At 44.9% G+C, this 144,179-nt stretch overlaps 1 protein-coding gene and 1 pseudogene across 2 annotated transcripts; both read left to right on the top strand.

Annotated features, from left to right (window-relative positions):
* Window positions 1-58,587: 58,587 nt before the first annotated feature.
* SPIN1 (spindlin 1) lies at window positions 58,588-130,253 on the top strand. Of its 2 annotated transcripts, none has more exons than XM_058566055.1 (6): window positions 58,588-58,658; window positions 87,941-88,150; window positions 104,041-104,089; window positions 117,661-117,914; window positions 122,687-122,920; window positions 126,758-130,253. In XM_058566055.1, exons 2-6 carry the CDS (start codon window positions 88,099-88,101, stop codon window positions 126,955-126,957), a joined length of 789 nt encoding a protein of 262 aa, XP_058422038.1. In that variant the 5' UTR covers window positions 58,588-58,658; window positions 87,941-88,098; the 3' UTR covers window positions 126,958-130,253. The 2 variants fall into 2 exon arrangements, with proteins under 2 accessions (XP_058422038.1, XP_058422039.1); XM_058566056.1 differs by lacking the exon at window positions 58,588-58,658 and adding an exon at window positions 59,355-59,621.
* Window positions 106,216-110,752, top strand: LOC131420208 (general transcription factor IIF subunit 1-like; annotated as a pseudogene).
* Window positions 130,254-144,179: the final 13,926 nt, after the last annotated feature.

The raw sequence follows: 144,179 nt of genomic DNA, 5'->3' as shown, positions 1-144,179 counted from the left end.
ATGGTTTCGACACTTCCCAACTTTTGGAACCAATTTCATTATCATGTCTAATGACTTCAGGGGTGAACTAAAAAACAACCAGGGCATTCACACTTAAATTCACAGCCTTCAGAATCTAATTTATCCTTATTATGTGCTCTTTCCCAAACAAGAGGGGGCCTCATCACAACAGACATGTATAGATTGCACTTATGAGATTAGACATCACACTCAGAGCTCACGATAGTGATACTAGAGTGGCCATCAATGGAGGGATGCTCAAAAATATGTGAAAATAGTAAATTGCTCAGGTAACTGAGGAACACCCATTTGGAAACTTTAACAACAACTCTTGTTGAAAGTCTGTGTGTTCTAAGCAGAGAATCTAAGAAGGTGAAACAACTGGTGCAGCGTTTGGCACAGAAATACTCAGGAAATAAGTGACGCCTTGTGTTAAATAGAACCTAACCTTTCAGCTCCATGTCTGGGTCATCCTTGTGAAAGGCAGTGGTTTTCTGGCCACACAGTAATGTTCTCAGAGACAGTGGAGGGGTGTTTGCCACCTGTATCTCATAGTGGGAGACACAGAGTCAGCTGGGAAGAGCGAACGTGGAGAGATTGTTCCTGGGCCCAAACAGACGGAGACCCGGCCTGACGCCGTGGAGCCTCCACATGCACATCACACGACCTTCTGTGAACAAGCACACAGGTGCCGCTTCTCTGCCTGTCACTCTCGAGCCTGGTCCACAAAGCGCTCTACCTCCCACAGGGCAGGAGTCTCGTGATGTGTTTACTCATCAGAATTTGTGTGTAGATGGGCCCTGCACCCTGGAGCAGCCGTGGTTGGTGGTCAGGTGGCCTGTGAGAGGAGAAACCAGGCTCTTACCTCTTGGCCACTGGGTTCGGGGGGCCGTCCCTTGGCTCTGGGGCTCACTGTGTCTCAGGTTCATACTTTACCTTCCTCACCACCTCCTGCAACTGTAGGCCTGAGCCCAATGCACCAAACACCTTTGAACGTTCGTCCTTCATCCTTATTTTAAGAACCACACAGTTTCACATCTCTGTAGAGTAGACATTTGAATTGCAACCTGAAAATGATTTCAGCTTTATATTTTAACCTGTTATTTTTTTGTTTGTTTTTTTCTCCCCAAAGCCTCAGTACATAGTTGTATATTCTGGTTGTAAGTCCTTCTAATTCTTCTGTGTGAGCCACTGCCACAGCATGGCTACTGACAGAGGGGTGGTGTGGTCCAGTGACCGGGAACCAAACCCCGGCTGTTGAAGCGGAGCGTGCTGAACTCTATCCACTACATCGTCAGGGCTGACTCCATTTTAACTTTTTACTGAGTCTTTGGATTTCACAGGGAAAGTCAGCCTTGTCTGAACTCTGGACCTAGAGGCTGGAATTCCTGTGACTCTGCAGGCTTACTGATTCAACCCCAGATCTTTGTCTTTTCTGTTTTTCTCTTTTTTCCTTTTTCAGGGCATCTCTCGGGACTAGCATGTCAAAGATTTAAGGAACACGCCTCGGAAACATGGGCTCAGACGAAAGGCCTTCGGTCACCTCTGAGTCCCCAGAATCTCTCAGAACTCTCCTAGTTCAGGTTTCCTCTCAGCTTCAGCCCCGCCCTCCGCCCCAGGCTCCTCCCAACGACTCGGGCACATTGAGCCTGAAGTCAGTCCTTCCTGAGGCGACCTGCAGCTCTCGGCACACTCTAGCTCTTCGTCAACAAGTACCAGCTAATTGATGGATCCTATGAGGTCTCTGCACTTAGAAAAAGTAAAAAGAACAACACTTGATTAATGTGTCCATTGTCTGTTACTTCTCCGGTTGTTTCTAGGTCTTTCTCTGGGCTGAGTCTAATCTCCTCACCTTCCAATTGGAGCGATGAACTTGGCCTCCGATCCGGCTTCTGGAGGCAGTTTCAATACAGCAACCAGAGGTCCACCAACCCTCGGCTGTTTGCTTCAAACCATCCCAATGCCGTCCTTGTGCAGTCAAGAGTATAACGCCTCTGTCCACTGCTCATCGGGCATTTGGCCTTACACGGCCCTTCCTTAGCCTGATTTGTCTTCCATATGTCGTCGTCACTTCTTTTCTCGTGTGTCTCCTCTCCTTAATAAATGGTAGATTTCTCTCAGCAGCGTCATGCCCGAGCACAATGCCCGGTGCAGAGTTGGTCTGCAGTGAAGGTGGTGGACAGAGAGGTGGTTCAAGGGATCAGATTTAAAGGCAGAGCAGAACCAGACAGCAGGCACGCAGAGTCAGTGAGATTTATTTCTGTCGAGAGCTTCAGATTTTAAAGGGAAAAACTAAACCAAATTTTCCCCTCAACACACAGGCATCTCCGCCAAACAGTTTATTTCTGTGCTAAGAGCCTGCAGCTCACGTCTGGCGCCCCACACATCCTGGGCCGGGACTGGAGAGGTGTGGGTCACCGCTCACGATGGAGGTAAAAAATGAGTTAATGCATTGGCTTAATCAAGAAAAACGACCTTAACAAGCCTCTGAGAAGAAGTGCTCTGAGAATCGCCATCTGGAAAAACAATAAACAGAACATTTCATGCTGCAGTTTTTTGGGAAAAGGAGCGTTGTCTCCAAGGGAACGTTGGCCTTGATTCCTGAAGGGGTCATGTTTCCAAAGTTTGCTCCTGTCAGGCTGCACCTCAGAGCAGCTTGCCCCGTACCAGGGTCAGACAGCAGGGGTAGGTCTGCGGTTGAGTTCTGGAGGGTTTGAGGTGGGTGACTCATAACACAATGGGGGCTGATGGTTGGCCATCAGAGAAGGTCAGCCCCGACCAGGCACGTCTGGGGAATTGGTAAGGAGAGAATTGATTTACAAGGCAGAGGTGGCCCAGGACAGGTTTTGCAGACTTTCCAGGGGACGTCCTGACAAGGGGAATGGGGACACCCATTCTGACAGGGACACCAACCCCAGACCAGCCCCTTGGACTCCTTGATCTGAGTGGAGAGAACATGAGACGCTAGTCTGGAATCTTTGAGTAAACCAAACAGACCAGGAAATAAAAGTTTAAGCTCAAAATCTCAGCCAAATAGTAGTATTTGGAAATTACTCAAAATATATTTCTCTGTATTTTAAGACTTCACTAAATTCACACTGTATTTAATCTCACCAATTTTTAGGGTATATTTCACATATCTATGTAGAGGATTGAATGGTGGTCCTCAAAATGATATGCCCAGATCCTACCCCCTGGAATGTGTGAATGTGACTTACTTGGAAAAAGGATCTTTTCAAATGTGATTAAGTTAAGGATATTGTGGTGAGATCATCCTGGATTAGGGTGGCCCTGAGTCCAATGACTGGTGTCCATATGAGAGATGGCAGAGGGGAGACACAGACCAGAAAAGCCATGAAAAAAGGGAGCAGAGACTGGAGGGATGCGGCCACGACTCAAGGGGAGCCTGGGGCCACCAGGAGCCGGAAGAGGCAGGAGGATCCTCCCCCTGCGTGGAGTGTGGCCCCGAGACACCTTGATTTCGGATCTCCAGCCTCCAGGACTGTGAGAGAATAAGCTTCTGTTGTTTCAGGTCACCTGTTTTGTGGCGCTCCGTCACAGCAGCCCTAGGAAACTAGAACGACCTATAAGAAATTTTATTTTCTGGAAGGGACAGGAAGAGGTTGAAAATTCAAAGTTAGTTGTGGAGTTTTACAGCTTTGGGCTTTGTTTTTGTTTTCCAAGTCAGTTTTTTAAAACCCTCCATGGACGTTCAAAGAGAGGGTTTGAGTGTTTTCTGCAGGCGTGGGCGGAAGCAGGGCTGTGCGTCCTCACACTTGGAGCCTGGGTCTCGGCGACACCTGGGGGGCCGGGGGCTCCCGCTGCAGGGAGGGTCTGCCGCCTGTCCTGGCACTCCCGCAGGGGCTGTCCTGGGGTCTTGGTGTCCTCACTTGGCACTGTCCTCCTTATGGAGTACTCACATTCCTTCTCATTTCATTTTCCCTGCACCGGTGACCCTCCGGTTAGTATTGAAGTCACCCCCGGGGTCACACTCTGTGTCCAGCCAGGGAAAATCAGCCCCTGAGTCCCGAAGTTTCCCTCCTTTGGGGAAGAAGGGAGGATTTCTACTCCAGATGCTCCGAGGTGTGAATGGGGTGGGAGGTGGGGAGTGAGTGAGTGTTTTCAGTTTTATCTGAGATTCTTCTTTTCCCCGAGAGCCCTGAGAGGGACAGGAACTCTGTCCCTGTGTCTGTCTCCAGGCGGGACTTCTCTGACTGCAGGGGAATTGATGATGTGCTCGGCAACGTGCAGGGTCGAGGGCAGGAGGACCAGGTCCCTGGACCCGGAACTTGCTCTGGCGCTAACGGTGCAACATGTGAGGAGGTGAGAGAACAAGCCCAAGTCTCGGGCTCCGAGTCCGAGCAGCAGTCACTGGTGGCCTCGAGTTCGGACTTTGCACGTCCACCTCCCTGATGTCTGCGGCCTTGAGGGCCCGGCCCACAGGAGGGAGCTGGCAGCTGCGGGGCCCGAGAGGCTCTGAGTGACCTCAGAGAGATCCTCCCTCTGCCTCTCCTGTCCCCTCAACACCGTGCGGCCCATTTTCACAGAACAGAGACAACAGAGACAGAGGATTGAGAGAGAGAGAGAGACTGAATGTGAACACGAAATTGGCTCTCAAATTGCAAATTTTTATGCAGAAAAAAGTTATTTCTTTACTGTAAGGTAGAACTCTTACAGATATGGAAATTCAACTTAATTTTTAAATTTTTGTTCAATGTCTATGTAAAGGATTTTTCCTGATGGCTGCCGTTTGACGAGAATGCGTTGAGTATTTATTACGTAGGGTCACAGGTGTTTGCTAGAGGAGAGGCTGCTGACCCACAGACCCCACTAAGACCCTGTCACAGTGTCATCACACCCTCTCTTGGTCAAGGAAGAACAGCCGGCAGCCTCCGGTGTGTCTAACTCATCTGACAGACTTGACTCGTTGAGGCTGGCACCCAACTCTCCCTGAATTATGATGAGTTTGGGTTTGTGCCCAAGTCTCTGGATGACCTGCTTGGCCTGACCCCAGCCTACCGGCCAGTGCCCACCCAACTGCATTGTATTAACCTAAGATGTAAAGCCTCTTCTGCTGTCCCCAGGTCCTGCCACGGAGAATTCATTGTCTACAGCATTTTCAGTTTGTCATTACTTAACCTTAATGCATTGGAACAAGAAGAAATACATCAGGTTGTAAGTGATCTGCAGGCTTCACGCCTGTTCTATGAGGCTATCGTGTCCCCAGATGCCGACATTAGTCTTTAGATCCTTTACTTTGTAGAAAACCATCTAAATCATTGACTGAAGCCTTTGTTATCTGCTATGTCACCTCTTGGTAAAGAAATCTGTCTCTGTCATAGCTGAGGCAGTGGAGCAGGGATGTGGGTGTGTTCGTCTGCCTAGTCCCCCATCCAAAGGGACAGAGCCTCCCTTAAGGCCTCCCCACCTCAGTGATGGGGAATCTCCCCTCCACTCTGCTGGCTCACCCAGCATCATACTTGCCTCTTATCACTTTATATAGAAAATAAAAGGATTTTTTTCTGTACATCTTTGAGCTTTATTTTGCAGGGGAGGGGATGGAGGTGGGTACATTTTGGGTTGTACAAGCAGCTTTATTTCTTGTATGCCCATCTCTGTCTAAATTCCCCTGGAACCTCCAGTCTGGGAGAAGAGATGCCTAGTTGCATACTTTTTATTTCACACAGCATTTGAACGTGTTCCATGGGAATTCCACTGAACTCCTAACAGGGAGAAGTAAACAGCAGCAAAACTGACAGTAAAATTTTGGAGCACAATCCTCAGCAAAAATGCTTACCAAGACAAACCCTCTGCAACAATCACTTTTCTTTACAAGAAAAATGATAAGGGCAATGTTGTCCAAACATTTATTTAATGATTCGGGAGGTGTTTCTACTCTGTCTCAGGACTTGGAGAGGCATAGCCACGTTCCTCATCCTGCACCAAACAGCCTGCAAGTGACCAAGGCTGACAGCTGGGCCACTGGTCACGGAGCCCAGCAGGGAGGGGCCACCCCCAGGGAAAGGCAACGTGGGGTCCAGGTGGTAGATTGTGTTCCAGAGAAGGCCGCCCCAATATCTCCCACCCCGTTTGCTCTCCTGCAATGGGACCTGCCGCTCCTCCGTCAGGAGGTGGAGTTGAGTTCCTCCCTTTGCATCTGGCTGGCCCTGGACAGGCTTTGACCTGGAGAATGCAGGAGTGTGACTGCCAAGACAGGGTCATGGGGGGCTGAGCTCCTCTTCCTCCTCCAGAGCCCTGACACCATATAAAGAGCCACGTCAGGAGAGACAGATCCAGCCAGCCCCCAGGCCTCAGCCACCCCGGCAGGGCCAGGTCTGCAAGTGCCAGCCCCAGGGGTCCCAGCCCCCAGCCAAGTTGCCGACCGATACCATGATACCACATGGAGCAGGACTCTGTTATGAGAGGTTCAGGGATTTGATAGGAGACATATAAGAAACTTTCCACTCCAAACAAGTGGACTGAAGGTATATTTTATTATATAGAGGAGAGTAAGGGTGATAGCCCTCAAACAGATCCTAATAGGTCAAATAGTAAGAGGGAAAAACATCAGCTGGACTGGAGAGGGAAAACATCCACATCAACTGAAGGGAAATGACACAAATCAACTGGAAAGAGAAACACCAGGTTGAGGGAAAAAAGAACACATCCGATCGGTTACTCACAACATCCACGCCCCACTGCCGGGAGAGTCCCTTCAATTGACATGGCTGGGCGGGAATCACACGTCCCGGGCAGGGCGTCACTTCCACGGGTGAGACTCTCACCAGGCCTCGGTTTCCAGCAGTTTATATAAGCAGTTACAGAGTTTACAGAGCAAGCATTCAGTGTCCCATGCACAAATGGTTATCAGTGGCATATGTGCACTAAGCCTCCTGGCTATCGTCCCAGCCTGGCAGTTGTGTACGTGCATTGTTTACCCTGGTTATCGTCCCAGCCCGGCACAGATGGCCAGTCTGCCCCAGGCTGCAGTGCCTGAAGGGCCTTGAAATTTTTACACGTTGCAACTATCTCCGTGGGAGAAGGGCCAGTTCCCACCATGCAGAAAGCAGCTTTTATATTTCTTTTTGTGCTGGTGGCTGTAGTCAATGGAGTGGCCAAACATGGCTGTACTCATGTCAAGACAGACTCCCAGCTGAACCCACCCCAGCTCCCAACCTACAGAATTTTGCACAAATAAAATGATTGGTGTTATCTTAAGCCACCCAGTCTCTGGGTGGTTTGTCATCCAGTGAAACAGTCGCATGACCGGTTGTAGCTGGAGTGCCAGCAGCCTGGCAGTGAACGTGTCAGGGGACCAAGACACACCGGGAGGCGAAGCATGAATGGCTGGGCCTCGAGCCACACAAGTGCATTATCCCCTATCACAGGCCCACGGCCCAGAGGGGCCTCGAAGCAGTCACTGCAGAGGAGGCAGACAGGAGTTCACCTCCTAGGGCCTCAGCCACACAGGCCAGCTTCTACAATGGGCAGAGACACAGTGACCAGAACAGGCCTAAAGTCAGAGATGCCAGCAGACACAGACTCAAATCCACAGAGTTGGAGGCAAGGGGCTTGAGGACCCTACATGGGTTCAGAATGAGCCTCAGCAACACGGGTCTATGCACAGATGGGACAGATAGGCCCAGCCCCTACAGACAATGGGATGCCTTGAGGGGCTGGGAACAAACCCTCACATTAATGGTCAAATGATTCTGATAAGGGTTCCAAGAGCATTCAATGGGGTAGAATAGTCTTTTTAACAAATGGTCCTTGGACATCCACATGCAATAAAATGAAGTTAGACCCTTACCTCACACCATATACACAAATTAATTCAAAATGATTCATAGACCTAGATGTAAGAGTTAAAACTATTAAATTCTTAGAAGAAAACATCAGAGGACATCTTCATGACTTCATTTTAGGCAATGGTTTCTTAGCTATGACACCAAAAAGCACAAGCAGCAAGAGAGAAAATAGACAAAACAGACTGCATCAAAATTAAAAACTTAGGGCCCACCCCATGGTTAAAGTGCTGTGTGCTCCGCTTCAGCAGCCTGGGTTCATGGGTTCAGATCCTGGGCACAGACCTACACCATTCATCAGCCATGCTGCGACAGCAACCCACATACCAAATAGAGGAAGATTGGCACAGATGTTAGCTCAGGGCTAATCTTCCTCAGAAAAAAAAATTAAAAACTTTTGTGCTGCAAATGATATCATCAAGCAAGTGAAAAAGACAACTCAGAGCATGGAGGAAAATTTTAGCAAATCATATATCTGATAACAGACTTGTATCTAGCATAGATAACAAACTTCTACAACTCAATAAGAAAAACACAAATAACCCAATTTAAAAATGGGCACAGGATTTGAATGGACATTTCTCCGAAGAAGATATAGAAATAGTCAACAAGCTCAGGAAAAGATGCTCGATGTCATTAGTCTTCAGGGAACTGCAAGTCAAACCCACAGTGAGAGAGCACTTCACTCACACTCCCCAGAATGGATGTAGTTATAAAAGCATAGAACAAGGGTTGGCAAGAATGTGGAGAAATTGGACCTCTCATACGTTGCTGGTCCAAATGTAAAATAGTGCCTCTGCTGGGTTGGGGGAGAATGGGGGTTGAATGCTGATAAATATGGAGGTTGGAGGGGGGACAAAAATGTTCTAAAATTAGATTGTGGTGATGGTTGCCCAGCTCTAGGAATGTACTAAAATCCATTGCATTACGTACTTTAAGTGGGGAATTGTGTGGTGAAGGGGATCAGAACACACCACCCCGAATATGCCACTTGGGCATAAAGATTCTTTTGAGGGGAAGGAACTGAGATGCAGCAGATACAAGAAAAGCTCTCTGCCCTCCCCTATCTGCCTAAAAGCAGGACATAAACTGGTGAAGCCGTCGCCTCCTCCCCCGTCCACCGGGAAGGACAGAGTTAATCACCAGATGGCTCTGGGCCCTTATCGGCAGCAGAGGAGGCTACATGGCAAGTAGCTCTGATCTTCCGTTAATTCCCCCACATGTTTACCTTCCCACAATTTGCTGTGCCTGAAAACTCAAAGTCCTTCCTTCGTCTTGTGACCTCTCTGCAAACGTATTGTTGTTTGTGGAGATGCTAGATAAGCCCAAGGTACCCCTCTGAGTCAGTCTTCTCAGCATGCTCCTCCGTATGAATTTCTGTTTGTTCGCCTCTTATTACTCTGTGTTTCCTTAGTCTTAACTTACACAGTCTCAGCCAATGACCCTAAGACGGGTAGAGGGAAAAGTTCTTCCTCCCCTCTAAGGTATGTGAATCATATCTCAATAAAGCTGTTATGAAAACAAACAAGGCCCAGCTGAGAGGAGATGAAAGACGCTGGGAAGGAATCAATTCAGCTCTCACCCTACCTCCCGCCTCCCGTTCCCGCCCCATTATACTGGGACAGTGAGAAATGCCAGTTACCTGGGATCCTTCGCAGATAAAATGCAGGACTTAAAAGAATGGTTTTAATATAGAAAAGAAATGAAGGATTTAGATTAAAATTTTTAATAACATGCTTTTTGTGGGGGCCAGCCCGGTGGCACAGCAGTTAGGTTCGTGCCTTCCGCTTTGGTGTCCACGGGTTCACTGGTTTGGATCCTGGGTGTGGACCTACTCACCACTCAACAAGCCATGCTGAGGTGGCGTCCCACATAGAAGAGCTACAATTCTACAACTATGATACACAACTACTGGGGCTTTGGGGAATAAAAAAAAAAAAGAAAAAGAGGAAGGTTGACAACAGATGTTAGCACGGAGCCAATCTTCCTCAAAAAATATATATATACATATGCTTTTTGTGAAGTATTTTATCTATCACGTTTCAAAAAATTGACCACCCAATGGTGATGGGTAAGACATATAGGTACAATTATCGTTTGCCTGAGGGTCTAAGATTTTAGTAAATGTGTGGTAGAGAAAACCATATCTAAATTCAAATTGGAAAAGTCAGTGTGAACTCACAAACACAAAGCAAATGTATTTTTCCTATTGCAAAAATTGGCTCAACAGCCACCATCGCCTCTCTGCCCATCATTTCTCATGTGCACCCCAAACACCCATCCTTCAGTTTCCTGTTCTGTCTTCCCCTAAAAAGATCCAGGGCATCTTGGAGAAGAGCTGAGCCCATGTCTCAAGGCAGAGGAAACTCACAGCAGGCCTAGAATTCCTGTTGTTGCCAGGAAGCCACCACGTCAGAAGGATGCTAAGAACAGAAGAACTAGCGTATAGGGACTCCCAGGGACCACGTTGCGACGCTCTGAGTATATAAAAGCTTTTCCCTTTAATTGAAATAAATTGAGCTACAAAAAGCAGTATATGTGAGTATCCCTTTACCCAGAAGCTTGTAAGCACTCTGCGCTTTCAGACTTTCAGGTTTTCTCAATCAGACAGGTGAAAAATGGTGTCTCACTGTAATTTTAATTTGCATTTTTCTTAGGAAGAATTTTTTATATATTTAGAAGCCACCAGCTTTGGTCTCAATGTGTCCCCCCAAATTCATATGTTGAATCCTAACCCCCAGAGATGATAATGAGGTGGGGCCTTTGGGAGCGCCTTAGGTCATGAGGGTGGAGCCTCTAAATAAGTGGGATTCGTGCTCTTATCTTATAAGAGACCCCAGAGAGCTCCCTCTCCCCTTACACACGTGGGGACACAGGGACAAGGCGCCAGCTGTGACCGGGAAGAGGCTCTCCCAGAGCCCGACCATGCTGGCCTGATCTCAGACTTCCAGCCTCCAGAACTGTGAGAAATAAACGTCTGCTGCTTATAAGCCACCCAGGATTTAGTTAAAGCAGCCCAAATGGACTGACCATCCATAAGACACCATCTATTTCTCCCTCACTGTGAATTGCCTCTTCAAATTATTTGACTTTCTATTAGATTTTCTATTAGATTGTAGGTACTTTCTTATTGGCTTCAAGGAACTCTTTATATATTAAAAATACTATCCTTTTGTGTGTGTGTGTGACAATTTTAAAACATGGTCCCTGTATGACTTTTCTATGCTGAGTAACAAATTACAAGTTTGGCAGCTGAAAACAATTGCAATTCTGAAGGTCAGAAGTCTGGCACGTTTCCACTGGATCTCTCAAGGCTGAAACCACGGTCAGGCAGCTGCATCCTCATCTGGAGGGTCAACTAGAGAAAGGTTAGCTTCCATGCTCCCCCAGGATGCTGGCCGAATTCACTTGCTTGTGGTCCTATCGCTGAGGAACCCGGTTGTCAGCTGGCTACGGCTCTCAGCTCCTAGAGGCCACTCCCAGGTCCTGTCACAGGGTCCCTTCCACAACATGCAGTTTACTCCTTCAAGGCCAGTAGGGGAGCATCTCTCTGATACTTCACCGTCTTTTAAAAGACTGACCTGATTAGGTCAGGCCCACCCAGGATAATCTCTGTTTTGATTAATTCAAAGTCGATTGATAACATAATCATGAGGGTGATGTTCCATCATAACCACTGGTCCTGCCCACACCCTATGGGAGGAGATTATACAGGATGTGTATACCAGGGGGCGGGAGACTTGGGAGACATCTTAGAATTCTGCCTACCACAGCCTCCAAATTCTCTGACCCTCAGTCCATTGAGAGATGGGTTCTTTGCCCCTTCTCCTCTAACCTGGGCCCTGTGGCTGCATGACCAATAGAATGTGGCAGAAGTGATGCTGGGCCAGGTTCAGGGCCCGGGCCCACAGCTTCTTTTCTGACTCTTGGGACCACGAGGGGCGTGGTTCGTGAAGCAGCCATGAAGGGACTCAGAGAAAGAAGTGGTTGCCTCACTCTCACTGCCTCTGCCGACCTCCCAGCTGACGGCCAACACCCCCTGCTGGCTGTGTGAGTGGGCCATGAAGATGGGCCCCGTCCCCGTCTGGTCACCTCGGCTGGCAGCACGTGAAGTAGGGCCCGCTTCCCCCGCCAACCCCATCCAGATCACAGGGCTGTGAGCTACCTCAACGGCTGCCGTGTGACGCTCGTGCATGCGGGAGGGTCTGTTACGCAGCATAGTCACTGAAACAGGAAGTTATCGGTTGCAGAAATTTTCTCAACTCGTAAAGAGAAACGTTGTTTGCCTTGAGACTTCACTTATGGTGCGTTTTCTTATTGGTTTGTTTTTGATTTGGGGTTTTTGTGGGGGGAGTTTTGGCCATGAAATATTTTTATGCAGTCAGATTGTTAAATTAATTTTAATAGGCAGGGGAGGATTTTGGATGCTTAGTTTCTTCTGTGACACATTTATCTGTTTGTTATGCACGGGGCTGAGCTCTGCCCTATATGTGTAAGAAAAAGAATGAATACCAGGAACTATGTGTGAGCTAATATATTCGGTTCCTGTTTCTGCTGTAACAAATGACCACAAACTTAGCGACTTAAAAGAGTATGAATTTATTATTTTCCAGTTCTGTAGGTCAGGGTGTGGGCTAAAATCAGGGTGTGGGCAGGGCTGGCTTTCTCCGGAGGCTCGAGGGCAGGATCTCTTTCCTCGTCTTTCCAGATTCCAGAGGTCACCTACCTTCACTGGCTTGTGGTCCCCTCCTCCGTCTTCAAAGCCCGCAGTGTAGCATCGTATCACCTCTCCAACCTCTGCTTCTGTCTTTAGCTCTTCTCTCTCCAACGCCGACTGGACAATCCACGATCATTTCCTTGTCTTAACCCCCTTTCCCCGTTTAAGGTCACATTCTCAGGTTCCGGGGAGTAGGATGTGGACGTCTTTGGGAGACTTATATGTAGTCGATCCCAGCCAAGAAGCCCTAGAACCATCTGAACAGCATAGAGACAGGAAAGAGTAATTGGCACAGCAGTCACACACGATGACCCAGGAGAGGACGTCAGCAGTGCTCCCGAGATGGATGCGAGAAATGCACCAAAAAAGAGTGTGAACGTGGAAGGCCCCGTCCTTCTCCTTCTAAGAGGCAAACTTTTTAAAACAATACTAATTACAGTGACATGTTAATAAGATGAGCATAAGAATACTGACGGGCCGAATCACTGCACATACCACACAGCAAATCTGAAAGAACACAGCATTTCAGAGGAAGACACTACGGGCCGAAAATTAAATAAACATTTTAAACAGAGAGAGAGATAGATGATAGAGAGATAGAAATACAGTTATAGGGGCCGGCCTGGTGGCGCAAGCGGTTAAGTAGGCGCCTCCGCTGCAGTGGCCCGCGGTTCGCCGGTTTGGATCCCGGGCGTGCACCGACGCACCGCTTGTTATGCCATGCTGTGGCGGTGTCCCACATAAAGTGGAGGAAGATGGGCACGGATTTTAGCCCAGGGCCAGTCTCCCTCAGCAAAAAAGAGGAGGATTGGCATTGGATGTTAGCTCAGGGCTGGTCCTCCTCACATAAAAAAAAAAAGAAATACAGTTATAGATATACAGATCTGGATATAAAGGCTCAAAAGGGGAGCTGTAAGGATATAAGGGAAGCCCCCAGGGTAGCTAAGTTCGAAATCACCTTGGAGAGCCCAGCCACTCCCCCTCTGTCCTGCCCAAGGTCACAGCGTCAATGATCTGCAGTGGTCTGGAGGGGAGGATGGCCCTCCTACAGAGAAGCAGGAACGACGACTGGCTCCCCGCCGTGTGGGTCACCTCTCCTGCTCCAGGGATCACCTCCAGTGACAGGAGCGCTCGCTCGCCTTCTCGGCATCAAGTCTGTCTGAGAGCCCGCGTCTGTCCACATGGTCCCCCTCCCACCGCCCCACAGTCGGCATCCTGCTGTAGCCCTCACCCCCTCTCCCCCCCCCAGGGCCCCTGTCCCGAGGTCCTCACCACCCTCCCTCCATCGTCAATTGTCCCTCTCCACCAGATCCTCCCAGCAGGCTGCCAGCAAGTCAGCACAGCTCCCCCACAGAAATGACTCCTATGCCCCATCTCTGCTCCTCAGAAATGTGGTTTAACCGCACCGTCTCCACTTCCTCACCTCCTGGCTGCCCCGTCACCCTCCAGGCAGGCTGTGTCCCCACTATGCCCATAAAGCCCCAGCTTCCCAAGTGGCCAGATCTGATGCCAGGTCTCGGCTGTGGCCTCAGTGGCCCTCTCCATGCCAGTCACTCATCCTCCTCTATTGGCTCCTCCTCCTCCCAGTCTAAATTCAGGGCAGCACAAGGCTCTGTCCTCAGACCTCTTCGCTGGCTCATGGACACTCACTCCCTAAGGGATCTCGTCCCGTTCCGTGGACTCGAATATTGCCTGTGCCCAGGAACACCCAGACTTACCTACACCCCGGCTCCCTCCTCGCACACCCAGTTCCCAAATAGACATCTCCACAAGGACCACGCGCGGAGGAAAATTCTCCCTCCTTCCCTTCTAGGTTCTGAGGCTGGTCTAATAACTAAACTGACACAAGATGGATTAACAGGAGAAAAACAAACGTAACTTTGCGTCTACACATGTACGTACTGGGGCCCCACAAAGATATGAGACTCGAGGAAGAGACCAAAGCAGGAAGCTTCTAAACCTTTTAGACAACGAAACAATAAATTTGTGAAGAAGCAACAAGACAGGGCCGGCCCCGTGGCTTAGCGGTTAAGTGCGCGCGCTCTGCTGCTGGCGGCCCAGGGTTCAGATCCCAGGCGAGCACCGCTTCTCCAGCCATGCTGAGGCCACGTCCCACATACAGCAACTAGAAGGATGTGCAGCTATGACATACAACTGTCTACTGGGGCTTTGGGGGAAAAAATAAATAAATAAAATCTTTAAAAAAGAAAAAAAAAAAAAGAATCAACAAGACAAAGGTTCTGGGATCCGGGTAGGAACGGGTGAGCAGGTAACCAGGTTTGTGCACAGCGGTCTCAGCCGTCAGTTCCCAGTCTGGTGATAAGGCCACTTCCCCTCCTCCTGGGACAGGGGGTTACCTTGCACAGGGGAGATTTATCTCCTGCTGTGGGGGGGGGGGGTTTGAGGTCAGAGAGTCTTCTTGCACTGGCTGTTTCTCAAGTACCTTTAATTCAAAATAATCAATATGCTAAAGTGGCACCTTTTGGGGTGACCTATTCAGAACCCCAAAAACAATGAGAGGCTTCTCCCACTTACCATATTGAGGAGTCCCTGAGTTTGCCCCATTCCTGCCTCGAGATCTCCCCCTCCTCCATCTCAGTCAATGACCATGCCATTTACCAAAACCTTTTCTCTCCTTGTCTCAAACTTACACCCATCCCGTCAACACTCAAACGTTCAGAGCTCTGCGACCTGTTAAACGTGTGCATCTGCGGCCGGGACTTGCCTCAGAGCCCCTCTGCTTCCCCTGGGCTCACTGCGTCCTTGGATCTCCGTGTCTGTTGGGTGTGGACTGGGACTCCCCTGGGGCACCAGCGGGAGTGTGGACGGGGAGGGAAAGGACGGGCGTAAACAGACACCTAAGAGCAGACACTGGGAGAAGGAGCGAGGCTGACGGGCGGGCATCCGCAGAGGAGGGGTCACCGCGCGTTTCTGGAACACTGCGCGCAGACAGGAGAGCGCTGACAGAGGAAATAGCGAAGGAAACCACAGCTAGACTCCGGGCCGCGGCAGGGCGGGGCGGGGCGTGGAGGAGCCTGCTCTGCCGTGGAAGGCGGGTGGGCCCCGGGCTGAAAGGCAGCCACTGTCTGCAGACCTGTGTCCACAACGGTCCATTCCCCTCCCCCAGCGCGGGCACAGAGCTGCCGGGCCGGCGGCCAGGCCCCGGTGTTCCGGGCGCGCGCCCAGGCCGGGGAGGCCGCGGGGGCCGGGGCGCAGCTGCGGGGCGGAGCCCCAGCTGGCGCCCGCGGGCCGCTCTGCCGCCCCGCGGAGGCCGTCCAGGTCGAGTCCCCGCGCGCCCCGCGCCTCCGGCAGCCTCGGAGGGCCCGCCGGGGGCTGGAGGACACCTGTGGATGAAGGAAAGCCACCAGGACCCCCCGAGGAAGACAGAGACAGCAACTTACCTCCGAGGAAACGGGGAACTCGGGGAACGCAGGACATAAAACCAAGGGCATCCGATCAGCGTCCTCAGACGTTAGGGAATGGGGCATCCACGGAACCAGAGCAGCCCGCGAACCAGCCGTGTGAGGACCCCCAGAGCCGCGGAAGTTAGAGTGAGGCTTCCCCAAACGTAAAATGGTAAATATGGACGGACAGGAATGTTTAGGAAATCTCAGAGAACACAGAGAAAGAAAGGAGACAGAAAACACGACAGAGTAAAAGATATAGATGATTAGAGGCCGGCCCGTGGCGTCCGTGGCGTAGCGGGTAAGTGCGCGCGCTCCGCTGCTGGTGGCCTGGGTTCGGATCCCAGGCGCGCACCGATGTCCCGCTTGGCAAGCCATGCCTGTGGCTGAGTCCCATATAAAGTGGAGGAAGATGGGCACAGATGTTAGCCCAGGGCCAGTCTTTCTCAGTAAAAAAAGAGGAGGATTGGCATGGATGTTAGCTCAGGGCTGATCTTCCTCACCAAGAACAAAAAAAAACATATAGATGACTAAAGCAGGATTAATCCAGGCGCACGGCCTAACTAGCAAGAATTCCAGGAAGAGAGAGAAGGAAAGAAAGAGAACGTAAAATGAAGGGTAGGAAATTATCAAATAAATGATAGAAACCTTTCCAAGAGCAAGGAGAACACAATCCCCAGAATGAAAGAGCGTGAAGGGTATAAACACCACCCGGAAGAGAGACTCGGCAGTAACTGCTGTCGCCGGCTGTCCACACGCGCAGTAATTTCCCTCCTGAGTCCGGCCTCTAGGACAGAGCATCCAGACCCGAGGCCCTGGCGTGCCCGATGCGCGCGTGCTGAGGTTGAGTCTCCGTCCTCAGGAGGCTGGCAGTGCCTGGCGGCCGGGACAGCCGCCTCCGCGCCTCCTCCCAGGAGCAGCGCCATCCTGCTCTGATCCCGCTCGGCCACGCCACAGCGCCTGGCCGGGTGTGCAACACGGCGTGGGGGGGTGGGAGGCACCTGTCCCCGCACAGGAGACACAGGCAGCTTATGTGGCACTGTTCGTGGGAGCAAAACAAACGGGAATAGCCTACATGTCTACCAATGGGAAAATGGACTAGAAATAATGCATTGCTCATACTGTGAACATTATACAAAATAAGAACGTGCACAGGACGACACACGTCACCGTGGATAAAGCGTGAAAACAAATGTTATTGAAAAAGCAAGTTGCAAACCACTTATATAAGATCTGTAACACCATTCATGTAAAGGTAAAAACCAAAACCAGTGGGTGGTACATATAAAAATAAGTTTTCTATTTTTTTTTTTTAAATACCAGTAAGACTTGAGATACAGGACCTTTGCTGAGATGTCTGGTGATGCCCTGCTCCACTACCAGGGGACTCGAGCCTCCATTATTCTGTGTCTTCAGGACCTGATGTCATTGCGGAAGATAAGTGCATGCAGGGAAGGAAATGCATCCTTCAGAGAGCAAAAGAGGCAATTGATGATTACATATAAATAAATAACAGATAGGGCCAGCCCCGTGGCTTAGCGGTTAAGTTCACGCGCTCCGCTACTGGTGGCCCGGGTTCGGATCCCGGGCGCGCACCGACACACCGCTTCTCCAGCCATGCTGAGGCGGCATCCCACATACAGCAACTAGAAGGATGTGCAGCTATGACACACAACTATCTTCTGGGGCTTTGGGGACAAAAAGGAGGAGGATTGGCAATAGATGTTAGCTCAGGGCCAGTCTTCCTCAGCAAAAAGAGAAGGATTGGCATGGATGTTAGCTCAGGGCTGATCTTCCTCACAAAATAAATAAGTAAATACCATAAATAAAAAAAGAAATAAATAACAGATAAACCAAGAATTCTTAGGAAACTGGAGATGTAGTGGATCCGTTCATGCCCTCCACCAAATGTGGCCGGGTGCGGACTCAGGTGCTCTGCCGGGGCTGGGGGCACGCTCGGCCCACGCCCCACAGAGCTTGCACTCTGACAGCAGGGCCTTCCGTGGGGCCTGCGGATAGAGCGTGAGGTAGAGAGCTGGGGCGCCCCTGGGAGACACGACCAGCCCAGGCGTGGGGAGAGCCGCCTTGACGTGATGGGTAAGCTGAGAGTTGCAGGACCAAAGAAGCGGACAGGTGAAGGGTCAGAAGAACATTCCAGATTAAGGGGGCTCAGGTGTGGAGCCGGTTGACAAGTTATGACTAAAATGAGAAATCTGTGATTACAAATAATAACATTGTCACCCAGGACTACTGTGCCATTTCCTCGAACAAAAGAGATCTGATCATAGATTCCTGGGAACAGCACACGGATGGAGTTTTCGTCTTCACAGCAAGCAGTCCGGCGGATTCCACAGTCCTGCTTCTCTGCAGGTTGCATGTTTCATCTGAGATTGGTGCTCTCTTTGTGATTGCGAAAACACAATATTCAACAGCTTTGGCATAGCCCTGTAGCTTCATATAAGATAAATGGCCTGTATCCAATATATTCACTGATTTTTGTATCTCTTGAAAATATTTTTGCCCCTGAGGTGCTGTGGATTCTTTTTTTCAGAATTTAGAATGTTGAACATTGGGGAGGGGGTTGGAAGCCTTTAACTACCAAGGAGAAATTTCATAATGTTCTATATTTGAGTGTGTAATTTCATAAGTGACGTATTCTTTTTTTTTTGCTATTTGTAGTGACTATTTCAGTTCAAAATTACAAATCTTATTTTGAAGATGTTATAAAAAATAAAATTGTGTACTTTAATTTATAATATTGAATATTCAAATAAAATAAGAATACACAGTGGTTGAGGGCCTCACCAATGTAATAAGATAAGGGGGAAAAAACTAGGAAGTATGAAAAATGGAATGGTGATTGTCTTACACACAAAATTCAAAATGATCAACAGAAAAACTAGTGGAAGTCCTAGGAGAGTCCCATTAGGTGGGCAGATATGGTTCCAGCAACAATAACCACTAGCTTTCCTATACACAAGGAAATCCAGTTAGAAAAGGTGATGAAAAATAATCCCCAAAAAACTATAAAACATGTACCAAACTTGATCAGTAAGTGCAACCAATTCTAAACCTAATGTAACTTGAAAAGTGAATCCTAAAATTCTCCTAAAAGAGAAAATAAAGAAAATATGCTGAGAAAATTTTAGAGAGAGAGACAACAAGAGCGCACTGTCCTGTCACAGGCGGCACTGCCTGGCTCTGAAGTGGGCACAGCGTGGCCGCCACTGCTGGAGGCACCTTGACCACAGGACTGAGCGCATGACAAAGGTCACAGCACAAAAAGGTAGAGAAAGAGTGGATTATTTTCTAAATGGTGTTGAGACAACTGTCTGTCCACTTGGAAAAATTGGGATGTCTTCCTTATGTCACGTGTTCTTAAAATTTTTTGTATTGATTACGGACCCAAATATAAAAAAATAAAATTATGAAAGTGCTAGAAGGAAAAAGAGAATTTTTTTTATGATGGTTGGGTGGGAAAGTACTGTTATGACTGAATGTCTCCCCAAAATTCATATGTTGAAATCCTAATTCCCAAAGTGACATACCCAGAATGGGGAGGAAGACTTATTCTCATACATTTTTGGTAGGAAATTGGTATAGGATTTTTAGAAGAACTATTTGGAAGCATCTATCAAAATTTAAAGTGTACATGTACTTTATGATAGCAATTACATTTCTAAAAAGCTGTCGCCATGAAATACACGTGTATAAGTGGATGTTTATAGAAGTGTTGTTCATCATATAAAAACTGGAAACGTCCTAATTATCCATCAGAAGGGGACTTTAGATAAACTCTGTCACTTTAATACTATAGAAAACTATATAGTGGTTAAAAAGAATATCAGAAATTCCAGTTTGGGACAGCAGACCAATGACACATAACGGCCTTCCCCCCCTCTGAGACCTCATGCCTTGAGCAATGCCTTCTTCACCCCAGGGCTCCCTGCCCACAGCCCTGCAGTGCAGTCTGCAGTCAGTGGGCAGTCCCCTGAGCTCCTAGACCAAGTTCACTGGACATATCCCTGGTGGAACACAACTTCTGTCCAAAACAACAGCACAAAATTCCATTGGCCACTGAGCCCTCCTGTTACAAACATTCACAGATTGCTAAGCAGAAGAAAAGCACCAAGAATTTACAAGGGAAATACTTATATAAACAAATGCCCGGGGTGGGGATACAAAAATAATTTGAGGAACAGTATATAAGTTAGAAAATTTCTAACATACTTCGAAAGATTTAAGAGATTTTTCACCATAAAATAAAACCTGAATAAATAGCAAGTTAGTATTTAATGGGGAAGAGTTTCAGTTTTGCAAGATGGAAAGAGTTCTGGGCGGTGGAGATGGCTGCACGAGAGTGTGGATGTGCTTAACGCCATTGAACTGCACACTTAAAAACAGTTAAGATGGTAACTTTTATGTTCTCTGTATTTTACTACAATGCGAAAAATAAAACCAGGATATTATGAAAAGTGAATAATCAAAGACAAAGAACGGGCTTCTGACTGTTACCTGGCGTGCTTCCCTTGCAGCTGGTGGTAGCAAAGGACGTGTGAACAGAGCTGTTTGGCTGGACGTCTGGGGCAGTGCCTTGGGCTGTGTCTGCTGCAGACCAACAGCTGTCTTGGGACCAGAGGGGAGGCAGGCGCAAGGTAGGGCGACCTCAACCACACAGTGCAGCGGTGGCCCTCCACCCACCACCAGCCCCCCACCCCGCTTTCTCAGAAGCCCCTGGTGATTTGAGCCATCTTATTTTGGGTTCTGTGCAGCCAGAGGCAGCCCCGACAGATGCATTCCTGTTACACCATACGACTGCTCTGTGTCCGAGGCAGCACCTGGCAGAGGGCTTTGCAGAGCAGCCTCTTGACGAACACTTGTTGAATGATAGGAACAGCCTCCCAATTGTTATAACTTATATCAATCGAAGCACAGCACCCCCAAAGGCACTGCTACCTTGAAGACCTAAAAGGAAAACAGCAGCCTTCCCCAGGGAGGAGGTGAGGACTAATGACCCTGCCCCCCAAGGCACCCTCCGTCGTTTCCTCTGAGGAGAAGGTGTGTGGATAATGCCCCAACCGGTGAGGTAATAAGACGGAGCCCCACTGTTGATTTCTGTGCTCCAGCCCCTCGGGAAGTCAGCCGCCTGAAGCCAAGCAACTTGTGGCATCAGTGCCAGGAAGTAGGTGACAACACCCCTGCTCCTTCAGCTGAAGCCAGAAAGTCCCTGCTGGGGGTCAGTGGGGGGAGACGTTAACCCCTCCCTGTCTGCTCCCATGACAGCCCTGCCTGAAGACCAGAGGGGAAATGTTTCCCTTCCTTCTTGGCAGTCAGTGGGATCACTTGTTCAACGGACACAAGACAAAAGAATTCCTAGCCATCCTCGTTAGAAAGACTGTTAAACCACAAATGGCACAGGTCGTGGAGCATAGAACAAATACTTGAGCTGCTGGCCTTCCTCTTTCATTTTTGAGGTCAGAAACTTGGACTTGGCAAAGCTAATATTTATCACTAATTTAGCAATTAATTAGGGAACTTAAATCCACGTATGGCAGTTTAGGGGAGAAAAAATAACTTTCCCTTTACAATGAGTTCTTGGCTGAGACCCCCTGGTAATAAAAGACAGACTGATAAGAGAAAAATGTAAAAGTTTATTAACACGTATACCTCATGTACACATGGCAGAGACCCAGGGAAACTGAGTAACTCTCCAGATGGCCCAAGCTACCACCTTAAATACCATTGTAGGGGAGGAAGAAATATTCCTCTACCCTCTGGGTTCTTCTGGCTGGTCTAAGAATTAAATTGCCCTGAGACAGAATAACAGGAGAAAATCAAACAAGTTTAATAATATGTACTCAGGGCCGGCCCCATGGCTTAGCAGTTAAGTGCACGTGCTCCGCTACTGGCGGCCCGGGTTCAGATCCCGGGCGTGCACCGACGAACCGCTTCTCCGGCCACGCTGAGGCCGAGTCCCACATACAGCAACTAGAAGGGTGTGCAACTATGACATACAACTATCTACTGGGGCTTTGGGGGAAAAAAAAGGAGGAGGATTGGCAATAGATGTTAGCTCAGAGCCAGTCTTCCTCAGCAAAAAGAGGAGGATTAGCATGGATGTTAGCTCAGGGCTGATCTTCCTCACAAAAACAAACAAACAAACAAATAAATAAATAAATAAATAATAATAATATGTACTCATGGGAGAAACCCAGGAAAACTGAGTAACTCGCCAAAATGGCCAAAGCCACCACCTTAAATATCATCTTCAGCTAAGAACAGAGGAGGATGTTGGGGGTAGTGTTTCGGGACTTCAAAGAGGAGAAAGGCAGTTCACACGGAGATGGAAGGGTTTGGTGAAAGGTTTAGTAAACAAACGTTTGCCATACCATGCAGAGACGATGACACATGGAGAGGACTTTGATCCAAGGGGCCTCGCTAGGTTCTCCCTGTCCACCACACCTAGCTCATATTATACTGTAGTTATCTGTGATGTTAGCTCCTTCCTAGAACAGGCCTTCTATCTGAAATTCCTTTAGGCACTTAGGGGGTAAGTCAAAGTTTCTTCCTGAATCTTCTGTTCTTAAAAACAATGAAGCCCGAGACACATTTTGGGGTAGCAAATTCTGCTCCCGTACACCATCTTCAGCTAAAAGATGTGGGTGTGGGGAGGCGAGTCTGAGGAATGACCAGGAAGAGCAGGATAAACAAGGGGACATTGAAGTCAGTGCTTCTCCACTGACCAGATTCTCTCATGATTTAGAGTCAGCCTCCTCCTCCTGGTGCAGAGAGGGAGACGGCTACAAATAGAGATTGCCTTTAGAGATGTGAATGTCCCTCACAAAAGGGCAAGTTCTACTCTGTGTTCAGAGCTTCTCCCGCCTCTGCTGTTTCTCCAAATAATCCTGTAAGTGAACATAAGTGAGGACATCTTGTTACGTTCAATGACCCTTTCCTAGTTAAAACCCTTCTAGCATGTAATCATTATAAATTACCACACGCTTTCATGATTTTCTGGCCCTGATCCTGTGCACATACCCCTGCTGAGGTACGATAGCTTTGCTCTTAACAAATTTTCCCAAGGAACAAGAAGGCCTCCAGGAAGAAGGAACACCTGTAGGGTATTCATCATCACTGACAGAAGAAAAGAACAATGAGGAACCCTGGAGTCCCTCACGCCTGAAGGCCAACATTTCTAAACCCCTCCTTACGGCCCTTTTTCGCTATATAACTTCCTCGAGATTCCATAATTCTTTAAGATGCTTTTTTGAGCCCCATTAGTCTGCCATCTTCCGGTTATGCTGGCTAATCGAATAAAAGCTTCCCTTCTGGACCCCTAACTCGTTGTGATTAATTGGCTCGGATCTGGGCAAGCAGAGCGAGCCCACTGCTCAGTAACAATCCTTGTGCCAAAGAGGCATATTTGGGGAGGCATATTCTGCTACCCTTCATCAAGCTCTAATGTCTAGAAGAAAAATGGATAATCTCTCGTTTTTCCCAAATAACTACACCTTCACTATCACTCAGAAAAAAGAAAACTCTAAAGGCTTGACTGTATTTTGTTGAGTTTTAACGGACCTGGTGATTTCAGTTCTGTCTCCCTGGTGAGGATCAGACGGCCTGGTGGGGGATGACAAGTGTGATCAGACGTCCAGGGTGAGCAGATACCAGGGGTGGGGGCGCCCCCTAAACTGACTCAGCAGGTTCTTTGCTGAGATTGTCTTACGAAGGCCAAGGACCAGGAGCCTGTCTGAAGTTTGGTCAGGGGGAGAGTCTCTGTGAACCAGGAGAGTTGAATTGGAGCAGCTAGTAGCGTGTGTGTGGGTGTGCGTGTGCACATGCGTGCGTGTGTGTGTACAGATGTGTGTTTAATTATGGAAATGGAAGAGGCAGAAACAAGTGTATTTTCAGATGAGACAAGTTGCTCCCTGAGGCCCCGTTACTCCAAGCTGCGTGGGGATTTGTCTCCTGCCTCCATCTAGAGATGTGAACCAGCAGAGGTTTGCTCCACCAGTTATTTGGAATAATGATTAAAATTAAGATTGGTGATGATCATCTGCTCCCAGGGACACACCAGCCAGGGAAATTTAGAGGAAATGAAATGGGGTGGGGGGTGGCCCACAGGCCCTGTTGTACAGCCCGCCCACACTTAGCCCTAAGGGGAGAACTCGGTCCTTAGTCCACACACACTTACTGAGCACCTACTCTGAGCCGGGCCCTGAGAAGGTGCTGAGGATCCGGTCCCCACTCCTGAGGGGCCTGTGGTCTGGGAGGGAAGGGGAGATGCCAACACTCCCAGGGAGCTGAGGAAGGCAAGATGGGGGGGGAAGAAAGAAGGAAAGGGGAGGAGAGGTCAGAGAAGCCTCCCTCCTCCCTCCTCCCTCCTCCCTCCTCCTCCCTCCTCCCTCCTCCTTCCTCCCTCCTCCCTCCTCCCTGCCTTAGGAGAATTGCTTTGTTTAATCCCAGTCCTTTCCCAGTGCCTAGCAGCCTGCCTGGCACACAGGTGCTCAAAAAAAAGATGTTTTGTTCTGTGAATGAACAAACCCCATTCCTCCTCTCAGAACGTGGAGGGAAGGCACCACTTTGTGCGCCACGAGCTTCCAGCTGGCATGGCAACATTGCGTCCTCTTTGCTGCTGCTCTTTAGTATTCTGGGTCACCAAGCGGGTCCCCAAGACATTGAGAGGGTGTCCAACACCACTATGAGGAAAGGTATTAGCTCTGCAGGGAGGAAGACTCCCTTTCTCTCTTCCCTCCCTGGTTCTCCAGCAGGGGCTGACAGAGTCAGATGAAGGAGAGAACTCAGAGTATTATCAATGTGGGCAGCACGCATGGACGCCGGGAAACTCCGTGTGGGGTGACTCAAAGTGGTGGTTAGAGCTTGCTGACACAGCATCTTAACAAAGAACAGCACATCTATAGAGACGTGACAAGACACAGGGAAAGGAGCTCAGGTTTTTAGGGGCTCAAACTGGGAAGGTGATCATGGGGCTCTCAGGGAAGAGGATGGTGGTGTCAGCAGGTGTGTCATGTCCACACCCCTCCTGCTGCCTCTGGGCTGCTCTGCTCGGAGTCCAGAATCTTCTCGATGGATCAGGAGTCTGCATCACACTCTTCTCGGTGCAACTGACAAATGGAGAGTCAGGTCCTGCTTTAGGCAGTGGGGGGAGGGCAGTGAGCTTTGTCTGGCCGCCGCTGTGTCTCATTTGTCTTCAGCTCGGAATGGTCCTTATGTCAAAGCCACATATTTTGGGGTGGCATGCTCTGATCTCCTACAGCCCTTAAGAATCCCAAATTTTGAGTGGTGGCCAAATACACTGCCCAGGTTGAAGGACAATCGTGCTGACACGGTTTCAGATCCCAGTAGTGGACCAGAGTCTAAAATTTTGGCTGTGGTGGAGCAGTGGACACATTCCTTAATCTCTCTTGGCCTCAGTTGACTCACTATTCAGTGGAGGTGATAATTCCATGTACCTCCTAGAGCTGTTGCAAAAACAAATGAATTAGCATATGTAAAATCCTTACATGTTAATTAGCACATATTCACTCCAGGAATGTCAGCTATTATTAATTGGCTACAGAAAGAGTTTAGCAATACTTTGCAGTCATAGAAACCCTGTGAACTATGGGGTGAGTGTATTTCTTTATGGATTGTATCTGGATAAGGAAATTTTAATCTCACTGAAAGAAGCAACAAAGTGTATTTAGTCCCAGACAGAAAACCACGGGTGAAGAAACTATCACACAAACATAGTTTACAAGGAAGGATGCAGAGTGAAAAAAGAACTTTGAAAAAATCATGGTAGGATTTATTTCACTTAAAACAAAAAACTACAAGGATGGGAAGTCAGTCACAGATTAGGTTAAGAATATCAGGAGATCACTAAGGGGCACCCCATAAATTGTATCCCTTCAGTCCACTGGGGTTCTGAACACCTTGACAAAAGAGTAGTAAACCATAGAGCCCCCCTCCCCAATAACACCTACTTTCTCTACTTCCTCATACATTTTAGTGTAAGAACTAACGAAAGGAATAGTTTGTAAAGTAATTTGGGATATAAAAATAGCTAGTCTTCCAGACAATGGAATATTACTTTGCACTAAAAACAAATGGGCTATGGAGCCATGAAAAGACACGGAGGAACCTTCAATGCACATTACTAAGTGAAAGAAGCCAGTCTGAAAAGGCTGCATACTGTGTGATTCCAACTCTATGGCATCCGGGAAGAGACAAAACTGTGGAAACAGTAAAAAGATCAGCGGTTACCAGAGGTGGGGGAGGAAGGGATGAACAGGTGAAACACAGAGGATTTTCAGGGCAGAGAAACTCCTCTATATGATACCATAGTGGTGGATACATGTCATTATACATTTGTCCAAACCCACAGAATGTCCAACACCAAGAGTGAACCCAAGTGTAAACTATGGGTTCTGGGTGGACGTGTCCATGTGGGTTCATCGGTTATAACAAATGTACCCTCTGGTGGGGAGTGTTGATAATGGGGGAGGCTGTGCATGCGTAGGGGAGGGGGTATGCAGGAACTCTCTGTACCTTCTTCTCAATTTTGCTGTGAACCTAAAACTGCTCTAAAAAATAAAGTCTACTTTTAAAAAATGTACTAAAGATGTAGGATAACTTTATAGCAAAGAGATCTGGTCAAAGTACTAATGAAATTGCTTCTTTACAATAAAATATTCAATCAAATAGCATTTAAAAAAATAGGTAAGGCCAGGGATAGTGCCAACAAGATGAATTTGTGCCAGAAATGTATTTGTTTGAAAGTTAGCATAAAAGTGAATAAGCGTGCACTGACAAGAAACACTACTTTTATATGTAGCTCCCTTGATAAAATAGGGCAAAGATGTGGAGAAATCAGTGTTTCCGAGGAAAATTTAACAAGAAGGAAAGAGAATGATGTCGCCAATCACGTGCAGCATTGTCTTTTACTTGCCACTTTGCATGGGCCCCTCAGGGGTGGTTCAGAGCCACATCCCCCACCCCCCCAGGCCCGGTATCCTTCACCCGCTAGAGAGGATTCTCTCTTATTGTCACCTCAGCTGGTTGGGCATGGGGCTGGCGCAGAGCAGGGACTCCGGGAGGCTGAGCGACCCTCTGGGCATCCACCATAAGTACACGTGATCCTGGTCATTGGTCGTCTAGACTCGGAGATGAGGCCAAAGAGCACGTTGAAAACCTTCCCTTAAGTCCCCTGACCAGGTTGTTCTAGACCTCCCCGCGGCTCTGAGAGGCAGCCGGGGCTTACTGAACGGGTGACCTGGAGCAGGAGGTCCCACGATGAAGGACCATGGTGCCACTTAGCTGTGGGAAGAGACTTTTCTCGAGGACAGGACAACCTTTCACCGGCGGCTCTGGGAGTTTCTTTCTTATCAACGCCTTCCATTAGACGGAGAAGATAACGTTTGCCCTTGTAAAAGGTCAAGGGCCTGAGCATTGCCACTGACCATGACGCCCGGCAAGGACGGCGCAGGCCTTTGCTCAATGCGCCAAGCGGCCGGCGGGCAGGGCCTGCAGGGCCCGGAAACCTCCGAGAGCGCCCGCGCGGCCGCGCTGCCCACGCTCTGGCTCTGGGCGCTGGCGAGACTCTGGGGTCGCGGCCGGCGCCCTGCAGTCCTTTCCCGAGCTCTCACTGGCCGAGGGCCGCCCACGGGCCGCTGGAGCCTCGTGAGCCCAGGCCGCCGGGAGAGCTCTCGGCCACGGGCCCCGCTGGGCCAAACTTGAGGACGATTACTGAGCCCGTCCTCCCAGGACAGTGACCCCCTGGGGCCACCCAGGTGATTCAGTCGGGCCCCTCGGCGTGGGAGCAGGTGGTGGGTGGGCCTGGCTCACAGCAAACGCGGACTGGACGCGCAGGCACCGCCCGCGGGGGGCCGGCGCGGGCCGAGAGGCTCCCGCTGCAGCAAATGCAACGTGACTGGAGAGACTTAATGGTTCCCAGTGAAAAGGAGGGGAGAGACTTCCTCCTTCCCCTATCTTTCGGAATTTCTTTGTCCTTTTCAAATGGATGTAAGTCTTTCTAATGGCAAAGTAAGCCTCTAGCCAGTCCTACAACTCAGGAATGTTTCCTAAGGCCTGGGCGCATCTCTCTCTTTGAAACGTCCTCACGGAGGCAGAGAAGCCCCCACCCCAGGGCCCGGGAGGAGGTGGACCGACTTGTCACCTGACTCCACGTGGCAAAGCCCGCCTAATGGGATGGGCTGTTTCCACTTGGCTGTGTCAGCGAGATTTCCTTCTGTCTTGGCATCCCTTTAGCGGGTTCCTGGGGTGGGCGTCCCATTCTGGCTGAATGCTTATTCAAAAACAATGTTGTTTTCTTTCTCTTCTACCTCTGCGGAGCGGTTCTCTGGGGTGGGAGGAGATTTAGTTTGCAATTACATTTCTCTACACAGGCAGAGAGCAACCCCCCATCGCAGCTGCCCCAGCACACCTGCCCCAGCGCAGCTGCAGGTGGGTGCAGACTCCAGGGCCCCAGTGAGATCTCCTCTTCCCGCAGCACCTAAAGAGTGCCCCCCACACCCCGGGGTGGGGGTGGGGGTGGGGGGAGGTCTCTGGAAAAGACCAAGGGCCAGCGGGAGCCCAAGCCGTGAATCAGAATTTCTGGGGCGGGGCTGGAAACCCACGTGCTGTTTTTTAAACTTCCGGAGGTTCCGGTGTGCAGGCACAGCTGGGGTTTGCGGCTCTGAAGATCAAACAAACCCCAGTCTCACCGAAGGAGCCCCGAGCGGAGCCATCAAGGGCTTGAAAAAGGCCGAGTTCCCCACGAGGAGGCCCTGTCTCTTCCTGCTCTGGGCCTCTCGGGCTGCTCCAGCTCCTTGTCGTCTAAACTGAGTCTCTAGCCTTTCCTTCCATTTTGGGAACAATAAGTTGCCATCAACTTCATTTCACTTAAGTGTGCTCACAATGAAAAATCCCAATACAGCCATCCTAAGGAAGGGCAGGGGAGGGGAAAAGTTGTCCTTGACCCCTTCAGAGTCCCTGGCTGGGTCTGGAAATTAAACTCATAAAGACAGATTAACAGGAGAAAAGCATATAAATTTATTTAATATAAGTTTTACATGACACGGGAGCCTTCATAAGGAAATGAAGACCCAAAGAAACGGTTAAACCTGAGTTTTGTTACACCAGGTTTGGTTGCTCGGAGTGGATGTCGTGAAGGAGCAGGATGGGACAAGGTGTGACGTCACCGTAGTGAAGGGGGGCAGGAGAACGGTTCTCTCAGAATCTTCTGGCCTCACTCCTTTCCCAGGGTGGAGAGGGCACTCTTACAAGAGGGTCTTATGACCTACTTCAGGGGGGAGGGGAGGTCAGAGAACCCTCCCAGCATCTGTCATTTCTCAAATTTCTTCACCTTAAAATATTCAGTGTGCCAAGGTGCCCTGATGTCCCGAACCCCATCAGAAGGAATCATGACTTGAAGCTTTATACTGAAAAATCTAACCATGAGTTAGATGTTTTTCTAACCTCTCAAAGCTTAGAAAATCCAATCCAAACTTCTTAAGACCATGGCCCTGTTAAAGAAAAAATTATTCTGACACTTGTTAAAACGGTAAGGAAGGGGCCGGCCGGTGGCGCAAGCTGTTAAGTGCGCGCGCTCCGCTGCGGCGGCTGGGGTTGGCCAGCTCGGATCCCGCACACGCACCCGTGCACCACTTGTCAGGCCATGCTGTGGCGGTGTCCCATATAAAGTGGGGGAAGATGGGCACAGATGTTAGCCCAGGGCCAGTCTTCCTCAGCAAAAAGAGGAGGATTGGCAGATGTTAGCTCAGAGCTGATCTTCCTCACACACGTACACAAAAAAAACAGTAAGGAAGACTTTATTCATGACTGTGGTGATAGGTGTCGAGACTATTGCAATAGGGGTGAGAGATGGGGCCCTACTCCAAATGTAGCAAAGGCAGCTGGGGGTTTATGAATGACAAGAGATTTTTCACATATTGAGGCATATTCTGGTTTAAAACTGATGCCACTTGAACTAAAGAAGCCTGACTTATGGCCTGTCAAACATACATTGTACGTCTGCTTTAACCATTAAAGTAAAGAGTGCATTAAACACTAACTCAAAGTATAAGAATGCACTCTTTTAAAATAAGAATGCATACTTCCCCTCCTAACACTGGTATCAGTACTCCTGGTGATAAGTTTCCCTTCCCGGTCGCCAGGGTCGTGTTGACCTGCTAAGTGGAGCTGAGTACCTCTTTGAAACTTTGATGATTACGTATCCTAGGCATGTTTAATGTATGTTCTTTGTTCTAAAAAAGGTATACCAAGACTGTACTGAAAACCATGCTTCTCCAGAACGCTTTCTTCCTTTGTGGAAACTGCCTTCCCAGATTAGAGTCCCCAGCCTGGCTCAGGCTTGGGGGACTTGTCTCTCCTACCTACAGAATGGTTATTGGTTATTTTGCATCGAAATGGCCAATGAACAGAGGGAGGGGTCAGTGGGTGGAAACGACTAAGAGGAGACTTCGAGGGTGGGGGATTCTTGCTGGAGGCAAGCTGGGATGGTCAGACTCAAGGGTGGGGGATGAGCAGTTTGATCAGATATCCAGGGTGAGCAGACACGGAAGGAGTTCAGGACGTGCCACCCCAAAATATGCCACTTTGGTATATGGATTATTTTAAGCTGAAGTCACTGGAAAAACAGCAACTGCAGGGAGAGGCTTTCTCTGGACTCCCCTCATCCACCTAAAGACGGGTCCTCCAAAGGAACTCAGTTGTCATCGAGCCCCTTCCCGCAACTCATCCACCAGGAGAGGGGACTAGAAGTTGACAAGACACTCAGATACATTTTGTCCCAGACTCTCACCCCTCCCACCTGCTCCTCTAAGGGCCCAGTCATCTTCCCTAAGAATCATTTCCTCTCTCCTCAGAGGCCACACCCCCCTCCCTTCCCCTAGTGAGAGGGTATCTAAGCTCTCACTGCTTTAGGGGTATTCACATTTTTTCCTGTGATGCCTCCATCTACGTGTCAGGGATCAGAATTGGCCACCTCAAAAGATGTCTCTTTACCTTGATTATTTTCTCTGAAAGAAACTTTAACCTCCCCCCCGCCCCACTAACTGCCTAAAAGAATTTAAGATAAAAGACCTGGCCCCGGGACAAGCCATCACCGTAGATAACTCTGGGTAGCCATAGACTGGAAGGGTCCTTGCTAAGCCCATCCTTATCAAAGTTCTGTTTACCAAACATTTACATTTGCAAGGGAAATCTCCATTTGTAAAGGTATCTCCCTCTCTGTACCGGGAAGAAGGGGGGATGACTTTATCTCTAGAAACTCTCATCAATGCGGAAGGTGAGGACTTAAATCTGCATAATAACCTTACTCTTGTTTACTGTGCTTTTCTGGTAATCTCCCATACCTGACCCCCCCACACTCCCAACATCCTTCTTTGTCTTCACCTGAATGTGCTATTTAAGATGAGAACCTCTGCCACTTGCCGAGTTACCCAGTTTTTCTAGGTTTCTCCCATGTATACATGTTACATAGCTTTGTTTGATTTTCTCCTGCTATTCGGTCTTGTGTCAATGTAATTCGTAGCCCAGCCAGAAAGGACCCAGAGTGGGTAGAGGACAGTCTTCCTCCTCTTCACACGTAGTATTAAAAATTAATAAGTTTGTACACCTTTTCTCCTACTAGTCTGCCTGTTGTTTGTGTATTTCATAGAGCAGCCATGGAACCTAGGAGCACAGAGGGAAAGTCTTCCTCCCCTACAATATCATGGGTGGGGGAGTCTCTCTAAACTGACTTAGCAGGATTTTGGCTACAACTGGACTTGGCAGGCAAAGGACAGGGCCCAAAGACAAGGCCTAGCTGAAAAGAGGGCTCAGAGGAGCCCGTCCACGGTTTGGTCTCATCTCCGTTTCCACTACTTCTCAGCTCTCACTGCATGCTCCAGCCACAATTGCCTGTACCCACCCACATGCACACACTCCACGCCTTGACCATGCAATTTTCTGTGCTTGACATGTTTGTCCATCTTTTGGTCTGTAACCCACATTCAAAAGTTAAATCAGCTCAGAAAAATTCTTTGAAAAATACAATTAGCAAATATGACACAAGAACATAAACAGTCCCAAATCTATAAAGAAATTTAAGTCAGAATCAAAAACCTTCACTCTATGGAAAGGGCCAGGCCTAGAGGGCTTTACTGGTAAATTCTATCAACGATTTAAGGAGGAAATATTATCAATACTATACAAGCTCTTTCAGAAAATAGAGAGGGAGGAAATACTTCACCACTTGTTTTATGAGGTCTGTGCGATCCCCATACCAAAACTTGACTAAGGCATTGCAAATAAAAAAAAATTACAGATGGATGCAAAAATCCTTAACAAAATATTAGCAAGTCTATTCTAGCGATATGTAAAGAATTGGGGCATATCATGGTCAACTGGGGCTTATCCTAGAAGGATGGTTTAACACACAAAGATCAATTAATGTAATTCTCTACATTACATTGAAAAAAGAAGAAAACCATGTGAATATTTCAGTTAATGCAGAAAAAAACATTTGATAGATTCAACACACATTCATGATAAAAATCTCAAGAAACCAGGAATAGAGGAGAACATCCTCAATTGATAAACAGCATCTACAAAAAATCTACCATTAATGTACCAAAAAAAACCCCAACTCAGACAATACTTGCAGGTGGGGCTCAGAGCCTCCACTTGGCTCCCAGAGTACTCTGTGGGAGTGCTCCCCCAACCCAGAATTTACTGTTGTGCAGTGACAATATATGTTTCTGCATATCAGCCATGGTTCTAGCTTCTATCGACTTGTGCTTTAACCTCTGCCCATATGCCAGACACACCTCGTTCTAGACAGCCGGGTACTGATACCAGCTCAACATAAAGTTGACATAAGGGAAGCCATATTATAGAAAAGAAATCATATTGTAACTTTGAATGACCTCTGACTAACTAGCCCAGACATGCTCTATGGACTTTATGGCCCCTCCCAGCTGCTATAAGTTTGTAACTTTGTTCTTTTGAGTTCCTTGGGAATGTGATGACCCCGAGGCAGAGGGTCTATGGATAGCCATCATCAATGACAACTGAAAGATCAGGTTATAGGGAGTGGCTCTGGTCTCTGATGCATATCCAGTAAAACCAAAGATTAAGACCAGATGGATGGATGTTCTGACCCTGAGACTAGACATCTGCCTCCACCTGGAGACCAAATGGATGCCCCCACCTGGAGACTGTTACTACACAAAGGGTACGATCTGCTCGCCGCGAGACAACAGCCAATCGTCAAGAGGCAAGATGGTGGAAAAGAAAGGGCAATTTATTACAGCTTGCTAGCAAGGGGGAAGATGGCTGACTAATGTCTCAAAGAACCATCTTACAGAACAAAGGCTACAGGCCAGTTATACAGAGGGCTGGTCTCCTAGTGAGGGAGGCATCTGGTCCCAGGGTGGGGGCATCCATCTGATTACTGGGTGGAGGTATCTGTCCCCAGGGTGGGGGCATCCATCTGATTACTGGTCTCAGGGTGGGGGCATCCATCTGGTCTTAGTTCCTGGCAGTCTTTTGTTTCACTTGATATGCATCAGGGACTGGAGCAACGCCCTCTACTCTGATCTTTCAGTTGTTATTGATGATGGCTGTCACCATAGACTCTCTGCCCGGGGGTCATCACATCACATTCCTAAGGAACTCAAAAGAACAAAGTTATCAACTTATAGCAGCTGGGAGGGGCCATAAAGTCTAGAGTTAGTCAGAGGTCATTCCAAGTCACAATGTGGTTTCCCCTCTACAATACGGTTTCCTTTATGTCAACCCTGTATTGAGCTGGCATCAGGACCAGATGTCTGCCCCCGCCTGGAGAGCAGCCCCCTATATAACTGGCCTGTAATCTTTGTTCTGTAAGATGGTTCTTTTGGACATTAGTCGGCCACCTTCCCTCTTGCTAGCAAGCTGTAATAAAATCCTTTCTCTCCTACCTCCTTGCCTCTTGAATATTGGCATGTCTTGTGGTGGGCAGACGACCCCCCTTGGGTGGTAACAGTACTGTACCTCGGTCACCTGGCCTTGGCCTCCTGCCCCCGTCACCACTCCTCTCGCCCCCTCAGGAGGAGTCCTTCTCCTGTGAGTATGCTTTTCAATACAAACTGACCCGTCCAGAGCACCCCCCCCAACCTCCTCTATGGGCTTTCACACTCCAGGCTGCCATTCTTCTGCCCTCATCCCCCCAGGGCCGGGTGCCAGAGAACCAGGGACAGCCCCTGTGCCCCAGAGCCCGCTGAAACTGCTCAAACTAACCAGTCATAAGTTGACTCACCCTGCCTTGCCCATTTCTTCTCGCAGAAACTGCAATAAAGGTTCGTGCCCACAGTCCCCCCTCACTCTGCCTCCTGACAGGACTTGGTGCTGCCCCATGGGCCCCCCATGGCGTGGTGTCCCCCCTCCTCTTGGGAATTTGAGTAATAAACTATCTTTTCAATGGCAGTCATCTCCTGATTGGCCTTACTATACTCCAAATTCTCTGTTAATAGTCTACATTTTTAAACATGATGTAACTATTTCTACAACTAGATTGTAAACTATTTTGGGAGAAGAGAACTTTGTATAGTGTCAACATCCAGCATGGTGCCTGACCCCAGAGGAGTTACTCAAACATAATTAAGCTAAACACAAAGATACACATTTCTTGGAAATAACATAACAGCAAAAGGGGGAAAAAAGAATTAAGTAAATTTAGACTACGGTTGGTTGATAGGAGGCCAAAAAAACCCCAGGGAACTCACCACCGAGTAATTCATTCCTCGCATCTTGAGGTCCCTCCCAGTTGGCCTTCTCTCCACCTTTCAGAGTCTTGTGATGTTGCTTCCTATATAACATCCAGAGGTTTCGATTGTACTTAGTGGGAGAAATAGGGAAACCACCACAACTCACCCATTATGAAATAGAAAATTTGAATAGCTGCATAACTACTAAAGAGACAGCTCATGTTCTTGGCTCGGAAGACTCAACATAGTAAAAATGGCCATTCTCCCCAAGTTAATATACAGGTTTAATGCAATTCCTATCAAAATCCCAGCAAGATAATTTGTAGATATAGACAAGCTCATTCTAAAATTTATGTAGAAAGGCAAAGGAGCTGGAACAGCTAAAGCAATTTTGGAAAAGAACAAAGTAGGAAAATCAGTTTACTTGCCTTCAAGATTTATCAAGTAGCTACAGCAAACAAGACCGTGTGGGATTGGCAGAGGGACAGATGCAGGGACCTATAGAGCATAACAGAGAACCCAGAAACAGATTCATACAAATGTGCCCAACTGATTTTTCACTAAAGTACAAAGCAATTCAATAGAGGGAAAAAAAACCTCTTCAACAGATGGCTGGAGCAATTGGACATCCATAAGCAAAAAAATGAATCTGAACCTAAGTTTCATACCTTATACAAAAAAGCATTCAAAATGGGTCATAGACTTAAACGTAAAGTGTAAAACTATAAAACTTTTGGAAAAATATCATAAGATAAAATCTCCAGGATCTAGGGCAAGTTAAAGAGTTCTTAGACTTAACACCAAATGCACAATCCATTTCAGGAAACATTGATTAATCGGTGTGTTAGTTTCCTAGGCCTACCACAACAAATTCCCACAATCTGGGTGGCTTAAAACAAAAGAAATTTTTTCTCTCACAGTTCTGGAGGCTGTAAACCTGAAATCAAGGTGTTGGCAGGGCCGTGGTTCTTCTGAAGGCTCTCAGGAAGAATCCTTCCTTGTTTCTTCCAGTTTTTGGTGATTGCCATCAGTCCTTGGCTTGCAGACACACCACGCCATTCTCAGCCTCTTTCTTCATATGGTGCTCTCCCTGTGTGTGTCTCTGTATCTCTGTATCTCTCTCTCCTTATAAGGAAACCAGTCATTGGATTTAGGATCTACCCTAATCCATTATGACCCCATCTTAACTTGATTACATCTGCAAAGATCTTATTTCCAAGTAAGGTCATATTCACGAGCACCAGGGTTTAGGACTTCAATATGTCTTTTGGGGAGACACAATTTAATCCATGCAATTAGACCTTATCAAAATTTAAAATTCTTGTTCTGTAAAGACTCTCTTAAGAGGATTCAAAGACAAGCTACAGAGTGGGAGAAAATATTTGCAGACCACATATTCAACAAAGGACTAGTATCTAAAATATATAAAGAACTCTCAAAACAACAATAAAAAAACAAATAATCCACCTAGAAAATGGGTGAAATCATCAAGAGACATTTCACCAAAGAGGATGTACAGATGGCAAACAAGCACATGAAAAGATCCCGTAACAATTAATTTTATGTGTCAACTTGACTAGGCCGTGTTACAGGCTGAATTCTGTCCACCCCAAAGTCACATGATGAAGTCCTATTCCCCAGTACCTTAGAATGTGAGTGTAGGGGCTGGCCCCGTGGCTTAGTGGTTAAGTGCATGCGCCCTGCTACTGGCGGCCCGGGTTCGGATCCCGGGCGCACACCGACGCACCACTTCTCCAGCAATGCTGAGGCGGGGTCCCACATACAGCAACTAGAGGGATGTGCAGCTATGACATGCAACTATCTACTGGGGCTTTGGGGAAAAAAAGGAGGAGGATTGGCAATAGCTGTTAGCTCAGAGTTGGTCTTCCTCAGCAAAAAGAGGAGGATTAGCATGGATGTTAGCTCAGGGCTGATCTTCCTCACGAAAAAAAAAAAAAAAAAGAATGTGAGTGTATTTGGAGATAAGGTCTTTACAGAGGTAACTAGGTTAGAATGAGACCATTAGGTTAAGTCCTAACCCAGTCTGACTGGTGACCTTATAAGAGGAGGAAACTTGAACACACAGAGAGACACCAGAGGCACATGCACAGAGAAGAGAGACCATGTGAGGACACAGGAGAAGGCGGCCATGTGTCAGCCAGGAAGAGAGGCCTCAGAAGAAACTAAATTTGCTAACACCTTGATCTTGCACATCTAACCTCCGGAGCTGTGAGAAAATAAATTTCTTTTGTTTAAGCCACCCAGTCTGTGGCGTTTGTTACAGCAGCCGTAGCAAACGAATATACCATCATACCCAGATGTTTGGTCTAACACCAGTCTAGATGTTGCTGTGAAGGTATGCCTTAGATGGTGCGACTGGACTGAGGAGTCTGATCATCCAGGTTCTTGGTCAGCGTAAGAGAAGAATTCAGACACCAACACAACGGCAACAGCAGGCAAGCAAAGATTTATTAGTGGAAAGGGCAGATACACTCCAAGTGAGGAGTGGGCGGTGGCAGAGAACGCATCTGCCCCAAGTCTTGGGTTAGTTTTATTTTTATTTGGGCTGTTTAGAAGAGAATTAGCATTATCTGGTTATCTGCCAATAATGGTTTTTCCTCCAAGCACACATCTGGAGGGGAAGTTCTTGACCTTCTAGGGGAATCTCCGCAACTGTCATGGCGGTAATCCCCCATGGAAGGGGGGCTAATGCCATACAAATGGAATTTGTATGTAAATTAAAGAAAGATCCATGTCCTCTAGAGGTGTAGAGCAGAAGGGTCTGTATGTGCTGTTTGTGCACCTGTTATTTTATCGTCGCGGTCAATGGCCTCAAACTCCGGTGGTGGCGCCAGGCAGGTCTCAGTTCCCCTTTATCTGCATCTTGTGGGATGCCAGCAAGATGCTTCAGTGATGCAGCAAGGTCTCCAGCTATGATCCCCCACTCATGTCTAGCTAGCTACCTATCTCAATGGGGTTAATATTTAAATCACTAGACTTTGAGTAAGTCAGACTATCCTCCATAATGTGGGTGGGCCTCATCCCATCAGATGAAGGCCTCAAGATAAACAGACTGAGGTCCCCCAAGGAGGAGGGAATTCTGTCCCCAGACAGCCTTTGGACTCGAGCTGCAACTCTGACTCTTGTCTGAGTCTCCAGCTTGCCCTGCAGATTTCAGATCTGTCAGCCCCACAATCTCATGAGCCAATTTCTCAAGATCTCTTTATACATATGTACACATCCTATTGTTTCTGTTTCTCTGGAGAACCCTGACTAATACAGGTCCTCAACATCATTAACCATTAGGGAAATAGAAATTAGAGCCACAATGAGAGATCACTACATACCTATCAGAATGGCTGTAATAAATATAGCGACAATGTCTAATGCTGGTGAGAATGTTGAGAAACGGGATCACTCATACACTGCTCGTGGGAAGTAAAGTGGCCACTCTGGAAAAGTGTCTGGTAGTTTCTTAAAAAATTAAACATGCAACTATTATACAACCCAACATTTGCACTCTTGGGCATTTATCCCAGAGAAATGAAGACTATGTCACTCAGAAACCTGTGCACGCGGCTGGCTCAGTGGCGTAGTGGTTAAGTTCCCACGCTCCACTTCAGCAGCCTGGGGTTCTCAGGTTCCGGGATCAGATCCTGGGCATGGACCTATACACCGCTCATCAGGCCATGCTTTGGTGGCATCCCACATACAATATAGAGGAAGATTGGCACAGATATTAGCTCAGGGCCAATCTTCCTCTCCAAAAATAAATAAATAAATAATAATAATAATAAAAGAAACTTGTGCATGAATGTTTATAACAATTTTTCTCAGAACAAAAACTGGAAACAACGCAGATATCCTTCAGTGGGTGAGTGCTTAAACAAACTGTGGTACGTCCATACATTGGAATACTACTCAGCAATGAAAAGCAACCAAGTATTGATACACTCAGCAACCTGGATGAAACTCCAGGGAAAGATGCTGAGTGAAAAAGGCATTCAATACCAAAATGTTATGTCCTGTACTGTTCCATTTGTATAACATTCTTGAAACAACAGAACTATAAAATGGAGAACAGAGTAGTGATTGCCAGGGGTTCAGAAGGGGATAAGGGTACGGGGGAAGTGGGTGTGGCTACAAGAAGGTGTCCAGAGGAATCCTTGTGAGGATGGAAAGGTTCTGAATCTTGATGCACCAGTGTCAATATCCTGATTTTGATATTATACTGTAGTTTCACAAGATGTTACATTTGGGGTAAATGATATCTCTCCTTATTATTTCTTACAACTGCATTTGAATCTAAAATTGTCTTGGGGCGGGCCCGGTGGCATAGCGGTTACGTTCACATGCTCCACTTCAGCGGCCTGGGGTTTGCAGTTTCGGATCCCGGGCGTGCACCAACGCACTGCTCATCAAGCCATGCTGTGGCGGCGTCCCACATAAAGCAGAGGAAGATAGATGTTAGCCCAGGGCCAATCTTATTCACATACACAAAAAATATACATTAAAATTGTCTCAAAATAGAAAGTTTAAGTTTAAAAAAGATGTATAACACAATTTAAAAATGGGCAAACAATTTGAATAGACATTTCTCCAAAGAAGATATGCAAATGGCCAAGTAGCCCACGAAAAGATACCCAGCATCATTAGCCATCAGGGAAATGCATACTAAAACCATGGGCTACCACTTCACATACACTAGGAAGGCCATGATTAAAAAGGCAGAAGATAAAATGTGTTGGTAGGGATGTGTAAAAATTGGAATTCTCACACATTGCTGGTGGGAATGTAAAATAGTGAATCACTTTGGAAAAGTTTGGCAGTTCTTCAAAATGATAAACACAGTGTTACTATATAAGGCAACAATTTCACTCCTAGGCATCTCCCAGGAGAAATAAACACGTATGACCACAGAAAAACTTGTGTGTGAATGTTCATAGCAGCATTTTTCATAACAGCCCCAAAACAGAATAACCCAAATGTTCATCATCTGATGAATGGATAAATAAAATGTGATATATACATATAATGGAATATTATTCTACAATAACAGGGACTGTAGTGCTGATCCACACTACAACACAACATGGATAAACCCTGAATACATTATACTAAGTAAAAGAAGTCAATCACAGAAAACCACATATTGTTTGATGCCATTTACATGAAATGTCTGGGATAGGTAAATCCACAGAGACAGAAAGTAAATTAGTGGTTGCCTAGGGCTGCGGGAGGAGAGAATGGAGAATGATTGCTAAAGGGTATGGGGTCTTTTGGGGGTTATAAATATATTTTAAACTGATTGTGGTCATGGTTGCACAACTCTGTGAACATACTAAGACCATCTAATTGTACATTTTAAATTGCATGTGATGTGAATTATCTCTCAATCAATTTTTCTTCACGGGTGCTACACAGACCTGTAAGGTTATCCTGAAATGTCCTATGGGATACTGCTCCTGTAAGGTTCCATGTTCAAAAGGCCAGCCCTCCTAACTTACAAATACAGTGAAATCTTTTTAGAAAAGCGTTCAATCAGATTTATCGAAACCTAGACAAATGCTTTAAAGACAAACAAGGAGAATGCATCCTCTGCACTTAGGCACTAGGTTAATTTGCACCACACGTGCTCTGGATTTCCGGGGCTTGCACTTGGGTTAACATGCTTTCCTACCTCGAGGCTCAGGTGACTGACCCGTGTGGCCTCATCATGTCTCTCAATGGGCAGATGTTCTGGTGCCAAAGGATGCAACTATTCTACATGTTTAATTCATGGAAACCATTTACATGGAATGTCCAGGATAGCAAAGCCTTTTGTTTTGTATTGTTGTGGTCGCATTTCATTTTTTTCAGGCATTATTCACATCTTGTTAAGCACGATATCCTTGGCACCTAACAGTGCCTAAAAACTCAGAAAGCACCCAATTAATATCTGCTAAATGAATAAGGGCAGGAGGGCAGGGCGGGAAGCCTGGTATCTGTAACTGTAAATATCAGACTTTGTTATTTCTACACCTTTGGCATAAAAGACTACAAAAAAATGGCAGCGTCTTGTAGAGATCTCCACGTGCAGGGGTCATATTGTTTATTTTAGTGGTTTTTTATTTACTTTTTTAAAAGTCTTGTTAATATTTGGCTGTTATTACATGCTGGGATAGTTTTAGAGTAGGATTTGCCAGAATGGTGTTTGACCCCATAAAGAACTCTGTTACCACTGTTCCTTCATCTGAGCACAATATTTTTCTCCATCTCCAGATACGCTGAACATAGATGTACAAATTACACAGAATAGCTTACTAATAACTTTACTAAAAACACTTAAAATGCTTTACAAACAAGCCTTTTAACAATTATCGCTATAAAATTTGCACAATAATTTTACTATAACATGGAAACTTGGGGTACATTATTTAGTGTTTTATTAAACCTATAAGCTCATTAGCTTTGAGGCGCTTTCTCTTGTATGTGGATGGACACCAGCTTACTTGGTCATTGTCCACTAGTTCTGTGCCTCTGACTCTCTGAATTTCCTGGGTGTGAGGTGTAAATTTATCAGAATAAAGCACAATTGGGCACAATGTAGATGCTCAATGAATATGTAAAAATCCCACCATAATCATGTGACTGTGGTCCAAAGAACTGGATCACCTAAAACATGGCAGTCATGTTTCTGAATGAGTGGGATTTTATCAGAAGGATTACTACATTTAGGAAATGAATGAATTAATGATTAAAATGGACATACAGCGACCTGCCAGCATTTATGCACTCTTCCATTTTGCACTTATTAATAAGATGCTCTGAAGGATGAGCACTTCGGCTGCTCACCTGCACAACAACATGCCTCCTGTTGGAACACGCTCAAGTGAGCCTCTATCCTGCCGGATCCCTTTGTCTGCTTGACAGCCAGGTATGGGAAACCAGGTAATTTTAAGTCTTTCTCCCCAAAATGAACTCCCCATTGGTTCAGTTAAAATGCCCTGTAACTGGCACGGTGTCACGTGCTTCCCTTGCCCCATGTGAAGTGGTCTCTCCAGCTGCAGACACCACGGGCTGTGGGGAAGTGAATGAAGAGGCGTCTGAGGCTCAGTGTTGGGTTTCGCTCCAGGATTAAAAGAGCTTTACGAGGAAGAAGAGCTTTGCAGTAAAACCAAAATGAGACCAAGAAAGAGGAGGATCTTGGGCCAAATTCATTAAAACGAATATGTGATCAAGGATCCCTGTTGTAGTGATAATTTAGCAGTAATTGTTCCAGACCTTGGGCAAGCTAAACAATACAGTGTTTCTCATGCTGTTTGTAGGTGGGGTTGTTGTTTAACTCGAATTCCATTGGGTTTTGGTGTATTATTTAAACCAGAATGTGGATTTTATTGCTCTTGAGCCTGTTTCTGGGGCAGCACACAACTTGTGTATGAAGCCGCAGGAGAGATGGATAAATGGAAGACAGTGACTCACAGAGCGGGTTGTTCTCCCAGGTGCTGCTGGTGGTCCATGAGCCCTATGCTCATTAAGAATGAAGGGCCTAGAGGACTGGCCATTCAGAGGTCATGAAGGGAGTGATTCTCCTTCCAGTAAGAGTGGAGCAATGGAGACAGACTTATCTACCACCTTATCTGACTAAGAAACAGACCAGATATAGGAAACAACAGTGTCAGCCATTGGACAATAGGCAGGCAGGGCAGTGGTCCCTGGATTGCTGCCTGGAGAGTTTGCTGGCCACAGAGCAGGGAGGGGTGCCCAGGGTAGCCCGGGGGGTGGCCAGCCCCCTGAGTTAAGGGGACAGGGCTGAGAGATGGGGGTGGCCAAGGTGGCTAGACTTCACAGGGCAGAGAGCCCCAGAGGAGACATCTCCACAGATGACTCCAGAAATCTGTCTGCATATCACAATAAAATTGCTTAAAGGGAGTGATGAAGGAGACTCTCCCCAGGAACGAAGAGATGAGGGGAGGAGGAGGGGGGAGGAGTGGCCTGGGACCCTCTGCCTGGGATGCTGTCCCTCCTCCATCCCTCCTCCTGGGCCTGGCTCACAGGCCAGCTCCTGTGAGGGACAGGAGGGGATGCTGCGGACTCCTGATTGCCAAGGTCCATTTTACTGATGTGGCAGCGCAGAGGAGTGTCGCCTTCTCCCCGAACTCTGTGTGCCTGTCTCTCCAAGCTGTCTTTGAAGAGGTTTGTGCTGGGCAGGGGTAGGGGAGAAAAGACCTTCCCTCTGCCCTCCTAGGTCCCAAGGCTGGTCTATGAGATACGCTGACAACAGGCAGAGTAACAGAACAAAGGTGTGCAAATTTGATTTTTAATATTATGTGAACGAGGCATCACAGGGAATAAAAATGAATACCCAAAATGTGAGATTTGAGCTTAGATATCCTCTCAACAGGGAAAGGGAGACAGGCGTGGCCGCTTAGGAGAGATGAGATGATCCTGGGAAAGATGACTGGGCCCTTAGAGGAACAGACAGGAGGTGTGACGTTCCTGACAAAGTCATCCGGGTGTGGTGGTGACTCTAGTGTCCTCTCCTGTGATGAGAGAGAATCTTCCCAAGGGGATGAAACTCCCTGTAGGGGATTGATGACAATCGAGTTCTTTCTGGAGCATTCGTCTGTAGGCAGAGAAGGAGAGTTCAGAGAAAGCCTTTCCCAGCATTGGCTTTCTTCAGATGCCTTCTGCTCAAAATAATCAATATACCAAATAGACCTATTTTGGGGTGGCATGTCCTGAACTCCTTCAAAAGACCGTAGAATTTGTGGGTGCAGACTTGGACAGAACCTCAGGAAATACAGAACCCAAGTAATGTCACTTAGATATCTTAGGAGCCACAAAACGACAAAAATCCCAAATGCAAGGAGGTTAGCTACTGTCTTAAAGGGGAGACTGCAGAATTATCAGGTGGGAGAATTTGGTCATGCACAACTTGAGTCATCAGAACACGGGCCCAGGGCCGGCCCCGTGGCTTAGCGGTTAGGTGAGCGCGCTCCGCTGCTGGCAGCTCGGGTTCCGATCGCACCGCTTCTCCGGCCGTGCTGGGGCCGCGTCCCACATAACAGCAACTAGAAGGCTGTGCAACTACGACATACAACTATCTACTGAGGCTTTGGCGGCGGGGGGGTGGGGGGTGGGGGGTGGAATTAATAAAAAAAAAAGAAAAGAATACGGGCCCAGAAATATGTCCCTCGTTTTGAGAAGGATCTCCTGGGTTTTCTGGAGCCGAGGAAATAACACTGCTCTAGAAGATGCCCTCGCCCCCACCTCGGGTGGGCTCACATGATTGTGTCTTTGTTGTGTAAATGTATTTTAATCCAGGAAGATTTAAAAATAGGTGTAGACCTGATGACATAGTATTAATATTAATATTAATTAATAGTAAATAGTAATAGTATTAATACTTTGTGCATACTTGATATTTTAAGTATTTTTAAAGTTGAAGAGATTTTTGGGCCCAGCATTCTTGTGATTTCAGTTCAAAATGTGTAATTTAATAACTGCTTAGATTTTTTTAATTTTAAAACAAAATGTTACTTTTCGTAAACATTATCAGACTGTTTAAAAGAACTTAAAATTTATGAATATGTTAAGGTTGGCTGACTACTTGGGAAAATTCTGTTCATTAATCAAACAACTCAAGCTCTTACAAAGGAAATCAAATGTATTGCAAAATGTTTAAGGAAACCTAAGTTGTATAAAAGCACCTCCTTAAAAATGATTTAAAGATTTGTTAGATATATAAATAGAAAAATAAGAAATATAATTTTAACCTAAATAACTAGGTTTTTACATTTTAGAATTCATTAATTTTAAATTTATAACTTTGATAAGGTAAATATTGATTTAAAATATAAAGTTTGGCCCACAAAGTAGCTTGAGTGTTGTTGATGCAAAATAACCAATAACCATTCTTTTTTGTTTGGTTTGGTTTTTTTTTTTTCTTGTGAGGAAGATCAGCCCTGAGCTAACATCCATGCCAATCTTCCTCCTTTTTTTCTTTTTTCCCTTTTTCTCCCCAAAGCCCCACTAGATAGTTGTATGTTATAGTTGCACATCCTTCTAGTTGCTGTATGTGGGACTTGGCCTCAGCATGGCTGGACAAGCTATACATCGGTGCGCGCCCGGGATCCAAACCCCGGGCCGCCAGTAGCGGAGCTCGAGCACTTAACCCCTAAACCGCGGGGCTGGCCCAACCAATAACCATTCTATAGATAAGAGAGACAAGGTGAGTTTCACTTGAGCCAAGGTGAGGGTTATAATCAGGAAGACAGTTTCCACAAACGAAGAAAGCGTTCTGGAGAAGCATGGTTTTCAGTACAGTCTTATATCTTTTTGAGAACAAACAACATACAACCAACACGCCCAGGATACATATTCATCAGAGTTTCAAAGAGGTATTCAATTACAAATTAGCAGGTCAACATGACCCTGCTGTCCAGAAAGAGACTAATAGGGGCGTTACCAATAGGGTGTAGGAGGGAATGTCTGCATTCTTACCTTAAGATAGTGCATTCTTCACTTTGATGGTTAAAGCAGATGGACAATGTATGTTTGATAGGCCGTAAGTCAGGCTTCTTTAGTTCAAAACAAATCAGTTTTGAACTTGAATAGTTACCCCATATACCTCTATATGTGAAAATCTCTTGTCAGTATCAAAAGAAGTACTCTGTAGGTCCACAGGAGCCTGCCCTGAGCAGCGGGGGGGAGGGGGGGACACATTCATTTTATACATTTCTGGTATTGTTTGTATCTTTTACAGCAAGTATGCATCACCTTTCTAATAAGAAATTGTTTCAACAAAACAAAATCCTTCATCTCTCCTTTCTTCCCAAGGAGTCCAGCTCTTCCTCCGCAGTCATAGGGGAGGGGTCCAGAGCAGCCTCCCCCACTGAGGGCTGATTGTCCGGAGCACAGGAGGTGAACTAGGGTAATTGTGGAAAGATTTGCCTTTACTACTCCAAGAAGAGCTTCGAAGGGCCAGTTGACTTTTGTCCTTGAGAACCAGAATCCCTCTCTCCCAGACGTATTGAAAATTCTTCCTCTTAGCCTCCACCTCCTACTAGCGCAACATTATCACCAGCAGAGTCACTGCAGGCGCTCTAACTGGGTACCTTCTATTGAATTGAATCAATGTCCAAGGCAGGAAAAAGAGCTAAGTTGTGCCAAGTTTTTGTGTCTAGATTAGCGCTAGTACACATGGACGCACATTCCCACAGGGGGATGCTGGCTCCAAAGGGTTTTAACTGCCAGATCAAACACGTCTGGAATTCATCTGTTCAGAACATTCCAACTCTCCTGCCTCAAAGGAGGGTTGATCAGAAGACCGAAGATAACAAAATTCTTGGCTTTTGATTTACAAAGCAGGCTTCTGAGGTCTCAAGGCAGGGATTTTAGTTTGAGAAAAAAAACTTGTTAAGTCTACAAGCTGGGTTTGAGACTCACATGGCAAACCCCTAAGACCACACAGATTTGGGGGGGCTGGGTATGGGAAGAACAGCTGAGACCAGCCCACCCCACTTCCTCCCAGGCAGGAAAAGATCGGTGACACTGTGAAAGGTAGACGGCCTTCGCGTCAGGACTTGGGGCAGATCCTTCGTGGTGGGAGCCTCTCTGGCCGTAGGCTGCCACTGCCCGCTGCTAGTGTCTTAGCTGAGCTCTCCCGTGGTGTTGGTCCCGTCCTGGCCTCAGGTTGCACCTCGAGCGTTTATCCACTGGAATGCCAAAGCTCATTGCATGTGCCTGGGGTTTGCTCAAACTCTCTGAATCATCCTCACCCCCAGAGGAGGTGTGCTGAGGCCCAGCACCACCCTTGGCTGGGACACTTACCACACACACCTGACTGAAGTTGGTGGATAACCTAGTCTTGAAGGCAAATTGTGAAAATAATCACCCTCCAGGGTGATTGTCTGCAAGCATCGTGTCTTCATGGATTTAATCTCTTCCGTTATGTGCTGATTACTTCTAGTTTCAAATCAAAGTGATTTTTTATGCCTTTATGCCCTTAAGCATGTCCAGCCAGGAGAAGAGGGGGTGGGCTCTTTCTACAGCCTCCTAAGCAAGGTGTGCACCCCAGGAACAAGGAAAACCACACACACACACACACACACACACAGGGACAGACATGCACCAACACAGATACACACCCAGAACTAGTGACCCTCCGGAAAGCTTGTCTTTGATTTCTAGGGAAGTCTTCTGTCGCTGACACAGACTAATATTGTGATAGAAAATGTAAGTAGGAGATTTTGACTATTTGACAGTGTAAGCCACATTAAAAACACGAGAAAATGTTTAAAGACAAAGTCAAAATTAATCTTTTCCAATGCTTAAAGTTATATTCTATAATTTTAAGTTTTTAAACAACAACAACAAAAATGCTTCTGAACGTGAGAGGAAAAAAACGCACTATAGGGAAGACAGAAGACCTTTCTAAACATGGTAAAAAATGAAGAAGCAACATAAGAAGAGTGACAAATTTGTTTACATAAAATTTTTAAACCTTTTCGGGAAAAAGAATAAGCCAAATGAAATATTGGGTAAAAATTTTTTAAATTATTTTATTGAGGTCACAATAGTTTATAACATTGTGAAATTTCAGTTGTACATTATTATTTGTCAGTCACCATATATATGAGTCCCTTCACCCCTTATGCCCACCCCCCAACCCCCTCCCCCTCTGGTGACCACTAATCTGCTCTCTTTGTCCATGTGTTTGTTTACCTTCCACATACAAGTGAAATCACATGGTGTTTGTCTTTCTCTGTCTGGCTTATTTCACTTAACATCATACCCTCAAGGTCCACCCATGTTGTTGCAAATGGGATGATTTTGTCTTTTTTATGGCTGAGTAGTATTCCATTGTGTATGTATACCACATCTTTATCCATTCATCAGTCAATCTGCACTTGGGTTGCTTCCATGTCTTGGCTATTGTGAATAATGCTGCAATGAACATAGGGGTACATAAGTCTCTTTGAATTGTTGATTTCAAGTTCTTTGGATAAATACTCAGTAGTGAGATAGCTGGGTTGTATGGAATTTCTATTTTTAATTTTTTGAGAAATCTCCATACTGTTTTCCATAGAGGCTGCACCAGTTTGCATTCCCACCAGCAGTGAATTAAGGTTCCCTTTTCTCCACAACCTCTCCAACATTTGTTATTTTTTGTCTTGGTAATTATAGCCATTTTAACAGGTGTAAGGTGATAACTCATTGCAGTTTTGATTTGTATTTCTCTAATAATTTAGTGACATTGAACATCTCCTCATGTGCCCGTTGGCCATCTGTATATCTTCTTTGGAAAAATGTCTGTTCATATCCTCTGCCCATTTTTTGATCAGGTTGTTTTTCTGTTGTTGAGTTGTATGAGTTCTTCATATATTTTGGAGATTATCCTCTTGTCAGATATATGATTTGCAAGTATTTTCTCCCATTTAGTGGGTTGTCTTTTTGTTTTGTTCCTGGTTTCTTTTGCCTTGCAAAAGCTCTTTAGTCTGATGTAGTCCCATTTGTTTATTTTTTCTTTTGTTTCCCTTGCCTGAGTAGACATGGTATTTGAAAAGATGCTTCTAAGACCGATGTCAAAGCATGTACTGCCTATATTCTCTTCTAGGAGTTTTATGATTTCACATCTTACCTTCAAGTCTTTAATCCATTTGGAGTTAATTTTTGTGTATGGCAAAAGATAGTGTTCTACGTTCATTCTTTTGCATGTGGCTGTGCAGTTTTCCCAACATCATTTATTGAAGAGACTTTCCTTTCTCCAAAATTGGGTAAAAATTTTGCCACATATATGACAAAAAAGTAATATGCTTCAATGTGTCAACCTACAAAAACAGAAACCACTTTAAAAGGCAAAGTGTTTATTTGGGATCATAGAATTGCATTTTGGGGAGCACATATTCAGATAGAAACCCAAATAGTATCTCAATCATAGGAGAGGGGCTTGGGGTTTTTAGGGGAAAAAAGGAAGAAGATGAGGTCAGTTGTGTTAAAGAAGAGTTCATTGGTGCTAGATGAGGTAAGCCTAGGTTTATACTTCATAGATTGGCTTGAGATTCGGTCATCAGGCAAATGGCTAGACTTGTGCTTCATTGATTGGTAGCAATTCAGTCATCAGCAAAGTCCAGTTCCATCAGTCCTTACAAACAACACATTCTCATCCTTACTGACTTCTTGGAATGTTGGTGGTTTGGTCCAGTTTGGAAGATAAAGATAACAAGACTGCGAGGCAATTCCTCTGAAATGGCTGCCCCGGCTCTACTTTAACATGGCTCCACTCATGTCATCTTTCACAAGAGCAACTATGAATAAAGGAGAAAAAGAAAACAAAAATGCAAATAGAGGAATAGAATAAGGATATGGACAATTCACAAGAAATAAACGTGAAATGACTTTGTGGGGTATCAGAATTGGCCACCCCAAAATGTGTCTCCTTGCCTTGATTATTTTTAAGAACAAAAGACTCTATAAGAAACTTTGACTTTCCCCCAACTGCCTGAAAGAATTTAAGATAGAAGGTCCATTCCCAGAAGGAGCTAATACTGTAAGATAACATTGTCTACAGAAGGTCCAGCAAACACTTGTTTAACAAACAGTTGTTGCCCCATCTCCATGTGAATTGCCTTCGTCCCCTTTGAAGTCCCAAAGCACCACCCCCAACATCCTCCTCTGTCTTTTTTTTTTTTCCCCCCAAAGCCCCAGTAGATAGTTGTGCACCATAGTTGCACATCCTTCTAGTTGCTGTACGTGGGACGTGGTCGCAGCACGGCCAGAGAAATGGTGCGTCGGTGCGCGCCCGGGATCCAAACCCAGGCCGCCAGCAGCGGAGTGCGCACACTTAACCACTAAGCCACCGGCCGGCCCCATCCTCCTCTGTCTTTAGCTGAAAGTAGTATTTAAGGTGACGGCTTTGGCTATTCTGAGCAGTTACTCAGTTTTCCCGGGTTTCTCCCATGTGTACATGTTATAAAGCTTCGTTTGATTTTTTCCTGTTATTCTGTCTTGTGTCAACTTAATTCTTAGACCTCCAGAAGGACCTAGAGGGTAGAGGAATTGTCTTCCTCCCCTACAACTGCTCTCTGTTTCATTCTTTTTGTAACAACTTTTTTTGAGATGTATTTTATGTACTGGACAATTCATCCATTTAAAGTGTACAACTCATTGGCTTTTAGCGTTTAATGTAGTTATGCATCCATCATCACAATCAATTTTAGAACATTTTCATTATTCCATAAAGAAACTCTCCACCCCTTAGCCATCACCTCTCAATCTTCCTGTCCCTCCAGTCGTAGGCAACACTAACCTACTGTCTGTCTCTATAGATTTGCCTATTTTGGACATTTCATATAAATGGACTTATACAATGTGTGGCCCTTTTGATAGCAGACGATGTTGAACATCTTTTCTTGTGCTTATCGGTGATTTGCTTCTCTTATTGGGAGAACTATTCAGATCCTGTGTCCATTTTTAATTGGGCTGTTTGTTGTTTTATTATTGTGTTGTAAGTTCTTTATATATTCTATGTACAAGTCTCTTTTCAAATCTATGATTTGCAGATAGTTTCTCCTTTCTATGGATTGTCTTTTCACTTTCTTGATGGTGTTCCTTGAAGCTCAAAAGATTTACTTTTAGTGATCACCAGTTTACTTATTTTTTCTTTTGTTGCTTGTGCTTTTGGTGTCATATCTAAGATACCATTGCCTAATCCAAGGTGACAAACATTTACACCTATATTTTCTTCTAAGCATTTTATAGTTTTTCCATTTAGGTCTTTGATACATTTCGAGTTAATATTTACATATGGTGTGAGATGGGGGTCCAACTTCATTTTTTACACATGGATAAACACTTCTAGCACCATTTGCTGAAAAGACTGGGACCCCATAGAATTGTCTTGGTACCCTTGTTGAATATCAATTGATTGTAAATGTGAGCGTTTATTCCTGGATTCTCAGTTCTATTCCATCCAGCTATATGTCTATTCTTATGGCAGTACCATGTTGTCTTGATTACTGTAGCTTTGTAGGAAGTTTTAAAATTGAGAAGTATGAGTCCTCAAACTTTATTCTTCTTTTTCAATATTGTTTTGGCTACCCTGGATCCCTTAAATTTGTACACAAATTATAGGATCAGGGCCAGCCCTGTGGCGTAGTGATTAAGTGCACACTCTCCGCTGCTGGGGGCCCAGGTTTGGATCTCTGCCGTGCACCGATGCACCGCTTGTTGGGCCATGCTGTGGCAGCATCCCATGTAGAATGGAGGAAGATGGGCACGGATGTTAGCCTGGGGCCAGTCTTCCTCAGCAAAAGGAGGAGGATTGGCATTGGATGTTAGCTCAGGGCTGATCTTCCTCAAAAAAAAAAAAAAAAGAAAAAGAAACTTTACTGTTTAGAAAATAAACATTTAAAAAAAAATTTTAGGATCAGCTTGTCAACTTCCACAAGAAAGTCAGCTGGGATTTTGACATGGATTGTGTTGAATCTGTAGATTGATTTGAGGAGTATTCCATCTATAAATATTAAGACTTCCAATCCGTGAACAAAGGGTATTTTTTTTTTTTTTTTGTGAGGAAGATCCGCCCTGAGCTAACATGTGCCAATCCTCCTGCCATGGGCTAATATCCGTGCCCATCTTCCTCCACTTTATATGGGACGCTGCCACAGCATGGCTTGCCAAGCGGTGCGTCGGTGCGCGCCGGGGATCTGAACTGGCGAACCCCAGGCCGCCGCAGCAGAGCGTGCACACTTAACCCCTATGCCACCGGGCCGGCCCCCAAAGGGTACTTTCAAACTTAGTTAATTGTTCAATTCTTTTCAACATTGTTTGGTAATTTTCAGAGTATAAGTTTTGTGCTACTTTTGTTAAATTTATTCCTATTTTATTCTTCTGAAATCTATTATAAATAGAATTGTTTTCTTAATTTCACTTTCAGTCTTCTCATTGCTACTATATAGAAATACAATTGATTTTTGGATATTGATCTTATATCCCACAACCTTGCTGAACTCGTTTACTACTTCTAATAGTTTTTAGTGGATTCCTTAGGATCAAATGACATTTAAATATATGAAAAGAGACCAACCTCTCTTATAATGAGAGAAATGCAAATAAAAACTATCTTTGATATGGTTTTGTTCACCTAGTAAATAGGCCAAGGTCTAAAATCTTGATATCATTGTAGGGGTGTGGTATCTATCCACACAAATACTCATACTCTTTATTCAGCAACCGCGCTTTTAGGAATACATCCTCCAGCTGCTGTCTTCCAGTTTGCCTACACTGTCCCCAGGGATGCATACACAATACTGAAGGACTATGGGATCTGCAGGCATGCCACTGTTTGACACCATTTATATAAAGCTTAAGAACAGGCAAAACCAGTCTGTTGAGAAAAATCAGCATAATTGTACCATCATATCATTTAATCAAAATTCCTCAGGATGGTTCTTTAAATGTTGAGGACTCCCTCATTCTCAACCTAACCACAATGCCACCATCATCCCCTCCCCAATAAAATTATAACTCCCTACTCTCATCAAGTATCCAGTTTGCTTGCTGTTTGAAAATTATTATATTTTCCTTTTCATAAGCACTCCATCAAGTTCAAATCCTGTCCTCCAAAGTTATTCCAGTAGCCTTCTACAGGGTCTGCTATGTTTTGAGATTCTCACTCCAAATTCTCCTCTCAATAGCACCAGATTGATTCAACAAAATCCCTCACAAACCTGACTGAACATCTTCAGTTGTTTCCTCCTGGCTGGTGAAACTCCCTTACATGTGGGTGGGTCTGTACAGAACTTATTTCCATCCTTGACATAACCCGGTAAGCGTTGGGAGGAGAGTTGAAATCCCTCAGTGTCCTGGTATTTGAGGCCCTTCACAAGCCCTGTGTCCTAATAAAGCCACACGGTCCAGGAGTCCCGGAAGGAGTCAGGCCTTCTCTTGTAATAAGTAGTTGTTGAACCCTGACTGTATTCTAGGAGGTTAAGTGATAAGAGAAACACCTATTGTCTCTGACCTCTGGATTTTATAACCACGCAGAGAACAGACAATGCACAAGTAAACAAATCAATACTGTATGTAATTACAAAAGAGAATCAGTGCTACAAAGAATAATAAAAGAGAGTAGACAGGGCAATCTACTTGTGCAGGTGGTCAGGGGAGGCTTCTCTGAGGAGGTGACATTTAAAAGCATTTATTTGCCTGCTGTGCAGAAAATGACCTGGAGAGAGGGGGGAGCGAGCCAGGAGAGACAGCTGTGTAGTTGACCAGACGGCTGAACTCTGCTCCTCCTGCTTCTCTCTTGGAGGCTTCATCAGCAAACACCTCCTTAGCACCATGCGACATTCCCTCCACGGAGTGTAAACTCTCTTGTGTGCAGGCACAGGGTCCCCTCCAGAGGCTAACGTGGTGCCTCACTCTCCAAAGGGGCCATGTGATATTTGTTGAGCCAGGAAGTGGAAAGACTCCAGTGGTCCTGCTCCTCATTCAGCAGTGTGTGACAATGACAGTTTCAATCGTTTGAGAGATGCCTGGGAGGGGCATGGTGCTGAAGTTCCAGAAGCAACTTATTAACCAAAAGTGAGTGTGGAGAGAGTGCACCTTCTAGGAGGCAGGATTCCTGAGAGGAGAGCAGCCTTCCTTGACCCTCCAGTCCCACTGCCACCAGACTTCCAAGGAGAGAGGATTTCAACAGGCCAGCTCTCTCCCCGCCTAATAGGAAGAAGCTTTAGTGTGAGGTCTACCTGGCCTGAGGCTTCCTGGGAGCAAGGTGGCCAGATGCCTCTATTCAGAGTGGGAAAGGGGGGTCTCATACCCTCCTGGTTGTGGTAGACTCTACAAAACCAGAGGCCAACCTGTTTTAACTATACTCAGTTAGTTGTCTGTTTGCAAAAGTACTTAGATAATGCATTACTAAAGCCCACCCTATAGGTAACATCTCTGAGTCTTGGGTCACCATGGCAACGGATGGGGTTGCTAAGTTTTTCAGGAACTGAGAGTCGACTCCTTCTCTGGTTCAGGCCAGTTGAGACCACCAACTCATCAAGTGGCATGTGCGGGTGACCAATAAGTGACCCTTTGATGTCAACAAGCTGAAAACTCCACCCTCAGATCATGGTAATGCCGCCATTTTGTGAACATGCGTCCTATGAAGAGCCATGAAGCTTGACTACGCTTGTGCAGATCATCAATTACCTCACTTCTCCTTACCTCCAATCATCTATTTCTACTTCAGACCAAGCCCGCCCCCTTATCCCATAAATATCCCTAATTCCCATTGCTCAGGGAGGCGGATTTGAGATTGGTTCTCTCGCCGCCTCACTTGGCTGTCTTGTGACTAAATCCTTTCTCTTTGCAAACTCGTCGTCTCAGTGATTGGCACAATCATGCAGCCGCAAAATGAACCTAGTTCTTTAACACCTAGAGAGGGCATTGGAGTGGTAGGGGAGGGGGCTGGGCCTAGGACTGGTGTGCCTTCTCCAGAGTCCACATTAGCATCTCAGGGGAACCTGGGTTTTTTTCCTAACAGTTTAGTTCTCCTTGAAGAATAACTTCTGCTTTGAAGTTGTGGAGCAAACCTGGGGAGGCCACCACAGGCTACCAACGGTCTTCCGTAGGGTCTTGAAGGAACTGCTCTCTCACTAGGCTCTGGTCTAGGCAGTGGAGATCCAGCAGAGAACAGGAACAAAGGGTCTGCCCTCCAGGAGCTTATAAGAAGAGATAACGCAGGGCCAGCCTGGTGGTGTAGTGGTTAAGTTCGTGCATTCTGCTTCACTGGCCCGGGGTTTGCCAGTTCGGATCCTGGGCGCGGACCTACTCACCGGTGGCTCATCAAGCCATGCTGAGGTGGTTTCCCACATAGAAGAGCTACAACTCTACAACTATGATACACAACTACATCCTGGGGCTTTGGGGAGAAAAAAAGAAAAAAAGAGGAAGATTGGCAACAGATGTCAGTGCAGGACCAATCTTCCTCAAAAGAAGAGATAATGTGACAGAGAGTGAGGAGAGGCTTGGAGAATCCATCCCCACCCATTACAGCCCCTAGAGCTCCAAGTTGGCTAAATACCTGGAGGAGTTCCCAGCAGAGCTGACCCTGCCCCTTCCAGAGCTCTCCTTATCCCTTCCCCTCTTTCTGGTCCCACTGCTGGCCATCCAGGCAGGCTCTGGTCACCACCATCCTGGACAACAGCCCTAGATCTCATGTTTCCTCCTATAGAGGGTGTATCAACGTGGCTCTCAGTCAGAGATCCGGCCCCAGTGCCTTACCAGGACCGGCAAAGAAGAGCTGCCCCTGTCCTCGTGAGGCCACCATCTTATCAGGGTTCACACGTTAGGGCTGCCTAATCAGCAGAGCCACAAACCTATAGCCACTGGTGGGGGTGGGAAAGCCAGCAGGAGCCCCCATCATGAGGGCCAACACGTCGGGGTAAGAACCCTGAGTGCTCCCAGTTCAACGACCTTTGCTCCCACTGGCCAGTGGTAGCAGGCCATGGGACCAATCAGGGGATGACCCAAGCAGCCACTGGGGAGAGAGCATCCTTACCTACAAGGTGACTGGTGGCCCATGAAGCACCCACCTAGGAGGTTGGGCTAACGCAAAGAATGATCTGTGTGTGAGGGGGGTGTGTACTGGATACTGAATATTTTTTGCTGTGTTTCGTAGTTGAATAATTCTATAATAAATATAACTAATTTGAAAAGGCTCCTGAGGGTTGGTTTCCAATTATCACATCAAAGCCAGTGGGGTGAACACACCAATGTCCACTGTGGGCCTAAGCTCACCCCACTCCCACATCACGAGTGTATTCAGCGCTGGGGCAGAAATCCCCTTCTCCCCACGTAGGAGCCCGAGGACCCAGCATTAAAAGAGACACAGGCCTAGTACTGGCTGAAATTATAACATGCCAATTTATATTTGCCAGCAATAGACTTCTTGCAGGAGGAAAAATATATGTAGGCCTTTCTGACCTAATCTCCAGAAGTTGAGTGTGGTTGAGAACTATAAAGAAATTACCTATCTATCTAAGTTTCTGGAAATGCCTGGTTAGCAAGTTGGAAGACAGCTGAAGCAATGTGGCTTACTCAGCATCCTAGAAGTTCATGAAATAACTTTGATTCCACTTTTCCAACCTGTTCTTTTGAAAAATTTCAGTTTTCCAGAAAAGTTGAAAGAACTGCACATGGAACACACATATACTCATCACCTAGATTTACCAATTGTTAACATTTTCTACATTTGCTTTATCTCTAGATCAAATACATCTGTTCTGAGCCATTTGAAAATACCCCGGGACTCTTGAACTCAGAACACCTCTGCTAAGAAGGGCATTCTCGTAAATAGCCCCCTCACACCTAGGCATTGAATGAGGATTCAGTAACACTCTCTCTAATGAGTGTTCCACATACGAAATGCTCCAGTTGTCCCCAAATCTCTTCCATAGCTTCTTTCCTTCAACCTGGTGGAGGGTCAAGGGTCATGCAATGGATGGGCTGTGGTTTCCTATGTGTGGGCAGATTTCCTGGCTTTGTTTTCTTTTTTTTTTGGTGGGGAAGATTGGCCCTCAGCTGTCATCCGTTGCCAATCTTCCTCTTTTTGCTGAGGAAGATTAGCCCCGAGCTTACGCGGTGCCCATCTTCCTCTGTTTTGCACGTGGGACGCCACCATAGCGTGGCTTGATGAGCAGTGCATAGGTCTGCGCCCGGGATCCCAACCGGTGAATCTCGGGCAGCGGAAGAGTGCTACCTTCACCGCTATGCCACCGGGCCGGCCCCTTGTGTTTTTCTTGACACTGACTTTTTGAAGAGTCCGGTGGAGCTGTTTTGCAGAATAGCTCTCAATCTGGATTTGTCAGATTTCTTCCCCGTGTCTAGATTCGTTTTAAACATTTTTGGCAGACGTGCATGGGTGACGTAAAAAATCCATTTTCAACATTCAGCATCCTAATGAGCCAGGCTCTGCAGGTGGTTGAGACACTTCTAGCAGAAGGGTCGCCTCCTCATTAGAGTGGTCCTTTCAGACATAGGGAGGGCTGACCTCCCTGGCCTGTGCATTCTTGATAGCTCCCAGTGAGGCAAGATTTAAACCAGGGGTTCTCCAGGAGGGAGGAGGTGGGACAACACATTGGGCTTGTTTGCAGACATTTTTGGTTGTCATAACGTTGGGGCAGAGGGTGTGCTACTGGCATCTAGCAGGTAAATGCCAGGAATGCTGGCAAATATCCTCCTTAAAAAAGAATCATCTGGCCCCAAACGTCACTAGTGGGGAGATGGAGAAACCCAGGGGAAGCCACTGCAGTGTTTCAACCAGCTGACTCTTTGGCCCCCGCCTCCTTCCCATCCTTCCTTATTCCTGAAACGTTCTCCTACTGTCTGCACCACGAACATTAAACACACAAACGAGGGTAACTACTTTCAATACTTCCTAACTGCTAAGCACGGTGATACACTATGTACGTCTGTGTCTAAATCGGCTCTCTCCTTGGCCTGTGAACTTCCCATGCCTGCCAAGTGTGTCATCTGAGATGAGCACTTTAATTGTTTGAGCAGGCACGTATCAATCTTATTTTGAAAAAAAGGTGCCAATAAAATCTCAAGGAGCATTGCTAACTAACAATTGTGTTGTAGATTACAGCGTACAGTGCTTTCCAATAACATGTCCTGTCATCCGACCTGACAACTCTCGGGGAGGCGGTTTATCTCCAGGTGGCTGCCCGCTGTCGCACTCGAGGAACCACGTCCGCCCTGTCACCCGCTCCGCTCGAAGACACCGGCCGGTGGGGTGGGGGAGCGAGGCAGGCCGGGGGGAGGGGAGAGCGCAGGGCTGGGGGAGGGGGTGGGGCGACTTGGGTTCAGACCCGGGATTCAGCCTCAGGTCCCGCACTGAATTTCGCAGGAGTCAAAACGGCTTTTCTGTCCCCCTCCTCCTGCAGACAACCAACAAAGGCTCAGAGGGCATCCTGGGTGAAACAAGTCAAACAAGTTCACAAGCGACCGTAGGAATGCCTGGCTCCTGACCTGTGAAGACAAACCGGCGAGTTCTCCCGTTTGTGGCGGGGGCTGGGCACGGGGTGGGGTGGGGGTGGGGTCAGGCCTTGCAGAGCTCCCCGCGGTGGGGCAGGCGGGGGTGGCGAGGCCCGGGGCGGGGCGCACTGGGGCGCGGGGCTGCAGAGCCCCCGGCAGTGGGGGAGGCGTGGGTGGCGAGGCCTGGGTCCCGGCGGCGGTGGCGCACTGCGGCGGCAGGGTCCGCGCGCAGGAAGCGGCCGCCGCCGGGGGCTCAGCCCGCGGACACCCTTGCCACTGCACCAGCTTCGGGCACCGGGGCGGCGAGCGCGCCCCAGGACGCCTGGCTGCTTAAATCCAAGGACAAGGAGGGCCGGTCCTGCCGCGAAAGTCCTCCCACCACGCGAAAACGAAACTTCCAGGATGCCTGACTTCCGGCGCGAGCGGGGCCGCCCCCGCCTCCGCGTCCTGGACGCCGCCCCTCCCCCGTGCGCACCTGGGGCCCAGCCCCGCCGCGCCCCCGGGCCCCGCTGCCAGGTGAGAGGGCGCCCCGCCCCGCCGCCAGGCTACGCCCGCCCGCGCCGCCTCGCCCCGCCCGCCAACCCCATCGCTAAGTGAGAGCGGCGCCCGGCCCCGCCCCGGCACCAGGTGAGTGCGCCAGGCCCCGCCCCGCTCCTTCCCGCCCCGCCGCCAGGTGAGCAGCGCCGGGCCTAGTCCCGCCGCCAGGCCCTGCCCCGCCGCCCTCCAGGCCCCGCCCCGCCGCCGGAGGCGCCTGCGCAGTGCGGCCCGTCGGGCCGGGGCCGGGCGGCGCGGCCGGCGCAGTCTGCGGGCGCAGTGCGCGTGCGCCGTGCGGCCGGGGGCGGGCGGCGGCGGCCGCGGAGCGGGGCGGGGGCGGGGCGGCGCCGTCTGGCTCGGTCGGGCCTGGGCGGGAGCGCGGCTCGGGACGGCGGGCCCGCAGGCTGCGGACGGCGGCCTGGGCGGCCGGCAGGTGAGGCCCGCGCGCCGCGGGGCAGCGGGCGCCGCGCGGGGGGCGCGGGCGGGGCGCGGCGGGCGGCAGCGCCGGGGGAGCGGCGGGCCGGGCGCATTGTCCGGGCGGCGGCGCCTGCACAGCGCCCCCTGCCGGCCGGGCCGCGGGCGGGGGCCTGGGCCGCGCGCCTTTGTTCGCCGCCCCCGCCAACATGGCGGCCGCCCCCGGCCCGCCGCCCGGCTGGCCCGGCCCGCCGCTTTGTTCCCGCGGCCGCGGCGCCGGCGGGGGGGGCGACGCGGCGGGGGCGGGGCTGTTGCGTAACCCGGCCGGCGGGGGACGGGACCCCCGGCGGGGGCGGGGGAGGGCCGGCGGGGGCGGGGGTTCGGTCCCCGGGGTGGGCTCCGCGAGGCGCGGCGCCCCCGGCCGGGGCGGGTCCCCGGCGGAGGAGGCGAGGGTCCGCGGGCGCCCGCCGCCGTGCCCGCGCGGCCTCGCCCTCACGCACACACCCGCACTCACACACGCGCGCACACGCACTTTTCTCGCCGGCGCGGTGACCTTGAGCGCGGCCGCGGTGCGGAGCGGAGCCCGGGCGCCCGGCGCGGACACTGCGCAGGGACGCGGCCTGGGCGGCAGCGCCGGGCAGGCGCTCGTGGCGGCCGCCGCTGCTTCACGGGGTGCGCCCGCGCCGGGCGGGGAGAGGGCAGGCACGGCCCGTTGGGCTCTTTTAGCGAGTGCGTCAGAGGGCAGCACGAGGCGCAGTTCGGTGTTTTCAGGGATTACACCATCTAACGTGACTTGTGCCAAGGACGACGCACCTATCGAAATGCGAATACCTGTGCAGCCTCCTTCTGTTGGAATTTTCTGGAAGGAAACTGCAGCCTGGAAGGATGGATGCAGAGTGCCGGCACTGCTTTGTACATAGCTTTGCTTAGGAAGTGAAGATTAAACCTGCCCTCGGGGTGTACACCGGGACGGATTGAGCGTGTGAGCACTCTTAGAGGTTGCGAACATCTGGAAGAGGTTGTGCAATTTCAGACGGAGGTCAAGGGAAGTGAGGAGGCTTCCCCAGCTCCACTCCCCCAGCCTTCGTTAATGAGCAAACACCAGAAAAGTGTAGTAGCTAGTAATTTACAGAACGTTCATCGTCAGACTTGATAATTATATATAAAGATTGCACAATATGTCTATGTCTGAATTCTGGGTCGTAGGTATTAGTTTCTTGAGAGAGAGAGAATTTCTTCGTTTTTAATCTTCTGAGTAACGAAATGGTTCCTTTGAAATGGGTAAGGCAAAAAGGCCTTTAGTCATCTCTTTGTGTTTAACTTAGAATTTTTTTTTTAAAGACTTTCAATGATTCCTGGAATTCCCCTAGTCTTGCTTCTGACAGTACCTTTAATTACCAAATCGGAACACAATAACAATATTTACATAGTTTTGGACTGTCTGAGGCACTGCTGCTTAAGGTGGCATTTTTTGTGACACTAGTTCTGAGAGATGCTACAAGAAAAACGAAGAGTTCCTTGGTCACCTAAGTTTGGGAAACAGTGCAGTGTTCTTTCTCCCTTAGGGTCACAATCACATGCAGGGCTCTGAGAAATTGCAGTCCAGTTTGCCACATTTGGCCCCAGATCCGTTTTTGTTTTTTTTTAGTGTAGTATCTCTTAACACCCATGAAATCCAGGTTACAGTGAAATGTTGGGCATGGGTGTCATCATGATGTATTTTAGATAATGATACTTTTCCCTTTGTTGTGAACAGGGAGGTTGATGTGGTTTGTGTGTGCCTGTGCATCTTATGGGCAGTACCTCAAATTTAGTTCTCTTCCTATTGGTAAGATACTATGAGAGTTATTAATTTGAAGTCTTCACTAGAAGAAATTAAATTATGGTGTTTTCACTTCCTAATGACTGACCCGATTGCACACACAGTTACGACCTCACTGACTGCACTCCTGAATTGTTAGCATTTTTTTCCTGGTATATTAGAAATACGTGAAAAGGATACTACTGTTTCTGAAGAGTTAATCACTTGGATTATTTAGAGATTAAAAATAATGCTGTTAGGTATTTCTTTTGGTTTAGCTGTTAGCAGGAGCTTAGTTTGCTGAGAAAGAGCAGTTAATATATATCCATGGAGGTACTTCCTCCTGTGTATTAGATGCTTAATTAAATGTTTTCTTTCCCTTTTCCTTGAATGAAGGAAATGGGGAGAAGGGAATGAACTGTTTTGCCCGAGTGTTGTGTTCAGTTGGGCAGCATTATGGTGCTGTGGAAAGGACGTGAGCTCTGGAGTTGAAGGTGCAGATGGCATGGCCTTCAGCTCTGCGGAGGTGGGTTGAGATCCAGCGCCACTCCTGACTGGTCCAGAGCCACATAGCTGAGTCATGACGTAGCTGTCTTAGACTTTCGATTCCTCAGCCATAAGCTGCGATGAAACCTATCACGTAAGGCTGTGAGGAGAATTAAATGAAATGGATTTGTAGAGTTCTAGTGCAGTTCCTGAAATACAGCAGCTGGTGCCAATCATTGTTGATTTCCTTCCCCTTCCTGCTTTTGAACTTGGCTGTAGTTACTAGCATATTTTTTTCATGTAGAAGGGAACAGTTTGCTTAGTTGTGCCCCAGTATTCAATTTAATTTTTAATTAAATCTTTATTGGGTGCTTATTTTATGGCCTTAAAATTACCGTAAGTTCTTTCTAGAAGAAGTCATGTATGGGCATAATACATAAAGATGTGTCCTTAGAGACCTTACAGTCAGGTAGGGAAAATACGTGTGCATCTGATGAGGAAATTCTGTGCTGAGAGTGTCTGGGAAGACAAGCTGATGCTCCAGCAGGGAGAAGAAGAAGAGCTGGAGAGGAAGGAAGTGTAGATGGAGGGACAGCCGGAGCGGAGGCAGGAAGAGAGGGTGAGACCGTCTTGGATTTGGATTCTAACCAAAAGATCGCCCCGTGTTATCGTTTACTCCCATGAGGGTGTTTATCTGTAAAATGGGTTGAGAACGCCAGCCTCGTCAAGTGCAGGCCTCTGTGTGGTGAAGTGATTCCTTGGGCTCCTGGATGTAGTAAGTGCCTTGTGGGTATTGGTCATGATGATGCTAGCATGGCAGACACTACCTGTAGTTTGGCATGGCCAGTCTGTCTAGGGATGAATTGGGGCCAGATTTTAAGCAATTCTACATATCATATCGCGTCACAGCAGTTGGTGTTTATCCTGTGGTTGGGGGCAAGCCGTTGAAAGGCATTGAACAGCGTGAAAAGTGGATTGGGGGAGTGTGCCGGTGTAGGTTCTCTAGTCTACAGAGTCTGGCCTCTTGGAGAAGGCAGATGATATTGTTTGAGGCGGGGGGAATCCGTCTGGAGCCCCTAGAATGTTAAATGCGTTACCATTTTGGGGGGGACCGGTGGGGAAGGATCCATTTGGTATGGATATTATTTTAACCAAATGCTGAGTCAATGAGAAGACTAGTAGTAAAAAGCATTTTTTAATACCATATTAGGTGTTTTTAGATTGTAGTACTGTCTTAAGAAAAAAAGGCAGAACAACTTTTTTAAACTTAGACTATTCATTTATAGTAGATTGTTCAGTTTACTTATAGTCAAATCCTTTTTTTTTTTTTTAATTTTATTTATTTATTTATTTTTCCCCCAAAGCCCCAGTAGATAGCTGTATGTCATAGTTGCACATTCTTCTAGTTGCTGTATGTGGGACACGGCCTCAGCGTGGCCAGAGAGGCAGTGTGTCAGTGCGCGCCCGGGATCCGAACCCGGGCCGCCAGCATCAGAGCGCACGCACTTAACCGCTAAGTCATGGGGCCAGCCCTATAGTCAAATCCTTATAACCTAGGTTTAATTTTTGGACTTGTCTACAAATGATCTCTGTATCTATAAATGGTCTATGTAAACATATATATGTTTACATGGGTATATATACATGTTATAGACATATATATCTACGTGATCTATATATCTATATATTAACTAATTTTATGTTTGAATTAATATTATAGCTTGAGTTTTAGGTCCTGACACAAATGATAAGAATATTCTTTTTCCTTTGTGCGGCGTTGGGTGGTGGTGATGGTGGTTGGTAGTTTTCTTTCTTTTTGCTTTCTCTCTTTTGAGGATCATTGGACCCATGGAGTTTTGTGTTTTCAGTGTGTTTTTCCTCTGCTTGTGCCACCTGGGGCATGGCGAGGTCCTCTCAAGCTAGTTCTCTTCACTGGGTAGGACCCCCTTAATCTTATTGCTTTCTGCACCAGATATTTGACACTCACTATGCTTTCCCTGACCAATACCGATCAGCCAGTCCTTTTAGCTCCTTTTTCTGGAGAGAGGAATTTAGATAGCAAAATCTTGTGCTGCGTGGCCTTATTGCTACAAGGGTGCCCCTGCTTTCATTGGACAGACTTGGGAAATATATAAATTTTGATTTTGTATTGATGTTTCTAATTCGTATTTAACATTACATGGTTTTTACTTGGAGTTTATCGTTTTTTCTCTAACATTGAAAATTTGCATTCTTAGCAACATTAATTTATCCTACAACATAAATGTAGTAGTTTGAAAACACCGGTAACGATAAAGTGATTGTAGGTTTATATTTTATTACAGTTCTTTTTGTTCCTAAAATATATGCACATAAGGATGTATAGTTGACATTCTGTGTTATAAAATCATTTGAAAATATTTTCCCTCTGATTATGTTACCAATTTGATTATTAGTTTCATTATTTGCCTGAAATCCTTAACTTTTAAGAGTTGCTTGAGTTTTTTATTTAATGTATTTTTTTCAGTATGTAAAATATTTACGTGGGGCAGAAGTCAAAGCTGGATAACAAAGGTATGTTCCCAGTCTGGCCTCCATCCCTGTCCCTGCACTGTTCCCTCCTGCCCCATTTTTGTTAGTTTCTGCTTTATTCTTCCAGTGTTTGTTTTTGCAAATATAAGCACATACATATATTTTTGCTTTGCTTTTTTTCCTTAAGTGGAAGACAGAACTCTACGTACATTGTTTTGTTTCTTCCTTTTTCCTTATTGTCTTCTGGAGATCACTTCCTAGAAGCTCTTTTCCATTCTTTTGTGGTTACAGTTCATCTCCTAATGGTGAACATTTGGGTTGTTTATATTCTATTACTGTTGTAAATATTGCTGCAGTGAATAACCTCGTGGATGTATTGTTTTGTATTTGTGCAGGTATAGCTTTAAGATATTGAGATTGCTGGGTAAAAAGTAAATATGTTTGTAATTTTGTTAGTGTCAAAAAAATTACATGTAAAAAAAAAAGGGCAGATTTGATTATATCACCTTTTACTTAAAACTCTCAGTGGCTTCCCATTGCTTTAAAAGTAAAACTTCACAGCACGGCCTCCAGGGCACACACAGTTTTCAGCCTTTGGGGCCTCGGGCTTCCCTTGCCCCACATCTCCCCCTTTTCCCTGCTCCAGCCTGGCGGGCCTTCTTCCGTGTCCTGTGTCCCCCGTCTCCTGCACCAGGCAGCGTGCACTCCTTTTCCTCCACTGGGAATGCCTCTGTCCTTGTTTCACGTATCCCTAGTCTTCCTTAGGGCTTGGCTCAAGCACCAGTTTTTCGTGACATTATTTTTGTGTGAGCTCACACATTTTCATAATAAACGTAAAATAGTCCAGGGAATACCCATACATCCATCTCTCGCTACAGCAGCCATCAGTTTTCTGAAGTTTTTGACTTTTTTTCTTGAGTTGCCTGAAGTCACGTCCTCTTGGTAGAGACATTGCTGTCCTGCCTGGTGCTTATCAAAATTACAGTGTTACATTTGTTTACGTCATTTCTGTTTTCCCAAAAATGCTGAGCTTCATGAAAGCAGAGACTGTTTTTGCCCATAATTACTTTGCTAGTACTTCGTTCAGTGCCTGGGTTGTGAGTGCTCAAACCGCCTGGACAGTCAGTAGAATTGTCCAAGGGAAGAGGGAGGCTGGGCGGTTGTGTCTCGGGTGCTGCACAGGGGTGTCTGAGACAGTGGGGGTTTAGGGATCAGAGTTAACGTGGTGTAGGAGCTGACGGAGCAGCTTATAGATGAGGCTGGTGTCTGCCCGCCCGATGCTGGAGTTCGAGGTCCCTAGGGCAAGCATTTGGGAAAGGAAGATGGATGTACAGTGCGGAAGAACACGAGCAGGCTGGGAGCCACAGCCGGACGGGTTGAATGCCATGTCAGTTCTGCTGCCTCTGACCTTGGTTGTGTGGGCGCGTCAGGCAGGAGCTGGGCCCTTGTCATGGAGCTAACCACACACTAGGCCCAGCAGGCCGAGAAGCCCGGGGAGCCTGGCGAGGGTAGAGTCGTGGCAGTGCTGCAGGCCCACCCATGCCCTGTGTTCGTCAGTGCGGGCAGGCTGCAGATGTGCTTCCAGATGTGCCCCTTCAGGTGCACCTCCTGCCTGCTGCACAGGAATCTCTCTGTTGGCCCGCCCAAACCAGAAACAGAGGGAAGGAAATTCTGGGGACGTGGTTCAGCCTAGCCACGTTAAAACATTACAAAGCAAAGTGATGACATCAGGGTTTTCAACTCTCAGCTCAGGTTCCGTATAAGAGACCTGAAAGTTTCTGTGATGCTTTCGAAGTGCACACTGAATTCCCAGTGAGGTGAGAGCATTGATTGGTAAGGAATGGAATCTTGAAAATTGGGTTGGGCCATATGGTCAGATTCCGATTAAGCTGGAAACCTTGAACCCCTAAATTCTGCTGGACTACTTTTGCTGGTAGAGGCGGCCTTTCCATCCCCTGCCTGAGGAACTTAATCTCCCTTTGCCTGAAAAACCTATAATTGGCTTTCCTTAGGGTAGTTCCAGCAGACCCCAAAGGGTGAGGTACAAAGTGTGACCCATGAGGAGATGTGCCACTCTCCGAAAGATTATCTGGGTGGCCACTATATAGATAGGAGCCTGGGGAATGTTTGCTAGAATGGATCTGAAGGGTGTGGGATAATGGTGCAAGGAACGTTAAGTTGGATTAGGCCGAATTTGTTGATATGGGCCCATAAGCAGAGGTGCTGGATTCGATGTTGTAGCTTGAGGGGTTAGCAAGGGCTCTGTTGATTGCCTGCAACAACCCAAGAGGTGGCCTGTGCTAAGCCAAGCTGAGATGCCCGAACTGCCTTGGTGTACCACAGGGGCAGGGATCCCGAGGCCTGGGGAGGTGGGAGTGCTGGAGTGGATTTGTCTTGAAGGGTTCCGAGCCCTGCCTTATCCCACAGCCGTGAGACATTGGCGAGGGGGACCCCAGTCTCCTGGAGGGCTCTGCTCACTTCTGTGCAGGTCAGAAATCACAGTGGGAACTGCTGACCCTGAACCAGATCCGGAAATACAGTGGCGAAAGTTGGATCCTGGGGTGGCAGTTCTGTTGAATGGTCTTTTTTATTTAGAATTAATCTCTGGGTTACAACAAAATTTTTTGGTTTACTCTGGTATTATCGTTTAACCCTGTAAAGTTTTTCCTTTAAATTGACTCAGCAAGAAAGCAATCCTGTGTACTTTACATTCGTAATTACTCTTCACTACAGTTTTTAAAATTTTAGTCCATAAAGTAAGGTTTACCTAGAATAAATACAGTAGTCCCCCCTTACTTGGAATGTGGAGGATACATTCCAAGACCCCAGTGAATGCCTAAACTGAGCATAGTATCAAACGCTATATATACTGTGTTTTATACTTTACATACACACCTGTGATAACGTATAATTTATAAATTAGGCACAGTAAGAAATTAACAACAATAATAAAACAATTTAACGATATACTGTAATAAAAGTTATTGTCAATCTTAGCAACCTCAGCATACAATATATTTTCTTTCCTTATTGAGGTGAGAACTTTCACCTTTGCACTTAAAGGAAGCACTTTATGGGGCTGGCCCTGTGGCGTAGTGGTTAAGTGCGCACGCTCCGCTGCTGGCGGCCCAGGTTCGGATCCTGGGCACGCACGGATGCACTGCTTGTCAAGCCATGCTGTGGCAGCGTCCCACATAAAGTGGAGGAAGATGGGCACGGATGTTAGCTCAGGGCTGGTCTTCCTCACAAAAAGAAAAAAAAAAAAAAAAGGAAGCACTTTATGGCTTCTCTTTGGCATATCTGAATTGCCAGCATCACTGCTCTTGCGTTTTGGGGCCATTAGTAAGTAAAATAAGCGTTACTTGAACACAAGCCCTGCAGTACCTCAACAGTTGAACTAATAACCCAGGTGGCTGCTAAATGACTAAGGAGCGGGTGGCATCCACAGTGTGGATCCGCTGGACAAAGGGGTGATTCACGTCCCGGGTAGGATGGAGCGAGACGGCTCCAGATTTCATCATGCTACTCAGAATAGTGTGCAATTTAAAACTTATGAATTGTTTATTTCTGAGATTTTCCATTTAATATTTTTAAACTGCAGTTGACCGTGGGTAACTGAATCCGTGGAAAGCGAAACCACTGATAAAGGGAACTACTGTAATTTATATCATTGGTGGGACTACAGTTTGGTGGACCCTTTTTGAAAGGCAGCTTCACTATACTTAAACAATTTAAGATGCACGTGCTCTGGCCTGGCAATTCCACTGCTAGGAATTTATTGTATAGATGCATTTGCACAAGTGTACGAGTCTGTGTGTGTAAGATTTTTTCATTATAGCAGTGTTTGTGATATTGAAAAATTAGAAACTCCTGTCCAGTATTGGGGTTGACAGGATAAAATATGTGATCTTTATATCCATATGTTGGAAAGTTCTGTCACTATTAAAAGGAAAACAAAAACGAGGAAAAATCTTACTATACTGCATGGAAAACATAACATTTAGTAAATGAAGCAAGTTGTAGAACTGTATGTTCTCACTTGCGTGTGTGTGTAAGATGTTTGTAAATCTCTATGTACTGTGCTTGAAGTATTTGTACAGCAGTGTGTTGTTAGATGCACAGCAGTCTTTTAACAGTGGTTACCTCTGGGGGTGGGACTGATGGAGGAAGCGGGGAGGAGGGCTCTGTGTAAGAGACTAACAGCGTGGCTCCAAATTTCTCCGTCGCAGTTAATAGAAGCTGATTCCCCTTTGGTTTGAGGACTGTTGACTTCTGAGTCTTGCCTTTTCTTCTAACCTTTTTTATTGTGACATATACCGTAAGTACAGAAGTAGGTACAGATCCATGGTTTGTGACACCATCTGTGGAACTGCCACTCGTTTCATTCTGAATTTCACTCATGTGGTCACATGTAGTTGTAGTTTGTTTATTCATGTGTTATCCATGGCTCTTCACTCTCCTGTTGATAAGTATTAGGTTGTTCCCAGTTTGGGAACAGTCCCAGTTGGGACTGTTCAGGTCCCCCAAGAACAAGAAGACAGCGAGTTGGGATTAGACTTAGATGTATTGGGGGAATACGTGTGAGGGAGCTGTCAGTCCCTTGCAGGCCGATGGGTGGGGAGGAGGAAGGGACAGAGGGAGTGTCTGGTAGAGGTCTTCTTTTTTTTTGATTTTAGAAGTGATCTTTTTTTTAAAAAAAGTTTATTGAGGTCATAATACTTGATAACATTGTGAAATTTTCGTTGTACATTATTGTTTGTCAGTCACCATATAAATGCACCCCTTCACCCCTGCTCATCCCCAAACTCCCTTCCCCCTGGTAACCACCAAACTGTTCTCTCTGTCTCTGTGTTAGTTTATATTCCACATATGAGTGAAATCATGCGGTGTTTGTCTTTCTCTGTCTTGTTATGCTTAACATAATACTCTCCAGGTCCATCCACGTTGTTGCAAATGGGATGATTTTGTCTTGTTTTTATGGCTGAGTAGTATTCCATTGTATACATATACCACATCTTTATCCAGTCATCTGTTGATGGACACTTGGGTTGCTTCCATGTCTTGGCCTTATAGGGGTGCATAAGCCTCTTTGGATTGTTGATTTCAAGTTCTTTGGATAAATACCCAGAAGTGGGATAGCTGGATCATAAGATATTTCTATTTTTAATTTTTTGAGGAATCTCCATACTGTTTTCCATAGAGGCTGCACCAGTTTGCATTCCCACCAGCAGTGAGTGAGGGTTCCATTTCCTTCACATCCTCTCCAACATTTGTTATTTTTTGTCTTGGTGATTATAGCCATTCTCACGGGTGTAAGGTGATATCTTAGTGTAGTTTTGATTGGCATTTCCCTGATGGTTAGTGATGTTGAACATCTTTTCATATCCCTATTGGCCATCTGTATATCTTCTTTCGAGAAATGTCTATTCATATTCTCTGCTCATTTTTTGATTGGGTTATTTGTTTTTTTTGTTGTTCAGGTGTGTGAGTTCTTTATATATTATGGAGATTAACCCCTTGTCAGATATATGGTTTGCAAATATTTTCTCCCAGCTGGTGGGTTGTTTTTACATTTTGATCCTAGTTTCGTTTGCCTTGCAGAAGCTCGTTAGTTTGATGAAGTCCCACTTGTTTATTTTTTCTTTTGTTTCCCTTATCTGAGTAGACATGGAATTTGAGATCCCTTAATGACCAGTGACAAATAGTGTACTGCCTACGTTTTCTTTCAGGAGTTTTATAGTTTCAGGTCTCACCTTCAGGTCTTTGATCCATTTTGAGTTAATTTTTGTGTATGGCAAAAGCAGATGGTCTACTTTCATTCTTTTGCAAGTGGCTGTCCAGTTTTCACAGCACCGTTTGTTGAAGAGCCTTTCCTTTCTCCATTTTATGCTTTTTGCTCTTTTGTCGAAGATTAGCTGCCTGTAGATGTGAGGTTTTATTTCTGGGGTTTCAATTCTGTTCCATTGATCTGTGTTTCTGTTTTTGTATTGGTACCATGCTGTTTTAATTACTGTCGCTTTGTAGTATGTTTTGAGGTCGGATTGTGATGCCTCCAGCTTTGTTCTTTTTTCTCAGGATTGCTTTAGCTATTCAGGGTCTTTTGTTGCCCCATATGAATTTTAGGATTCTTTGTTCTATTTCCGTGAAGAATGTCATTGGGATTCTGATTGGGATTGCATTGAATCTGTAGATTGCTTTAGGTAGTATGGACATTTTAACTGTGTTTATTCTTCCAATCCACGTGCATGGGATATCTTTCCATTTCTTTATGTCATCATCGATTTCTTTCAATAGTGTCTTATAGTTTTCATTGTATAGGTCTTTCACCTCCTTGGTTAAATTTATTCCTAGATGTTTTATTTTTTTTGTTGCAGTTGTAAACGGGTTGTATTCTTGAGTTCTCTTTCTGTTAGTTTGTTTAATTAGAGTATAAAATGCAACTGATTTTTCCAAGTTGATTTTGTACTCTGCAACTTTTCTGTAGTTGTTGATTATTTCTAATAGGTTTCCAATGGATTCTGTAGGGTTTTCTACATATAAAGTCATGTCGTCTGCAACAGTGAGAGTTTCACTTCTTCTTTTCCAATTTGGATACCTTTTATTTATTTTTCTTGCCTAATTGCTCTGGCTAAAACCTCCAGTACTATGTTGAACAGGAGTGGCGAGAGTGGGCACCCTTTGTCTTGTTCCTGTTCTCAGAGGGATGGCTTTCAGTTGTTCCTTGTTGAGTATGATGTTGGCTGTGGGTTTGTCGTATATGGCCTTTATTATGTTGAGGTGCTTTCCTTCTGTACTCGTTTTATTGAGAGTTTTTATCATAAATGCATGTTGGATCTTGTCAAATGCTTTCTTTGCATCTATTGAGATTGTCATGTGGTTTTTATTCCTCATTTTGTTAATGTGGTGTATCACATTGATTGATTTGGGGATGTTGAACCATCCCTGTGACCCTGGTATAAATCCCACTTGATCATGGTATATGATCTTTTTAATGTATTGCTGTATTCGGTTTGCCAATATTTGGTTGAGGATTTTTGCGTCTATGTTCATCAATGATATTGGCCTGTAATTTTCCTTCTTTGTATTGTCCTTGACTGGCTTTGGTATCAGGGTGATGTTGGCCTCATAGAATGTGTTAGGAAGTGTTCCATCTTCTTCAATTTTTTGAAATAGTTTGAGAAGGATAGGTAATAAATCTTTGAATATTGGTAGAATTCTCCAGAGAAGCCATCTGGTCCTGGACTTTCATTTTTTGGGAGGTTTTTGATTACTGTTTTCAATCTCTTTACTTGTGATTAGTCTATTCAGAGTCTCTATTTCTTCTTGATTCAGTTTTGAGAGGTTGTATGAGTCTAAGAATTTATCCATTTCTTCTAGGTCGTCTGATTTGTTGGCATATAATTTTTTTGTGTGTGTGTGAGGAACGTCAGCCCTGAGCTAACATCCATGCCAATCCTCCTCTTTTTGCTGAGCAAGACCGGCCCTGAGCTAACATCTATTGCCAATGCTCCTCCTTTTTTTCTCCTTTTTCTCCCCAAAGCCCCAGTAGATAGTTGTGTGTCATAGTTGCACATCCTTCTAGTTGGTGTATGTGGGACGCCGCCTCAGCATGGCTGGACAAGCAGCGCGTCGGTGCACGCCTGGGATCTGAACCCAGGCTGCCAGTAGCCGAGCGCGCACACTTAACCGCTAAGCCACGGGGCCGGGCCCTGGCATATAGTTTTTCATAGTATTCTCTTATAATCCTTTCTATCTCTGTGGTATTCATTGTAATTTCTTCTATTTCTAATTTTGTTTATTTGAGTTGTCTCTCTTTTCTTCTTAGTGATTCTGGCCAAGGTTTTGTCAGTTTTTTTTTTTTAATTGGTGAGGAAGATTGGCCACGAGCAAACATCTGTTGCCAGTCTTCCGCTTTTTTTTGCTGAGGAAGATTGGCCCTGAACTAGCATCTGTGCCCATCTTCCTCTTATTTGTATATGGGATGCCCCCACAACATGGCTTGATGAGCGGGATGTGTAGGTCCGCGCCCAGGATCCAAACCTGCGAACCCCAGGCTGCTGAAGTGGAGTGCGTGAACTCAACCACTACGCCACTGGGCCGACCCAGAGTTTGTCAATTTTGTTTATCTTCTCAAAGAACTGGCTCTTAGTTGCATTGGTTCTTTCTACTGTTTTTTTTGTTTGTTTATTTCAATTTCATTTATTTCTGCTCTGATTTTTATTATTTCCCTGCTTCTGCTGACTTTGGGCTTTGTTTATTCTTTTTCTAGTTCTGTTAGGTGTAGTTTAAGATTTGGATTTTTCTTGTTTGTTAAGGTAGGCCGGTATTGCCATGAATTTCCCTCTCAGGACCACTTTTGCTGCATCCCGTATGAGTTGGTATGGTGTGTTTTCATTTTCGTTTGTCTCCAGATATTTTTTTATTTCTCCTTTAATTTCTTCAATGATCCATTGGTTGTTATGTAGCATGTTGTTTAGTCTCCATATATTTGTCACTTTCCCAGGTTTTTTCTTGTAGTTGATTTCTAGTTTCATAGCATTATGTTTGGAAAAGATGTTTGATATGATTTCAGTCTTCTTAAATTTATTGAGGCTTGCCTTGTTTCCCAACATATGGTGTATCTTTGAGAATGTTCCATGTACACTTGAGAAGAATGTGTATTCTGCTGTTTTTGGATAGAGTGTTCTATATATATGTTAAGTCCATCTGGTCTAATTTTTTGTTTAATTACACTATTTCCTTATTGACTTTCTGTCTGGATGATCTATCCATTGATGTAAGTGGGGTGTTGAGGTCCCCTACTATTATTTTGTTGCTGTTAATATCTCCTTTTAGGTCTGTTAATAATTGCTTTATGTACTTTGGTGCTCCTGTGTTAGGGGCATATATATTTTTAGGTGTTATGTCCTCTTGGTGGAGTGTCCCTTTTATCATTATATACTGCCCCTCTTTGTCACTCATTGTGTTTTTTATCTTGAAGTCTACTTTGTCTGATGAGAGTATGGCAATGCCTGCTTTCTTTTGTTTGCCACTAGCTTGGAGTATTGTCTTCCATCCCTTCACTCTGAGCCTTTGTTTGTCTTTAGAGCTGAGGTGTGTTTCCTGGAGGCAGCATATTGTTGGGTCTTGTTTTTTAATCCATTCAGCCACTTTCTGTCTTTTGGTTGGAGAATTCAATCCATTTACATTTAGAGTGATTATTGATTTATGAGGGCTTAATGCTGCCATTTTATCAGTTGTTCTGTATTTCCCTTGTTTCTTGTCCCATGTGTGTCGGACTGCCAGTTCAGTTTACTAGTTCTCTATGATGGTTTTCTCCATTTTCTCATTATTGATCATATGTGTCTCTGTTCTCATTTTTTGTTTAGTGGTTCCATGAGGTTAATATAAAAAAATCTCATACATGAGATAGTCCATTTTCTGATAGCCTCTTATTTCCTTAGTCTAAGCATGTTCCATCCCTTTCCTCTTCCCTTTCCGAGTTATTGTTGTCACAGCTTACTCCGTTTTGTGTTGTGAGTTTGTGGTTAAAATCAAGTGATTATGTTTATTTGTGATGTTTTCCTTCCTTTTATCTTTAATGTTACAATGTTTGCTAACCTGTTCTGATAGAGAGCTGTAGTTTTCTGATTTTGTCTGCCTGTTTGTCTCCTTGCTCAAGGCTTTGTAAACTCTTTTTGTTTCAGGTATGAGGGCCTTCTTTTTTTTTTTTTTTTATCTTTTTTGTGAGGAGATCAGCCCTGTGCTAACATCTGCCAATCTTCCTCTTTTTTTTTCTTTTTTTCTTTTTTGCTGAGAAAGACTGGCTCTGGGCTAACATCTGTGCCCATCTTCTTACACTTTATATGGGACACCCCCACAGCATGGCTTGCCAAGCAGTGCGTCGGGTGTGCGCCCAGGATCCGAACCTGCGAACCCCGGGCTGCCACAGCAGAGCATGCGCACTTAACTGCTGCGCCACCGGGCCAGTATGAGGGCCTTCTTGATCAAATCTTGTAAGGGGTGGTCTTGTGGCAGTGAACTCGCTCAGCTTTTGTTTATCTGGGAAAGGTTTTATTTCTCCCTCATATCTGAAGGATATTTTGTTGGGTAGAGTATTCTCGGCCCAAAGTTTTTGTCTTTCAAAATTCTGAATGTATCACTCTACTCTCTCCTAGCCTGTAAGGTTTCTGCTGAGAAATCTGCTGAAAGCCTGATAGGGGTTCCTTTGTAGGTTATTTTCTTCTGCCTTGCTGCCCTTAATTTTTTTTTTTTTTTTTTGTTATACACTTTTGCCAGTTTTACTAACGTATGCTTTGGAGAAGGTCTTTTTATGTTGATGTAATTAGGACTTCTATTAGCTTCTTTTACTTGTAATTCCATCTCCTTCCCCACGTTTGGGAAGTTCTCAGCTGTTATTTGTTTGAACGAGCTTTCTGCTCCTTTTTCCCTTTCTTCTCCCTCTGGAATACCTGTAATCCTTATGTTGTGTTTCCTAATTGAGTTGGATATTTCTCAGAGAATTTCTTTATTTCTTGTTAGTCTTAGTTCCCTCTCCTCCTCCATCTTAAGCATTGCTGTATTTCTTTCCTCTAAACTGCTAATCCTGTGCTTTATAATATCGGTTCTGTTATTTAAGGACTCCAGGTATTTCTTTATCTCATTCATTGTGTTTTTCATTTCCAACATTTCTGATTGGTTTTTATTTATAGTTCCAGTCTCTTTTGTGAAGAATTCCCTGTGTTCATTAATTTTATTTCTGATTTCATTGAGCTGTCTGAGTGTTCTTGTAACTTGTTGAGTTTTTTTATGATAGCTATTTTGAATTCTTTGTCATTTAGACTGTAAATTTCTGTGCCTTCAGGATTGATTTCTGGGTGCTTGTCATTTTTCTTTCTGTCTGGAGTATTAATATACCTCTTCATACTATTTGATGGGGTTGACTTGTGCCTTGGTATAGTGGTAGTATCTGGTCACAGAGTCCACCTGCTGCCACTGGGGGCGGGCAGGAGCTATGTATTCTGAGCCTGCTGCGATCTCTGGCAGCTGTGCCTGTCCTTTGGAAGCTGTGCTGACAGGGCCCATCTGCGTTTGCCTGCTCTTGGCTGCTGCTTTATAAACGTATGCGCAGGCACTCTGTTGGGGATCCCCTGCTCAGTCCGTCGGGCCAAGCTGGTGCACCAGGTGGGAGGGAGGGGTGCTTTCTTTCATGTGTGTGATCCCACACACCTGGGCTGTACGCTCACTGTCTGCCTGGCTTGGTGCAGACACCACCGTGATTGCTTAGCCGCCTTGGTGTGGAGCGTTCCCACGGGCTGGGAGGTAACTTGGAGAGCGCAAGCGTTCCTGTGGAGGGCTGGCTTCTCTCCATCTCTTCTCAGGGTTGTGCACTGCCATGAGGTCCCACCCCTAGGTGGCTGCTGCATGGGAGGGAGAGGCAATCCCCTTGCCTCCTTCCACTGCCTCCTGGGGGGGGTCCAGCACCCCCACCTTCAGACGTATGGCTCTGTGGGTCTCTCAGATGTCTATGGTGTTGTGTGAATGTCCTGTGTTGGTTTAGGAATGTCCTTTTCGTTGTATCTTAGTGGGGAGAGCCTAAGGGAAGAGGTCACTGTGGTGTAATGCTGACGTCATTCCATCGGTAGAAGTCTTTTGATTGCAGTGCAGTTCTAAGAAGGTTTATTATTATTATTTTTTAATTTATTTTTTTCCCCCAAAGCCCCAGTAGATAGTTGTGTGTCATAGCTGCACGTCCTTCTAGTTGCTGTATGTGGGATGCAACCTCAGCATGGCCGGAGAAGCGGTGCGTTGGTGTGTGCCCGGGATCCGAACCCGGGCCGCCAGCAGCGGAGCACGTGCAGTTAACCGCTAAGCCACGGGGCCGGCCCTCTTAGAAGGTTTAAACAGGGCCAGTGAGGAGTTCTCCAGCCGAAGTTGGGGTGAGAGGAGTTGCTTGTCCTGCGGGAATAGGCCTGCTTCAGCATCCCACCTACAACCAGTCATTGGCTAGAAACAGCCTGTGGGAAGTGTGGGGTCGAGTGGAGGGTGACGGTGGATTCAAAGTGGAGCAGCTCCCCGTGGTAGATGATCCAAGAGGCTCATTCTTGTGGCTGTCATGGGGCTCATGTGAGAGGACTTGCTGTGAACATTCTGGTACCTGTTTCTTGCATGCTTTTTTCTGTTGGGTAGACTTAGGAGTAGAATTGCTGGGTCATATATTGTGCCTGTGTTCAGTGTTAGTAGATAATGCCAAACCTTTCCAAGTCGATATACCAGTTTCTGTCCCTACTACAGTGAATGCCTTCTTGTGGATCCACATCCTCCCCAATACTTGGCATTGTTGGTCTTTTTAAGTTTATTCATTCCAGTGGGTGTGTGGTTGTGTCTTACTCTGGTTCCTGCCTCCTAAGTTAGGTGTGGCCATGTGATTTGTCTTGGCCAGTGAAATGTGAGCAGAAGAGACTGCTCACAAACTTTTAAGAGCAGTGATGAGATTTGCCACATCCCCTTCCTCCTGCCTGTGATCATGTTTCCAGATGGAGCTTTCCAGATGGAGCTTTCCTCAGTATAGGTCTTATGTGTCTATGGTAAGCAGAGCGGAGAAGGACGCAGAGGAGACAGGGACGAGGGTGGAGAAAAGAGGGAGGGTGGAGAAAAGAGGGAGAGGAGGAAGATAGGGGTATGGTGAGTGGGTGTTTTGTCTTAAGCAAATAAGATTTCTGGAGTTGTTTGTAACCATAGTATACTTCTTAACCTGTCTTGACAGATAAACCTGTTTGTTTTTTAATAGACTTTATTTTTAAAAGCAGTTTTAGGTTCACAGCAAAATTGAGTAGAAAGTACAGAGTTCCCCTATAGGGCCTCGCCCCACACACAGACAGCCTCCCCCATTATCAACATCCTGCACTAGATTGTACATTTGTTAAAATTGATGAGCTTACATTGACTTATCATTATTATCCAAAGTCTGTAGTTTACCTTAAGGTTCATTCTTGACGTTGTATATTCTGTGAGGTTTTACAAATATGTAATAGGTATACACTATTGTAGTATCATACAGAATAATTTCACTGCTCTAAGAATCCTCTGTGCTCTGCCTTTTTGTTTTTTACTGATTTCTATTTTTATTATGGCCAGAACACTATATAATTAAAAGTTCATGAAAGTTTCTGAAGCTTGCTTTATGTCCCAGCATGTGATCAACTTTTGTAAACGTCCTGTATGTGCTTGGGAAGAATGTGCTTTTCCATTTTTTGGATGTAATGTTCTATATTTGTCTATATTGGTTTTTTGTTTTTTTTTTTTTTGGTGGGAGGAGGAAGATTATTCCTGAGCTAACGTCTGTTGCCAGTCTTCCTCTTTTTGCTTGAGGAAGATTGGCCCTGAGCTAACATCTGTGCCAGTCTTCCTCTGTTTTGTATGTGGGATGCCACCAGAGCATGGCTTGATGAGTGGTGCCTGGGATCCGAATCTGTAAATTCCAGGCCACTGAAGCGTGGAGTATGTAAACTTCACCACTATGCCGTCGGGCCGGCCCCTCTGCTTGGTCAGTCATGTTAAATTCTTCTACGTCCTTACTTATTTTTTCCTTTTGGTCTGCTGGTTGCATTGGTTACCAAGAGAAATGTGTTAATACTCTGATTTTCAGCTTGTTTCTCCTTAGCTCTGATGAGTTTTCTTTATATATTTTGAGGATATGTTAGGTGCATACATGTTTAGAATTGTATATCTTTCTCATCAGTTGAGTCTTTTAAAATCCCTGTGTCCCTCCTTAGGGCAAAAGCCCTAGAGGTGACGTCTCCTTACCCGAGTATCAGCGTAGCTGCGCTGTGTCCTTTGGCTGGTGTGTGCAGTGTGTGTCTTTCTTCCCTTTATTTCCAGTCTGTCTGTTTACTTACATATGGCATGATTCTCTTAACAATATATAGTTGGGGGGCCGGCCCCATGGCTTAGCGGTTAAGTGCGTGCGCTCTGCTGCTGGCGGCCCGGGTTCGGATCCTGGGTTCGCACCGATGCACCGCTTCTCTGGCCATGCTGTGGCGGCGTCCCACATATAGCAACTAGAAGAATGTGCAACTATGACATACAACTATCTACTGGGGCTTTGGGGGAAAAAAATAAATAAATAAAAAATTATAAAAAAAAAAAACAATATATAGTTGGAATTTTTAAAATCTAGTCTTGACAATATTTCTTATAATTGGAACATTTCGTTTATTGACGTTTCACAAAATAACTGCTGTAGTTGGGTTAACATCTGTTTTAATAAGTGCTTTCGGTTCATTGTACCTATTTTATGTGCCTTTTCCTCTCCTTTCTTGCCTTTCATGGGGTGCTTATTTTTTATTACCTTTTCTCTGTTAACTTGCAAGTTACTTAAAACATGCAGCTTTGACTTATCAAAATCTAATGTTTGGTTATTTTCCTCTCTTTCTTGCTGCTTGCACTCCATTTATCTCATTTTCACTTATGTACCACTGTTGCGCTGTTTTAATTCTGTGTGGTGTTGTTTTTTTTTTTTTTTTTTTTGGTGAGGAAGATCAGCCCTGACCTAACATCCAATGCTAATCCTCCTCTTTTTGCTGAGGAAGACTGGCCCTGGGCTAACATCTGTGCCCATCTTCCTCCACTTTATATGGGACGCCCCCACAGCATGGCCTGACAAGCGGTGCATCAGTGTGCGCCCAGGATCCGAACCTGTGAGTCCTGGGCCACCGCAGCAGAGCGCGCACACTTAACCGCTGTGCCACCGGGCCGGCCCCGTGTGTTTTGTCTCAACAGGTTAACTTCTGCAGTGGGTAGCCATTTAGATTTACCCTTTTCATCACTCTTGACTCCCTGCTGCACTTCCAGTCCTCCCTTTTCCAACATCGTCCTTCCTGAAGAGCACTCCTCGTGTCCCCCTGTTGTGTGACCGCTCCTAGTGAATTCTCTGTGTGTCAGTCTAACGGTGTCCTTGGTTGACCTTCCTGTTTGGAGGACGTTTCTGATGTGTATAGAGTTCTGACTTGTCAGTTTTCTTATCAGGTGTTGAAGGAAGTAATTGAATTACATCTTTAACTTCCATTCTCTCTATAAGAAGTAAACTGTCAGTTTAATATTTGCTTTCATGAATGGAATCTGTCTTACTTCATGCTTTTGTGATTTTTTTTTTTTTTGTCTTGGGTGTTAGCAGTTTTACTTTGATGTGTCTAGGTATATATTTCTTTTCATTTGTATTTTGTGTTTATAGGTTTTATTGAATCGTGGTCATGTCTTTCATTCTTTTGAAAAGTTCGCAGACATCATCTTTTAAAGTATTTCTGCTGTCCTGTCCCTCTGCCCCTTCTGAGGGTCCATTTAAACTCATTTTAGACCCTCCCAGTCTCCTACCCTTTCCATGCTTAATTCTGGATATTTTCTGCTGATCTCTCTTTGTTCACTAGTTTTTAGCAAGATTAGCCTACTGTTAAACTCATCCATTGAATATATTGTATTTTTTCGCTTCTGGAAAATCTGGTTCTTTGATAGTTTTCTACCAAAGTTTTCTATCTTGTAGCTTATGTCTTTGAACATAAGCTTACAGTTAGGTTTTTTTTTTTTTAATAATTTTATTTATTCCTGTACCTTTTTCCCCCAGCTTACATTAAAGTGTGATTTTGCAACTCCAATGCCTGGCAGCTCTGTGGGTCTGCTTTTTTTTTTTTTTTTTTTTTTTTTTGGTGAGGAAGATTGGCCCTGAGCTAACGTCTGTTGCCAATTTTCCTGTTTTGCTTGAGGAAGGTTGTTGCTGAGCTAACATCTGTGCCAGTCTTTCTCTACTTGATATATAAGATCCTGCCACGTCATGGCTTGATGAGAGGTGTACGTCTGTGCCTGGGATCCGAACCCGCGAACCCAGGCCGCCAAAGCAGAGCGCGTGAACTTAACCACTGTGCCACTGGGCCAGCCCTTGGGTCTGCTTATTTTTTGTTTCTTACCTGTTGTTTCTGCTAGTTTTTATTTTGTCTCCTTGTTGGCTAGTTTGCATGTGTGTGCATGTTTGCACATGCCGATTACATTTTAAAAATCGTTTGAAATAATTTGGGGCCTGGAGTGGTGGTTATATAGAGAGGATTTATGCTTGCTTCTGATGGTATCTGAGGGAGTGGGCAGTCTGGGGTCACCTCAGCTGAGTCTTAGGGTACAGATGAGTTGGACGCTGGGCTGAGTTCTTAGCTCTGGCTTCTTCCCGTTCCTCCAGCTCCTGAGCGCAGTTCAGGATTCCGGCTCACAGCAACATGGGTTCACCAGCTCCCTCCTTCCTCTGATAGTCCCTGGCTTCTGGTCTGTGGCTCCTTGCTTTGCAAAGCTGTCAGCCTTTCAGCTGCTCCTTAGCACTTGTCCTCGCTCTCAGGGGCAAAAGTAGCTCCATATATGGAGTTTACCTCCCTAGATCCTGCCTCCGAGCGTGCCTGCCTTCACGGTCTTGGAGCCCTCAGGCATGTGTTTAGTGTGTGTTCGAGTACCTGTCAAGGCAGTTTTCAGTCCTATACAGAAGTCAAGACGACAGTGTAGAAGAGCCCCTTGTCTCCTTGACACCACTCCTTGATGTCTTCCTGGCTTCCCACACGACAAGATGTTTCAGGCTCCTCATGGGTTTCCTGCCCCTGAGCTGGAGTTAACCATTTCTGTAAGAAATCGTGCTTCCTGACAGTTTTTGTTAGGGCTCTTCTTTTAGGTTTTCGTTTGGTTTTCTAGCTTCCAGGAGAGTGGTCTAAGTGACCATTCTGTCACTACCGGGAGTTGTCCGTTCTTTGCATTGATGCCTGCAGGTGGCCTTTAAAGACCCCTCAAGGATTCAGAGTTGCTTGTTGCCAGTGGTTTTCGGCAGGGGTGTTGTGCCGTGGCCTTTTGGCAATTTGGTGAAACCTGTGGGTGCCTTCTCGGATTGTTTCTGAATACAATAAATAAATTACAAGGGATCACAAAAGAAATCAATTATATTTAAATAGTTATAAAAATATGAAGACAATTTTAATGTAGTAATATGGTTTCTTTATTAATATTTTAAGTGAGAAGACAGTGTTGTTAGCAAACAGGTAATTAAAATTTTGTATTCTAAGATACTAAAATGATGTTTTTTTTTTTTAATATAATTATTTATTTATTTATTTATTTTCCCCCCAAAGCCCCAGTAGATAGTTGTATGTCATAGTTGCACATCTTTCTAGCTGCTGCATGTGGGACGCGGCCTCAGCATGGCTGGAGAAGCAATGCGTCAGTGCACGCCCGGAATCCAAACCCGGGCCGCCAGCATTGGAGCGCGAGCACTTAACCGCTAGGCCACGGGGCCGGCCCTAAAATGACGGTTTTTGCTGCTTATAAAAAAATTAATTGGTCTTTGGCTTGTTTCCTTGCACATATTGATCAACAAATAATTGATGATAGAGAATACTAGAGAACATTGTAGATCTGTGTCACTCCTGGCACAGTGGCTGCCCAGAGGGAGGTTGCACTTCCCAGGCTGAGGCACCGTCCTCCACACAGCTGCCCTCACTGTAGACACCAGCCACAAGCTCGGGGCCCCCAAGCCTCCCAAAGCTCACACCAACTGGCTACACATTCAGGGGTTTCCACGACCCTCGCAGGTTCGATAATTTGCTAGAACAACTGGCAGAACTCAAGCAAGTGTTGTACTTTTGATTACAGTTTCATTATGGTAGAAAAGGGTCCAAAGCAGGACCAGCCGAAAGAAAACACGCGTGGGGCAAGGCCTGGGAGAGCTCCAAATGGGAAGCTTCTAGTCCTCTTGCGTGGAGCCCTGAGCATCACCCTCCTGCCTGCGGATGTGTAACTGTGCGTGGAATCCGAGGATTGTTGACCAGGGACGTTCATTCCAGCTTCGTTGTCCAGTTTCTATTGGGGTTTCATTCACGGAGGCGTGACTGATGGAATCATTGGCCGTGAGGTTGAACTCCATCTCTAGCTTCCGTCCCTGGAAGTCTGGCTGCTAGCATGGGGTTCAACGTCCCGATCCTCTAATCCCATAATTGATCTTTCTGATGTGGCTACCCCCCATCCTGAGTTGTCTTGTTAGCATAAACCGTCTAGAGATCCACCAGGAATCAGACTCCTGTCACTCAGGAAATGCCAAGGATTTAGAGAGTAAGTCCCAGGAACTGAGACAAGGGCCAGCCAAACTCTTTGTTGTGTAACAGTCACCCATTCTGCTTTCACAGTTTCATGACTAATGACCTGATGGCTCATCCACTCTGGTCATGTCTGTTCTGTGGCAGGCCTAGTAACTTAATTTAGAAGTAGTTGATGAATTTAAAAGCTATTTCGAGATCTGCAACAAATGCAGTGGGATGGAAGGATCTGTAATTTCTTGCTGAGAAAGTCAGAGGTACTAGTAATAATACTGTAGTACAGTGCATGCATTTATGATGGAAGGAAGTGCTATATTTCGGGTGAAGGTTAAGAAAATGAATATAGAATTTTTCCCTCATCCAAAGTCATAATACCTGTGAATTTTGTCCAAGCTTAAGAGCTCCTGTATTAGAACTTGGTGTTCAAATGTTTATTGATTTAGGCTGTTTAATAATTATGTTTATATTGATGTGAGAGATTGGGGCTCTGAAGGCCTTTCAGATATCCACTTAGAATGTGTTATAGCCAAACACTCGGTAATTAACAATGCAGTATTCAGACTGAGCCCTTCATTTTCATCTTGAGGTTTTAGCCAAAGGGACGTTGTCTTGAGGCCTCTAGAACGTTGTCTTGAGGAACCATCCATTGAAAGATTTGTGATAGAACTTTATAGTAAATTCTTTTAGGTACCTGGGAAAGTTTTAAGTTGTATTCCAGTGCTTTTTCTTTCCAGATTTACAAAATCTAAAACCATTGACCCTTTTGCTCTTTTAACGTTTTGTTGTGAAAATTTTCAAGCATATAGAAAAGTTGAAATGCGATAGTCTTCCCTTACCCATGGGGGATGTGTTCCAGAACCCCCCAGTGGATGCCTGAAACCAAGGATAGTACTGAAACCTATATGTACAATGTTTTTTCCTATACATACGTACGTACGATAGTTTAACTTATAAATTAGGCACAACAGGAGATTAACAACGATTAACAATAAAAGAGAACAGTTCTAACAATATACTGTAATAAAAGTTTGGTGAATGTGGTCTCTCTCTCAAAATATTTTATTGTCCCATACTCTTCTTGTGACACTGTGATGTGATACAGTGCGTATATGATGAGATGAAGGGAGGCGAGGGAGGTAGGCATTGTGACGTAGTGTTATTTTCGGACTGTAGTTGACCTCGAGTAACTGAAGCTGTGGAAAGTGAAACTATGGATGAGGGGAACTACTCTGGGCAATTTGAACATCTGTATACTCAGCACCCAGACTCAGGAACTGCAAATATTTTGCCATCTTTTCTTAATCTATGTTTAAAAATCATGTGTTAGGAAGTAAGTTACAGACTTCTGAGCATCTGCAGTAAACACGTGTTGTTGCCACCAGGTCCTGACTTGGCTCCTCTCCTCCCTCCGTGGTTTTTTTCCCCAGACTATATTAAATTTTGTATAGGTAGAAAAGTTGGAGCTCTAGCCAGGTTATATGTGTAACTGTTTTACCCTCCATGGAGATTCACTTGCTCACATTTTGCTGTACTCACATTTTTGTTGTTCAGCCATTTGCAAGTTGCAATAAATTGCAGGCATCATGACATTTAGTAAAATAAGTATATTTTTCTTTGTAACTACATCATAATTAACAAAATTATTTCTTATCTAATATTTAGGCCGTATTCAGATTTTAGCCTTATGTCCTTCATGTAAATGTATGTGATAACATGCATGTCTCCCACATGCTGAACCCTCTGTGACGACAGCCTCAGACAGCTCATCGGCAGCCCAGGCTTCAGCTGACACTCGGTGTGTTTGCCTGGTAGTGCTCCTCTGTACTTTTCCATTAGGTGTTCAGGGGTTGAGACTTCTTTGGGACTTAGCATTTTTGCTTAAACAGTTTTAGAAATTTGTTTTCTTTTTATCAATAGCACTTTTTGCTGATAGCAACTGGCAGCAAATATTTTGATATGTAACTTCTACTTTGTGTTTATTACTGTTTTTGTATCTGAAATGTTGAAACACTCATTTCTTAACCTCTTTGGAGACAGAACACAGTCTCACTGATGTTGTGGTGCCCTCTTCCTTTATGGGAACCATCTGTGTGTTTACTTTTCAAATAGGAAATATATCTCAGCAATGCTCTGTGCCATCTGTATGTCCACGCGTGTGCTATTTTAACTTCTGTGCCACGGTGTCTTAATTTCCAAAATGGAACAGTTATAGCATGTGCCTCCTGGTGGTTGTGAGGAGTCTGAGTTAATGCCTGTACGTAGTGTGTGATACACAGCATGCGCTTGGGGACACTTACTTTTCTGTGAAAATCTCGTGATCCCCTTTGAGATCATCACAGAAGGAGAATTTTGAGTTTCAAAGCTAAATTCGTGATGCTTTTTAAAGATGTTAGCAAAATTGGAATCCTGGATAGCTAGCTTTGTTTAATAAAGATGGACTTAGCAAAGGAAAATCCAGGATCTTTTTTCCCCAACATTTTATTATGAAAAATTTCAAATAGCCATAAAAATTCAAAGAATAACGTTATTATACCCTTTCACCTAGGTTCAAAAATTAATATTTTGCCATTTCACTTTATTCTTTATGTATGTTGTTTTCTTTGCCTGAACCAGTTGAAATTCACTTGTGACATTATGAGTCTGCTGCTCGAAATTTCAGCGTGCGTTTCTTAAGTATAATCTCTTGCGTAACCACAGTGTCATTATTGTGCTTTTACAGGTCAGTCATAGTTCCATGTCGTCTGCGATTTAGTCCCTGTCCACACTCGTCTTAAATGTCTTCTGCAGCTCGTCCCTCAGCCGTCCATTCAGGGTTGGCTCCCTGTGTTTAATTGCTGTCTCCCTGTAGCCTCTTCATCTAGAACAGTGTGTCTATCTTTTTTCTTTTTTATGATGCTGACTTTTTGAAGAGTGTGGCCCAGTTGTCTTGTAGAAGCTTCTCACTTGCTCCTCCATCATCTGTAAACTGGACATTAGGTCTAGAGGCTTGAGTAGATGAGGTAAAGCGTTTTTGACAGTGCTTTGTGAGTGGTGTGGTGTGCCATGCGTCACTCACCTCAGGAAGCCTGTATAGTGTGGTTGGCTCCCTGTTAATGGTGCTGGACTGTGATCCCCCATCGTAAAGCAGCACTCACAATCAGTGGGTAATGGCGCGATCTTTTGGTGCCATGCAGGACTGTTCTCCAGCAGCCTGTCGCCCAGTGGTGTCAGCATCTCTTGGGTCTCTGAATACAGGACTGTCTTTTTTATGGCCTTGAAATTAAGCTCCATTTGACATTTCCTGTAATACTTGAAAAAAACTTTTGAAACTCCTGCTATCCTAGAGATAATGAGATTTTGCTTTGTTAGCATTTAAAGTGTTTAAAAATTTTTTTCCTTTAGTTTGTCTTATTTACTAATTTAACCACTCAGTAGAATAACTTAAGATTAAGTTTTGCCCTTTCCAGTCAGAAGAGAAGGAGATTTGTTTTGGGAAACCTTCAATTCCCTGCAGGTTTCAAAGCATATTATATGGCAAATGTTGAATCAGAACAAAGCCAGGGTTCTGTTAGTTAGCTCTCTGCAGGGTTTGCCTTTTGCTCCGTCTCTACATTTTTCTGCTCTTAGTGGAGTTGGGATAAAATTAGGCAGTTGTAATATTAATTACAACTCAAAAATGGGGAAGGACTTGCATCTGACATTTTGTGTTCCTACATTATTCTAAAATCTCCTTGTGTCCTCCCCCTGCACCTCTTCCTTTAACTAGCGTCTTATGCTTTTATAAAGTATAACAAACCTTGAAAATTTTAATGAAGTGGTAAGCAGTAGGAAATATTACAAGATAAGCTTAAATCTGCTAGTGAGAATGGTGCACACTCTATAGAATATCAGTAAGCTAAATTTTTCATGTTATAGAGCCAATTTAATTTATAAAGTTAGGATACATTGATATTTGTGTAGATTTTTCAATCTTTCAATCAAAGATTTTTCAATCTTTGAAGTAGCTTTGTAAAGAGGAGGAGAGGGCATGGAGTCATGGGATGTTTTTAAAATTGAGAAATACTTCAGCATTTGTTGTATGCCAATGGGAATATTCTAGTAGTAAGGGGGAAATTGATAGCGAAGGCAGAGATGGGAGCGATACCACAAAAGGGTTGAGCTTAAATATGGTCACCAGCTCTTGCAGGAGCAGAGGGTACCAGTCATGTGGTGAATTTGGTGGTGGGAAGGTGAGCACCTGTCTTTCCCAGCAGAGGGCACGCTTACCTGCTGAGGGTGGGGTAGTGCTGTCCAGTGCCTGCTTGAAACAGGAGGTGATCAGTTTGAAGTTTCTCAGCCACACTCAGTGGCTGAAGTTGTGGGCGCAGTAGGCAGGGAGTGGGTTAGGGCTTTGCCACAGAAGTGACAGGAAGAGAAGGGAGAGAAGTGGAGAAAACCAAGGGCGTCACTCTGGCGCTGAGCCTCCGTGGAATTGGAGCAGAGGCGGAGGGGGGGGAAGGTTAGTCCCCAAGGAAGAGAGCAGGACCGTGAGGAGAGGGTCAGGCCGTGGATGGAGGTAGTGGTTGCCTCCAGGAGTGTGGGTGTAGGGAAAGGTGAATGGTCAGAGGTGGTTTTGCATGTGAGACGCTTGAGTCAGCGACTCCAGAGGTGTTGCAGTCCTTGGTGATGAGCAGGTACCTGCAGTGGGTGGGGACTTGGAAGTGAGGGTGTCGGAGAACCGAGGGGCAGGTTGTTGAAAGGATCATATGTTGCCAGGTATGTGATGAGAATAGTGATGGAAAGCTAGTAAACCAGGTACCAAAGTCTTCAAAAGTGGTGTAGACGCTAGAGTATTAACAGGTAGATGTCTGCAGTGAAGAGGGTTGGCTCTTATCAGTGTTGCTGTGGCTCGTGCCTCCACGCTGGGTGTTGGGTAGGGGAGATGTGTGGGTGTAGGCAGCGGGAATACAAACAGCCACCTCGGAGAGAGCTGCTGGCCAGGGAGACTGTAGACAGGCTTCCTGAAGACAGACTGCCTTCTGGAGGCAGTGGAGCAGGTGGGGCAGACAGGGGGAGAGGCGGGAGGGTAGGTCAGTGTGGAGGCTTTGAGTGAGGGAAGCTGAGATGCTGCTGCTGGAAGAGGTAGAGGGCTGCAGGCCCTCCGCAGCTGTCGGATGGACTTTTAGGGAGAGATGGTGACCAGCTAGTTGTCATGCCAGCCTAGGCTGTCTCCCTAGGCGCCAGGGACGGGGTGGCAGGCTGTGCCGCTCTTAGGAAGCACACCTCCAGGAGAGGCGCTGCTCCCGTGTTCCTCGGGGTGTTGCTTATCGCTACTCGAGAGCCGTCTGTTTTCCTTCCTTGTCTTGTGCACCGTCTCCCTCCTACCTGAGCTCCAGACACTAGGCGCTCAGTGAAGATCACTGAATGCATTCATCGTAAAATCCATGAGTCTTTAAATCTGTCCTCCTTGAATATTAAAGGTTTTATATAGGTAAGAATTTTTACCAGTTAAACTGATTCCTCTCTCCCTCATTAATTAAGATTTTAAATTATTTTAACTATTAGTAATAGCAATTAAATAGTAAATGTAAATATAAATAAAAAGTAAATAAATGTAACTAATTTTGTTACATTTCAGTCTCTAGAGAATTAATTCAGCATTTCCTCCTATTCTTACACCTGTGAACACCGGCGGTAAGTTGTAGGCCTGAAGACTGGCACTTGAGACCTGAGGGGTCAGCTGCTTCAGGGAAGTTTGCAGTCGACGTTTCATGTCGTGTGAGAATATGTCTCCACAGATGTTTTGCTGTGTGGACTGTAAACTGGACCAAATTTTATGTAAATGATGAGCTGCTTCCATAAAATGACTTAACTTTTGCATGAGTGTGGACGTTTCTTTGAGGCTTCTCCAGAGTTACTGGGTCTTTTCCTCTGGTTTCTGGAAGCTTGAGAGCAGGAAGAGACTGCATTGCCTTGGTGGTTATAACCCCTTCTCTTGCCCAAGGCGGCTGGCTCACTCACCTTTCTCCAGCTGGGTGCTGCCTCCCCTCCAGCTGCTTTTCCACCCTGCCCCACCCCGGGACCTCGCCCCCTCACCTGCCCACCCGCCCCCTCTCGCTGGGTCTTTGTGTCCCGTCACGGAGGTGGCCATGCCGGTCCAAATCTTTTCTGGCAGCAGAATGGGTCAGGCCGTGGGGGAAGCCGCACACTGGGTTGTTCCGGGTGATCTCTGAGGACTGCACTTTTCCTCATGAGAGGGTCTAGCACCTCCTTTTCTCCCTGCTCTGTGCTGTCCTAGGCACTTGGGGCCAAGGAAATAAGGTTGATTGCTTCTGGGTGAAGTGCGTTTTAGCTAATGTTAAGTTTAAAATTGTATGTCGTGTTTGATGGCTTACTTGGAGAATTTTGCTCTTGTGATACTCTAGTAATATGAACTATTATTTCAATATTTTACAGAGTGCTTATGATTTCATGTATTTTTGCTGAACTTGTAAAAGAGGAACTTGGATGATGGATTAACAAGAACACTGAAATTCTGTGAAAAGTTTCAAATTGGAGCATATTGAATTTTCACCCTAGTCCAGCAGCTCTGCTGCTGACGTAAATACAGATGAATGAAGACCCCATTCGGGAAGACACCTGGCCAGCGGTCCAGAGCTGATGCAGGTAGGCAGTGCGCTTCCACACATACTTGAGTCCGATAAATGTAAAGCAGTTGTCCAGTTGAGGAATACTTGCACATCATAAGTCCTGGAGATTTGCTGTTTTTAAGGCTTTGTGATTTCCGGTATTTCATGCACATATACATGTGAATAACCAGGTTTAGTTTCTTGAAAGGCAGGGATCATGTTAATTTTTTTTCCTGTGGTCTCACCTTCCAGCAGGTTATAGATGTCCAGTAAATTTAGTAAGTGAATTGTGAATACCTATTTAATAGGATTGTGGTAAATAAAGGACTTGTCATTTCTTTTTGAAAGAAGTGAAAGTGAGGTGAGTAGATGAGTGTTAGATTTAGTGAGATTTACGGTGATTTTAAGGGAAAAAAACAGGTTTTTGTATATTTATTTGAAAGAATTTTACTGGAATGAAATGTATAGAAGTGAAATGAATATTTAATAGAAATTTTTATTTTTGTGACACACAGCTAATGCAGTAGTCCTCCCTTATCTTTGGGAGATACGTTCCAAGACCCCGGTGGATGTCTGAAACCGTGGATAGTACCGAACCCTATATGTACTGTGTTTTTTCCTATACGTACATATTTGAGGTGAGACAGCAAAACTAGCACAAATTTCTTTTTCCTCCTTCACAATTTCGCAGGTAGAAGATTCGTTCTTACTGTAGGTCTTAGCAAGCTCTGCATACAATTTTTTCTCCTTATTAAGTTCAGAACTTTCACCTTTTCACTTAAAGGAAGCATTTTACAGCTTCTCTTTGGCATATCCGAATTGCCAGCATCACTTCCCTTGCCCTTTGGGGCCGTTATTAAGTAAAATAAGGTTGACTTGATCACAAGTACTGTGATACCTCGACAGTTGATCTGATAACCCAGGTGGCTGCTAAGTGACTGACAGGCAGGTGGCGGTCTGCAGTGTGGATTTGCTGGACAAAGGGATGATTCACGTCCTGGGCGGGATGGAGTGAGATGGCACAAGATTTCATCACACCACTCAAAAAGGTGTGCAGTTTAAAACTTGTTTATTTCTGGGATTTTCCATGTAATATTTTTGGACCGCAGTTGACCGTGGGTAACTGAAACTGTGGAACATGAAACCATGGATGAGGGGGCACTACTGTACAAGTAGAATAGAAGTTTAGGTTTTGCATGATTTTTACCTACCCCGAAAACAAAGGAAATCTTATAGGTTACACAATAAATAGGTAAGTGATATTTTCTCCAGGACTTATGTTCTTCTCCATTCCAGAAATACATTTGAACATTGAAAAAAGTCTGTCATAACGTTTTAAGGTTTTTTGATAAATGAATCTGAGAATTATACTAGCAAAATTATTATTAATTTTACAGAAATGGTTGCTAGGGGATTTAGAACTATTTTTTATAGTATTTGGAATTCCTTTGTAGAAGAACCACAGGGATTATGATTTTTAAGTACCCCTTATCTCTTTTTGATTTTAGTTCCTCTTTTATAAAGATAATATTAATTTAGCTGTTCAATATTTGTCCATAAGATCAACTTGCAGTAGTGACGGCAGACTGAAGTGTAAGTCATCTGGGAGTTTCTTGTTCAGATCCCAGCTCTCGTCATCTCTGTCCTGCTCTCTCGTTAGCTGTTTAAGCACGGGTGTATTTCCTATCTCCTTGAGCCTTGGTTTTCTTGTCTGAACAGTGGGACTGTTACAGTGTGTACCTGTTGGGGTCATCATGAAGAAAAACGAGCGTGTGTGCCTAGCTGCTTAGCCAGGTGCCTAGCACATTATAGTTGGTCTATTGAAAGCATTAATATTGTCGATCATACTGTTTACAATAAAGTATTTTTTATTTCATCTCATTAGTTGCAAAAATTGCTGTCAGGTTTTGTTGGTCAATAAACCTCCCACGTTTCTGTCGTTTGAAATAGTAATTTATTTTCTAAAGTTTTTATGCACACTATTCCAAATTCAACATTCCAATTTTCTTTATTGATTTTGAAGTCATCTTGTTGGGAGTTGATCAAGCTGATTAAAGTGATGTGTAGTGTGGTGTAAGTAACCAAAGGAGCTAACCAAGGGAGGTTACTGTTTTTAAGGGAGAGATTGTTAATCCCAGCCAGTACTTTGAGCTTGTATGTTCTTATTCTTCGATATTTCTTAGAGCATGTGGCGCAGGGTAGAGACAGAGTAGGTACTCTGTAAATTCGGGCTGCCCCGTCATTAGCTAGTTTACCATATGAGCCCATGGGTCATTTATTGTTTTTCACTGTTGTGTAGTATAACCCAATTTAGAAAGATTGCTGATCCCTTGATAAGTATTATTTATAAAATTGTCTTAATCATTCTTCCTGTTAACATAGACCAAGGTCTGTTGCTTTTAAATCCCTGTATCAGTAACTATAAAGTGCCCATTTACAAATAAAGAAAATTCACCCCAGAAGGGGGTTTCTTTTTCTCATGCAACAAGCAGCCCAGGGAGGCATTCCAGAGTTGGTATGGTGGCTCTTCTGTCCTCTGCTGGTACCATCTCAAAGGTGGTAGGTGGGGACTTTGACAAGTAGGGCTCCTAGGGCGTCTGTCTTCGTCTGTGGGCTGTTGCACAGCTGGACTTATTATGTGAAGGCTCCCGGAGCAAATACCCCAAGAAAGAGAGGCCCAGCTGCATGGTCTCTTCTGTGGGAGCCTCGGAAATCAGACAGATTCACTTCTGCCTTCTGTGCGTGGAGGCAGTCACACAGGCCCGCCCAGGCTCAAGGAGGGAGCGTGTGCTTTGCTTGATGGGAGCAACATCAAAGAATTTGTGGCTGTGTTTTAAAACCGCCACAGTGGTAAATAGATTGCATAGGCAACTCCCAATACTTGACACAGAGCATGAGTGATCAATAAAAATTTGAAAATTGAATTTTTATATTCTCTTTATATATCTAGTTCAACATATTAGGGATTACTATTTTAAAAGTAACTTAGGTGTATCTATATAATTGTTGGAGTTTAATTGGTTACTGAAGTAGTAGTTTATATATATCTAATGACATTGGGCAGCAAGTCCTATTACATGATAACTTTTTTTATATATTTTTTCCCTAGAATTAGCTTCTATTTTTACTAGTTTACCAACGGTTGCAGTTTTTCTCCTTTAATGACATACTTGAATCATACCAGTAGGTACAGGGAATGATAATAGTAGATATCCATGTACCTGACACTCAGGTGTAACAACTATTTTTGCTATGTTTAATTCAAATATTTCAAAAACGTTGATTTTATTTTTATCAAATTAATAAAAAATCACAGTTGAAAGTATCAAGTAGTGCCAAAGACTTACACAAAAAGCAGGCACCCCATTCTTTCTGATTTTTAAAATTTGTAAATAATATGAGTGTACAAATTTCTCTTGATCTGACGGTTTTAGATATTATGTATTGATATCAGTTGAGAACTTCATTTTTTTCGTATAACATCCTCCTCTCCCATTAGCCTTCTAATAAAGCCTCCTAATAAAAATTACTTTTGAGCCAAGTAATGCAGTATAATTACTTTTTTTTGTACAACAGTTTGTTTTTCCTGGAGTTTAGTGATTTATTTTTTTCTGTTTGCTTAATTTTCTTTCCAATTTGAAGTCTCTTAAACTCTCCGACAGCCTTATAAAACTCCTTTCAATGTAATTCTCTACGCATCAGACGTGGCGGATACTCCGTCTTTTCGTGTTTTCCTTAAAGACTGTCTCTAGCCCCGTCTGTCCTTTTCTGACCTGTGTTGGTTGCTCTCTTGACCTGCTGCAACGTTGTCCTCCTTGGGACTCCTTTTCCTCTCTGGGATGTTGGCTGCTCCTTGTTTCCCGGATGCCACGCCTTCCTTTTCCATGTGTACGCCGGCTGAGGGGACCCGTGTGCATCTTCAGGAAGCTTCAAGAGTAGGCACTGAATGAGTTGCTACAAGTGGAGTGTGTGGTGATTCATTCCTGTTCTTTACTTTTGTGCATGTTTGTCATCACCCCAACAACAGTTTTTCAAAAATGCATGTAGAAGATGAAGTTTTTTGAGATCTTGCATCAACATTGTTTTTATTTTACGCTCATGCTCAGGCTTTGGTGGGGTCAAAGATTCTGGGTAGGAAATGACTTTTCGTTCAGCATTTTCCAGACACTGCTCCATTCGTTGTCTTTGAGATCCCACTGTTGCTATTTGGGGAAGTTGGATGCCATTTTCATTTTCGAACCTTTGTATGTGTCCAGTGGTTTTTCCTTCTTCTCTAGAAACTTTTAGAATTGTCTTTTTCTGTGTTCTGAAACGTTAGGACAATGTATGTTAGCGTGGGCCTTCTTCACTTAGTGTTTCAGGCTTTTCAGTCCTTGGATTCATCCTTTAACCACGTGGACTGTGCTTCTCCTGTGACCGTCCTCCATTGCCTTGGCCGTCCTCCATTGCCTTGGCCGTCCTCCATTGCCTTGGCCGTCCTCCGTTGCCTTGGCCGTCCTCCGTTGCCTTGGCTTCCTCCGTGGCCTTGCCCGTCCTCCGTGGCCTTGCCATCCTCATTGCCTTGACAATCCTCCATTGCTTCTCTTCTCTCTGGAATACCTGCTGCTTGGAGGTTATGCCTCTTAGGTTGATCTTCGTTTTTTTTTTTTTTACCTCCAATTATTCATTTCCATCTTCTCATTCTTTCTGAGGGAGTTTGCTGACTTTATTTTCTAATCTTTTAAAAAAATTTTCAGTAAGCATTTTAAATTTCTAGGAGCTCTTTTTTGTTCTCATATTTGTTTCATAGATGCAAGTAGCTTACGTTTCTGAGGCTATGAAGGTGTTTTAAAAAGCCTTTCTTGAATTGGCTCGGCCTCTTATGAGTGTCTTTGTGTCTCTTTGCTTTTAGTCTCTGTGTTTCATCTGGAGGTTTTCCTTAAATCTCTTGTGATCCAAGATGGATCCTCCAGCAAGATACAAAAATGTTGACTGGAAGCTGTGTGTCCAAGTGGGCCTTGTTGCCTGGTGAACTTCACTCACATTATTGGGGCCTCCAAGTCTCAGTGTTTCTGGGTGTTTTCACATTTACTATGGATTTTCCAATTTCCTTCTTGTATTATGAGACTGTTTGTCACCTCTCAGATTTTCTGATTCTTCCGTTAAAGTTATAGTGTCATACTCCTTTACCGTCTGTTGAAACAGCATCCCCAGAGACCACTGCTGGTCGTACAAAGTGGGGCTTATTCAATTTGCTGAGCAGCAGGATAGTGTCACCTTGACAGCCTCCCAGGGACATTTCACAAGAGAGAAAGGTACTCACAGGGGCGAAGTGAGTGAATTGATAGGTTGGAGCAGTGAGTGGTGTGGAGAGGGTTGGTGAGGATTTGTCATCCAAATGAGTTGCTGGAACAGAGGTTGGTCTTTATCTTTGGAACATCTGAGTGCACACAAAGTTAGGTTAAAAGTTGGTTATTTTGGAATGTGTATCTGAATGAGGCTCTGTTAGAACAGTCTGAGTGTATATAGTTTTTCTTGCCTGTCGTAGTTTATTACAGTTTAAATAACTGGTTTGTGAGTCAGAACAGTTTATTTTATAAATTATTGCTCTATTTCTTTTCTTACTTCAGTCAACAGATAGATGTAGATGTAGTTTCCTGGGAAGGAACCTTGTTCTTTTTTCCACTGGAAGATCTGTGATCCTCAGATGGGTGGGATGACCCACTTCGATGACAAGCTGATATTGGTGCCTGTGGATATATACAAACGTACTTCTTTGTTACTCGGTTTCCACGTGTCAGTGTGTATTGGTGCCCACTCCTCAGCAGGATGGAGAGTTCTTGCTCAGGGCTCTTTACAGCGGAATAGTGCTCCTTATTAGTTTGTTTAGTAGTCAGTTATTGGACGATTAGAAATAATAACTGCAATGAATAGGCTTGTCCGTTTGTCTTGCCACTGTGTCATGGGGATAGATTTCCAGAAGTGGGATTGAGTCAGATCTTAAATGCAAAGTGGTTCTCTGAGATGTCACCGGATCCCCCTCCACGAGCCCTGTACCATTTTCCATTCCTCCCAGCAAGCAGCATGGAAGCGTTTCTCTCTCCCACAGTCTTGCCATTGTGATGTGTTGTCGCATGTTTGGGTTTTGTCCATCTGAGGGGTGAGAGATGATCTCTCAGTGTGGTTTTATGTGTGAGGTGGAGTATCTTGTCTTACTTGTAAGGACCTCTGTGGCCTTGCTTTTTCTTTTCTCATCTCACCCATTTTTCTTCTCTACTTTCTGAAGCTCTTCTAATGTTAGAGCTATTACCCTTTGTCTGTGGTGTGAGTAGTTTATCTTGTTCTTCCTACCGTGTGGAGTTGGCTTCTTGGAGACAGCGTCCTTCAGTCCCTGGTCTCCTGCTCCTGTCTCTGAGTCTCAGCTACTTTACAGAAGTCGTGCTGCACCTCTGCTCTCAGAGGTTGTATCTGTGGTTTCTCGGATCCTCTGTGTTTTTGATGCTTTTTTGTCTTATTTCCTGAAGGGTATCCTCCAACAACTTGGAGAGAAGATGTGTGTGAGATGTAAGTTTTGAGCCCATACATGAATGTAAATGTCAGTTGGTAATTTAGAGTATGGAATTCAGGGTTCAAAATCATTTTACCTCAGCTTTGAAGTCATCACTTATCTCTTGTTGTCTAGCCCAGTGTCGATGGTAGAAGAAAAGTCTAGTACCTCTTTATTGTTTTAAAAGGATTTTTAAAAATAGACTTTATTTTTTTAGAGCAGTTTTAACTTCATAGCAAAATTGAACAGAGGGTACAGTGGTTTCTCATATACCCCCTGCGCCTCTCCCCCATCTCCCCAACTAGCAGCATGCCCCACCAGACTGTACATTTGTTACAATTGATGAACCTACATTGACACATCATTATCACTCAAAGTCCATGCTTCATATTAGAGTTCACTCTTGGTGTTGTACATTTTATGGATTTTGGCAAGTGTATAATGACATGTATCTACCATTATAGTATCATACAGAGTAGTTTTCACTGCCCTAAAGTCTTCTGTGCTGCACCTGTTCATCCCTCCCTCCACTCCCTGGCGAACTGAACTTTGTACTGTCCCCATAGTTTTGCCTTTCCCAGAATGTCATCCAGTTGGAATCATGCAATATGTAGCCTTTTCAGGTTGGCTTCTTTCACTTAGTGGTATGCAATCCAGGTTCCTCCATGTCTTTTCGTGGCTTGATAGACTATTTCTTTTTGGTACTGAATAATATCCTGTTGTTTGGATGTGGTATAGTTTATTTATCCACTGACCTACTGAGGGACATCATGGTTGCTTCCAAGTTTTGGCAGTTATGAATAAAGCTACTGTAAACATCCACGTGCAGGTTTTTGTGTGGACGTAAGTTTTCAGCTCTTTTGGGTAAATGCCGAAGAGCATAATTGCTGGATCACATGTTAAGAGTATGTTGGTTTTGTAAGAAACGACAAGTTTGCATTCCCACCATTAATGAATGAGAGTTCCTCTTGCTCCACATGCTTTCCAACATTCGGTGGTGTCAGTATTTTGGATTTTCACCATTATAGTTGTGGAGTGGTATCTCATTGTTTTGAGTTTACATTTCTGTGATGACATATGATGTGGAGCATCTCTTTGTGTTTTTTTTGCCATGTCTTTGAAGTGTGTGTTAAGGTCTTTCGCCCATTTTTTAACGAGGTTGCTTAATCAGGTTTTCTTATTGCTGAATTTTTTTTTTTTTTTTTGTGAGGACAACCAGCCCTGAGCTAACATCCAATGCCAATCCTCCTCTTTTTTTTTTTTTTTCTGAGGAAGACTGGCCCTGGGCTAACATCTGTGCCCATCTTCCTCTACTTTATATGGGACGCCGCCACAACATGGCTTAACAAGCAGTGCATCGGTGCATGCCCGGGATCCGAACTGGCGAACCCTGAGCCACCATAGTGGAGCATGCACACTTAACCGCTTGCGCCACCAGGCTGGCCCCAGGTTTTTTTTTGTGTGTGAGGAAGATCAGCCCTGAGCTAACATCTGCCAATCCTCCTCTTTTTGCTGAGGAAGACTGGCCCTGGGCTAACATCCATGCCCATCTTCCTCCACTTTATATGGGACGCCGCCACAGCATGGCTTGACAAGCGGTGCATCGTTGTGCGCCCGGGATCCGAACCAGCGAACCCCGGGCTGCCACAGCGGAGCGCGTGCACTTAACTGCTTGTGCCACTGAGTCGGCCCCTCTTATTGCTGAATTTTGAGAGTTCTTTGTATATTTTGGGTAACAGTCCTTTGTCAGATATGTCTTTTGCAAATATTTTCTCCTAGTCTGTGGCTTGTCTTATTCTTTTGACAGTGTCTTTTGCAGAGCAGAAGTTTCTAATTATTAATTATTTCTTTCATAGATTATGCCTTCCATCTTATATCTAAAGAATCATCACCATGCCCAAGGTCATCTAGGTTATCTCCTATGTTATCTTAGAGGAGTTTTATAGTTTTGCATTTTACATTTAGGCCTGTGATTCATTTTGAGTTAATTTTTGTGAAGGATATAAGGTCTGTGTCTAAGTTCTTTTTGTTTTGCACGTGGATTTCCAGTTGTTCCAGCACCATTTGTTGAAGAGACTATCTTTTCTCCATTGTATTGCCTTTGCTCCTTTGTTGAAGATCAGTTGACTATATTTATGGGGGTCTGTTTCTGGGCTCTCTATTCTGTTCCATTGATCTAGATGTCTGTTCTTTGGCCAATACCACACTGTCTTGATCACTGTAGCTTTACAATAAGCCTTGAAGTCAGGTAGTGTCAGTCCTCCAGCTGTTCTTCTCCTTCAATATCGTGTTGGCTATTCCAGGTCTTTTGCTTCTCCATATAATCTTTAAAATCAGTTTGTTGATATCTACAAAATAACTTGCTAGGATTTTGATTGGGATTGCATTGAATCTGTAGATCAAGTTGGGAAGAACTGACATCTTGACGATATTCGTTCTTTCATGTGGACATGGAATGTCTCTCCATTTTTGTAGTTTTTCTTTGATTTCTTTTGTTAGAGTTTTGTAGTTTTCGTCATCCAGATCTTGTATATGGGATCTGTAGTGATCTCTTTCATTTCTCATGTTAGTGATTTGTGGCTTCTCTATTCTTAGTTATTCTGGCCAGGGATTTATCAGTTTTGATCTTTTCAAAGAACCAGCTTTTGATTTTGTTGACTTGTCTCTGTTGATTTCCTCTTCTAAATTTTATTGATTTCTGCTCTGATTTTTAGAATGTCTTTTCCTCTGCTTACTTTACATTTAATTTGCTCTTCTTTTTCTAGTTTCCTAAAATAGAAGCTTGGATTTTTTTATTTTAGATCTTTTCTCTTTTCCAATATATGCATTCATTAAGTTTCCCTTTAAGCACTGCTTTCTCTGCATCCCACAGATTTTGCTAAGTTGTATTTTCATTTTCATTTAGTTCAAAATATTTTTAAATCTGTCTTGAAATTTTTTCTTTGAACTATGTATTTAGAAGTGTGTTTAATCTCCAAGTATTTTGGGATTTTCCAGCCAGCTTTTTATTATTGAATCGAGTTTAATTTCATTGTGGTCTGCGGGCATACATTGTATGATACTATTCTTTTGAGTTTGTTGAGATGTGTTCATGATCCAGAGTGTGGTCTGTCTTGATGAATGCTTCATAGGAGCTTGAGAAGAAGGTGTATTCTGCTGTCGTTGGATGAAGGAGTCTATAGACGTCCATTATATCCAGTTGATTGACGGTGTTGTTGGGTTCAACTATGTCCTTACTGGTTTTCTCCCTGCTGGATCTGTCCATTTTGGATAGAGGGGTGTTGAAGTCTCCAACTATGATAGTGGATTCATCTGTTTCTCCTTGTAGTTCTATCACTTTTTGCCTCACGTAGTTTGATGCTCTGTTGTCAGGCGCATGTATATTAAGGATTGGTACGTTGTCTTGGACACTTGACTCCTTTATCTTAATATAATGCCTCTCTTTATCCCTGATGACTTCCCTTGCTCTGAAATCTCTCTGAAATTAATATTGCTACTCCCACTTTATTTTGATCAGTGTTAGCATGGATATCTTTCTTCATCACTTTGCTTTGAATGTAAATATATCTTTGTATTTAAAGTGAGTTTCTTGTGGACAGCATACAGTGTGGTCTTGTTTTTTGATCCACTTTGACCATGTCTTTTAATTGGTGCATTTAGACCATTGACATTTAAGGTGCTAATTGGATTAATATCTGCTGTATTTGCTACTGTTTTCTATTCATTGCCAGTGTTCCTTCTTCCTATTTTTGTCTTCCACTCTTTCCCTGCCTTTTATGGTTTTAATTGAGCATTTTACATGATTCCATTTTCTCTCTTTTCTTATATCAGTTATACTTCTTTTTTACTTGTTTAGCATTAGAGTTTGCAAGATACATTTACAAGTAACCCAAGCCCACTTTCAGATCATGCTGTTGCTTCTCTAGTATAACAACGAAGTACTCTATTCCTCCCTCCAGTCCTTTGTAGTGTTGCTGTCTTTCACTTGTATATATAAGCTATAATCATCCAAAACATTGTTGCTACTGTTATTTTGGACAAAAATCAGTTAAGAATATGAAAAATCAAATTTATTTTACCTTCACTTACTCCATCTCTGATGTTTTTTCTTTATGTAGATCTGAGTTTCTGAACTATATCATTTTCCTACTCTCTGAAGAATTTCTTTTAACATTTCTTGCAGGGCAGATCTCCTGGCAATAAATTCCCTCAATTTTTGTTGGAGCAAATCTATTTCTCCTTCACTTTTGAAGGATAATTTTGCAGAACACAAAATTCTAGGTTTTTTTTTTTTCTCTCAACACTTGAAATGTTTTACTCTACTCTCTTTTTGCGTGTATGGTTTTTGAGGAGAAGTTGAATGTAATTCTTATCCTTGCTTCTCTGTAGTTAAGGTATTATTCCCTCTGGCTTCTTTCAGGATTTTTTCTTTATCTTTGATTTTCTGAAGTTTGAATATGATATGCCTACATGTGGGTTTTTTTGTCCTTTATCCTACTTGGTGATCTCTGAGCTTCCTGGGTCTGTGGTTTGGTGCCTGATGTTAATTTGGGGAAACTGTCGGTTGTTATTACTTCTGTTCCTTTCTGGTCTTCCAGGCCCTCCCATTATGCATAGGTTGTACCTGTTGTTGTCCCAGTTCTCAGATATTCTGTTTTGTTTTCTTCTTGTCTCTTTGTTCTCTTTGCTTTTCAGTTTTGAAAGTTTCTGATGACATATCCTCAAGCTCAGGGATTCTTTCCTCAGCTATGTCCAGTCTACCAATGAGTCCATCGAAGACATTTCTTCATTTCTGTTACGGTGTTTTTGATCTCTACCATGCCTTGTTGATTTTTTTTTTCTTATTTCCGACTCTCTACTTACACTATCCATCTGTTTTTGCATGTTGTCTACTTTTTTCATTAGAGTTCTTAGCATATTATTCAGAGTTATTTTAAATTCTTGGTCTGAGAATTCTAACTTCCTTGCCATAAATGAGTCTGGTTCTGATGCTTGCTCTGTCTCATCAAAACTGTGTTTTTTGCTTTTTAATATGCTTTATAATTTTGTGATGAAAGCCAGACGTGTACTGGGTAAAAGGAACTCCAGTAAATGAGCCTTCAGTGATATGGTGGTGAGGTGTGGGATGGGCGATACAGTCTGTACTGCTGTGATTAGGTTTCAGTCCATAGTGAGTCTGTGCCTCTGGGCTGTGACCTTCACTATTCACTAGTGCGTCTCAGTTTCCTCCCCCCTTGTGTGATACAGGGTGGCTAGGGGGCTGAGCTTTGAAATTCCTGTCCCACAAGAGGACAACTAGAGAGAGTTGGAGTTGGGTATTTCCCTTCACTGAGGCCAGTTGGGCCCTGATACAAACGCCAGTAGGTTAGGCTCTGATGAAATAGTTTCTCTTTAGGGCAGGCCTTGTTAAGAACAGAATGCTGTTGGTGTATTTCAGAATGCATCCTTGTCCCCTCCCTCAGCTAGAGGTGGGAGAGGGTTTTCCTCTGATCTTGACTGTGAGAACCTGGTAGGGCGCCTGGAGGTAGAACTCATAACAATGTGGAGCCACCCCCCATGCCCCAGAACGACGGGATTCCCTGGAGTTTCTGTCTCCGGCAGTTGGTCAGTTAGCGTGGAGGTTTTCCTCTTCCAGCCCTCGTCCCTGTGGGTCTCTGTTCTGAAGAAACGTGCTTCTCTGTATCTGCATGTCTGTTTCTCCAGCTGTGGGGGCAGCGGTGTGCCCTGTGGCCTTCCTTCTCTGACCCATCTAAGAAGAGTTGTTGGTTTTCAGCCTGTTCAGCTTTTTGCCTGTTATTAGGATGGAGTGATGACTTCCAGGCTTTTAAAGTGCTGAACCAAAATGAGAAGTTCTCTCCATTCGTTTTTTAAACATTTTCAAGAGCTCTTGTTTTTTCTTTTCATGGCCTCCTGTTCCCATTTTGTGACTATAATGTCTTCTGTTTCCTTGAGGATGCCAATTCTGTTATTTAATCTTTGTGGTTCTTGGGTGATTTTATGAACAGCGGTGCTGCTTCTTTTTGTCTTTCTCGGTCATACCACTGAGGTTTTTTTCCATGACTTTTGATCATTGTCCATTCATGCTTAAGGATTAAGGATTAATTACGAATGGCTTACCTTTTCTTGAGTGATCAGTAGAAGATTGTGTCTGCCATGGTATTCTTCTGAATGGGAGAGGCAGCTGTGTGGGGACCTGTGTGATGTGTGGGCCTGATAAGCTTTGCCAGGCATGCAGGAACAGGGGTGTGGCTGAGGGGTACTGAATGCTCAGGTCAGCTGCCCTCTCCTCGTGTATCCGGTGTGGGAGGGCTGGGATCCTGACGCCTGGTGCAGTTCCAGTGGATCTTGAACAAGTCCTGTGTCTTCACGTCTGCTTTTGCATTTCTTACCTCCTTGTCTTTGTCCACTTAAGCCTAGAGACGCTCCAGGGGTGCTTCAGGTAGATTTGCTCTCTCTCCCATCTGTATCTCATCTTCAGCCATGAGCTGCCACTTGGTTCAGTGCCTGTAAACCTGCGGGGTGAAAGTGGGGGAGCGCGGCTCTCTCAGCAGTCAGGGCTGCGTCGCGCCGTCTTTATCTGTGAACCGGAACGGACAGTCTTACCCACACCAGTTGGCCAAATAACTTATTTTTCAGTTAACTTTTTAAAATTGTAAACGTAACATTACTACAGAAATTTGTGTTTAAAAAATACACATCTTAATATAAGACCAGAGAGAGAAAACTTTGCAGTTAACCCAGAAACCACCTTCCTCCGCCCAGGGGAACCACCGTTCTGAGTTTATGGTAAGAAGTCCTTTGTTTTCTTGATATTCTTGTTCCTTAGTGTGAATTTTGATCAATGTAGGAAGTCCTCCTTTTCTGCATTCCACAGATTTTGATAGATTGTGTTTTCATTTTTATTTCTTCAAAATAGTTGAGTTTTAATTGTGATTTTGTGTTTGAACCATGGATTTTTAGAAGATAGTTGTTTAATTTTCAAATACTGGAGTATTTCCAAGTATCTTATTTATTTCTAGTTTAATTCTGATGTGGTCAGAGAACATACTTAGTGTGATTTCACGTTGTTTGAAGTGTATTGAAGGTTGGTATTATGAGGAGCATGTAATGTACCTGGGTTAGTGTCCCATGTGAACTTGGAAAAAATGTGTATTTTGGCATTATTGGGTTAGCGTTCTATAAACTGTTAACTAAGTCAAGTTTGCAGTTTGTGATGTTCAGGTCTTCTGTAGCCTCTGATTTTCTGCCCACTTGTTATGTCAGTTACTGAGAGACAAGAGTTAGACACTCTAAGCATAATTATGGGTGTGTCGATTTTTGTTTTCAATTTTGTCAGTTTTTGCTTTATGTATTTCGCTATTCTGTAATTAGGTTCATACACACATAAGATTGTTATGGCTTCTTGATTAATTGACTTATCATTTCAAAATGTTGTTAATAATTATCTCTTCCTTTTTTTGTATGATCTCCTAATTGGCACACTTAGACTATTATTTATTTATTTTTTAAAGATTTTATTTATTTTTATTTTTTTCCCCCCAAAGCCCCAGTAGATAGTTGTATGTCATAGCTGCACATCCTTCTAGTTGCTGTATGTGGGACGCGGCCTCAGCATGGCCGGAGAAGCGGTGCGTTGGTGCGCACCCAGGATCCGAACCCGGGCCGCCAGCAGTGGAGCGCACGCACTTAACTGCTAAGCCATGGAGCCGGCCCTAGACTATTTACATTTAATATCATCATTGATATTGTTGGGTTGAAGGTATTGTTGCTGGATATAGTATTCTAGTCCACATGTAGGTTGTTTTGTTTATCTCTTTTAGCTGCACCTTAAAGATGTATTCCCCTGTCTTCTGGCTTAACATGGTTTCTGACAGCAGATCTGGAGCCAATATTTTCTTTCTTTCCCTGTATTTAATGTGTCTTTATTCTTTGGCTGTTTTAAAAATATTTTCTTGGTCAGTGGTTTTCAGAAATGTGATCAGTATGTGCCTTGGCGTGGTTTTCTTTGTTTTTATCTTACTTTGGCTTTGTTGAGCTTGTTGGCTGTGTGGTTGTATACTTACCGCATCTGGAAAACTTTCTGCCATTATTTTTTTCAGATATTTCCTTCCTTCGCCACTTTGTCCTCTTTTTCGTGGAGTCCAGTTCTGTTTACGTTAAGCCAGTTGATGTTGTCCCACAGGTGACTGAGGCTGTTCGTTTTCCCCAGTTTTTTCCTTTGTGTGTTGTTTTGGATAGTTTGCATTATTGTGATGTCTGACGTTCACTGATCTTTTTATCTGCGGGATCTAATCTGCTATTAATCATATCCAGTGATTTTTTTTTTTTTTTCATTTTGGATCATGTGTTTTTCACCAGTTTCATTTGTGTCTTTTCTTTTTTCCCCGTTTTTCTATTTTGAGTGTTTGTGTTTTCTTTTAAATATTTGAGCATATTTATTATAGTTCTTTTAACATCTTTGGCTGTTAATTACATCATTTTGGTTATAACTGGCTTGGTTCTGGGGTTATAGTTGCTGCTTTTCTGCATATCTAGTGATTTTTGTTGGGGCATTGGACATTGGAAATGTGTGGTGGAGCGGAGCGTTGGGGTTTGTTGATGTCCTTTAGTGAGTATTGGAGTTTGTTTTGGCGAGCAGATGCTGGGATGGGTCTGCAGCGGCTTTTATTCTTAAGGCCACTGCCGCCTTCCTGCTAAGGGGTCATCTTTTTGTGTTTTTTACTGACTGTCCCCCGTGGACTTTAAACAACTTTCATGCCTTCCCAGGTTAGTATCTAGCCAGACTTAAGACACCCCAGGTGTTTGGAGCCCCCTCGGAGATCTCCCTTGTTGCCAGCACTCTCTTCCACGACTTCCAGCCGCCTCGCCCTCCCCAGCTGCAGTCTGACTCAGCGTAGCAAAACCAGGTCGTGGTTTCCCCGTCCTGTACCGTTGTCCACAAATTGCTCTTGGGACGTGGTCTGGGTTAGTGTGGGTCCCGAGGGAGCTCCCTGGTTCCGTAGGCCTGTGCTGCCTGTCGCCCCCATGTCTGCCTCTGGGTGTTTCATATCTTCTGTCCCATTTTCTAGTTGTTTGTGGCAGGAAGACAAGTTCTGTACCTTTAGTGCTTTATGGCTAGGATTGTCACTTTGTTTTTGGGGTAGTTCTTGTGCATGGGATTTTGGTTTTGTGTTTTATGGCCGATTTGGGGAGATGAACTGGTGTCCCTGTCATTTATCTTTCCAGAACTTCTTATGTCTCCTTTTTAAAGTTAAGTAAACAAATGGCTTTTTACTTATTGGCTATTTGCAGTTTATTTTCATTTCATGCTCTATATAGCAGTTTTTCAGAAGTTTATTTTTTCCCAAGTTTGAACTCTTTTTTAACCAGTTTTCATTGACTTATACTCACTTCTCTTTTAGGCCATGCTGGTGTATCTGCAAGCATGATGAAGAAAAGGACGTCCCACAAGTAAGCAATTCGGAAACTATCTTGTAGGTGGCAGGTGTGCCTTTGGTTGTGTGGGATGTGAGATCACCTGCGTGAGGCCCTCTCTCCCCTGTAGAGAGGAGGTCTTGGCTCGCAGTGGCCAGCCTCGTGTACCTCACTGCACGTTGAGCAGGAGTGTGCCATCATGTCCCCATCCACTCCCTTCTCCCTGGCCTGTCCTAAGTGTGCCTGGGTCTGTCCTTCCACCTTGAGGAGCCCCTGGGCAGTGATTCCCCTCCAGCCTGATGGGAGCTGGACTGATGGAAGTGTCATTTGTGGTGAGGATAGTGGGGCACGGTGCACCTCTCGTGCATCTCTCCTTGAAAGGGCTGCACTCTCGGTGTGCGGGTTCCTCTCCGGGTCTTGGATCCGCTGCTGGACAAGGGGCTCCTTGTGGACAGAGCCCATAGCTCATGCTTGAGGGCCTGGCTGGCGCGCTGCTGGGCACACTCACTGCTGTATAGCATTTTCAAGTGAATGAAGAGCTTATAATTTAGAGAAAACATATGCATGTTGAAAGAATTAAATAGCCATGTATTTTAAGTGACAAATGTGTTATAAATCCTAACATCCATAGGTACCAGAATGCAGAAGCCACTTTTCTCTCCCTGAAATCTTTTTTTGTGTGACATAGTTATATCCAAAAAGAAAATCGAGATAGTTTGTTAAATAATAACATCCACTTGTACTATATTCTCTTAATAGATTTCACAGGTACCCACCGGTACTGGTGACTGCCGCTCCGCATGGAAACCACTTAACAAATCAGTTCTGATTGTGTGAGTCTTAGTCATAGATTGTTAAATATGGAAGAGACCCTCCTTGGCCCTAGCACCCCGAGCCTCTCATTGTAGCAGTCATGCCCAGTTATTTGTATGGAAAGGCTCACACACCCTGGTCAGCACACTGTAGTGGTGGGAGGGTGTGAGAGGCCTCCTGACTGTGGCGGAAGGCCTGCATTGGTAAAGTGCCCTCAGTGACTGTGTGGTGAAAGCAGACCTGCCTCCGTGTAAGTGAATACGTGGATCCGTAATGTAGCTATCTGTACTATTCAGTGTGGAGAGTAAAGCTGTGAAGGTAACATAAGTATGCTCTCGTGTCTCTGCGGGTTGATAAAGCGTTTCTCAAATTTCGTTCATTTGCCTGTCACCTTCATGGTTCTGCCATATCCAGAGATCTGATAACTTGGGTATCTCCACTCGCTACCATATCATGACCATCTTTGGGAAACCATCTCTTGGCACAAATAGAAGGTAACAATAAAAACAGAAATACAAGCCATAAATATTAGGTAATGATAAAAACTTAAATACAATGGGGAATAAAAGCAAATTATGTTAGCTTTGCAAGACCACAACAGTCATGCCAAGTAGATTTTGCCAATTAGGTTAAAATCAATGGCTTTGAGAATGTAATGTGCATTCTGTTTTATCCGTTTTTACATATTTCCAGATATTTGTGATTAAAGTTCGTTTACTTTGGATTTTAGACATGCACGGGTTTGGGCTCTGGGGCCTGTTATTAAATGCGTTTGTGTGAGGGAGACGTCATGTTCCTCTTCCTGAGCAGTGTTGTTCGTTAACTTGTGGCTTTGGTGGACTAGTTGTCTTTTTCCCCTAAAGCACAAAGAATAAACATCTGCCTGTTAAATGTGTGCAGTTCATGTGTGTACTTGCTGAAGGAGGTACTTGTCCTGTATGTCGTGCGATGCGGAGAGCTTGATCTACTGCATTACTAAGAGGCGTGCTGTCCCATTCACAGACTGGAAGCCTTGAACATGTCACTGTATAGCAAAAGGCAGAAGTGGAAATGAAAGGAAAAGTTGGCAATTGTGTTTTCCTATTTTTTCTAATCTTAATGCAAGTATGAAGATGGGTGGAGTGGAAGAAAAGACTGAAATGAACGTTTCCACGTTTCTGAAAGGATGGCTGTTATTAGTAGCCTATGGAGGGGCGAGCAGGGCTGGTGGCTGGCGGAGAGGCCTCTGCCTAGGAGCTGGCCGTGGCCTGGGAAGCCTGCTGGCTCAGCTGTGGGCTGTCGCACGTTCCTTCGTCTGCCTGGTTGCTCAGCTTACTCATGTCATGTCTGAAGTCACAGTGTTGGCCTTTCAGCCTAGAGTCCTTTCTACAAATGAAATGTTTATGGACACCAAATAGAGAAAAGCAGAACTGGAGCCTCATTCTTTGCCTGCCCCCACTGTGGTGCTGCAGGGAGTAGGGCACTGGGGACTCGTCGTGTGCAGCCACTGCCGCGTCCTCGTGCTTCCCCTGCTGGCCCAGGGGGCTGAGCAATAGCCCCAGTGCAGACACCTCTACTTGCTTGAGAGAGAGACAGGAACGTCCAGGAGACGAGTGCCGGCAGAGCCGTCGTCCTGAGCAGCAGCCCCTGTCCCTGTGGGTGCTGGGGGTTCAGGGCATCAGGTCTGCAGTGCTTGGAGCAGGGCTGCTGCACCCAGAAACGTCATGGGTCTGGGTCTTGTTTTTGTTTTTAAAGTCAATAGTAACAAATGTATGTGCCTTCTGGAGGCCGGACCACTCTGTGTTTCGGGGATAAGCTGATGGATAAGCCTTTCCCGGCTTCCAGGAGGGAGGTTGGGAAATGTGTCTGCGTTGAAAGTACATCTTGGGCTTCCAGGTTGATTTTCCCAAGATCGGCGGCATCTCGGGCTTGGGCTCCTTGATCGGGGCCAGAGAGCCGACACCACGAGGGTGGCTTCCCCAGGACTGAGGGAAATGGAACCCGGGGGAGGCCAGAAGGACCTGGATCGGGCTGGACCTGAACCACAGACCATCACCATGGCAGCCTTTGGCCCCGGCAGCCAGAATGTCACTGAGTATGTCGTTTGAGTTCCCAAAAACACAACTAAAAAAGACAATATCATGGCCTTCCGTGAGCCCATAAAGTCAACCTCGCCTCTTGGAATCAGGCCTGGCTGGAGCGTGACCTGAGCAACAAGAAGATTTACCAAGACGGGGAGATACCTGAGTCGGGCGCAGGCAGCGGGTTCAACCACAGCCTTTGGGAGGAGGCTCGCAGGAAGAAATTCGACGTCATCCTCAAGGAGTTGCGGCCAGAGGACCAGCCCTTGCTGCTCCGTGTCAACAGCAAAGCAGGCAGGAGGTTCAAGGGCAAAAAGAAGGGAGGCGTGGCAGAGAACACATCCTGTCGCATCTTCACCCAGTGCCCCGACGGGGCCCTCGAGGCCTTCCCTATGCATGACTGGTCCAACTTCACACACTGGCCCGGCACCGCATGCTCACTGCCGAGGAGGCCGAGGAGGAGTGGGAGAGGCGGCACAACGTCCTGAACCACCAGCATCATGCAGCAGCGGCGGCTCAAGGACCAGGACCAGGGCCAGGACGACGAGGAGGAGGAGGACAAGGAGAAGAGAAGCACAGCCGGAAGAAGACCAGCGAGCTGCACATCCACGACCTGGGGATGTCGTCTGGGACAGTGAGGCCAGTGGTGAGGAGGGCAGCAGAGCCCCCAAGGCCAAGAAGAAGGCACCGCCCAGCAATGCAGGCAGAAAGAAGAAGGGATCAGATGACGAGGCCTTGGAGCACAGCGACGGCGGGGACCTCGAGGGCCCGAGGTGGACTACGTGTCTGATGGCTCCAGCAGCTCCCAGGACGAGCTGGAGGGCAAGCCCAAGGCCTCCCAGCAGGAGGAGGGCCCCAAGGCCATTGGCGAGCAGAGCCAGAGCAGCGAGGAGGAGAAGCCGCCCGAGGAGGAGGAGGAGGTGCCCACGCCTCAGGAGAAGTGGAGGAGAGACAGCAGCGATGGTCGCACAGTTCACAGGAGAGCGACAGTGACAGTGAGCCGCCTCAGCCCTCTTCGTGGCGAAGATGACGCCCCCCGAGAGGGAGCGGAAGCCCTCAGGAGGCAGCTCTCGGGCAGCAGCCGGCCTGGCATGCCCAGCATGGAGAGCGCCACCGCCTCCTCCACCCTGCAGGCGGCCGCCAGCAAGCTGGAGCAGGGCGAGCGGACAAGAGAGACGCTGATGGCCGAGCGCTGGAGGCTGGACCCTGGACTGCAGTTGGTCCGGGAAGTTGACCCCCAGCGGCGGGGACGTGCAGGTGACCACGCCGTGCACCACTACCTGATGTGGAAGCCCATGACCACCAAGGACCTGTTAAAGAAGTTCTAGACCAAGAAGACGGTCTGAGCAGCCAGCAGATGGTCAGCGTGCTTGCCCGGATCCTCAAGCGCCTCGATCTGGAGCGCAGGATGATGGACAAGAGGCGCTTCTCCCTCAAGGAGTGAGGGTTTGGCCCACCCACCTGCCCAATAAACAGGCTCTTGTCTCCAGGGGGAAAAAAAAAAGAACATCTTGAGGGGAAAGTGTAGATGGGGGGCGTGTCACGGGTGAATTTAGCCAGGGTGGTTCTGTGTTTCAGTTTTCAGATGTAAATCTGTGTTTTTTCTTTTTCTGATTTGAATAGTGGATAGATTTCCATTTCAGGGCACTGTTGGAAGACATGACCCGGCGTTGGTATATTTCCCACTAACATATCTTTAGAAAATGGAGCAGGAGCTCACACACTGACTATTGGGATTTCCAGGGAGTGTTTTCCTTCCGTTTCATATGACACAAATACTTGTGCCTGACAAAGACTGTCCTCGTCCTCCTCCTCCTCATGTCCTTGGTGTGGTCCGTGTAGTCCTCGTGGTGTCCCTGCCAGGTGGGAACCCTGAGCCCTTCTGTGCACAGAGAGGTTAAGTACCTTGTCTGAGGTCATGCAGCTGAGAGGTGACCGGGCTAGGATACAGACAGAGGATCGTCTGACGAGAACACACAGCAGCCACGCCATACTTCCCAAGCTGCCTGTTTTGTTGTCTCATATCTGAAAAATGGGTTATTTCAGTCATAAAGACACAGATTAGATAACTGTTGGAGCAGCCGTCTAGATGAAGCATGGTCTTGACAATTTTAAATTTGTCAAAACATGTAATACTTCTTCATCAGCTTGCAGTAACTGCTGTTCACACAGTGACAGTGACTAGCACCTAGGAAGACCCTCGAGGCATCTGGCTGTTAGCTGTGGACCTCTCCGGTGTTCTCGGGGCACACGGTGTAGACAGAGTAATGAAGGAAGCCAGAGTGATCCGGGTGGACAACGGACCCTTTTCTCCTCCTGTGCTTACTCCTCACTGTAAACTGAGAATGACAGTATCTGCTGTAGGACTTGGATTAAGCAACAGGTACCAGAGACGTGTTTTTGTCTCTCTCTGCTTGCTAGTATGCATCTCACAGAAAGACAATAAATTTGATTTAATCAGTATTTTCTTCTGAGATCTGCTAGAACGCAGAAAAGGGGCATTGCTTTTATATTACAGTACTAAGGATAATAAGGAAAAAGTGTCAGTAATTAATTCACACCACACAGTACCTAGTGTGTGACAGGCATTACTGGTTCATAGTAGAATTGTGATAGTCGAAAATTTAACAAGTATAGTGCCTCTAAATATTGGCTGCCAAAACAAGACATTTCACTACTGACAAGGAATAGGGGTCATTTTAAGGCATTAAGGGAGTCTAGGTGAAGGATGAAAGGGCTTCCCACACAGGGTTTTTTTTCTTGATGACAAAATAGAGTGGTACTTGCAGAACTTATTTAAAGTACTGAGCAAAGTGCATGGATGTCTCTGACATGCTCAGTTTACCCTTTTGGGAACACAGGTACATAGAAATGAGTGTTCCAAATCATTGCTACCGCGGTGTGGTGCCCGGGCCAGCAGCAGCAGCCGGTGTTGGGAGCTTGTTAGAAACTAGCCTGGTCCCTCTCCAGACCTGCTCGGTGCATTCGGAGTCTCTGGGGCAGGGCTTGGCAATCTCCAGGTGAGTGAGGCCTGCCGGATTTGAGAAGCACTGGCCTAAACCGTTGTCAGAGGTGATGTCTTGGGCACCTCAGAGAACTCCGCCAGGGTGTGTGGAAATGACGCACAACTAGAGCAGAGTGGTTGGACTGTGTCCTTGTCAGTGTTGACGCCCCTTCAGAAGACAGGAAAAGCTGTTGGTAGCCATCGGGACAGAGATCCTTCATCCCTAAGGAAGCCAGATACCTTCAGTCATTTTATTTTTCTCCTTGAACCGTGTGTTTCGAGAAAAGCTTCTGGAGATGAGGACAAGGAACGCTGTTAGACTCGTTTAGTTCCGGTTTCTCTGCTGTGTCCATCATCGCTTGGATCCCGGCACGCGTGGCCTTTGGTTTGCACCGCTGTGACTCCAGCGTCCTCGGTTGGGTGAAGCGTCTTGGTATTTGCCTGCAGTGTTGCCGTTTGGTTATTGACTTCCTGGAATGTGGTAGTTAAGAGCATGTTAGATTCTTTCCCAAGAAAATACCCGAGATTGAGAGCTGTTGAAAATGCATGTGTCTGTGGAGAACATAGATAAAATCACGATATTCACAGAGCTCTCATTTTGAATCAAGAAAGTTCCTTTAAGCTGTTAATCTCACATCTCTGTTTATGCTGCTCTTATATTGAACTGTCTAGAGATGACCAAAGGGTGTTTGTTCATTCTGTACCTTTTTCTACTAATCTGACGTGTTCCTATTACTAGCTCTCATAGCTACTATTTCAAGTTGTGTAAATAAGCCTTTAGTTTTTATTAAAGTTTTTCTTGTGGATTTTTTTAAATCTACATTAGCAATTAGAAATTAAAATAAATATAAAAACTTGTTTAGTATGTAATTTTTAACTTTTCTAGTATAGAAATTTTTAAATATACACAAAATATAATAGACACAAATATGGAGGAGTACGCAGTAAATCCTGACTGCCCGTTACCCATCTTCAGCAGTTATCAACGTTTTCCCCAGTATTAGATATTCTTAGTGTATTACTTGTTATTTAGAGAAGTTCTAAACCTTGTCTTCGTGTAGATGCTAGTTCGAAGAACTTAAATCAATTTATCATCAACTTACATATTTCTACTCTCTTAATATTAAATAATATTTAATATTTTAATATATATTTTAAAATATTTTTAAACAGTCTTCTTTGTAAACTTTGGCTGCAAGGGCATTCAAGCAGCTGGGGCCTTAAGGGCCCAGTAATTGGGAAGCTTGACTAATGATTTTAAAAAGTAGTATATTGTTCTAATTACTCATTTTTAGCCTTTAGTATTCATTGGGAGGAAACTATCTTTTTGCCTCCGCCTTTTCAGTCAGATTGAGTTTATTAAATAAATTAGGCAGAAATAGTATATTAGCTCTTTAATTCTTAGAGAACTAAGGAAATGACATTCTAAAAGTAGCATTACCCTTGACTAAAAAAAAGCAGTAGAAATAAAATTTGGAATTGATAACATTAAAATATATAAATGTTTTTCAGAATTTAGGATATTCAGTGCTTTAATTTAGTAGTAATTAAGTTAAAAATTGTGTTTTATCTGTCTGTAAAAGTGGAATGCTCAAGTCGTGAAAATTTTGAAAACACAAGTGTAAACACAGGAAGACAACTAATGCCATCATCCGGGGATTATGGCTGTTAATAATTTAATGTATATTTTAAGTCTTTTTTCTACATATCTGTATGGATAGTTGTGTGTATAAAATTTTTCATTTGGTCATATTTTCTACATGAGTGGGTTTTTAAAGTGTCTTTATGTTCTTCTCTGTGATTCTAATAGCTGTGTGTTATTTCATCATGCAGATATACCAGTAGCGATCGAATCAGTGGACCTGTTGTTGAGCGTTTTCTGTTTCCATTCCTCTGTTATGAACACTGCTCAGAGCATCACTGTAGCTGTGTCTTGGTGCTTGTGTGTTATTTTCTTTTGATAAATTCCTAGACATGGAATCACTGGCATGATGGATTGCCAAATTGTTCAGTAGGAGGGTTGTGTCTTCTAAAGCAGACAGAAAACAGTACCTCATCATAATTTGCATTAAAACAGCTCCTCAAATTTTACAGTTTTTGTTACTATTGATTTAGAAAAGTCATCCTACCAGCAGACCAGAACACTGAGAAATTTCTGGAAGATACAAAGCAGATGGGAATAGATTTATAGAAAAACTAATCTGAGCTGAGGAACTCTCAGCTACTTTGAGCTGAACAGAAAGACCTCCAAAAAGTGAATATTGAGCCAGACCCCTTGAATCTGTGTGGGTCAGAGGCGCGAAGGCTGGTGCAGCTGCTGCGGGCATTGCGGGTGAGGCATCGGCTGCATTGCCGGGCGGCAGACGCTCTCCTTGCCTCCCCGATGAGGCGGCCGGCCGTTCACTCCTGCTGTGCTGCAGCTCCCTGGGTCACGGCTGCTTCCTCAGACCCTGCACTAGTCACTGTTCAGACGCCAGGGACCCGCCATGGCCTGAGGAGACACACTGCAGTACAGCGAGCACGGGATTGTGCCCTGCATCTAAAATACGAACACCGAGAGGCATCAGGCCCCTGAGGAGACTGACAGCACGAAAGAAAGTCGTGCATGGAACAGGAGAGGTAACCAGGAGCCAGGAAACTGAAGAGAACCAGCACTCAGACCCAGCACAGATGAGGCCGACCCGAAGACTTCACGGAGGAGTCAGGAAAGGAAGGAGCAGTATTCTTGGTTCATTCAGAGGAAAAACCCTGCGAGATAAGATAAAGAAAACAGTCAGTTTGTAGAAATTAAAAATACTACATCAGATATTCAGTAGATAGGCTGAAATTCAAGTCCCTCTGTTTTACCTGATTCAAGAGAAATGGCGGTGAGGAGTTCTTGAAGATGAACAGTGTGAGAGGGAAGGAAGTTGAGTCATGGGGGATAGATCTGGAAGTGCTCATTCGTCTAGTAAGAGTTTCAAAGGAGGATGGAGGGGAAAATAATCAGGAATAAATACTGCAGGTGATTTTGCATAGCTCTCCTTAAATTGACCAAGTCCTAGTGACGGATAATTAAAAACATGTCACATGTTCTGGAGACGTTTCACAATCCTGGAACAAAGGAAATTCTGAAAGCGACTGGAAGAGAAAAGCAAGTTACCCTCCAAGGAACAAGGACCAAACTGCATCTGATATCTGTAACTGGAGGAGAGAAGACCGTGAAAGTAGTTTTTTCCCATGGGAAAAGGGTTTTGAACCTGACTTGTATACCTGGCTAATTCAGGGGTGAGGACAAAATAATAGTATTTTGAGGCTTGCGCGAGTTTAGAGTTTGCATTTATGAACTCCGTCTGATTTACCAGGGATGTATCTAGAAAGGCCAAATACACAAGAGAAGAAAATATATGAAAATGCTAAGCAAAAAGCAACAAAAATCCTTGTTTATTTCTAAATAAGACAGTGTTTAAAAAAATTATTCTTAAGGTAGGAGCGAAATGAAAAATAACAATTTGGAACAAAAGCCTAAATTTCAGCAGTGTGGTGAAAGTGACCAGATGGGGTTACTGTGTGCTGAGGTGTTTGTTTTTTTTTTTTTTACAATTTTTCCTTTTACTAAGAATTTTTTGTCAGGTTTTAATCTTGGGCTAAAAAGTTGTCAGTCTTGGGCTAGTCCTTTTAGTTGGGCTGGGGAAGGGAAAGTATAGATTTTGATTAATTGTAGATTTTAGTAGAGAAACGTACATTTAAATATGATATTTTGAATGTTAGAGGTAATTGCTGTAAGACTAGAAGCAAGACCTGTAGTTTCCCTTAGAAGCTTTATTTGGTGCAAAGAAACCTCGCTCATCCTGTCTGTACAGATAAAGGGAGGAGGAGGAGCGGACGTGAAAACAGCGTTGCAAACAGAAGAGCAAAACAAAATGTTGAGAAGAGACAGGCGTGTTATTCACCAGAGCACAAGGTGACAAAGTTCCCTTAGTGAAGGTGAGAAAATAAAATCCATGCTGAAGGAAGGATCGTGTGTCTTCAGAATTGAATCATACAGGAGCCACTTTGAAAAGGGCCGCCCCGGCCAGATTCAAGTTCCTTGTAATGCTCGGAAGAGGGAGGGGAGCCCTGTGGACGACCACTGGAGGGGACCATGCCTTCTGAAGGTGACTCAGGGAGCATCCAGCGTCTGCCTCCTCAGGAGCAGCTGTAGCTTACAAGGGAACGCCACTAACGTGTGTAGACAGGATGTGTGACTGCTCTGAGCCTGCCGCTGGCCCCTTTTCTGCCATCGTTGGCTAGGTTTCTGTTGGTTTTGTTGAGCGTCATGGTAGTAGAAAAGTGTCATGCTTCTGAATCTAGGGGAGAGCCTTTAACGATCGTAGTCAGTGTTTTCCAGGGAAACAGAACCAATGGTATGTATATAGCTCGAGTCCAAAGGTAGAATTGCCTCTTCCTTTATCTAAGGACCTTCAATAGATTGGACGAGGCCCACCTACATTGTGGAGGACAGTCTGTCGATTTTCATGTTAGTTTTATCTAGAAAAATACCTTCACAGAAGACATGTAATGTTTGACTAAATACCTGAGTGCTGTGGCCCAGCCAAGTCGAAACATTAAAATTAACCGTCACACTGCTGAAGACAGTGTATTTGCTTATGATTTTGGTAGTAATAGTGGAATGTCTGTGTAATTACCAAATGGTGCATATGACTGAATTCTTTCCTCAGTGAGGTTTGGGAACCAGCCTTTGCCTTTGCTGAGAAGAAAGCCTGATCCTGTACACAGGATGAATCACAAGGACTTTTGCCTAAAGATCAAAAGAAGATAGGTAATTGATTGTCTATTTGAAGAAAAACGTAACGCTAAAAAGATGCCTGTATTCTCAAGGGGAAATGTAGTCACCTCCACCAGCCGTTTTCCCACAGAGGGCCGGGCGGGTGTAGTGCACATTCCCGGGGATTATGGACAGGTCTGGGAGGTCACTTGCTTTGGGTTGGAATGTTGTTAGTAGTTACCAGTTACAGACCCAATGGTGCCGTGGTAAGCTTTATTCTCTCCGCTGCATTTTCCATTGCAGAGTCTTTTATTTATGTGTTTATTTTCCCGTGGTGTAGATTAGTTCCTCACTTAGGGCAGTATTGAATAGCTCTCGGCTCTCTCCTTTCTCTCTGCATCCAGTGTAAGGTAGCTTGTTCCAAGTGTTACCCTTTTGATCAGCGAGCATCTTCTGCTGTACTCATCCGCTCCGGCCCCTTTTCAGAGTGGGGTTGATGCTGCTGTCAGAGCAGGTAGCAGGTACGTACTGTTCTAGTCCTGTGTGTCCTGCAGTAGATATATTCAAGGCCTACTCTTGGCCCCGTGCTGAAACTTTCCTCAGCGTTCCTTGGTTATCTGAAGCTCTGTCCTGTGCCTTCTTCAGGAAGCGTCTGTGAGAACAGTATTCCCCGAGTTCTTACATGCGCACACGGTGTTATCTGTGGCCTTCTACTTGGAGGTCAGTATAGATTTCTTGGCTGATTATAAACCTCTTAGCTCACATTTTCTTTCCTGAGAACCTTAAGTTTGTCACTCCGTTGTCTGGTGACACACAGTGTCACTGTCACATTCCGATTTTCTTTTTTTTTACACATGGTATGGTTCTTTTGCCTGAATGCCCAAGAATTGTTATTTTCTTTAAAGTCCGTTTGTTTCACTAGAATGTCTTAGTGTCAGTAGTTCTGGGTCAGTTTTTCCAGGGGTACGTTTGTACATTTAAGTCTTTTATTTCAGGAAATTTTTTTGAATTATTTGAGTCTTCTTTTCTGTTTCTTTGATTTTAGTTTTTGGGTAATTCTGTTACATAGAAGTTGGAATTTCATATCTGTCACCGTCTCTTGATTCTTTATTTTTTGCCTCGTCTGTCTCTTTATCATCAATTTCCCTTTCATACCCCAGGGCGGGTTCCTCTATTTCTTCTCATGTTCCTCTAGTTTAGTCTTCATTTCTGACAAGTTCTAAGATTCCTCCTTGTTTCCTGACAGTCTGTTTTTCTCACGTCTTCTCTTGTGCAGCTCTTGGTTCTTGGCTCTTCTGTTCTGATGTCAGCTCCTCTTCCACGGCCTCTGCGTAATGTCAGGTGGTGGTTTCCATCTACCTTATGGGGCGAATGTTTTGGTCTGCCTGCACTGCCTGTCTGTGCGTCGTGCGTTGTCGTGATTGTTACATATCGTCCTCTGTTGTGGTCCTCTCCTGAGATCCTGTACAGGAAGAGGGTGAGACCGTTCCAGGACAGCTATCCTCGATGCAGAGCTCGAAGCTCCTCGGTTTTCCTGTGGCAGACTTAAAATAAGGCCTCTCCGTGCAGTCTCTCTTATCACACCTTGTGAGGCCAGCCTCCTTTGGGCCCTACCCTGTTGGCGTCTGCCCTCATCTTTCCTTTTCCCTGCGCCCGCCTGTCAGGTAGGCTGTTGTTGTTCGCAGTGCAGGCCCTGACTTCCTGGAAGGCAGTTTGCTGGGTGTTTGCAGAGCTTGCGCTCTGTCTCCTCACGGTGAACCCTTCTCCAGTCGGACTGGAGAAGTTTTCCTCCTGGGTGTGCTCTAGACCGTGTGCCCCATCTTGCTTAGGGGGGAAGACCTGCCTCAGCTAATCCAGGCCTTGTAGAGGCAGCCCTAATAGTTTGCTGTAATGTGTTTTCTCTGTTTCACAAACCCTCTGAATTTACCAAGCTGGTCTATTTAAAATATATACAATTATAGTTTAAATATTTTAGCCTACAATAAATTGTTTTTTTAAAAAGCTTATTTGTGTTTATGCCAGTTGTTCACTAGTTTTATTCACGGTGTACCGAATGAGAGCTTTATGCCCCTAAACGTGTGGGAAGGGAATTTCTAAATCTTCGTTTTTGGCGTCTAGCAGCGTCCGTGTGCCGGCGTGTCTTTGGCCTGCAGCTGGCATTCAAGCCAAGGCTTGTGCCTTGTCTTTGGATCTCTAGGGGAAACGAACATACTGTCCTGATATCGAGAGCCAGGTGTATTATTTGTGAACATTATATGTAGTGTTCAGTTGTTAATAATCTGGAAAGAATGTAGTTTGGTGTTGCCATAGTACTTTTTAATATTATATTAAGTATTTGCCACAGATTTAAGTGTTTAAGATTACATGTTTTCGAGAGAAGTAATGATGGTATAATGCATGGATGTAAGCCAGCCGGAACTCCAGTTTAAGGAAAAGTTAAATGCCTAGTTTATTCTTATTATTTAAGCCAGTGGGGGCAGAATTATGTGGGCGTTAGAATGGGTGAGATCAAATAGTTGTGTTCTTTTTGATTAGAAATGAATTCATATTCTGTAAAGCCATGTGCATGTGTAATTGCTCCATGTGGTCACCCCTCCTCTTTGGTTAACTTGGATAATGATGAGTTGCCTGAATTAAGGGAAGCTCAGAAGCTGAAAAACTGATGCTTAATGTTGGAGCTTAAGTTGCTCCTGACGAGTCATGTTTTTCTGCCTGGCCACAGTTGGGGTGCACAAGACACTCCTGTTGCCAACACACCGTGTGCACACACGGTGACAGAGAAGGCCCCACCTGTGAGCCCCCCTGCATGGCTGTGGGACTGGGAGATGGCCACCCGGAGCCACCCGACCCCGGGGTAGCAGCCTTAGCCAGCACAGGCCCGGGGTCATCTGTGGTGAAAGCATGCTAGCTAGCTGTAGTGTGTTGCTTCTAGGAGTGCATACTTTTGAGATGATACCTTACGTGTGTATATATGTGAATGCAGAAAACATCGGAGCAGTGTGGGGCCGAGCAAACCTGTGTCCCAGCCCCGGCGGAACATCGTAGGCTGCAGGATTCAGCATGGGTGGAGAGAGGGGAATGGCCCTGTCACCCAGTGGAAAGGAACCGTTCTGGACCAGGTGCCTGTAAATCCTTCTTTGTATCTTATAAAATACGATGGATTTGACTGTGTTTATGGACTAGAACTTAATAAAGATGAAAGAGTGTCTGCGCTCGAAGTCCTCCCTGATAGAGTTGGTAAGTCCTCTTTACTGTTTGTGCGTTATATGCTGTTTTAAAAGTGATTATTGAAATGGATGCTTTTTGATGATTCTTTTGCATTATTGGTACTTCTATTTTTATGTTTATTGGAGTGAAGCAGTCCTTATATACATTTAAATCAGTCACCTAAAACCACAGAAATTGATCAGCAGATGTTCTAAAACTACAGTTCAAGGAACTGTGAGGGATAGAAAGATGTATAAAATTGTTCCTCAAGAAGTTTACAGTCTAATAATTTCTAACATGGTTATTTCTCACCTTTTGTTTACTTTTACCTGGTCTCTGATGGGTAAGAATATTTCTCATTAGCTCAGATATCTTATGTGCTCATTTCATCAGATTATAATAGCTAATGAAAATCTTATGCATTAATTTTAGAATCTTTATGTGAAGTGTTTTTCATTGTATATTATTACATGAATAGTAATTGTTCTTTCAGCCAAAATGTAAGCAATCAAAACGTGAGCTTTAGTATACATTCCTCAGGGTTAGTTTGCACACTGTTTGTGGAAATGAGTAGCTGTTTTTGTAAATGTCACGTGAATCAGTTTTGCCTTGCATGACTTAAATGCCTTAAGGTGTAAGGTGTCAGTTAAATAATAATGACTGATTTTATTTTTGAGAATAAAATAGAATGTGATTTTATTTTTACATCAGTAGGGTGCACCCAGATTAACGTGCCTGTCTTCAGAGTCTTTTCTCTGCAGTGGTCTCCTGCTGTGACAGTGGTGCTGCTGGCGCTTGAGTCCTGGTTCAGGCTTTTGGAGTTGTCAACAAACATAGCCTCAGCACACTTGAGCGGGGGGGGGGGTGTCTCTGGGATCAGACGGTCGTGGGAGGAAGCTTACCCCGTCCCCAGTTCTGCGCCCCTTTGTGCCGTGTGTTCCTGGGACACGTGCGCCTCACCGGCAGGTTGATTCTTTGTCAGAGCAGCACGTGTTTTGCTCATCTTTCCTTTAGATATCAAATGCCCAGTCTGTATTCATCCTGTATAAACACAGTTCCTTTTTCACAGAAGTCTTTCTTCAAATTTAAGTCTTTATTATTATTCCCAAAGGTAACTAATTGTGTAATAGTAAATCTGGCATTTTTAACGTTTTTATCAGTTCTGAGTGCAAGTGACACCTCGTTCTTTCTCATGAGGCACGTCCTGTTTCCTCTTGATCTTGACATCGTCTGTTCCTACATAAGAAACTAACATTGAAGAGTCTGTCCTTTAGGGCTTAAAAATATTATCCAAACGCTTATATCAGTTATTTGTAGTAAGTAATGATCATGCATTCTTTTTCTGACCCAGAATTTTAGTCTCCACCCCTTCTAGGGCAAGACTAAGCGTTCATTTGAAATGGACTGCATTTTGCTGCATGACCCGTGTTAGTCAGGGTTTTTGTCATCATAGGACAGAAAAAGATAGTTTTATCTTGATAAAAAAATGATTTGACCAAACTGATTTGACCAAACTAAAATGTCCCCAGATATGTAAGTATCTCTGGTGATGGGACTGAGAGCTTAACGTGTTTCTTTCTAGTTCCAGGGCATCTCAGTTTCCAACAGCAGACGTGGATTCCTTTTGTAAACAGCAAAGCAGTTTAAAAAAAGAAATCCAGAGGCCCCTATGCAGACCAGCAATATATCACGTGCCTAATTTAACTAGTTATACATTCCTTATGATACTGTAGGCTGAGAAACTGTTTAGCCTTCCCGTATGCTCTGTGTAGAAAGACAACAGCCTTTCCTGACGTGCTTCAGGCAGCACATTAGGCTGCAGGCACAGTTTGGTCTTCCTGCACCTGAAGGTGGAGAAGAAAGGCAGTCAGTCAGCCTGAAAGCGTGTGATGACACAGAGCAGTGCTTCCCAAGGTATGGTCTCGGGACCCCAAGGTTCCTGGAAGCCCATCCAGGAGCTTTGTGAGGTCACAGTTATTTTCATAATAACGTCAAGATGTAATTTGCCCTCTCCACTAATCCTTTCCCAGTTACACACTAGTGTTTCCCACTACTCGGAAGATCTGCGTAACTCAGCAAATACAATATTTTCTATCTGAACAGTGCATGATGTTATGAAATCATGTACTGATGAAAGGTCCGTTCAAAGACTGACAGCATTTTTGTTTTGTTGTGGTAAAAAAAGCACACAACACAAAATTAACTACGGAACCATTTTTAAGTGTACAGTTCAGTAGTGTTAAGTATGTTCACATTGCTGTGAAACAGATCTCCAGAAGTTTTTCGTCTTGCAAATCTGAAATTCTATCCCCATTAAAGAACTCCCCTTTTCCCCCTCCCCCCAGCCCCTGGTACCCAATATTCTACTTTCTGTTTCTATAAATTTGAGTAGATACCTTATAAGTGGAATCATACAGTATTTCTCTTTTTGTGACTGACTTCTTTCTCTTAGTAATGTCCTCAAGATTCATCCATGTTGTAGCATGTAACAGGATTTCCTTCCTTTTTAAGGCTGAATGATACTCCATTGCATGTATCGCATTTTGTTTATCCATTCGTCTGTGGATGGACATTTGGGTTGCTTCCACCTTTTGGCTCTTGTGAATAATGCTCCTGTGAGCATGGGTGTGCACATAACTCTTTGGGACCCTGTTTCAATTCTTTTGGGTATATATACCCAGAAGTGGAATTGCTGGATCATATGGTACGTTTATTTTCTGAGGAACCTACATGCTATTTTCTGTAGTGTTTGTAACATTGTACAATCCCACCAACAGTGCACAAGGGTTCCAGTTTCTCCACATCCTCACCAACACTTGTCATTTTTTGTTGGTTTTGATTTGCATTTCTCTTATGATTAGTGATGTTCAGCCTCTTTTCATATGCTTTTTGGCCATTCGTATGTCATCTTTGCAGAAACGTCTATTCAAGTCCTTTGCCCATTTTTTGATCGGATTATTTGATTTTTTTTTGTTGTTGAGTTGTAGGAGTTCTTTATATATTCTGGATACAAATGAGTTTTAATTTAAGTGTAACAAGTTTATCGGTAATAATTTCAGATTCTTCATTGCGGTTAACCATTAAGGAGCTACCTACCGCTTGTTGAGTTTTGACGTAGCGTCATCGAAGAATATCTGAAATAATCTGAAAAGACTAATAGAATACTCCTCTTTTTCAACAGCATCTCTTTGTGAGGCTGGATTTTATACATTAACCAGAACAACATGTAACAGACTGAATGCTGAAGCAGATATGAGAATCTAGCTGTCCTTTTGTAAAGCGAGACACTAAGAGATACAAAAATGTGAAATTATGGCACTCTTCTTACTAAATTTTCATTAGAAAATATAGTTATTTTTTAATTAAAAATACGTTGTTTATGTAGGTTTATTTGTTTGTTTGTTTATTTATTTAGTGAGGAAGATCAGCCCTGAGCTAACGTCCGTGCTAATCCTCCTCTTTTTGCTGAGGAAGACCGGCTCTGAGCTAACATCTATTGCCAATCCTCCTCCTTTTTTTTTTCCCCAAAGCCCCAGTAGATAATTGTATGTCATAGTTGTACATCCTTCTAGTTGCTGTATGTGGGACGCTGCCTCAGCATGGCCGGTGAAGCCGTGCGTCGGTGCACGCCCGGGATCTGAACCCGGGCCGCCAGTAGCGGAGCGCGCACACTTAAGTGCTAAGCCATGGGGCCGGCCCTATGTAGGTATTTTTAAATAAACATTTTTAGATGTGTCATTTATAATTTCTAAAATAGTAGATAGTAATAGTTATCCGTATATAAACAAATGCTCTTTTAGGTCCTCAGAATTTTTAAGAATGTAAGAGTCCTGAGATCAAAAGTTTGAGAACTTCTGGTGTGAAGAAACTAGTGGGATTTTGTTTTTGTTTTGTTTTCGTGTCGTGTTTTCATGCACAGTGGGAATTCTATGTAATTTTTGATAGTTATTGCATACTTAAACAAAGTCATCGTATGTGTTAAGAGTGTCCTTCTGTTAAAGTTGGATAGCACCATCTTGACCGCAGTTGGTATTCACATTAGGAAATGAGAGCACTGGAGTATTTTAAGCAGGTGAACAACACAATCTGGTGTAACTGCCCCAAAGATCACTCTGGTTGCTCTGGAAAACAGACCTTAGGGGCCAGAGTCCACACCTCTGCCTTGCGTAGGTTAATTTCTTAGTTTTAATAAATGGTCTGTGGTTGTGTAAGATGCTAATACAGAGGGAAGGTGGTAAAGGGTGTATGGAAACGCTACTATTTTTGCAACTCTTCTGTAAGTGTAATTATCTCAAAATTTAAAATAACCAATAAACAATAGCAAAAAACACTTCATACCTCTGTTTATTGTTATAACATTGGTTTATAACATTATATAAATTTCAGGTGTATATCATTATATTTCGATTTCTGTATAGATTACATCATGTTTACTGCCCAAAAATTAATTATAGTCCATCACCACACACATGTGCCTAATCATCCCTTTTGCTCCCTTCCTCCCCCCCATTTTATACCTTGAACAGTTAAAAGCTAATTTAGGTACAATACTAAGAGCAGATGAGTTCAGAAAAAGAAAAAGAAAAAAAAGCATGTTCTCTCAATAACTGACTTGGGAGAAAATGGTTCCTGTGGAATCAGATCTGGGCCCAGCAGTTAAGTTTGGTGCTTCTCTTTCTTAAAGCCACCAGGTGGTTCTGATGCTCCACAGTGTGTTACTGTGTGGACGACATCTCAGGTTGTCTCCTTAAATGAGTTCAGTGAAACCCTTTGTCAACCATTGCTTGTCTTTTTGTCCCCAGCAACCTCTCGAATCAGTGACGCACACCTGGCCGACACAATGATTGGCAAAGCGGTGGAGCACATGTTTGAGACCGAGGATGGCTCTAAAGACGAGTGGAGGGGAATGGTCTTGGCTCGTGCCCCTATAATGAACACGTGGTTTTACATCACCTATGAGAAGGATCCTGTCTTGTACATGTACCAGCTCTTAGACGATTATAAAGAAGGCGACCTTCGCATTATGCCTGATTCCAGTAAGTGTATATTGACAACTGTAATTTTCGATAATTCAAAAGGAATTTGAATTTTAGAACAAGATATTTGATTAATTATTTTGCAGATACATTTTGTATTTTAGTTGTTAGGAATAAGTGGTTATTCTTTTAGTCATGTGAGATTTTTCACTCTTTTGCCAAGAATAATTTACCTTCTTTATAGATTTCCCTGCTCTGGACTTGGAACTTTCATCGGAATGGAGTGTGTGATACGGACGGGGTCCTTTGTCACCAGCTCCTTTCACTCGGGGCTCATTCGTGTTGCAGTGCGTGTGGGTACTTCATACAGCCCTGCTGTGTGGAGAGCCTGTGTTTGTGTTTTCAGTCATCTGTTGGTGGCCATTGGGTGGTTCTCTGGCTTTTGGTTGTTATGAAGATGCTGCTGTAAACGTGTGTAGGAGTTTCTGCGTGGATGTGTGTGTCCAGTTCTTTTGGGTGTATCCCTGGAGTGGGTCAGAGGGGTCACTCTGTTTAGTTAGGGACTGCCAGACTGATTTCCAAAGTGGCTGCACCGTTACAGATGCTCAGCAGCAGCGTCTGAGGGTTCTGACTCCCCATGTCCTTACGACACACATTGTACCTGACGTTTTCATTCCCACTGTCCTAGTGGTTGTGAAGTGGTATCTCATGTGGTTCTGGTTTGCATTTCCTTGGTGATGAAAGATGGTGAGTGTCTTTTCGTCTGTTACTGGCTGTGTCTGTATACCTACCTTGGAGAAATGGCAATTCATGTCCCTTGCCCATTTTTCAGTTGGGTTGTCTTTCTGTTATTGAGTTGGCAGAGTCAGTATCTAGGTACAAGTCTCCTGTCAGATGTGTGATTTGGAGATATTTTCTCCCTTCTGTGGGTAGTCTTTTCACCTTCTGAATTGTGTTCTTGGAAGCACAAAAGTTGTTAATTTTGATGAAGTCCAGTTTATCTGTTTTTTGTTGCTGGTGCTTTTGGTGTCGTATCTAATGACCCATTGCCAAATGCAAGGTCCTGAAGGTTTACCCTGTTTTCTTCTAAGCGTCTTAACAGTTTTAGAAAATGGAAAAAGAAACAGTTTTAAAAAATGGAAAGACTCTTCTTTTGCCAGTTGAGTGGTTTTGGCACCCTTGTAGAAAATCAGTTGACTATAGACTGGGTGTATTTCTCAACTTTCAGTTCTGTTCCATTTGTATGTCTGTGGTTATGCTGGTGGCACACTTGATTACATTGCTTTGTGATAAGTTGTGAAGTCAGGAGGTGTGAATCCTCCTACTTTGTTGTTTTTCACAATTGTTTTGGCTGTTCTGGATCCCTTGCAATTCTGTATGAATTTTGGAACCAGCCTGCCAATTTCTGCAAAGAAGTCAGCTTGGGATTCTGATAGGGATTGTGTTGAATCTCTAGATCAGTTTGGAGAGTGTTGCCATCTTGACAGTGGTAAGCTTTTTGATTCATGAGCATGGGATGTTTTTCCATTTATTGAGGGTTTTTTTTTATTTCTAGCAACAATGTCTTACAGTTTTCAGAGTGTAAATTTTGTATTTCTTTTGTTAAATTTATTCCGAAGTATTTTATTCTTTTTCATGCTGTTGTCAATCGGATTATTTTCTTAATTCCATTTTTGGGTAAGCATGTTCTTTTTTTAAACTATTCCATAGCTTTTCCTCAAACACATGGATCCCTGGCCCTGGACAGATGTGCCTGACAGACACTCAATATATAAGCAGTGTGACAGCATCTCTATTCCTTTTTTTTTTTAGTTCTTCTTGAGAACAAGCCAGTCTATGAACCTGCTCGTGTGCTCGTCTTGCCCTGTCGTCTTAGATACATTTTTTTAAAGTTTGTGTACATTTGTTATAAATGTGTAATGGAAAGTATTTATATAATAGGCAGGAATTTAATTATCATGATGGCATTCCTTAAAAGCATTTCTCTGGGGCCGGCCCAGTGGAGCAAGCTGTTAAGTGCACGCGGTCCGCTGCGGCGGCCCAGGGTTCACCGATTCAGATCCCGGGCACGCACCGACGCACTGCTTGTCGAGCCATGCTGTGGCGCATCCCATATAAAGTGGAGGAAGATGGGCACAGATGTTAGCTCAGGGCCAGTCTTCCTCAGAAAAAAGAGGAAGATTGGCATCAGATGTTAGCTCAGGGCTGATCTTCCTCACACACACACACACAAAAGCATTTCTGTAACCTGTATGAAGTTGATTTTCAGCTTTGCTGTAGAGAAATATCCCATCAAAGTAAGGACTGTTGACTTGATCATACAAAGTGTGAGGTCATTTGCACATTGCCCATCGCCTCTCCCAACCGTGTTTTTTCCCTCTCACTCCTTTCTTTCTCCAAACTGCTACGTATTGTGTGAGTGGTATGGAAGTGTATCCGCCACTAGAGACAGTGGTGATGCTCTGATAGACAGGTTCTGCGATGGCCTCTGTGTCTCTTGCTTCTTTGCTCACATTACTGTGAAACGTACAGCTGTCAGGTATTTGGAACACCTTTGTTAACATGACGCGCCATGAAAGTGTGCAGTGTGATGCTGCTGCTCGAGGGAACAGTGCTTTTGAAGAAGAGCGTGTAGCTTAGGTTTCCTCTTCACTTCCCTGCTTAAAAGAACTGATAACACCGTGCTCAGGCATTGTATTTGTGTTGTGTGTGACTGTTAGTACCAGAGATCAGGATAGCAGGTTTTGGATTGTGTCATTCAGTGAGAGTTAACTGTAATCAGAGAGGCAAACTGCCGTTGACATAAAATACATGCTATGGTCCAAACCAGGATACGTGTGGGAATAAAGTGGTGCCCTGCTAACCTTGTGCCAGGATGAGGGGCATGCACGTGTGCTGTCTTCTGCAGGCGGGGATGTCCGGTCGCCCCCCTGAGGGCCCTCTGCCCCTGTGTGGAAGAGAGCTTGCGTGTCTCAGGGCCCACGCAGGGTTTCTGGAATGGAACTGCAGCTGCGTGGCTCTGTCCCCCCTGCTCTTCTGCTTTGTTTCCCTGGTGGTGCTGGTTTGCTCTCATTTGATGGGTGATCCTGCACGTCGGGCTTCCTGCTGGGTCCTCGGGCAGTGCTTCCCAACACTCAGATGTTCCTGGGGACCTTTTACAAAGGACAGGTGCCTTGGCCGTCCTTGGAGATCCTGTTGTAATTGGGCTGGGGATGGAGTTCACTGGGCACCGTTGTGTAAAGCACGGGAAGTCTCTTGATGTTGAAACTGGGTTAGGAAGACGATGGGTAATGTGGTGAAGTTGAGGAGGAAGAAGCTTTAAGGCTTCACAGGTAAGACTAGGAATGCTTAGACATTGTAAGTGCCTAGCATGTTCTCAGTAACCCCAGTGAGTGTTGTCTGCTTTGAAATCCTATTTCAAAGTAACTCAGACTTATTTTTAAGAAGTTAAATAATTATTTAGATTTTTTCCTTGGCCCTTTCCTTCTTTTAGTCCTCACCTCATCAGGTAATTACAGCTATAATTAAACATGAGCCAAAAGAATTTCTGGTCATGATTTTCAAAATCGTGTACATGTCCAGGTCTTGGGGGTGGGCACATTGTTTTTGTAATGAAGTTGTGTTGGCGCACAGCCACACCATTCATTTATGTATCATCTGTGGCTGCTCTCAGGTGACGATGGCAGAGCTGAGTAGCTGGTGCAGAGACCACGTGGCCTCGAGCCTAGCTTATTGTCTGGCCCTTGAAGAAAGAGTCTGCTGATTCTTGGTCTAGATAATCAAGATGAATTCAGGATATTAAAAACATGTTTAGTTATTATTAAAATAGACATGTGAGTTGGTGTGTATCTAAAAATTGACTTTAAATTCTTTTTTTTCCCCTCCCTTTAAATACAGATGATTCACCTCCAGCAGAAAGGGAACCAGGAGAAGTTGTGGACAGCCTGGTAGGCAAACAAGTGGAATATGCCAAAGAAGATGGCTCCAAGAGGACTGGCATGGTCATTCACCAAGTAGAAGCCAAACCGTCTGTCTATTTCATCAAGTTTGATGATGATTTCCATATTTATGTCTACGATTTGGTGAAAACATCCTAGATGTCATCATGAACTTTGCCAAATTTGTGGAACTATTAAATGTATAATTTGTAGACATAAAGACTCGATCGCTTTCCAGTTTAATGAAAGCTTAAATGTCCCTGCGAACCCACAATCTCTGCCAGCAGAACTGGTTTTGTTCTGAATAGTACAGATTTATGTGACCACAAAGCATTTTGTGTACGGAACTCCTTCCTCTTAAAGGAAGTCTGTCTGTCTGGAGGGGAGTTACAGGCAAGTTTGGTCAAAGTTAAGCTAGTATCATAGTCATTTAAAACTGTAATGGATCTTATCCATTTTCCCCTTCACTCTTAACACTCTCTTCTTAGTCTGCTGCCACAATGCAAGCATAGTTTGGTATTTTTGTTATTGCCTTTTTTGAGATATATATGTATCTATATCTACCTACCTATCTATATCTGTGTGTATACATATGTAATGTATATACACACACATAGATCTGTGCACGTGCACACACACACACACGTCATTGGCAGTCCTTTCTTTGTGGATTGGGACAGGGGCTAAATAATTTTCTCCAGTTTAACAGGAGTGCTTGACCCAAGTCAGTCATATTAGTATATTACTGCTGTTTATTTAAAATTAAATTTGGGCACAGGAAGCACATAGGGATGTTCAGCTTGTTTGAAAATCAGAAGTTCAGAGCACCTTTCAATCTGGAGGCTTTAAACCAAAAGTCGAAACATGAATCACTTGTGAACAGTTAATGACCCACCTTAGAATTTTACAAAACAGTTAGAAATCTGGGTAAAAGGCTGCCTTTAATTCTAAGCTTTGTAAATTTTTTTGTTTACTTTTTTTTTTTTTTTTTTTGTCATAAATACTTGTTTTGGAAAGCCCAGGTGCTTGGTCCACACAGTGTAGTGCAGGTGTGTTCTGGACAGCACATTTGGTCCATGATTTGCACACATCAGTCATCTGGAGTTTCACACACAGATTTAAAGGCAGCAGAACACCAGTGGTCTGTGTGTGTGTGGTAAGTTCCGGGAAGAGCACGGTGCGTTTATATTAGAAATGTCCGTTTCAGTGGCATGTTGCCTTCTAACAAGTTCTCTGGGACACTTTTATTCTTATTGCATTATTACTGATGTATGAATGGTCAGAAGGCTTTTCCCCACAGAGAGAGTCGAGGCAGGTGGCAACTGAGGTCTGATGCCTCTGGTGCGGTCTGCTCTTGCTCAGGTGTGCTGTCCACGTGGGTGCGTTCATTCAGTGGACCTGCCACAGGTCCAGTGTGGACCGGGCCGTCACATGTGCCAGCTTGTGGGTGTGACTGCTGGCAGCCCTTAGCCACCATGTCCTTTCGTGGTTTATACCTCCAAGGTGGTTGTAACTGAAATGGAACTGCCAAAGTGGTTGGTTTAGCAGCGAAACAGCCATCTCTCCCTTTGTTTTGGGTAAGCTTGGTGGTCTGAAAGCGAGGAGAAAGGCAGTATGTGAGACCAGTCTCTGGAGATCATACTGAGATGTGGGCATAAGGCTGAATGCATGTGCTGTCAGTCAGACCCCGCAGGGCCGGGCACGTCTGTCAGGGCCGTTCTTGATGTTAGAGGTTCTGTAGTGTCAAGGCCTTGCTCTGCGTGGTTTGCGAGATGCCAGGTTTCGCCTTCAGGAAGGCTGTGCCTTGTCGTGTTGGATGTAACCCTGCACACCGTGTAAATACAGCACCCCGTTCTCTGCAATGTGCACAGTGCCTCACCACGGGCAGCCAGGGGCGAGCTTCTCCACGCAGCCAGTCCCCAGGTCTTAGACTCTCCTCCCTGCTTGAACAGAGTCTTGCTGCAGATCTGTCCCGTTTTCCTGGTGGTTCTTGTAAGTGTCCTTGCGTGTGAACCTCAAGGCCGAGCCCAAGCAGATGTGTGCGGCCCAGAGGGGGAGTGTGTCTAGCGCGTTTCTTGCACACACACAGCACAGTGACTTCGGGCTGAAAACAGAGTCCTTTGGCAATCCTGAGGTTGGGTCAGGTGACACATTTCCAGCATTACTTAATGACTTGCATTGTGGTTTTCCTGCAAGTACCTTTAGCAACTTTAATACCACATGATCTGCCACTCTAGATGAATGTGACATGGGATTATTATTCATATTATTATTTTGATCGTCATTCCATTTATTGTCTTTAGGGCTGAAGGAAGGGGAAGGGGTTTTTTTTTGTTTTTCCATTTTTTTTCCATTCTTTTGTCTTTTGGTGGCTTAAACCACACTTAATGATGCTGTGACTACTTCTGCTCCCTAGCCAAGTGTTTCAGGCTTCGTTTTAGGCTCATGTTTCAGATCTGCATGCGTTGCTTGCATTTTCCTGGTATCTGAATGTTGGTTCCTTGTTCTAGGAATCCAACATCAATTTCCAAAATTATCATGGGACTTGTGACAACACAAGACATGAATCTCTGTGTAAAATGTAACGGCCTTCCTCATGACCTGCTATAGTATTATTGTGTCGTGTGTGCGTGTGTGATGTCCGGCTGCCACATAACCTTCAGAGGAGAACCTTCCAGGAGACCATCCTTTTGCATGCTCTATTCTAGTAGAATGTCCAATGTAACTAACTAAACTGCATGTTAAAGATATTTAGGTTTTTTGTTTTCTCTCTTTGTTTTTGTTTTCAGTTTTCTGTATATTTGCTTATTGTGCTGTTTTAGTGGTTGTAGGATAAATGCACTGGTGAAGCAATGTAGTGCCCACGAAGGTGATTTTCCAGTGTCTCTTGTGCAGCATTTGAAGGGACTGTGCATTCTTACAACAGTCACAGTTACTTCTAAACCAGATTTCATTTCTGTTGTTGTTTCACGTGCCAAACCCCGAAGTGCATTGGGCTTGACTCTCTGAACGCTGTGGACCCATTAGAAGACTGTTTTGATTGTCACAAATTGTAGTGCCTGAAAACATTCTTAAGCTGATTGTCTTAAAAAAAAAAAGAAAGTTCTCCAAAGACAAAACAGGAACAATTATTATAGCAAAACATCGATGGTCGAAATGTCTGTGGTTCCTTGGAAATGCTGCACTTTTTGTATTTTCCATCATTAGTGCAGTTTGAACGAATGTGTCTAGTTCAGAGGTCTTCGTGTTCGCATTTTAAAATTAGGTAAATGACCTCATCTCTCAAGCTTGAATTTGTTTTTAATTTTATTTTATACAGTGTGTAGACGGTCCCCTGTTCTCTGCATTTAGAAGTATAAACAATATAAATCTGTTAATTCTGTAAGTAATTTTTATAATTATGATGTAACTCTATCCTATCCTTAAAACATTTAAAATAAACCCTTTATGTGCAACTTTTGACTGTAAATTTTGTGCTCATGAGCAAAATGTGATGTGTTAAACCTGCTTCTGAAAACAGTTTCTAAAGTTTTACTTTAAGATTTTAAATGACCTTTTTACCCCTTTCACCACATGTAAACGTCAGATATACATAGAAACAGAAAGAAAGAATTTTATGTGAGTGACTAATACCTGAAGGGAGACGGCAGTCAATGTCCCAGGTGTACTATACAGCACAGAATAGTAAAGCTTGCCATTGACTGTTAATGAGCAACTTGAATTTATCATAACATTTTAAGCTTAAAAGAATTGTTTTCAATAGAATTAAATCATGTGTATTTTATACTTTCACATCTATTCTTGCTTTGTATATTGCCTGTAATGCTTTTATTAATACTTAAGTACCGGTCGGTGCAATTCTGCAGTGAAAACCTCCATTTCTCAATGGTAAGGGCAAAGACCTGTAAGTAATGCTGTGACCTGTGTGTGGTCTGTGTTTTGTCTTCCTGGGTGATTTTAACCAGTGAGGTAAAAAGTAGAGTTTATGATATGCCTTTAATTAGATTCGTTCTTCTCTTTCCCTGGCGCCTTTGGCCCATGGATCCCACGTTCAAGGCTAGGACAGGACAGGTCATCTCTGCTGCCTGCCAGAGCGTGGCCGAGGGAGGCTTGTCTTGCACAGCGGCTGCTATGGCCGAGGTGATGGCCCAGGACCTGGCCCTGGAGATGCAGGGCCCCTTCTCCGGCCGTGGTGGGAGGAGCTGCAGGCAAACATGGGGAGGAGATGGACCGGGGAGCACAGGCGTCACCTGGGCCAGGTCTTAGAGTCTTCTTCCTGACAGTCAGTCAGTTGCTGTGCGGTTGAAGGTAGGCTCAAGCAATGCTTGCCCCCAGAGGTAACACAGCAAGTTTCGTCTGAAGGTTGGCGGTTGCTGACTGCTGTGTGTAAACTGCTGAATCGTGTCTGTTTGAAGGAATCGTCACAGCGGAGAACTGCAGGGGTGGGCTGCCTCTCCGTTGTTCTCTTAGTATAGTCACGGCAAAGCCCTCGACACTCACACAACACTCGAAAGTGCTTCATAAGGACCTTGCCAAGCACTTTCCACCCATTATTTCATTTAGTTCTTCATCCTGTGAGGAAGGCATGACTTTCCTCCGTGTTGTCCAGATGAGGAAGGCATGGGGGTGGAGCCTCTGGTCCAGGACTAGAGAGGCCGTCAGGACCCGGGCCCTCAGCGTGCGTGCAGGCTCCAAGCTGCTGTGTTCACACCTCAGAATTGAACCACCGCATTGGAGTGATCTGAATAATCTATAATTAATCATTTCTGTGGATAATTTTTTGTAACCTTAGTTTATAAGTTGATAACAAACAGTGTTTTCCTATTTACAAATTGTGTAATAAAAGGTTAGTCACTAGAATGTGGGAATCTCTGTCTTTAAGTAGTGAGATTTGGGAACCCAGAGTTATTTTTTTCCTGGAAAAACAAATATCTTTTATTTTGTAATTTTATTTATTTATTTTTTCCCCCAAAGCCCCAGCAGATAGTTGTATGTCATAGTTGTACATCCTTCTAGTTGCTGTATGTGGGACATGGCCTCAGCATGGCCGGAGAAGCGGTGCGTCGGTGCGCGCCCGGGATTGAACCCGGGCCACCAGCAGCGGACCACCAGCAGCGGAGCGCGCACACTTAACCGCTAAGCCACGGGGCGGGCCCGAATATCTTTTATTTTGGAGTGAAATTATGCTGAAGAAATTTGAATAATTTCATCGCAAGAATGTAGACACTATTTTATATTTCAAAGACATTTTAAACATGTCATTAAATTACTATTCTTTAAAAACCTGGACTTTGTATGCCCAGAGTACACAATCTAATACCTAGTTTTATGGTAATTGGCTTGTCCTATGTCATATATTTGTAAGTTTTTAGACTGCCGAGTTTCAGAGAATTAGGTGTCTTCAAATTATTTCTCCAGACATTCTTAGATAGTCTCTCTCTGCTTTTATATTGGCCACAAAACTTTCAGTTTTGGTAACTCAGTGGCAGATGGTGTTTGGGGATTGATTTGGCACAGCATTTTGCCTAAAAATGACCTTGCGTTCTTTCTGCTTAGTTTTCACGAGAGGGCACTGGACCCAGTGGCACGTTGACCTGCCAGCTCTGGCAGTGGTGACACTGAAGTATGGGGCCTTCCCACGCGTTTCTTTTTTACGCTGGCTGTTACCGGGAGGTGAGTAGGCGGCCGTTTGCTGTGTGGGCGCGTTCCCGCCTCCACTTTTCTCTTCATTACTTTCAGTTTGTGCTTTAAAAATTCATGCTCTGGGAGAACAGAAGAGCTCGAAGAACCACGCGAACTACCTAAAATCCTCTGTACTTTATGTAGGACTTGACAATTCTCTGTCTTCGTGTTGGAACCGCTGAAGCAGATTATGATGTGCGGACAGAAGAAGGAAGGCCTTTTCAAAACCTGACGTTAACATCGAGTTATCAGCGACTTGAGGCTGAAATTCAGCGTTCCGAATTGTCTTCAAACATAGATTGTGAAGATAACTTGAAAGCTTTTCTCTTGAATTCATCTCCTAAAGGATTTGTAAGAAATCTGGTAGCTGCTGCTGCCCGTTCCGTGCGTACACGTGTGAGGGGCTCTGGGCATTCCCACTAGAAAAACAAGGAGAGTGGCCCTTAGGGCCAGGGCTCGTGTCCCGAAAGTTGTGCTTGAGTATGCACTGTGTTTACTGCATGTATGTCTGTTACTGGGAACCCGGTTTTAGCAAAATGTTGCTTCGAGTTATCCTGTGATACTGTGGTCAAGTAGTTTCAACCACTGGGTTTGTGTCTTAATTTATCCCAGGTCTGATTTGTCACACTACGAAGGACAAGATTGTGGTCATTTTCAGAACAGTACTGCAGGGGAGAGCAGTATGTTAAGGACTGAAAAACGCATCTGAGGGGATGGAGTCCAGAGGCTGGACTCCATTGTCCCACCGCTGGAGTGCCTGTCTCTGAGCAGGCATGGGGGAGGGATCGTGTCAGTGCACGGGAAACTGCACCTGTCACCAGATGTCCCTTTGTTTAAGTCACACATTTCTAAGAAACACAGAAATGCCGCAGCTATTGTCACTGGCCGTTTTTTTTAACTTGGCAATTGTATTTTTGGGGAGGGGGGAAGATTAGCTCTCAGCTAACATCTGTTGCCAATCCTCCTCTTTTTGCTTGAGGAAGATTGTCACTGAGCTAATATCTGTGCCCATCTTCCTCTACTTTATATATGGAATGCTACCGCAGCATGGCTCGATGAGTGGTGCATAGGTCTGTGCCCGAGATCGGAACCCGAGAACCCCGGGCTGCCAAAGAGCAGCGTGAACTTAACCACTGTGCCACCGGGTGGCCTCTTGGCAGTTGTATTGTTAAAAAGGGTTGTGCTCTGATGAGTCAAATATATGTGGTCCACCACTGAAGGAGTGTTTCATGTAATAGTGCATGCCGTGTGCATCAGTCAGCTCGGGCTGCTTGTAACAGACATCACAGACTGGGCGGCTTAAGCAGCAGAGTTCATTCTCGCTCAGTTTGGAGGCTGCAAGTTCAAGGTCATGGCTTGGGCAGGCTCTCTCCTCTGGGCTTGTAGACACCATCGTCTCCTCCCTGCGTCCTTGCACGGCCGTCCCTCTGTGCGTGTCTGTGTCCTGATCTCTCCTTACAAGGTGTCGGCAGGCTGGTGTCTCTGGGCTTGCAGGCAGCCTTCTCCTCCCTGCGTCCTCGCACGGTCGTCCGTCTGTGCGTGTCTGTGTCTTAATCTCCTCTTACAAGGTGTGGGCAGGCTGGTCTCTCCTCTTGGCTTGTAGATGCCGTCTCCTCCCTGCGTCCTCACACGGTTGTCTCTCTGTGTGTGTCTGTGTCCTGATCTCTTCTTACAAAGTGTGGGCAGGCTGGTCTCTCCTGGGACTGCAGGCGGCCGTCTCCTCCCTGCGTCCTTGCACGCCCGTTCCTCTGTGCGTGTCTGTGTCCTGATCTCTGCTTACAAAGTGTGGGCAGGCTGGCCTCTCCTCTGGGCTTGCAGGCCGCCGTCTCCTCCCTGCGTCCTCGCACGGTTGTCCTTCTGTGCGTGTTTGTCTCCTGATCTCTTACCAGGTGTGGGCAGGCTGGTCTCTCCTCTGGGCTTGTAGACGCCGTCTCCTCCCTGCGTCCTTGCACGGCCATCCCTCTGTGTGTGTCTGTGTCCTGATCTCTTCTTACAAGGACACCAGTCACACTGGATCGGGGCCCACCCGTATGACCTCATTTTAGTTTAATCACCTCTTTAAAGGCCCCATCTCCAAATGGAGTCACGTTCTGAGGTACCAGGGGTTAGGATTCCAACAAATGAATTGGGGGGAATACAATTCAGTGCTGTATTAAAGTTTAGTTGGCTCTGTTTACTGTTAACCTTGCAATGGAAAAGAAATCTTATTGGCAGGGCATTATTTTTGACAAAGACTAATTATTTTTAAAATGATGCTAATGCTCTTTTGATAGACAAGGCATGGATGGACCCAGTGTACTCAGCAAGCATGGAAAGGAGAGCTAGATTGCTGGCTCTAGATCTCATCACCCACTTCCTGTCTCAGATGTTTGTTTACGGAACTTTCTAACTTGTTTTCCTCATCTGTGAATGGGGAGGATCCTGCCCTCCTCACTCAAGATGCCTGTGAGTTCCCAGTGACATGTGGACGTGAGCCTGGTGCAGACCTGAGCCTGACGCAGGGGCCGGGTCACCTTCGTGCTGGCATTTCGCCAGGCCGCAGGGCCTTGTGCAGGGAGCAGCTCTGTCATTTCAGGCCTTGCCCATTTCACTTTGAATTTTTGAGATCATACTCCTAGCTCCACATAGTCGGTTTTACTTAAAATGTCGGGATGATTTCTGGTTTGACATTGTTTCCAGAACACTGACATCTCCCAGGATACAGAAACGTTGTGTTTTAAGTCCTATTGAGAGGTTCTAGGATGGGCCACACCTTCTGCTTTACTGCGACTGAGAAGCGGACTGTACATCTGAGCTTTATGAATAAAGGTGGTATTGGTGCTTTGTTGTTGTTTTCGCGTTGTCATGGCGGTCATGAACGCCAGACTGCCTCCCAGCTCAGCGTTCAGTGAGGTGTGGCGCTGGGGTTGCAGTGTCAGCTGACGGCCCCATCAGGAGTCGTCTAAACAGCAAGTGCACCTCCAGAACGCATTGCTGCCACAGAGGGAAGTTCTGTTCTTTAAAGGAAGGGCAGTTACACCCCGTGAAATGTAGCTGCTGTGATCGCCGTCCTCACCCCCGCCCCTCGTTGGGCCCTGGCGCCCTCAGTGTTTAATCATGGCTGTTCCTTTTCCTGTCTAATATAATCTGAAATTGGTCCCTCTTTGGAGAAGTTTTAAAAGTCGATTATGTTTCTAGGGAAAGAAAACTGTCTGGTGTTAAAACTCACCTTCGTTTTTGACATCCCACTATTAATTAAATTTCTGGTATGGATTTTTAACATTGGTCCCCACACACTTTATAAGGGAAGCAAGCTGCTTTGTTTAAATTGCGGCAGAATCTCATTCTGTTTTAATGTGTGCTCAAAGGAAATAACCATCCGGATTGCCAGAGAGTGGTGACTGGAAGCGGGTGCACGCGTGTCCCTGTGGCCATGGTCCTCCACGGGCACCTGGCAAGTGTGGAGGGCGTGGGCGCCAGGGTGGTGCGCCATCCTTCTGAGAAAGCACAGCAGGCTGCCTTCCTGTGTCGGGGCGCTCTCGACCTCCGTCTAGAAACCATGGAGGGTCTAAGTAACCTCAAGAATGGAATTTCAAATGTTAATATCTTGAAGTTTTTAGTGTAACTTATAAACAAGTCAATTCTAACCTAATTTAGCTTTAATACTATTCAGATAGCAGCAAAAATGTACGTTTTCCTCTAGTATATTTTGTAAATGTAGGTATATACAAGTAATTCATAAGCCACCTAAAATCTTTTATGGAACAAAAGGAGTATAAATAGGTATTTTGTTGTTGAAAGTTTTTCATCCTTTAATTGTGAATTTCTAAGCTGGTTTGTGGAACACTGCTCTTTCTTCCCAGATAACTGTAAGTTGATCTTGTATACCGCCGCCTCAGAGCTGCAACCTCAGAGAGGCTGTTTGCTCAGACGGAAACGGCTCCTAGCACTTGCAGTCACTGTTACACGATTCAAGTTTGCCAGTACGTGGAGTTACGAGGTGCTTATGATGTGGGGAGTTTGGGGGTCACTGTGCTGTGCAGCAGCTGGACTTTGCAGAGTAAAGGCGCAGGGCCTGATAGAAAGAATTGGTCCTGGACAGGGACTTTGGAGTCTGGTCTCTGTTCTCTATTTTATTTTTATATTTATATTTATTTATTTTAAACAAGGTTTTTTTTTTTTTTTGGTGAGAAAGATTAGCCCCTAACATCTGTTTCCAATCCTCTTCTTTTTTGCTTGAGGAAGATGGTCCCTGAGCCAGCATCTGTGCCAGTCTTCCTCTATTTTATATGTGGGACGCCGCCACAGCATGGCTTAATGAGCAGTGTGTAGGTCCACACCCAGGATCCGAACCTGCGAACCCCAGGTCGCTGAAATGGAGTGTGTGAACTTAACCACTATGCTACCGGGCTGGCCCCTTTCTTCTCTATTTTAAAATATCTCTGTGCCTCGATTTCTTTCCTTGCATGATTTTTTTTTAATGTCTCCAAACTTGTAATTTGTTTATCCAGAATAATAATATGATTTCCTATTTCCTTAAATAGGAAGTCATTTTAAAGAAATTTCTTTAAAGCACTTAGGAAAGAATAACTTGTTTTTGCAAAAATGTCTCTGAGACTTATTCTGAATAAGTGCATCATATTGCATATAAAACCAGCAAGATGATTTGGAAGGCCAACAAGCTTGTGTCTGTATTGAGTATTACTGCGTCACAGGCTTCCCACTGCTCGCCTGGTTCAGTAAGGAGCCTGATTCCAATGGTGACATCTGGGCTTTGATGATGACCATGGAGTTGGTGAAGGCATTTGTTAACAACCAGTGCCTTCCCTGCTGCACCGCGCTCCATGGAGGAGCTCGCAACTGCCATTTGGGCACTTGAATTCTCCGTGACACCAAAGAGTAGTATGGGGCAGCTTTTAGAAAACAAAGGGAGATACGAATTGCAGCATTTTCTAGTTTACAGTCAGTTCTCCCAGCTGACCATTAGCTGACAGAACATTCGTCCTTGGGAACCCACCAGGGCTGTTTGTGCTCAGCCCTGAGGGGGGTGTCTGCAGGGCAGCAGTGCACACGCGCTCTCCATGTTGGATCGGGATCCACTGGCCTGTGCTCAGGACCTCACCTGGTCGGGCTTCACGTCTGCCGCTTCTCAGGTTGTACGTGCACACCATCTTGCAGTTGTATCATGAGTTGCAAGGTGACCTTTCAAGTTGTTTCCCAGGCTATCGTAAAAATCCAAAACCTTTTTCCTAGTTCCTATATCTTCATAATTTAAAATTTCCTAAAATTTTTTGTCATGTGTTTTCCTAACCTTTAAAAACAGCTCTGATTACAGTGTCAGGCTGGAACGTGGAGGTGCTGGGTGTGGCTTTGGCTAGATGCCCATCATGGTGGGAGCTGGTGAATTACTCACTTAGACTAGGCTCTGTGTTCCTATCTCTGCCTCCTTTGAATAAATACCAGCTTTACCTTTCTGACGGGTATTGTAGGGTTTACTGGATTTCAAAAAAGTTCAAATATTTTAGGAAAGAAATTATTAAAAGGGGACTATTGTACTAAACCAAGGTGTGTCAGTGTTTTCCTTACACTGTGGAAAGAATCTTAGATTTGACTTAAAAGTAAATTAGAAACTTGTCAAAATTGATTTGAAAGGCCTTTGTAATCAACCAATTTATTCTGAGTCTGATTAAGTTTTCCCAGAAAATGAGGTTTCTTTTTATAACTAACTGTGTTACCAAAATTCCTTTGTACTTTGTGAAAACACTATTTGTGAGATAGTGTTTATAAATTAAATTGTCATACCTTCGTTAAGGATCCTCATTAAGGATCGTGTTAATATAATTTTCTGCTTGATTTATTTACTTTTTATGATCTGTAAAGGCAAGGTTCTAAGAGTCTGGTGTCATAAATTTTTTCAGACAGTTAAGTTCACTGAGAAATACAGTCTAGGGTATCCTTTGGAAAAGGTTCTGGGTTTGAGTGACTTTGAGAAGAAAATCCCCAAAAGGGAACTGTCTGAAAGCACATCCTTTAAGAGAGGAGTCAGTCTGTGCAGTCTTGGGGTGCCTTTAAGCATTAGGAGAAGCGCTATGAGCAGACTCGTCTCCAGTGCGCCCCAGAGTCCATCTGCAGCTCTCCAGGTCAAGCTGTCTGCCAGCCTCCGCGTGCCTGCAGGACACCTGTGGAGCTGGGTGCTGACTCTCGCTGGAGTCAGGCACCCCAGCTGCACTGGCCGCCTCCACCAGGCGCTCTCTGACGTCTGCAGCGCGTCTCCAGAGCTTCGTGATTGGTGTCACAGGCTAACTGAGTGTTGGGGCTGTCCCCCGTCACAGCCTTTGTCAAGTCTGAGAGCAGGCCTGATGGCCAGTGGCGAGTGTGGTCCCTGAAGTGATTATGTCCTGTCAGCTGGATGCTGAGCCAACACTCCGCCTTCAGAACTGCCTCCGAGGCCCTGCTGCCCAGCCTCCCCCCAGGCTGCTTTCTGGAAGGAGGAGCAGTGCTGGGTGAGAGAACTGCCTTCTCTGCACAGACATCTGTGTGGGATTCAAGAGGAGCTACACTCCTGTCGTGGATGGTCAGGAGGCCCATGAAGAAAAGGGCATCACAGGTGGGAGACCAGATTCGAATCCAAGTAACCATGCTGGACTTACACCTCGGGTGTTTGCCCTGCGTGCCCGTCGGCGGTTGTGGGTCTGCCATGGAGCCAGGAGTGCTGCCGTTGTTGAGCATGGAATTCTTGCTCTGAGTGATGCTGGGAAGGCAGGCGGGGTCTGATTACCCACCTACCTCATCACTGCTCGTTGGTGACCAGGGATTGTCGAGAAAGAAAAGCAGCCGACCAGCCCCGGGTGGCTGTGGCAGCCGGTTGCCGAGCAGGCACCACGTAACGTGACGAAATGTTGGCTGACGTGACCTTTTCTCTCACACGGATTGACCCCGGTCTTTTCATACTTGCTGTCCCTTGCCCGATCAACAGTTGACACACTTTTGAAAAAGGACACTGAAAGTGGTCTGTCGTGAGCCCAAGTAAGCCCTTCCAGAAAATGCCACTGCTACTGTACACCTTTAAAAGCCACTAAAGGTGGCTTTTTGTCTGCTTTTCCTCAGTGTCTGACCTTGTGCTGGTAACTCACCCTTAAGTTACTCCTCTGGGGCAGAAAGGGGTTAAAGAAGCAAGAAATAGGAGTTTACTGCATGTTAATTTTGTTAATCTTCAGAAGTGGGTAGTCTTCGGGAGTGATCTGGAAGAATGAGAAATTGTCACTGCATGTCCCTCTCAGGCTGGCGTGTCTGCCTGCAGTGTGAGGGTCAGCTTGTGCTCCTCTGCGCGAGTGTGTGGAGCCGTGGACTGCATGCAGACTGAAGTCAGGGCCCGGGAACTGCAGTCTGGGAAGCACTCCTCCCCGCCCCCAAGTGACTCCAGGCACACTGTAGCGTGAGGCCTTCCATCTGGGATCTTAGGGGCAGTTACAACTCGTGACGTTTTTGTTTTTTAATACTTGCAAGGCTGTGTCTCAGGAGTGATGAGAAAATGCTGTTATGTTTCTAAACCTTGACCTAAATCTACCTCTGTTTTAAACCTCTAGCTTTAGTTTTATATCAGCATAAGCATCTTATTCTTAAAGACTTGGGAACTGTGGAAATGATTGAAGTTGTTGGGTTTGGAGTTCTGTGAATGTGTTCTCCAGGTTGCTGGGAGTATCAGGACACGGCATTCCTGTGTTTCACCTGTTCGTGAGCCAGACGGTGTTAGTTCTGCCTCTCACCTCAGCCAGGTGACCCTCGCCTGCTTTTGGCCTTTAGAGTGACTTCCTGATGGAAACCACCCTCAGGCTTCAGTATCCAAACCACGTTGGCAGCTCCATCAGAAACTGTGCAGGTCACTGTGAGATGCCTCCATTCCACTCCTGGAAGGACACCCGGTAATAGACTGGAAGCAAGAAGGCGGCCTGCAGGAGGGAGAAGTACCTGGTACCAAGGTGATCTTCATCTGCAGGATGCTCTCATCCTCTCGTGTTAATTTTGGAAAATGGATTGATGTCATTTTATATTTGTTCTTTATCACTAGAAACAACTACTTTAGGAACAAAATAATATCACAGTTCGTTTGTCACGTACACTTGGAGTTTCTCTGGATAACCAGCTTAGCTGTGTGTTTCACAGGATTCGTATTTGTCATTAAGAGGCTGGAACTCGGTCTGCAAACCATCTGAGTTATGTGTGTGTGCAAGGGCTTCACACTGACCACATCCGTGTATACTTTCCAGATGGCTCACATCAGTCTGATTTCGGGACTGTGCGTAGATAGCTGAATATGCTTGATGTTACTTCCAGAATCTGAGATACAGAGCTTGAACTGGTTGATTCATTACCTATGTTGTATATTACATTGCTGGTACCTTCCTGGAAAGGAGTTTGACCTTTGCAAAAACTGTAATAAATGATCATTAAAGAGGCGTTTGTAAAATAAATTGAATATCATTTCCTAATAAGTGTTAATCACAACACAGTATATCAAAATCTATGAGATGCAGCTAGACAGTGCTTGGACGGAAATTTATAGCCGTAAATACCTCTGTTAAAAAGATCTCACATCAGAAGTTTAAGCTTCCACCTTAAAAAACTAGAAAAAGAAGAGCAAGGTAAATCCGAGCAAACCAAAGGAAAGACATACTAAAGATTGGTGTGGAAGTCAGTGAAATAGAAAACAAAAATGATAGAGGAAAATCAATGAAACCAATGGTTGGAGCTTTGAAAAGATCGAGTTTGGCAAACCTGTAGCTACGCTGACTGAGAGAGAAGGGAAAGACACATTACCATCATCAGATGAGAGAGGGGACAGTACTACCAACCTTACAGAAATTAAGAGAATTGTAAGGAAATACTATGAGCGCCTGTATGCCAACACATTGGACAACTCAAGTGAAATGGACACATCTTAGAAACACAGAAATCACCAAAACTTAGTCAAGAAGAAATACAAAATGTTAATAGACCTATAACAAAGACATTGAACTGGAAACTAGACTCTTCCCATGCAATAAAGCCCAGGATCAGATGGCTTCTCTGGTGAATGTACCAAACACTTAAAGAAGAAATAATACCCTTCTTTCCCAGACTCAGAAAATAGAAGAGGAGGGAATACTTAGAGCTGTGTGCTCTGAGGCCTCTATTAGCGTGATACCAAAGCCAGACAGAAACAAGAATACCGCAGACTGCTATCCCGCATGAATGTAGATACAGAAATCTTCAACAAATCCAGTGACGTGTAGAAGGTTTAGGTACGTGGCCAAGTGAGACTTAATGTCAGAAAAACCGTTGAGTGTGTTCCACCATGTTACTAGATGGACAGATGGCACAAGTCATTGCACAAGGCAGAGAAAAAGCATTTGACAAAATGTAACACTCGTTCGTCATAAAAACTCACAGAAAACATGGGATAGAAGGGAACGTTCTCATCCTGACAAAGGGCTTCGATAAAAAAATCTACAGTTAATGTGGTATTTAATGGTGAAAGAATAGCTCTTTTCCCCATAGGATCAGGAATGCCAACAGTGTGCACTCTGTTCCTTCTACCCAGCATTGTACTGTAGGTTCTACAGTACCTACTTGCTTGCGTGCAGGCAAGCAAGAAAAAAATAAGCATCCAGATGGGAAAGGGAGAAACAAAATTGTCTTTATTTGCAGATGACATGATTCTATGTCAAAATCTTAAGGGATACAGATAAAACAGAGCTGAGAAATTGAGTAAGGTTACAAGATAGATCTATATACAAAAAATCAATTGCATTTTTATATATACAATATAGCAATGAACTATCCATAATAAAATTAATTCCATCCACAATAGCATCAAAATGGTTAAAATACTTAGGAATATGGGGCTGGCCCTGTGGCTTAGTGGTTAAGTGCGCGAGCTCCGCTACTGGTGGCCTGGGTTCAGATCCCGGGCACGCACCGACCCACCACTTGTCGGGCCGTGCTGAGGCCGCGTCCCACATACAGCAACTAGCAGGATGTGCAACTATAGTATACAACTATCTACTGGGGCTTTGGGGAAGGAACAAAAGTGGGGGGGTGGAGGAAGAGGATTGGCAATAGATGTTAGCTCAGGGCTGGTCTTCCTCAGCAAAAAGAGGAGGATTGGCATGGATGTTAGCTCAGGGCTGATCTCAAAAAAAATAAATAAAATACTTAGGAATAAGTTTAATAAAAGTGTGATATTGTGCACTGAAAACTACAAAATAGTGCTAAGAGAAATTAATGAAGATCTAATAAATGGAGGGACATTCGATATTCATGGATTAGAAGATTCATTATTCATATGGAATCCCCATCAGAATCCCAGCAGGCTTTGTTGCAGAAATTAATAAGCTGATCCAAAAATTTTCATGGAAATGCAGAGGACTCAGAATATCCAAAGGAATGTTGAAAAGTAAAAAAGGAAGATTTGGAGGGGCCAGCCTGGTGACATAGTTGTTAAGTCTGCATGCTCCGCTTCAGCGGCCTGGGGTTTGCTGCTTTGGGTCCTGGGTGTGGACCTACACACCACTCATCAGGTCATACTGTGGCAGCATCCCACATACAAAATAGAGGAAGATTGGCACAGTTGTTAGCTTGGTGTCAATCTTCCTGAAGCAAAAAGGAAGATGGGCAACAGATATTAGCTCAAGGCCAATCTTCCTCACCAAAAACAGAAAGAAGAAAAACATGTCGGAGAACTTATACTCCCAGATTTCAAAACTTACTATAAGTCTACAATAATCAAGATAGCATGGAACTGCTATAAGGATATATCTACATCTATCTATCTCAATGAAACAGTTGAGTCCTGAAATTAATCCTTACATTCATGGTCACTTGGTTTTTCTCGGAGATACCAAGGCAATTCAGTGGAGAAAAGATTGCCCTTTTAACAAATGAGGCTGGAAGAATTGGATAGCCACGTGCAATAAGGTGAATTTAGACCATTATATGCAAAGGTTAACTCAAAATGGACTGTACACGTAAATGCAAGAGCTAAAACTATAAAACCTAGAAGAAATCATAGATGAGAATCTTCATGACCCTGGGTTTGGCAAAGATTTCTTAAATATGATGCTAAAAGCACAATCCATAAAAGATAAAGTTGATAAGTTAGACTTATTAAAATCTTTCGTGTGTCGTAAGCCACTGTTAAGGAAATGAGAAAACAAGCCACAGACTAGAGAAAATATTTGCAAACCATAGTGATAAAGGATTGGTATCCAGAATATATAAAGAATTTCTTTAAGAAGACGACAACTCACGTAAAAAATGTGCAAGGATTTGAATAGACATTTCTCTAAAGAAGATATACAAATGGCCAATAATCACACAAAAAGATGCTCCACGTCCTGTGGAAATTAGTAAAGGGAAACCTCATTTAAAGTGGAGTCAGGGGGCCAGAAGGGGGTGCTCCCACATAGTACCACTGGAGGTCCATTACAGGAAGGTGGTCAATTACAGACCCCAACAGAAAGTAGTCATCAACAGGAAAGAATCCTCAATTATAGGGAGAAATGTCCATTGCATCCCAAACAGAAATTGACAACCCCAGCAACTCAGCCAGTGAGAAGCTGTCATCACCCTGAGCTCTCTCTTTCCTCCAATGGACGTTCATGCAAAACACCCCTCCTAGCTTCCTCCTTTTTCTCTATGAAATAACATTCCTCTCCCTTGTTTGATGGATTTGCCTATGG

Source organism: Diceros bicornis, chromosome 22, assembly GCF_020826845.1.
Source record: "Diceros bicornis minor isolate mBicDic1 chromosome 22, mDicBic1.mat.cur, whole genome shotgun sequence".
Classification (NCBI taxonomy): domain Eukaryota; kingdom Metazoa; phylum Chordata; class Mammalia; order Perissodactyla; family Rhinocerotidae; genus Diceros; species Diceros bicornis.
Note: the sequence above shows the minus strand (reverse complement) of the source record. Positions and strands in the feature narration are given on the sequence as shown.

Bases quoted from the DNA above. Each gene is read 5' to 3' on its own strand.
- SPIN1 (XM_058566055.1), top strand. From the start codon at position 88,099: ATGAAGACCCCATTCGGGAAGACACCTGGCCAGCGGTCCAGAGCTGAT. The intron at 104,090-117,660 runs GTAAGCAATTCG...ATGTGAATGCAG, and splicing joins AAGAAAAGGACGTCCCACAA to AAAACATCGGAGCAGTGTGG. The intron at 122,921-126,757 runs GTAAGTGTATAT...CTTTAAATACAG, and splicing joins TCGCATTATGCCTGATTCCA to ATGATTCACCTCCAGCAGAA.